The following is a 144,179-nucleotide window of genomic DNA, read 5'->3' on the forward strand; positions in this document are numbered from 1 at the left end:
ACAGGCTGGAAACCCATGGGTACATACCTACCATTCACAGCAGTTTTAACAGAGTATCTCATATCAATTGACTTCAGTCCTCTGTGCTGTCCTCAGTCTTGAATGTGGGGAAGTATTTTGGCAGCATCCAGCTCAGATGGCAATGGTACAGCTCTGGGGAGAGGTATGCAATGCAAAAACCACCCCTCAGAACTCAGAAAGAAATGGGATGTCCTGATCTGCAATTCTCCTGGGCTCAGTGTGGTTTGTTGGCAGTGAATTTGGGATGCTTGAAGCAAGCAAGCAAGCAAGCAAAATAAAACCCCCAAACCCCAAAGACACTAAATTAAAGATGTTTCCCTTCAAGGAACTGCAATTTAATTTGGAAGAAAGAAGAGTCCAGTCGCTGTTAGTAGAAAAGTTGAGATCTCTGAGCTATGAAAGCATTCATACTTCCTTTCCATGTACACGTATTAATTGGGTGACCCAGACTCCTTCCCAAGGACAGTGATGTAACATGCTGTAGTAGGACAATGGCAGCCCAATTATTCAGGTTACACCTTTGCTTGGCAGAGATTTTCCACCCCCAGTGTAAAACTGATGTGAACTCATGCAGTGCAGTTGGATGAGAAACAGCCATGAACATCTGCATCCTTGGGCTATTTTCTAAGGTTGGGATGCACAGCTTGGAGATGTGAGCTCACATGGTACCCTGTGAACCACTGGGCTGGTGTGTCAGAGCAGGATTTGGTTTCGCTCCTTTCCTTCTCACCTCTGCTGAGGGAAGAAAAGCAAGAAAGAATAAAAATAACAGTTCCCTTGGTTCCAGCAAGCTCTGTGTACATCCTTCATACAGGGACTGCCCTAATGTGGAAACTAATAGGTCTTCAAAAACGACATAAAATGCACACGTGTCTCTTAAAGATCTAACAGTGCCTTCATCGTAGGATGAAAGCTCCCTGCACAAGCTGAAGAAGAAATCAATTTAATAGCTCCCTCACTCCTTTCCGACTCCTGGAGTGCCAGTTACGTGCTGAGCCAACCTTGTTTTGATGAAAGCAGTTTTGCTTGCTGCTCTGAAGCTAATTTTTTCATCTGAAGACCAGCTCCTTATGGCAGGCCTGATTCAATTAAGGATTACAAGGTTCTACATCTTCCCTTTCCTGGCAGTGCGTGTTACACAAGTGCAAACAGATTACAGACCAATTGCTCTCCCCCAATCCCTAACGATGCCACGTGCAGTAATGCACCAAGATCTACAGGTTCAATGAACAAATATGAAAAACACAGCCGTACTCCACTGTTGGCATCTGTACCTGTTTTTTCATACATGCAAATCGAGTTCCCTGTTCAGTGAAAACAACCAAACAAAGCATGTCGATGTCCTGAACGCAGCACAGAGAAGGGCATTTTGTGCTGGTTCTTCTCAGCAAGCTGCTCTTCCAGAGGGCACCCAAGGGTGCATGGAAAGCTTTGGCTAACGAGGATGGCGAGCAATTAGCAGAATACACTCCAACATCAGGGCATCCTCCCATGGCCTTGCTTGGTGCTGCAGCTTCTTTGCACAGGGCAGGGTGACACACTGGCCTCTCCTCTTCCTGCTTGTGTTCTTCCTGTCCCTTCTCCTTGCAGTTTCCAGCACCATATCATCACTTCTTAGCGACTGGGCTTTTGGCACATTTATAAGTTCGGAATATTTTTCCCCCACTTCTTGTCTCCCTCTCTCTCCTTTACTGGCTCATTTAAAACAAACAAACAAACAAACAAACAAAAAAAGTGCAATTTATCTGTTTCAGAGATGCCGGTTCTGGGAAAGCCATCAGTAACTCACGCTGTTCCCTCCCTTACACCCAAAATTCAGTATTTATAGCACATTAGGATCTCCCAGGCTCTCCTCAAATGACTGCGACCTTTACTCAGAGCTATCAGCCCCCAAGGGTGCCAACTTAGAGAGAAAGGTCTGGAAAGAGGGAGAGGAAAAGTATTTCTCTGCCTCTTAGCTTGTCTGATCCTGTTCTGGGTGCCAGTGGCTTTTCCAGTTTTTTGTCCTCTGTTGGCTCAAGTGGAGCATGCCATTTCACAAGGATTTGTCCACAGGTAACTGATTCCTGGGGATCCTTCTCTCTCTTGGATGCTCAGTGCTCAGAGAGCCTCTCTCCATCACACTAGAGAGAATTCTGCCTGGAAGCTGGAGCACCGACGTGTCTTTGGTGAGCACTTGGTCAGCATGGAGATCTGGGTACTGAAGTTGGTGCCGTTGCTGCCTAAGGAAGGGTGGTGGTACTTCATGTCTGAGCCCAGAAACCGCTCCAGGTGCCACCTCCGCCACTTTCGCTTGAGCTCGGCTTGGACCTACATGGTGGAAAGATAAGCAAGTCAGCAAAGGAGAGCACACATAGGGGTAATAACTATTTTATAGAGGTCAGTGAACCCGGGAAGAACTGCTAGTCACATAATGGAGAGATAAAACTGCAGCAAGTAAATTCCCTGAGCAGAAATCCTTGAGCTTAAGCAGAAAGATGAGCATGGGGAGTAGGATTCTTCCTACTGCCCTGCTTTTCATAGAGTTGTAGAATGACCAAAGTTGGAAAAGATCCCTAAGATCACTCAGTCCAACCATCTACCTACCACCAGTATTTGCCCACTAAACCATGCCCCTCAGTACAACATCTAAATGGTTATTGTCCCAGTAAAAATTGTTTAACTGCAGCTTGTTTGTAAAGCAGTCAAGCAAGCAGCGCTTTTTGATAGAGGTTACTTGTTCCTACTCAGGGGGTTTACACACATCATTTGGTTTACACCATTCCTGTTCAAACCCTGCACAAATCTGGCCATAGTCCCCATCCCCTTATGCAGACTTTGAGTGCAAAGTTTTGGATCATGGCATGATTCAAATAAAACATCTCTGTCTGAGGGTCTCTGGGATCAACAAGCACAAGAACAGGACATCAGTCCTGTTTGGGTTTTGGACCATCAGGAAGTCTGTGTGGCACTGCCCTGCTCATTAACCTGCTCACTAGCTAAGGTCCCTGCTGGAGCTGGGCTCTGTGTGCTGACCACACTGCACCAGCACAGCTGGAAGAAGGATCAGAGCAATAAGAGAGCAAATCGATTCTGGACACTCTTCCTCTCCTCAGGAAGCTGGAACACAAGCCCAGAGCACAGCTGTTTCCTTCTTGTCAGTTTATTGAGCTGAACGTGCTCCATCTGACAGCAGCTCCAAGTTCCCAGCTGCTCACGCCTTCCCAGTAGACTTCGCCATTTGGGTTTAATCAGTCTCTGCTGAGTTTTCTTATGGCAGATGAGCATGGTACGAAAATATCACTGTACTAACAAGACTCCATTTTGGCAGCGGGTCTGGTTCTGCTGAGGTTTCAGGAGATTATAAACCTGAGTAGGGCCTGCAAGATGGGCACATCCTTCCCTGTTTAAGGTGCTCCCTTATTTAAGTAAGGTTTTGCTGATACCATCTCATGAGCAAAGGAAGGACTCAGCAGCAGTTATTAAAGTCCAAATATGTTTATTAATTGTGCTGGGAACTGTCTGGCTAATGGTAGAGTTGTTTTTCTGAGGTGAGTGACTTGACTTGGAAGGTTTAACAGTGTGGTAACATCAGGAATGGGACATTCCTTAATCTGCTCTCCACAATGATTCAATTTGCCTTAGCAGCAAATATTAACCAAACAACATTGTTGATCTTACCTCCCCATTGAGAAAACAGTAGAGGACAGCCACCACAAATCCCTAGGGGAAAGGAGAGAACAGGCTTTTAGCAACTCCTAGTTTATATTCTCGTCGATCACAACCCAGGCTCACTGCAGCCCCAGAGAAAGTTTGTAGTGTCAGGGAACTGCTAAAGTGCCTCTTACATACCAACTGGTCACATTTTCCCTATAAAATTAGAAGAGGTAGGTTGGTTAAGTCACCTTGGGGCAGATGCAAGGCTTTTGACTTCAAGGCTTGCTCCAGACTGGTGCTTAAATCCATCAGGAGTCACTTCAGCTCTAAGTAGGACACCTCACCATTCAGTCTTAAGCACTGAAGGCAACTTAGGGGGATACTATAGGCAGCTTTCCCAGAGACTGTGAGAACACAAAGTGGCTACAGCTGCTTGATGGATGGATGCGATTGCACAAACAAGTGCTTCTGTTCACGCAACAGCAAGGCCAAGGTAAACAGCCCAGTGCTGGGTGTGAATGAGGTGAGGCTTGTGGGAAGGTCTACAAAGCAAACTCCATCAAGAGTTTCCTCCAGATTAATGCATCCTCATGGGAAACCTGCCTCCTACTCCAATAAACTGCAATCCTACTTGGGCAGGACGTAGAGGCAGAACTTTGTTGGCAGAAGAGAGAGTTCATGAAAGCAAACTGATCATAGACTAGGATGCCATTAAAGGCCAGAAAGACTCTTCCTGAAGGCTATTCATCACATCTTACTGTGTTAATGATATCTAAACTGGATGAGCGTGCTTGATTTTATCTTCTAAGTCCAAAAAGCCCTGGGGGAGACTAGCATATAGAGGTGTGCTTCCTTTCCAGGTGCCTAAAACAAGGAGAGATAAACTCCTAGTAAAGTATATAAAAATATATATGTAAAATATAAAATTATCTTCCACTCTCGCCTATCTGGAGTGAGTAGCTTCTTCTCCAAAGGCACAGGACCAACACTGGGCATGTCTGGGAAATCCCAGGTCACAGGTTTGGTTATTCCTTGGACAGAGTGGTGGTCCACACGGTGACTTACCTGGAATGACCCAACCACGAGCTCAAAGACCAGCTTAACTTCTGCTTTGAAATTGTCAGGGAAGAAAGCAAACATGATGTAGTGAATGCCAAAGAGAGGGATCAGCAGCAAGGTGGACTTGGCCAGTCTCCTGTTGGAAAGACAAACATAAGAGTCATAAGGGGAGAGGGAAGAAGAGCTAAAGGGTAAACTCATGAGAAATCCTGCAGCTGAACCTTATGCAACCCTGAAACTTTAATTTGCTGCATACAGTACCTATTTGTTGATTACTACAACCATGATGGGGTGGCCATGGACAGTAAATGCTTTTTTTGTTAGGATATGTGATGTGGGCCACCTACCTTGAGGTCTTGGGAACACCGAGGCTTTCAGTAGTAGCCTCAAGTGAGGCAATGTCAGCAGGCTGCCCTCACCCACTAAGCAGAAATGTCTGTGCTATACCAAAAAGGGGAGCTGTTCCCCATTGTGTACTCTCCCCAAGATTTTTCTAACAACCTGGGCTGGGATATGATGAAACACAGAGGCAGACCTTCTGCTGGGCATGGTCAGTTACTAGATAAAGCAGTTCACAGAACAAAGGACTGTGCTGAGATCACTTCCACGTGTTCACTTTCCTCCTCATGAGCAGCTCTCAAAGAAATACACATCTTCAGCTGAGGGAGAACAATCAGCCCTAGTTTGTTTCCCCTGCAGACTGCAGATGGCTGGTGAATTCAGATGCGGTGACAATGTAAAGTGCGTTATCTTTGTTCCCCGTAACTTCAATGGAGGTATTTCTTTCTCCCCTCCTGCTGGAGATCTTTTTTCATTTCTAAAAGCTAAACCATTATCTAGTGTCTTCTTTGTTTGCTTAGGATTTCTGAAAATTACAGCTTCTGGGAGAGAAATGGTATGTTTAGCTCAGAATAATGATAGGCTATTGCACAATGAATGTCTCCAAAGGAGGGGGGATGAACAGACTTAGCGCTTAATGGCATCAAGCTGGGTAATGAGTGGTCTAATTAGGAAGAGATGATAATTTATTAAATCTAATCATTATTAGAATCTAGCTGACAAAAAATAATAATAACAATAAAATAAAATAAAAAGGAAATCAAGAACTTCAGGACGCTTAAGGGCTCTCTTGGTCACCCACATCCTTCTGCATCCCCCTCTCCAAGAGGCTTATGGAGAAACTGAAGCTTAGGCAAATGTGTTGGAAATACTTGTTTTTCCATCTACGAACCCTTCAGGTCCCATCTGGCTCAGTCTCCCCAGACTGTCTTCATTTATTTGCCATCTGTATAGACCCACAGTGAAGGCTGATGTGCCAGCATTATGCAGAGGATGCTCATCAGCTCATCATTGTATCTCCCAGCAGACCTTTCCAGCTTTCCTTGGGCCAGGCCCAAAGACAGTTTGATGTTAAAACTCTGCTTGGAGGCTGTGGCTCCCCATGGAATACCTACTGGCTGCAACTCGTTCCAGGCAAATGGAATGCCTGTAGGAAGCAAGGGCTGTCACTGTCATGAACTAGCCTATGAGCAGGACCCTTAGGAGCTCCATCCTCCAGTTTGCACAACACCTTAAACCAGTTTCTTGTTTCCAGCTCTAAGCTTCCCAGAAGACTGAGTGATATTTTGGATTTTATGTCATCTTTAAGGCAAGGTCTGGCTCCATAATATTGGAAAAATCCCCCTACAAATTGCAACAAGGAAAAGAAAATTGTCTTCTGTATGTCATGGTGTGTTTCTGCCAGGTGCAGTAGACACAAATGCGTGGGAGGCTGTCTAAGGCTGGTTAATATTACCTGAAGGAAGCCATGCTTCTCAAAAAAATTAATTACCTTCTCCTCCTGTCACACAGAGTGCACTTCTTATACCTATCCCGTCTGACACAGTGACAGATGATTTAGGAAAAGCACATCTCCACTGTTCAGTGCTGCACTCATTCCTCTCCTTAGGAATGCTAAGAGTTAAACAACATTTTGCTCCTGAACACATAATAGAAAGTTGCCCAGAAAACTTTGATGATAATATTGAACTACGAACATGCACAGAATGGAATAAGATGAATTTTGCTCAACGATTCTTCTGCAGAAAATAAGGTGTTTTCTTCTATTTGCCCAAAACGTCGCTGTCCTGCTCTTGCACAAATCTCTGTCATTTGCAGAAAACAGTTTTGGAAGACTTGTTTTCACAGTTTCTGACATATTAAAGCCCAGCTCACTACCTGTAGCATTAATGAGCGAGTGAATCAGCAATGTACCTGAACAAGAAGAAGAGGAAGAAATGGAAATGAGAGATTCCTGGTGTTGTCAGTTTAAAGCCTATTTATCCCAGATATGGCAGGAGGAACCAGCACGTATCATTACCAACAGGTTTTGGTAAGCTCTCTTGGGTCCTGCAGGCCAAAGCCCTGATGCAGCATTTCAGTTTAACAGGGGTATGACTTATAAAAGGATCCAGACTGCAGATTACATACCTAATCATAGAATCACAGAATCACCAATGTTGGAAAAGACCTCAAGGATCATCTAGTCCATCCATCCACCTACCAGTTAATGTCATTTATAAAAGGATCTGGATGACCCCAGATGTCTCTACAGCTAGCTGTCTAAACACTGAATATTGAGGACCCTTGGTCGGATCCAAACTTCAAGTTGAGACTCTTAATATTAATTTCTACAGGAGACTACGGTGCCTCATGTCTCATTGCAGTCAATAGTCAGCAGAGAATTTCAGACATATCAGTGGAGTCTGGTTGTATATGTACATAAGTTATACACAAGTCTCCCACAGGTGCAATGCCAGATCCAGACAAGCATATTAAACATGTTAAGGCATCTGGTATGGCTCAGACACCTATATGTGACTTATTCATGCCTGAATGGAGCTGAGATGCTTTTCCAGATGGACGAGGAAGGTGAAGAACTGAAGATGTGAAGATCATTCATCCTTCTGCAATTGGTTCCTATATGACAGGACAACATGGGGAAGCCTTTGTTACTTACTGCCCTGTCATGCAAGGCTTGTTTACCAGGCAAAGAAGATTTACTGGTAATTCGCACTTCACTGGAAAATAAGTAGAAAAAAAGCTGTGAGCTCAAAGCTCAGCATGACCTGCTAGGTAATCTGGCCATAACCCTTCTGATGAGTGGTTGGCAGTACTTCTAGGGAGATGAACGGGAGCCAACTGCCCCAGGCTGCTGCATAGTAAGTACTAGAACATATTTCAATATGATGATTTAATCTATCCACCTGGCTAAAGCTGCTGCAGTCCTGGTTTTGGGAAGATACATTGCCCAACTTGAAATACATAGAGATGCGATATAAAACACTGGTCTGGTAATGTTGGTGTATTATGATGATGGAAAAAGAAATCATCAGCTTTGTATGCTGCAAGGAGAAGTTGAGGTGAAATACTGAAATTTTCCTATATAAATTTGAGAATCTCTAGGAGATGAAATACATAATTTACCATCACTAGAGAAAAAGACACAGAGCTGTGGTTGGTCGGTATTTAAGGGCTATATTGATTATAAGCCTTCCAGCTTGCTGAAGGATGAACTGAGTTCACATTCTTCAAAGTACACATCTCCCTCAAAAAGTAAAGAATATTTTATGAACAGTGAGCAAGTAGACATTGCTCTTTTTCCTTTTTAGTTATATTCTAGCAATACTTTGATAAATATCCAGGTTATTTGAAAGGCTAAGCCAGGACAGCCACAGGAGGTAAAAATGAGAGGATGTTGTCTGAACTTTCAGTTTATTTGCATTGAAGATGTAAGAAATCCATACGGGGAAATGGATTTCTTGTAGTTTTAAAATGCTGCACCAAGGACCAGACTTACACACAGACAAATTCTGACTTCACTTGCACGTTGTTCATTATAAAGAGCCCCAGTAAGGTCAACATTATATCCTCAGGACAAAGGCATGATAAGCAAAACTTCTCAGACAAATTTATTTCTCAAGAGCAAAGAGAAATGAGTACATTAGGGATGGATTAATGCAGTCTTGTTCAGGAGACTTCTTTAGGGCATGGGAAAACATGGCCATGGATTCTACCAAATTTTCTCAACTTATACTTTGAAAAAGTGAGTTGATGTCAACTGCTTCAGATAAAAATGCCCCTATAACTGTAGATGGAGATTTTTTGTTCTTCATTAGGGTCCCCTGGCCTTCAGGATCCAAAAAATACTGATTAAATATTGAATATACAATAGAAAAGCTCTTTCTGTTTCACAATCACTACTCTTTCTCTCATGCCCATCAGCAAAAAAGCCTATTTCCTGATTTCTGATCATCTTTAGCAAATTCACAAATACATGATTCTGATGAGGAAAAATGCAGACAGATGCAGAACTTTGACTAAATGCTGAATGGGTTTTGCAAAACCATATACTGTAAAAAAAAAAGCCCAGGACTTACGAATACTGGCTGGTTTCATTGTGTCCAACATCTGGGGAATGCAACTTCTGGACTAAGATACGGATGATACAAATGAAAAGAATGAAGTTCACCTGTTGGGATGGAGAGAAACAGGAAAAAGAAAGATATAAATCACGCTCCTGCAGAGATGTTCTGCCGTGAAAAGAAGAAATGGTTAAAGGGAGGGGGGGGTGCCTTTCACTGCAATATTTTTGCCGCGGAGCAAGCTGTTGTTAAAAAGCCAAGAGCAGAGAACCCCACTCTAGGAGCACACAGTAAACCGACACAGGATGGCAGCCATCTTGGGCCTGACATCAGCCTGCTTGGGACTTTGTGTCATACATCCCAAGTATGATGATGTCAAACCCATAGAGCACAGCTATGCACGACGTCCTGCTGCGCGGGGCAGCGCCGATGACAGGGTGGGAAAAAGAGCCTTGGGAGTTAGCGGAGCGACGGAAAGTTCTTTCTCCTACAAGGTTAGACGAGAAGGATCTACCTACTAAGCTAGGACTGCTTCAGTAAAATACTCAAGCAAAGCTAGCCTTATTTTCTAGCAAAGGTGTAGAGCTATGAATGGCAATTCCTACAAAGTACATGGCATGAGTTGGACAAAAACTTACTGGCTTCTAAAATCCTACCCACTGAACCACGCTGTTATTCATGCAACACATCCAACAGAAAAGTGAAGATGGATCTTTGTGGCCTTAGTCTAGTTTAGTTTCCTTGTAGTCTAGTTTAGTTTCTTTCTCCTTTCATGTTTAGTGAATGCACAAAGGATTCTGATTTTTAAGATATGTAAAGGCTGGAAGGAATTGTGTCACAGCAGCCAATCTGATTTCCTGCCAAAACAAATTATAACATTTCCTCCAGCAATTCTCAGGTTTATATCAACAACAGGTGAATGCAGCAGACTAAAGCCTATTTCTCATTTAGACAACAGCTCTTTTTCCAAGGCTAAGAATGACTGGAAATTAATTATATTTCTTGGTTATGATGCATTGCCTAATCATTCTTTATCTGCCCCGTGACATTTATCATAGCTTCTGTTCATATTTATTTGCTTATAAAATGTTTAGCATCTGACTTGACGGCAAGTAAAATTTATCAGTCCAAAATAGAATTAGCTAGATCTATTACTCTAATGAGCATTGATAGCACACAATCTGCACCACTGCAGGTAGGATCAGAGCTGCTTCCCAGTCCCCTGCCATTAATTAAATACTGTGTTGGCTCATCATGGTTAATAGCAAACATGGGCACAAAAACAGGTGGAATGTGACTTAAGGGCTTAGTATGGCCTTAGCATTACATGGTAGAAGATACAGTTTTCAAACAACTAAAAGGGTTTAGGTTACTTTTCAACTGAAAATAGAATTAAAGGCACTTGATCTATTCTCAGTGTTTAATTCTTCAAGTTGGAAAGATTTTTCTAACATTTAACATTATATTTCTTCCTTCAGCTGAGGTTTATGCTTTATTCCAGGGGACATGCAGAAATTGCAGGATTCCTCCCTGCAGAAATCTGTTATTCATCATATAGTCGTTATCACGGCCCTCCTTTGTGACAGATTTATATGATACCTGCAAAAGTAAAATCAGATAATTGCCAGGTAGATTTTGTTCAGTAATGAGGAAATGATTTACTGACCAAAAGAAAACATGGCATCACTGATGCTGGGAGAGTATGGTGTATTTCTGCACCAAAAGGTGATCTCAGGAAAGGGAAAATACAATTCATGTCTTTTGATGATGACATAAATATTTTGAGCTGTGTCATCTAAGTGTTTTATTTCCTTGCAGTACAGTGAATCAAATAATAAGTAATTATTCAAACTGTTTTAGTTTGGAATTCCTGTATGCTACAGAAAAAGCCTCCTTGCAAAAGGCATAATGTATGTAGAATAAGAAGAATGTATGTCTAAGAAAAGGCTTCGCTTTAAAAGAATCATATTTGCTTGATTTCTGCTGCATTCTTTTCCTTCCCTTCCAATGTGTGTTTCTTGATTTGAGAAAACTCAAAGCTAAGTTTAACTGAAGTTCATTTTACAAGTTTTGGCTGTGCATTTGACAGAGGAAACTTATAATATTCACCAAGGATGGAAGTACTCAGTTTCTCAGAGGAGTCATGATTTCTGCATTCAGAACTGATGTGATCTAGTTAAGCAATGAGTTAAGCACCTTTGCTGATTTACATGGAAATTAGCCAAGCTCCTTGAGAACTTACTGCAAAAAAATGTATCTGGGATCCAGCTTTGTGCTGGATGCTACAACTAGAGGCAAATGCTTGTGGGAACTCATCTAGCTAGGTAGAAGTCTATGGTAGGACTCATCGCATATTACTTCACACTGTCTACATCTGAAATGGAACAAGTCACCCTGGGCTCTGACCTCAGCAAAAGAAAAACTCATGGCAAAACTCAGCAGTTCTAATTTAGACATACATCAATTCATTAGACAAAATGGCTTTTTCCTGGGTATCCAAGCATATTCCTTGATCTCCTCTGGCTATGTGCTCCCATGGCTACCAGAGCAAATGGATGAGATGGAGTTGATCTGGCTTACACGGGCTCCATCTTGGGTGCCCTATCACTCAAGCTCTTACCACAACGTTTAAGTCATTGTTTAAAGATAAAGATGCTTATCCAGAGGCTGAGCTTCTTATCCCAAGACAGACATTCAGTACACAATGCAATGTTATCTGTCAGTGCATTTTACATGGATTTTACAGAATACTTATTAAGGCACCTCTACACCCTCCCCCCCAGTTTTATATTAAAGATGGCTTTGAAGAATATTTTGATACTTTACCAAAATGGAGACCAAAATAGGAGTTTTAATGATCCACCAGATTGGGGATTCTATTATTTCCTCCCAGCACCTAAAAAGTAAGTAAATAAATAAATAAATCAGTCTTAAAACATCAATTAAAAATCAAAAACAAAAACAAGCAGCTCTGTTACCTTTCAGGTACTTTGCCTAAATCATAAAATCATAGAATTGCTTAGGCTGGAAGAGAACCTATAGGTAATCTAGTTCCAATCCCCTGCCATAAGCAGGGTTGTCCCCTACCAGAGCAGGCTGCCCAGAGCCCCATCCAACCCGGCCTTGAACATCCCCATTCCCTTTGGACAGCAGTGCCAGGGCCTCACCACCCTCTGAGTAAAGAATTTCTTCCTAACATCTGAGCTTAATCTCTTCCCTTTCAGTTTAAAGCCATTACTCAGTGTCCTATCCCTATTAGTCTGTGTTAAAATGATAAAACTGAGTACATGCAATTATGTGAAAAGGACTAAAACTGGTGTGCATGAATTGGGAAGAGCTGATGACTTTTGCTGCAGTGGCTTTTAGCACTGGTAAGTAACATCTGCCCCAGATACAAGGCTGTGGATGCTTTTCTCCTTGGTAATGGAATGGGCTGGAGAATGTCCCTGTTCGCTGCAGGGGAGTTGGAACAAACAACCTTTAAAGGTCTCTTCCAAATCAAATGTATCTATGAATCTATGTTGTGTCAGGGTGAATGTGAGCAAGGATGGAGATATGCTCAATTTTCCATACAGTGAGGTCTCTTCCAAAGAAATGTTATCAGAATCTCATATTAGTGAGGCCTCTAATGCTGCCCATCATCACGGATAGGGATTTCTTTGAGCACAGAGTAATTGGCACTGCTGGAAAAACAAACATCCTCTTCTGAAAGAGATGACAGAAGGTGTGGTGGGATTAGCCCCAGTAAATCCATCTAGATGCATCCAAGCTATACCCAGGCTATGACTGGCTTCATCCTGAAGTCAGAATGGTTAGCAAACCACACCACTCATCTACTTAATCCAGAAGTGCACCATAAAGCCAACAAGGAAATGACAGAATAGAAATAAACTGGAAACAATCCTGCTGAAAATTGATACTGCTAGGAACAACACTTCTGTGAAGCCCTCACAGCAGTCAGGTGATGAAGAGCACATTTTCAAGAGTGCATTCATGACAAATGGTTGGCATTCATGTTTGAAACAGGTTATTTGAGCCCCTCACTGGTTTGGCTGCAACTTTTATCTGTCAGTAATTTTAATATGCAAAAATAAGTAATCTATGTTAGGTATTAACATATCCTGTAAATTCATGCTGTTTTACTTGGCACAAACATGGAGAGCTTTAAAGTCTCCACTGAAAAGCAGTCTGCATTTTTATTAAGAATTACTGGAGCAGAGTGGGAATGTGTAGCAAGATGAATCAGTAGTCAGAATGGTTAAATCATTTTGTCTCTATCTCCTTTTATATCACAGGGCTATCTATCTCATTTTATACCACAGACTAGTTTATTAACAAAGTAAATAAGGTCAGTTTTTATGCAGATAGAGCGAGACCATAGAAGAAGTCAGCAGTCCTAAGGAAATGTGTTAGGATGACTATACATCAAAAACACAAGGAAAAAATCTGAGCTGCTTCCCTTACTGAAATAAGGACAAATCAGGGCACGTTTGGAGAGAGTCTGCAGGGGAGAAAATGGAATTAACCATGTGCTGTAAATGCATGATGCAAGGGCATGCACAGCGAGTGAATAATGAGCACCTGAATCTGTGATTCTCTGCAGTGTTTTATCATAAAAGCATTTCAAACCACTCCAGTTTGACTACTTGAGTCAAAGCATGACGGATCAGATCCTGTTTACTTGCATATATCCTTGCGTAGCTCAAATATGTGCCTCATTTGCTTACCTGCATTCTATCTGCTTCTTACATAAAGTGTAAAAGGCAACTATTAAGTTAAAGAGGATAGAGAACAGATCCAAAGATCTGCCTGAGAAAAAAGATCAAGAGTTTTCAGAGCGTTTCTGAGGGAGTTAATGGATGTGTTTACGAGGTTTCTGCTGTGCTTGAGTATGTAGGGTCAGTGCTGTAGGAGGCCAAGCTCAGAGCACGAAGCTCAGGGGAAGAAAAGGGGACAGTGGGGGGTCTGCTCACAAACCTGCACATATGTTCACAGCAGGAAAGAAAAGTGAGTCCACAGGCTTACCCAACATTGAAAAAGTAAATCCTGACGACCGTCCAAGCAGTGATGAACACAGAGGGGGCACCTGGTGACAGGAGAGATGGTGTTACTGTCACAAATCATTATGCATGTTTTCACCACTGCTCCTCACTCCATGATGGTCTGCCTGAGCAGAACAGCCCTGTTCCATCTGTCTGGTCCCTTTTTCCTCTTTCTCTGTTTGATGTCTTTGATTAGATTTAGATTGCAAACATCCCAGGAAGGAAAGGTCTCTTTGTTCTGTGTTAATCACAGTATTCTTTATTAACAGAGTTCCAAATGCAATGGTAGTGCAAACAGAACAAGTATGTCCAAACTATTAATTTTTGCACAATCCATTTCAGATCCACCACTGACGTTCTTGCAAATGATGGATGTTTAAAAGGCCAAAAATCCTTCCAGTACCCATCATTGCTCTTCTTCACCCGAAGAACCTCAGAACACATTACCAATGCAAAATATTTCCTCTGATTTAAAATCATGCATTTCTCTTTAAGACCTTTCAGATGCAATGTGCTGACAGGACCTCTGCACAAGGCAGGTTTAAAGAAAGTCTGACCTGATGCAGTTGAAACCAGGCCTGCTAACATCACCTCTCGCTACACTTATAGCACAGAGAATCGCCTCTCTTCTGCAGTGTGAACCCAAGCGTAACTCCTGTCACTTTCAATGGAAGTTACTGTACATCTAACCGACCAAACCCTCAGTCCAGCCATACCCTTGCAAATGACACAAATGCTTTTTTCTCTTCCTTTTTGAGACTATTCCCTGCTCTAATTATTTCCCAGTTTCAGCTACTGAGAGCACAGAACAGAAAGCCTTTTTAGCTTGCTTATACATACATCTCAAATCAAATAGGGGTTTCAGTCCAAAAGTCCTTTGAGACACTGAGGTGCTCAACTATCTACGAATCAAGCACAAACAGAGCTCTTAAATACTCTCAAAGGTTAATGCTGTTAAGCTCCTCTGACCATTGGGGATTAAATTGCTGTTAAAAATGTCTGCCAGGGTCACCTCCTGGTATTCAGGCCTGAGAAGATGCATACCCCAGCCAATTAAGATGTACCACCAGAAGTACTTCCTCTCTGAAAAGAATGAGATGACCAACAGGGTGTGAAGATATAACCCTTCCACCAGCAGCCAGAAGAAGTTGGCCATGACACAGTACTGGAAGAAAACCATCATGGCTTTGCAGCCTACCTGGAAGAGAAGAAAGGAAGAAACAGTGGTGATCTGTAACGCGTTTCCATTGTGAACACCCCAAATTCCCAGCAAACATTGCTCTTTGTTTAACTCTGAGGTTGCTTTCTTGCAGCCTTTGAAGGCCATATGGGATAAGCTCCATGTGAAGAGCCAAAAGACCTGTAAAACCTGCCTGGGGACATGCTCTGGCTGTTTGGCAGGCGTTAACCAACACACAAGAGTGAAATTCTGAACTAAAATCAACCCAGTGGCTCATTTATGGCACAACCCACCCACCCCTGATTCAGCATGATGGAGGTGATCTGCACTGGAGAGGAAACAAGAAGAGGTGATTGATTTTTATGCTACTTTTGCCATCAAAGCCATTATCTTGATGGACGTTATCTTGAGTGACGAGCATCATGGTCCCCCCCATCATTCACAGTGTCCCTGAACCCATAGAAATGAAGTTGCTGGTGAATAAACTGATTACCCAGGTTAAATAAAAACAATAATAATGATTAAAAAAAAGTAGCTCTTGGAAATAAAATCCAATTATAATCACCCCATGGCCTGGCAGCTATTGCAAAAATTGAAGGGGTCTGACAAAGGGCTTTGAAGAAAGTCGAGTCTACAAAGAATTGCGAATGCTCAGTTAAGGGAAGAAGAAAGGGCAGTACATCTTTTTAAAATAAAAAGAAGGGAAAAGAGGGTAAATAAGAAGGGAAAAGAGGGTAAATGCTAATGAGCATGGACAGATTAGATTGCAATGGAAGGAGAGAGCTGAATCAAGAAGGAAGACTGATCTTCCTTGGAAAATGAATAGTTAAACACAGCAACTTGCTGTGAAGTCCTCACTGCAGCTCAGAACTAACACATGCAGATAGTGGGAAGAGTCACCTAAGAAAAGAAAAATAATGAGGAAAAAAAAAAGTGAAAAGGAAATTTCTCTCCAGCACTCAATGGCCAAAACCACCACAAAACACCTGAAGGTTGAAATCAGCTGCACAAAGAGCCCTGTTAGCACAGGCCATTGCCACAGCACTATTTTCCAGACTCATTTAGAGGGATGCATCAGTTGCATTGTTACTTATAACCACATTGCCTAAGCATCCCTGAGATGCTTCAGTGGGTCTGCTTGGGTTATACCCTGCTCTTTCTGGGCCAAGGCATGAAGATCTGGTTAGCAGCTCTTCCTCGGTGCTCTGCATTTGCACCATGGTGAATTTAGAGCAATAATTTATTTGCACGAGTGACAAGTTCACACATCACCCCGCTCCTCTCCTGCTGAAAACAGTTGCTATGAAACATGATAGTTTAAAAAAAATAAAAAGAATAAGGCATAAAAAGTGTTTTCTCGATGCCATATGTTTGGAGAGAGACTTGTCCCCACTGATTGCTCAGAATTAACTCACCCCTCCCCTATCACCCATTGGTATGTCACACTGGGGTCCTTTTGGCCTCCTGCTTATCAATTTATATGCACATCAGCTGCCTGCTGCAAGGCAGATGGCACAAGCAGAGACTTGCTGCAGGGTGGTGATGGGGGAAAGTGGAGGCAGAGCAGTCACTTCACTTTCAGGCAGAGAGGGTAATACTGAGCTGAGCTGACAAGGGCTTGGGATGTGTCATCCTCCTCCCTAGGTCATCCCTCTGCTCTGTTTCTTTCCTGACTATGTGTGCATATGAGTGACGCTCATTCCTTTCATCCAAAGCCTGGGCCATCTGCAGACAGTGGGGATTTGCTGGTAGGAGTGCATTCAGCAGCATTTAGGCCATTGGAGATCCAGACAACACCGTCAAGAACATCCATGGTATGATCTGCCTTATCCACAGATAAAGCAGGGCAGATGTATTGTAAAAATACTTCTTTCCCCACCAACTATAGAGGTAATGTGGAGAAATTGATTTGTCTTGCAAATTAAGTGCCTGGGACTCTTGCTGTCTTTACTTATGCTGGGTAGGTTTGTATCAGAGCAGAGCAAATATCCCTCAGAGAGATGCACTTCTACTGCTGACTGCTGTGCTTGAACCCTCTCAGCCAGCCAGCTCAGTGATGCATTCAGAAATCACCCCTTCCTGGCTTTAGAGACACCTCATCCTTATTACATGCGGCACTTTGTAGCAGGTCTCTTCCCTTGTGATCAGTCGTGTTCACTCAGAATGGCTGTTATGTTTCTGGGAAGCAAAATCCATGTTTATCCAATCTGCTTTACCCTTTAGGTGACAGGCACTAGGCAGAGATGAGCTATACCACCTCACAGAAGAATTCTTTCACGAAGATCAGACCCCATGACACACTGGTGTGGAAAGACCAGTAGGAATGATGTTTAGAACAGACATTTTCAGCAGGAAAAGCAGCATTACAACACTGCTTGCTCCATTTTCCCCCATCCTCTACCTCATCTGCAACCCCATATTTCTCTAGGTGGCTTGCATTGCTTGTGTCCACGTGAGATGTTGCAGTGAGATGGTCTGCCCAGCCTTTATTTATGTCTTATTGTCTCAGTTGGCTCCTGTTTGCTTCCCATCTTCAGGACTACATTAGCCACAAGCTATTTGCTTTTTTCCATTAAAGTCTTCTCCATTTCCTCATATGCTGCTAGCCACCCACTACAGAAACCAATTCCTCCTTCAGCTAAGGAGGGACAGAAACCTTTATGACCCAAACAAGCACTTCTGTGCTTCTCATTGAGCCCATCATAATCAGTAAGATAATTTCATCTTAATTATTTCAGAAGTTTACGTTAGGGTGAGATAAGGCATATCTTATGGCTGCTGTGTGGGTCAACCCTCCCTTGCCTTACTGTGGCCAACCATCAGTGTTGCAGGGCTCTGAGGGCTATATGATAAGAAGACAGTACAAAATTCATCTGCTTAAAAGGAGGCTGATTATGATCTTGTGGGCACTGTCAGGTATTGTGTTGGGCCTCTGGTTACTGCTCCACAAGGAATGAGATCTTCTCCAGGCTCTATCATTTTCCTAAGTGATGATGTGCGATGGGGATATTCACAGGCATTTCCACGTTCACTGCAGGGAAGCTGGACTTAGATGACCTTTAAGAGTCCCTCCCAGCTCAAATGATTCTAAGTCTGCCAACCACAAAGAATCCTTAGAGGTGCTGAGCTAGCAAGCAATTGAAATATGATAGAATCATTGAATCATAGAATGGCCTGGATTGAAAAGGACCATAATGATCATCTAGTTTCAACCCCACTGCTATGTGCAGGGTCACCAACCACCAGATCAGGCTGCCCAGAGCCACATGGATGGACATATCTTACTTGTTGCTCTGTATGACCATCCTGAAGGACTCAAGGAAGGAAGTATTTTCAAGTGCAGACACATCTTTGAAAGCAGTTTCTACTACTTTTCATTGTGGATGTGCAAAACACATGTATCAGGCTGCTTTCTGGTCACAGAGTACTTAGCATTCCCATTTAGCATGTACAAAAGGGTAAATGTCTGCCTTCTGGAGAGGAACCAGGCCTATGACTTTCAAAGCAAGGATTCATGTCATGTGGGGCATATTTTGCCCTGCTAGACAAATCTGCTGTGAGATCACATCGATTTAGATGCTGAGAAGCATAATCTGAAAGCTAACAAAGAAATAGAGAAGATAGAAGTGAGCGCATTTGCTTTGTAAGAGAACACCTTGCAGTCATGTTAGGGCAAATATTTAATAAGCCCTTGATGCTTAGGAATGCAGCCAGTCCTTCCAAAAAGGAGAATGTGAGTAGGGTGGTTGGACTGCTGGTATGATGCAAAGAAATATGCTTAGCTGACAAGATGGGCAGAGATTTTAGATGTCAGCAGAGGGTCAAACTCAGAGTTTACTGTAACGATGGGAAAAAACAACAGGGCTACTCAAAGCCAGCATGTAGCACAGAGCTCATGCCCTACAGTAGCTGCAAAAAACACAGCCCACTTTGTCAACTGGTAGGAAAAATGCACTCAAGACACAAGCAGGTTTTCTGAGACAGATGCAGAGGAGCATAAGGGTGGAAAAAACAGGACTGAACAATGACCACAGGCTACCAGGTTCTGCATTTTATACATTTTTTCTCATACAACTGATGTAGCAACTAGCTGAGTCACCTGGAGTAATGTAGTCCAGATGCTGGAGGCAGTGATTAATACAGAGTTGAAAATGTTGCATTAAATACACATATATCCTACCTGGTGGTATTAACTATGTGCCAGATATCTCTGTTCATTAATAATTGCTAAGGAATAGAAGTCTCAACCAGCTCCTGAATTTCTCATTATAAGCAGCTCAGTTGGAAAGGAATTGGTCTAAGGAGGTTTTGATGGAACTACACATACAATGCACGTGTACATGCACCAGTCTATGGGGAATGCAACAAAACAACAACATCATGAGGTCAGTTAACAAACACTGCTGTGCACCAGAGATCACCACTGCACTAACACATGTCTCCCTCTCCTTCCTTACTGGTATGGTGTGCTATGGTTTAAGATTTGGGTTAAAAAAGTATCTACATTTGGACAAAGAAGTACAAAGGGGCATTCTCCCACTTCACACACTATGTAGCTGGCTTGGGAACATGACCTGATGTAAAAATTCTGCCTGACTCCCATTGCCCCAAGCATGGGTCTCTCCATCAGGTGACCTGACCTGTCCCTCACCATGTACAACCACTCTTGTTCAGGGATGTTACCCCCTTTGCAGTCCCTGTAATTCCCCCATTGCACCCTCAACTGCTGCATCCTCCTACAGCGTGGAACAGAACTTGAGATGTCTGTGACAGGACATCAAGACATATAGTCAGCTTAAAGATAGATTCATGTTGTCACATGCAATCCTGCATAACAACAAAGCTCCTGAGATGATTTGTGAAGGTGGAACACTGCCCTCAGCCCAGCCCCTACTGCCTCTGGCAAAAGCATGGACTCAGATTCACCTCAATCCATCATGAAATGTTGAGGCCTCTGAATCTCCTTTAAAGTGCTTGGGTCCATTCACCTGGGCCACCACCGCTGAAGAACAAGGAACAGATTTATGCAGACAGTTCTGTGATTCTCTTTGACAGGAGACAGATGAAAACTCATTTTCTCAGTGATAGATTTATCCGGCACTTTTATTTTATGTTGCCCAGAGGACAAGACCTATCCAAAAGGTTGCGTGTTGAGTGCCTTGTGTGGAATTTGCCCACAGTAAAAGCTGTCCTCCCCAGCCTGGTCAAGGAGGCTTCCCTGATCTTATTTAAAAGCTTTTTTTTTTGGATCCTGTTTCCAAGACCTGGTTGGAAGACAGAGTAGCAAGGAATCAGAATCACAGAGTCATAGAATGAAAAGCAAATCATTTTAAATACTAAATTGCTACAATAATGATTGGATCTGCTTGCTTTCTTAGGAGATGCACAGACATTTTGGGTGCTGAGTCCTACCTGGCACTATGTTTACCTAAAGAAATTTGAGCAGAGAAATCCTTAAGAAGCCATCTTGATAGAAACAATGTGGCTCCTGATTGGAACACACAACCTTCAGTTTGTGAGGGCCTAAATCATCAAGTTCAAAGCAATTTCTCATCTATCAAGAATTAAAACAAAGAAAAACAATGTCTTTCATAACCTTCAGAGGAATAATAATTTCACATCTTGATGATGGACCCTTCAGCTCCTGCTGCCCAGTGGCTTCAATACTACATTAACTCTATAAAACATATGGCATATGGATGGTCATGACTGAATTCAGAGCGGGCTCATGGTCACCATCTATCTCAGGCACAGGAATAAGATGCCTCAAAGAATAAGACTCCTCAAACACAGATTTTCCCTGTTAACATGCTGCTTTGCACCATAATGCCCAAGAAACATGTGAGAGTGCTCTCAAGCTGTAGCAAAAGCAAATTAATCCAATTTATCTTCACCTTCTTTCCTCTAGGTCACAGTGTATTACATTTTCATATGCCCATCATTGCCTAATAGCACACACTGGACTACTTACCCCATGCCATCTGTCAGAAGTCAATTTATTAAGCCATTATAACCTGGATTTGTGTCTAAGCTTGTTGATTTGTCACCACTTTCATACAGTAGAAATGCTATTTCTAGACTGATGAGCTGAGCTGTAGCATACAGCACAACAATATGCATGCACATACACGCTATTTCATCAAGCTATGTTTTGCCTGCTTCCAGTGTGACTGTGGAAAGATGGATGCATCAGAAACGTGCTACTTTTAGCTCAGTCTCTGCATCTCTTTCCTCTTCTTCCATATCCTCTTGCACTGATGGTAGGCCACAATTCACCCTGTATCATTTCTCTGGATAGAGTATCATTGGTCTAACAGTAGCCAAACTAGTATGGTCCCCAAAGTCTCACAAGGTAACCATGGTTTCCCTTTGTGCTTTCACATCATTAATGCCAGCTGAAAGCCAGCTGAAGACAACAAGACGTTTAAAAGTTCATCTCTGCTAATACAAAAGTTACATAGCACAAACTCTAATTTCTGTTCTTCCAACCCAGCAAAGAATGGCAAGGTCAGATCCTCAGCTAGCAGAAACCTTGTGGATTTCACTAAAATAAATGGAACCATACCAGTTTACTCCAACAGAAATGTGGTCCACATGACTGCACTTTATGCTTAGCCCACGCAGGCCTCCCCAAATACAACATGGTTGAAATCTGCAGGAAGCTCTTATGTCTGCTTTAGCTCACACAAGAAGCAAGTTTAAGCCCCGTGACTGTGATCCTCAAGGCTATTTAAGCATTTTTCTTCTGCTGAGTTTAACAGGGGTTATGTAACTGACAGCTTTGAGGCCCTGGACCTTTCTATTTTGTCTCTTGGAAATATAAGTTTGATTTTTTGGTGTGTGGGGGGGTATCTTGTGCATACTTGTAAGATGGTGATTAGCTCTAGCTGGTCTAGCCTCTGCGTCAGATGACTCACAGTTGAGTTCAGATGTAAAAATAGCATTATCTTGGTAAATGGGGTAACTGTCCCTATTTCATGCTCATCAACTTCAGAATGATAACAGCACTTCTGAACATGTCTTCAGTGATAAGGAAAGTCGAGCACAAGTTAGCAGCTAAAGGGAGAAGGTAATCAGAGTTTTAATAAAACCCTTATTGGCAATAGTGCATTGCTCTAAGATGCTAGCAATTGACTGGGGTACAGCTGATAAGGTCACTTTTTCAAAGGCAGTTCCTGATTCAGAGCTCTTCTATAACTTTTCTGTTACTTCCAAGAGAATAAGAGAAATCTAGGGGATGAATAATCTGAGCAAAACCACATAAAACCATGTTGGAGCCTGGTCTCCAAGGTATGGACCTTCTCAAGGGTTGCAAGATAGCAGCAGTCCAAGGAGAAGAAGGGGCATGACCCAGAGTCTGGTACATTCAACCTCAAGGAATGGATCCCTGAATCCATGAAGCTTCCTCTCCTACAAGCCTCTCCAACCTGGCAAACTTTAGCACCACACATCAAGCATTCAGCTCTACCCATTGTCTCCCCTTCCCAAAATGATGACACTTGACCTTCAGTTTCTCTGGCAGTCAAGCTTTCCTTCATTCTTCATCACCTTGCATCTCCTTTTTCCCAAACTCAGACCTCAAGCTCATGCTCCCTTCTTACACATCCCTTGGCAGAGGATCAGCAATGAAAGCTGCAAGAATGCCAGGCTCAAGCTGCTGTCTCACCAACCCAGAAGGAAGTTACTGTTTGCCAGCAGCTCCACAGTAATTACCTGTGTGTTATCCCTCTCCCTTTGTGATGGATTAGATGGCTTATGCCTCCTTCATAGCCATCAGTAGTGACTTGTACAGGTACAGAGCTCTGCTGTTCTAGAAGAGACGATGAAACTACATTTCTGGGTGGGGTGTTTTTGTCTAACTTCAAAATCCAAACAAGAATGTGAATAAGTATAGGTAGATAGGTGGCCATCTCCCATGCTCATAGCTCCTGCTGGCCACAGGCAGTAAGCACCCCAAACTTCCTTTTAGCCACTCACTGCTTTACAAACTCTCCATTTCTTGCATTTGCCAGTAAATCCTCAACTCTAGCACTGATTTTCTAAAAGTACTTGGAGACATTATGTTTTATTTTTAGTTCTACTTACTTTGAGCAACCTGGTCTAGTGGGAGGTGTCCCTGCTTAGAGCGGGGGTGGTTGGTACTATGTGATCTTAAAGGTCCCTTCCAACCCACACCAGTCTATGATACTACTTTTGGCTAATATATTTACTGTTAGGTGTTGGTTAATTAAGGAGTGTAGCTTTAACGTCTTTGTCTCTTTTTCACCCCCAATCTCCTTTCCATTTTCTGGTCCTTTTTAGGAGTGCCTCAATACCTTTGGTGAACATTAAATTGCTGGTGTGAGATCTGCAAGAGAATTGGCAAACACACAATGACCCCATTTCTTCTCTCTGCTTTCTGCTTGGTTTTGTTTGTTTTTCAATTCTTCATATTATTTACAGGAGCATTCTCTGTTTATTTTTCTTCCCCTGTCATTTTCTTTGCAGTGAAGGTCATCCTTGTGCTTGGCTGGTCTGAGAAATCAATAGACGGTGTAGGGTTGTGCAGGAATGGGCTGAGATTTTGAAGCAGTGCCAGTTGATGCTTTCACACATTTTGGGGCCTGACCCAACTCCAATTAAAGTCATTGTCTACAGGCAGGATTGTGCCAGGCTCTTCGTCCAAGCCAGTCAGCCAAAGTTCATTGAATGCCAGTCCATGGTGCTGGAGAGAGGGAGTAGACATCCTTTCATCAACTTGGCCTGAGGGAGCTCATGCTGACAAATGAATTTCCCACTCTGAAAGTATGAGACATGTACAAACGCCCACTACTGATAACAGTCCTACCCTCCTTTGCAAATGATTTCTCTTTGGATTTGATTGTCTTACTGGTATGCAGAAGGACAAAGAGAAATGATTCGTCCTTTGGCTAGATCCTCAGGAAAGGCAAATTTGCAGAGCTCGAGAACAGTCAGTCTGAACTCAATCTACAGAACTGGATCTTTCTTTATATCAAACTGTTGGCTTGTTTGTCTTTGGATAGGCTACAAACACAGGTTTTACAATCCAGTTATTACAATCATGAAACTAAACAAAATCTTAGCTATAAAAGCACTGGCACAAATCAAATGAAAAGATGAGCAAAGTACTCAAGTCAGTCCTTCTGCCATGTTTGCTACTTTGGCTACTGAGCTCCATATGGAATTTTCCAGAGAGAAGTAAAGGGGAAGACAAATGCTAAGATGGAAGGTCAGAAGGTCTAGAGAAAACTCACATGAAAAACTAGTTTATTAGGATGTCTTTTTAGTCTGGCAGTGAAAAAAAGAACACACAATGCAAGGAAATACAGACTAGAAAGTGAGGCAATTTTTCATGTAGTCTGAGAAACCACTGGATGCAATGAAGCTGCATGTGTTGAGTTTTCCATCGGAAATGACTGACTACTGAGACAGCATTCTGAAAGAACTGGAACAAACAGTAATTGGAGAAGTCAGGATGGGTGACACCACAGAATCTCCTAAGCTGATCACATCTACATCTGGATGCTTAAAGCCTGTATCCACTAATATGGTTGAGCATATACCTATCTGTATGAAATTCAAGTCATCGTGATGTTTCAGTTTCACATAATCACAGACATACCTTCTAACTCAAGGGGAATGACAGAGAAACTACTGACTGCTGGTTCCTTGGGCAAGTAGCTGCACATGTATATAGACATGAGATTTTGCTACTGCTTCTATCCCTCTAAAATACTTGGGGATCCCCAATAGTGCTTTGTTTCCCTCCAGAAAACCCCACAGTGCTTTAACAAGGCTGCCCTTCTCTAGAGATCAGTCTAGGTGCTGCCATATGAGACAAAGGATCCCCTTTGTGCCTAAGAGTGAGCCAATTGATTTGGGCAGCTGGGCCTTTCCTTGTAGCAGCACAAAGGTCTTGGGCAACTTTGCAGTGGTTGTGACCAGTTGTGGAATCATTAAATCATAGAATCATCAAGGCTGGAAAAGACCTCCATGATCATCCAGTTCAGTCATCCATCCACCACCACACACCTCAACAACCAGCATCCAGTGCAGACTGCCACATTCTCAGGCTTTGTGGTCTGTAGACAGGCCCAATAAACATAATTTGGGACATTTACACTGTACTCAATGGTAATAGTTGGATATAATGATCTCGAAGGTCTTTTCCAACTCAAATGATGCCATGCAGATCGCTGAGAAAGTAAAGCCTCCTATTTATTTCCATGGAAACTACCTGCATGATTCTATGAATCTGTGATTGTATAATCCCAAAGTATTTGACTGTAAAACACCTCAGAGTTCACACTGTAACTGAAATTTCCCACACTAGACAAAATTAAGTAGATCTGAAATGCTACTGCACAAAGCCAATGAAGGTAAGTGCTTTTGTCCTTTTTTCCATAAAGGATCTAAGTGCTGCACTTTCTTCTCTAATAAAAAATGGTTATTGCTTTGATTCTCCCTTCTAAAACAGTATAGTGGTGACAGCATGCAGCAAAGTGAACTGCTTGTTCAAAGCTCACTTCAGATTGAATAAGCTCAAGGCCAATATCTTGTATTATCAGTAGAAACATGAAATCTTCCATAGATCCCTTATCAGGCCCTAGGTATATGAACTATTTAGTTCCCATGCCCCCCAGGGCAAAACTTTATCTTGCAAGTTCAAAGCACAATTATTTCCCCTAAATCAAGCCAACCTAACAGAGCCAAACCCAACACAAACACGATGGATTCTATGTCTTCAAGCAAATGAATGTTAGGAGAGGTGTTGCAACTGCATTTAATATAGGTATGTTTTCCCTACGACCCAAAATGTTGTCCAGATTGTTGGGTCCAGTTGTTTGCAGATTCTGCAAGGGATAAATTCATCCCTGTGTAGTGGAGACTGATTTGTCCCACATAATTTGTAGCCCTTCTGGAAGACGCAGCCATTCACCCTGAACTGGCATTTATCACAAAAAATCCTCTGCTTGCGGAGAAACACACACAATGCTGGTAGCCACGATCTGCTTGAAAGCACCCTGGCTTCCAGGAACTGCATATTCCGCAGGACAGCATCCAGTGTTTATACACAGAAGTGTTTCAGTAGACACTTCTCACACCATTTTCTGCAGTCATGCCTGAGTCATGACCCAGTGCAAAGTGCCGCAGGGGTGAGAGGTTACATCAAACTCCATGGCTCATTGGGTTCTTGGCTCCTCTGCCAATTAGCACTGGCAGTTATCTGTGGCAGCAGACACCGGCCAATTGTTCATCCCGATTTCTATGTCACTGCAACCATTCACAAGCCTTCACAATGAAGCCTCATTGCTGAAGGATACAGATTCCAGTGAACCACAAAGGGAAAATTAAAGCAGAGGTTGGTATGTGGTCACAGCGATGGGAATGTGTCGTGCTGTGGATGGGTCTCAGGGAAATACTGGGAGTGGGCCACTCTTTGATATGGACTGGGAGGTGCTCAAGCATAAATGCTATTAAACCAGCAGGGATGGCACTTGTGGTACTGATACAGAGAGGTCAGAAGGCAAGGAAGAAACTGGGTGGATAGCAAAGACAGTATTTTCTGTTGCTTTATGATGCAAAGTCCAGAAGAGATCCTGCTGGGCTGCTGTGCCCAGCCACCTGCTAGTACCAGCAAGTAGATCATATAATTATTATGAATTTATTATGGAGTATTTAATTTAATTTAATTTTTGGATGACTACTGATCAACCTGGGGGTTGGAACTCAATGACCTTTAAAGATGCCTTTCAGCCCCAGCCATTCTATGATGCTGTGATCACATCTCCCTATGAATTCATTACTAGCATCCTCCTGCATTAACACAGCCCTTAGATAAACAGCTCTTCTCCCACCTTAATTTTAACTCCATCTGACTGCACTCAGTTTAAAAGCAGGGAAAACATACTGTCTCCTTTATTCCCCTCCTTTATCATCCCAGTGGGGAGATCTCACTGTTATACAGTTAGCATGGAATAGAGATCCAGATGAAAAACACAGTTATGTATATAGATTTCCTGCCTAAACTCCTGCAGGGACCTGGTCAGTGCAATCAGAGGAACTCAGAGAGCCCTCCAGCTCACAGAGGGGCCTCCTTCAAAGTGAGGTGGACAGCTCACAGCTTCAGCAAATCTATTAATTAGATCTCAGTTGACTATGATTGCATTTAACGAATGTGGATCGTGTATAGGTACTGCCCTGCAGATATCTCAGAGGAGTTATCTGTCTCTGGGTTTCTTACCATCACTAAGGGAGAAGGCTTTATTAAATCCTTAAGCAGAAGACTGCAAATCTTCTTTGATTGGAATGTCCAACAAATTCATCCAAAAACCTGGTCACTTACTTCATGCCCTTTAAATTAAACTTCATCAATCAGGTTTTTGTTTCTCTTCAAATGAGAAAAAAACAATCTTTCCAAGATAATGTTTCCCATCCATTTGCAAGGCAATTTTTGGTGTACTGTTTAAAAAGTGCAACAGAACAATGTGGAAAATTCAACATACCCGGCTACTTACTGAGCTCACAAAGCAATGTTCGGGTTCTCCACTTTCAAACAGGATGACATCTTTTATGAAGACTGCGATGGCTCTCATTATAAAGGACATGAAGAGGTGCATATGAATATAATTTCGAGTACAATGTAGTTTTCTGTTGGGAAGAGACAAAACAACATTTCTGAATAGCAAGACTTCTCAAAAACGTTATTTATTTATGAATTTCTTCTGCTGAGATACGGACTTACAATCAAACATCAGAAACCCTGAGACAGACAGTGTTTTGATATAAATCACAGCAAACCCACTTAAGCCCCATACAAGCCACAAAAGACGTGGTATTCCATATATCTGCAGCAGCAGTGCTGCTTTTCCAGTTCTGAGAAAAAAGGTCAAAATACAGAATGATAGAAAAAAGGTTCATTGTACCTCTTTCCGTTGGAAAAATGAGGTTTTTTGACTCTGCAAAGTACATTCACGAGAAAGGTCTATTTTCTACAGAATGCTTGTACCATAATAATTCTTTTCAAAGCAAAATGTTTCTTCAGGAGGAGAGAGAAATTCTTAACAGCTGCTGCCCGAATTATCTCATATTGCAGGCATTATGTAGCAATGAGGATAATATTTTCACTTAAAAATTACTAGTTATTCATTATTTTGCTGGTTTTGCCATATATTTAAACATCGCTATGACAGGAGATTGCCTCATGTGTAGACTTGCTTTGCGGAGGAACCCAAATACAGATGTCTGAATCCAGGATCAACAATGGGGTCTGAGGATTAATTCAGTTGCCAACACTTAGCCACCCAATGCCATTTAATTTGCTGTACTGTATCTGTCTGTCAATCTATAAGGCCCAGGTCTCCTGAAGGAGCTTGTGCTCTTACCTGAAGAGACATAAAATGATCATAGCAGCTGTGAGAGCAATGAGCGATAATGTATGTCCAATGGTGTAGCCGGTCTTAACTGTGCCATAGAACGCCGTTTGCTAAGGGGAAGGAAAGAAATAAAAACAGACTTTCAAAGAGCTGCCACAATCCACTTAAATACACCATTGCTGAGCTTGTTCTGACCTCCTTGCTGAAGTTAGGAAACTGTCCCAGTCCATTCTCTTAAAAATTAAAACACTCTTTAAAATCATATCCAGTAGAGGACAGAATCATAGAATGGCCTGGGTTGGAAAGGACCACAATGCTCACCCAGTTTCAACCCCCTTCCATGTGCAGGGTCACCAACCACCAGACCAAGCTGCCCAGAGCAGAACACAATTCAAATGCAGGATAAGAAGAATGTGCCTAGCTGCCTCAAAGCCTGGATCACACCAAACCAGTTCACAGCTACATGAGGGAAAATTGCGTAGAGGATGGAATATGAATTTGACACTTGCAGAGACAGCTACATGGTTGTAACCTTGTGAAACAAGAACAGCTAATGTTCACTTAAACAGTGCACTGACATGTCAGCCCCGAGTACGGTGAGCTTTGTTACATGAAGGGAATTTTATGGACAGAACTGGTCTGGTTTTGCTTTTGTGGAAGTGAAACACTGTGTTTTACTAAGAAAAAAACCAAACCAGCTTAGGATGTTCTCACTGGATGCAGAGATACATTCACTCAGAAATACATTTTAATTTGCAAATTAGTCCATAGCTTTTCTCTTTGCACACAGAGGGATTCTCTGAGCATGGAGCACCATGGGATTTAAATCTAACAGGGATTCCTGGTCTGAATAAAATGAGGAAATACAGCAGCAAGATTCCAGCTCTCCAAAGGCTCTCCAGCAAGTCTAAATGAGTATATTTTGATTTTCAGCTTAAAAAGAAATGTTTGTTTTCAAACATTTGTTTTATCAGGAATTTTTATTTTTATTATTATTATTATTTTTTACTAATGTGAGATTTTTTAACAAGAATCTAACTCAGTAAAGAGTGTTTTCCCAAATAAAATCTGATTTTCCTAGCCCTTGATTGACCCTTCTCTACCTTCATTGCCACCACTTTCTGTTAAAAAACAAACAAACACAGCCACAAAAAACCATAATGATGGATAATCTAATCCCAGCCTCATTTGGGAAAATACTCTTGACTAACAAACAGTAAGGGCTGGCATTTCTATAGGTTATTTTCATAGGCACTGACAAGCACTAGGTGCTTGTCAGTGAAGCTGAGAGGCAAGGTAATCCTCTAGCATTTACACAGTTATCACTGAAATTGCAGAGTGCAGGGATTAGACTGGTTGTGTCTACATTGCTCCTTGGACCATGAGTCTCAGAGAAGGATAAAAGCAGAGTGTCTTTATAGCCTTGTTAATTGAGTCTACATCACTAAGAAATGTGGGTTGTAATTTATAGTAAGGGCTTTAGGACAGTAGATGTACGTGATACGGTCTGCCACATGTACCCATGCCTCACCCACCTGCAGAGTACAGAGGGACTTGCATTGCATTAAGGAACAATGGTTCCACTTTGCTGTGCTTGCTAATGGCAACCAATTCCTGTTTTACAGATATAAAACCAGAGAATTTTACCCAAGATCATAAATTGAATGGGAATTTCATTGCTGCTTCTCCAGTTATTAAAGAAGTAGACTAAATAAGAAGAAACAAAGGGATTTAGAGAAATTAAGGTCTATGTGCTGACTCAACCTAGACTGACTTACTGAATAAAATCAGATAGTTTTATCATTCTCCCACTGCCCATCCATAATTTTACACAAACAATTTAAGAACAATTTGTTAACGATGATGCTAAACTAAGCTTAAATGAGAATTAGCTTCCTTCTCTTTTGTTTGACACTTGATAAGTGGAATTAGGATGTGAAATATTCACCTTCATAAGTGCAAAACAACAGAAACACTGATATTAAGTCTTCAAGTAGCCCTGCACATAGGCTTAATTTGGGATAACATCACATGTGCTAAAGTCATCTGGGTTCTTCCTCATAAGTGCAGATTCTCTCTCTTTGGAGACAAATGTGGGGTTAGTATTTTTTCTATTGCCTTCACATAGAGCCTACAGGGACATCTGTATGGTTCATCTCTGACCAGATGATGGGGAAGTTGTGTATCACATCTGATAATGGGACAGGAAAATAATCCCCCATTTCCTAATACAGGGTTTTCCAGAGTTTGTCTGGAGAAGGAATCATTACCACTGCAGAGATCATCATCACATTATTTTGGTGCCTATGTCTGCTTCCTAAGGACTGCCAGAATTCACAAATAAATTTTCACACACACTCTTTATTTGTTTCTCATATTTTCTTGCCGTTTCTGTTATAAGTGGTATACGGTTTAAGTTCATGAAGTGCTTTCGGCATGGATGACGATCAGTCTGTTCTGCACCTCGTGTCCCATTCAGCCTGCTGTTCTTTTTTTTTCTGTTCCTTTTACTTCCTCCTCCCTAGACTGACAGCCAATTCAACAACAATCCTTTCTTCTTCACAGACTTGTACTGCATGTTCACCCCCCTCTGCCACCTTTCACACAAATTAGTCTTAAACAGCATGACAAAACCATGGAAATCAAGAGAAAATAATTAAGAAAGAATTAGAAGAACACAATATATGTTCTCTTGGTAACGCAGTGTTCTGGCAGCGCTGCAATCCATTGGGTCACCAAACCACGTCCCAGTAATTCCCAAATCCCTTTGCAGATGGAAAATAAGCTAGAGCTCTTGTGGGAGGGCCTTTCCAAGCAGACTTGTCATGATTGCTCTTAAAATGTGCAACCAGCGGTACTCAACTTAATGTTAGGAACAGGATACTCGAGGAAGTGAAGTGGTGGCTGACCTTGAAGGCTCTCTCTTTGGTATATCTCTCTTTCTCTTGTTGTGTGTATAACCTTCCCTCTGGTATTTTCTGTGTCATATTACTATTAAGGCTGGTTACGTTCAGCTCAGATTTTCTGTTAACACTTTGTGTGCCTTTGTAATGGGTGGCTGTACACAAAGACCTCATTACAGGCATTTACTCATTACTACAGTGCAACTTTCACAACACTGATTTCTGTCATACAGCAGGCAAAAAAAAAGCAACCAAAAAAGAAAAAAAAACAACAACCGATCAAAAAGCCTCATCATGGGCATGGGTTTAACATCAACATATGGTAGCAGTAAAGGAGCATGACTTCTTTTTTACTAGCACAAACATTTTCTTGTTAAGTGTAGGAAAGCTACCATACAATCCTTTCAGTTGGAAGGGACCATTCAAGGCCATCTGGTCCCAATCCTTGTGATACACAGGGACACCCATAGCTCCATCAGTGCTCAGAGCCCTGTTCCCTGACCTTGAGTGTCTCCAGGGATGGGGAACCACCATCTCTCTGGACAACCTGTGCCACTGCCTTACCTCCCTTTCATAAACAACATTTTCCTTATATCCAGTGGAAATCTCCTCTCTTTTACTTTGAAATCATTTCCCCTTAATAGAGACATGGGTCTGATCTTCCCAGGTGCTGAGATCCTCTCACTATGCAGGAATTCAAAGGGAAGATTGTCTCTTTGGTGAGGCACTTCCCAAGAAGACTCCTCCTTTTTGAGGAATTAAAGCGGGAATGAAAAAATGGAGGATCAGAAGGTTGTGTGACTCTGCTATCTATCCCAGGTAAATCATGACGTCCACCCATCCAGGTTTACAGACCTCTTCCCCTGGTGTGCTATTGGAATCGTATCCACAGGCAACAGCATACGGGGCAGGGTACACATCAGTCCAGCCCTGACTTGTGCAATTCCTGCTCACATTTCCTGGAAGAAAGAGAAACAGAAGATTAAAACAAGACACACTGGGCATGCTCTTAAACAAACGTTTGCCTCTTGTTAATTCAAATACCAGAGCGCATTTCTTGTCACACTTGCAGTAAGTCTCATAATTTTCTTTTCTGCTAAGAAAAATCTTACGCAATGCAAACAAGAAGGACCAACTGGGTCATAAATTCAGTCTTCATAAAATAAGCAGATTTTAAACTGAGATGCCCACAAAACACCCCTACAATAGTAACATAATTCAGTTCGGTCTTGGGTCCTTGGTTGTGGGCAGTGCAAGGACATCATTGTTTGAAAACATTATTGTCTCCATTTCTAGAATATATATTTTTTTCACCCAACCAGAGCAGCAAAGTGTTTTCATCTTTCACTTTGCTTGTGAGAAGCCAAGTGCTTGCTTCATTGCTGTGCAAAGAAGGTGGGAGGGCTGGGAACTAAACACACCCCTCAAAGCACAGAGCTTGCCCACAAGACAAGCCCTGAGCTTTATTCAAATGTGCTTCCCATGAAATCTACTGTACTCTCGTTTGAGAATGAAATACTTCAAAATTTGGCTACGAGCAACAGTGACAAACTGTGTTGCCTGTTTTAACACGTACACAAGGCAGGTGTTCCTCAACAAAGAAGCGATTCGCCAAGAAATAAGCTGCACATTTCCCCAGCACCTTCTCAGACCACCAAACCATTCTTAGTCCATCTCATGTGAATCACACCACTGTGTTGTCAACTTCCAAAACTGCACTCGTTGGCTGGTTGGCATTCCTTGGGTGTCATTTGTCACATAAAACTGCCTGCCATCCCTGACTGGAAAGCTGGTACAATAAACCAGAAGGAGCAAATGGTAAACAGTCCAAACTTACTTATGACTTCTTAGATGAAGAGTTACATCAATGCAACTCAAGAGCTTTGCAGACATTTCCAGAAATGGGGATCTTTGCACACAGGAATGATAAAACTACTGCAAACAGGAGAAAATCAATTCTGCTGCTATGAGTCACGAAAATATCTAAGCAGCACCTCCAGAAATTTCTGCCTATTGAATCATCTGAACATCTTCCTTACGATAGACCTCTCTCACACTGACATCAGCAGCAGCCTATCCCCTGACTTAATTCAGTTCTTGAATCCTTCATAGGCGGGTTTTGACCCTAAAACCTGTCTATGTAATTCATCTTTACGATCATCCTGAACACCATGAAGGCTTTGGTAGCTTTGTTTTTGTTTTCAAAAGGATAAAGTAGTTAAATACTGCTCCAGAAGCAGCTACCTGCAGCATAGTTTAGGGGGTTGCTGTTCTCCAGGTTTTTATGCATGGTCACTGTTTGCATTCATTTTTTATTTACCTGGGTTCACAACAAGATCATGAGAGATCATGTGCAAACAAATCAAGGACATGACTGTTCAGTTTTTGTTGTTTATTTTCTAAGGTGTTATGTAATTTATGTTATTTCTTCTTCTTTACAATGGATCTCATTATTTGAACTTTTTCTGCTTCTTATTTCCTGCTCGTGACACCTCCCTTCTGTTTGGGGATTCCTTTGGCTTTCACGGTGGTTTTTATTCTTAGCTTCTCATTGTCAGCAAGCTAAGGGGGCCAGTTTCAGCTTAATTCATTTCCTCATATTTCTTGCATTTCTACTTTTAAAGTGTACTTCCCCTTAGCTGTTTGACTCTTCCACAGTTCTTCTTACTGCTCACAACAGTTGTCAAAGCTGTCTTAATGCTTCAACTGATGGTAGAGGGAAAGCAAACAGTATAGGAAAAACCAACCAACCAACCAACCAATTAACCAACCAACTCCCTGACTTTAGGGTATTTCACTGATAAGTCTTCTACTATTTACTGCTTCTGTCACTATTTGCTGCAAGACCGGAATGCAACAAATCTGATAAAACAAATGCTCATAGTTTTCAGATTCTGTGTGAGATGCCTGGGAGATGCAAAAATGCCAGGTTAGAAGATCCAGATTTTTCCATACTAAAATCTTGGCTCAAATGATGGAGTAACATTTCTAATCACTATGTGAAATGAGGATGATCAGTTTCTGTACTGAAGATGAACATAAATGTTGGATATTAGGAATAATTTCTTCTCTGAATGAGTAGTCAGTCACTGGAATGGCTGCCCATGGAGTGGGCCAGACATTGTCCCTGTAGTTGTTCAAGAAGTGTGGATATATTGCATTGAGGGACATGGTTATTGGGGAAATATGGACTAGATGATCCTGGAGGTCTTTTCCAACCTTGGTGATTCTATGATTCTATGACAAAACTTGTAAAAAGCTTAGCTCTTATGCTGAGATTTACCTAATGAACCAACAGCAAGCTAATTTATGCATTAAACTGAGGTTTCTATGCTGCAAGCCCAAAGCTCAGCTCTGTCACAGACCCCCAGTGAAACTGCAGCAGTTCCTGTGTTCTCCCTAGGTCGCAGTTTTTCCACCAACAATGTGGTTTAGTAATAACATCTGCCTTTCTGCCAATGGGAAGGCAAGTGTTCAAAGCACCAAGAGATTTTTAGGTTATTTTCCAGAACAGTTTCCTATTTACTATATGTAATTTTCCCTGGAACAATGCACTTTACTTTAGAATATCACTTATGCATGAGAGCTTTGACTATAAGCCCTACCATTTCTTTATGTTGTGTAACAACATAACCTGTTTTCTTACTTTAAATCTGATGATGCAGTTTCATTTTGTACCTCTTCTCCTGTACACCATGAAATGACTGTTCCCCACCTTTCTCCACATCATCATGACCTACACCTCCTGAACCCACATTTCTCTAGTCTGAAGTGCTTAAATCCAGCTAGTTTCCACCCACACCTTTATTCAAGCATTACTCCAATGATGGTATTCTCGTTCAGATCTGAGTGAGTCCACCCAGGATCACCGGCTTCACCTTCCATGAAATCTTCTGGCCTTTCTGTTTCTCCCTCTGATGCCCATAAAAGCAGAACAGTGGCACAACTGCAAGGCCTCCTTCTATCTCCAGGATCCTCAAAGCCCTATACAAGGTGTCTAACTCAAGCTCTGCAGTGGATGTTCATTTTCACTGCCATTCCTCAGGAAAAGGTATCATCTTCTATAGCAAAACACTGAACATAATTCATTAATTGGGACAGACTTTCTTGTAGAAGAACACAGGCAAGTAAAACTTTGATTCAATTTCCTGATGTAGAAATGTATTTGTGAGTGACATGAAGAGACATGAATCTAAACAACTTCTCACATTGAGCGATACCCAGCAGTAAAGACATGGTAGAGGAGCTACACAATATGTTTATGGCATAGTGAAGGAGAAATCAGTGAAATTGAGATGGAAAGAATATTTTCTTCATAAAAGAAGGCTGTTTTATCTGCGTAAGAGTTACATACTGAATAGGTGAACCAAGTAAATACAGAGAGATAATTGTATTCCAAGCAATTTGTCGCACAGATCCAAATCCCATAAGGTTTTTCTCTTAATTATTTTTATCTCACATTTGTTTCAAATACACTCTTCAATCTCAGTAATACATCTGAATGTTTGTGGCATAGGTGAGATTTTAACTTTTTTGCCTTAATAGCAGAGCACATCTTATTGGCTTTGAATGGAAGCGTAAATCCATACAAAGAGATCTGAGTCTTCCATTGCTAAAGGATACTCTCTCTCTTGTTTCTCTTGCCCATGCCTGTATTAGCTTCAAAAAGAGAGGGGATTGTCTGCTCCACGCATCAATCTGTCCTGTTTCTGTGCCATTGTATTCCGTGGCCAGAAATTGATTTTTTTCAAGCAAGAGCTATTAAAGTAATAGCAGTTCTTATTTACTATTCTTGAGATGCCACTGAGCTCCCCCAAACAAGCACAGTTCCATTTTTATTATTGATCTGTCCTACCATTACTGGGAAACATCTGAGACATTCATACAGAGCTACAGCTTGTTCTTAATTGGATACAGAGGTGGCTGGATCTGGGAGAAGCTTAAGCGGTAAGGCACAGTAAAGGTATTTTCCAAACTTGCTTTATCTGCCCCAGTCCTGACCTTGTAAAATCATTCATTCAGTTCAATTTCTGCCAGCACAGTATACAAACAAATTGTGGCGTGGTATCAACACATCATATGACAGTCGCTGACATCAGTTTTCTTCTCTCTCTCTTTTTTTGCTCTTATTCATGTCTCTTGGTCTGTGGTTCTGACTTACACACTGTTCTCGCCTACATCCTTGATTCTGGGAAATCTCCCATTTTCCTTTCTCTTCTTTGCCTTTCCTGCACATTACATTTCTCACTGCAAAGATTCTGATCTTTAATAAGTACAGGTAATTCGTCCCTTCTTAACACCACATATTCCCCTTTATTATGCACTTTTTGCAAACCCTGTTTTCTCACAATGAAAGCAGAGCTGTCAATCTCTAGGACAGATTTCTCATTGGATCTTTAGACATCGCAACCATTAGTAGAGCAGGAAGTATTTACAAGAATGAAATGCACAGTTCAGCATAAGCGGCGGTATTAACCCCACGAGGCATCGGCTGACAGCAGGCTTTCAATGTGAGGATCTCACAGCACAACATCGCTGGGTGTACATGACCTTCTCAGCGCAAGACCTTCAGAGAAGCAGTGCAAATGTGTCATGACATCCCAGCTGCAAACAAATCTCAAAGGGCTGGAGCAAGACTAAGCCATAAATAAGCCGTACATCCAGATAGCCACCTGTTTCTTCAGTCAGTTACACCAGCACACATTGCTGGAGCTTGCTAACACAGAGGGGTGCATTCTTGTCCAGTTCCCTGAAAATGAGAAGGTTTCCTGGCAATGTTGTCTTTGTAATAGGAAGACATGCTGAAACAGGCTACCCAGAGGGATGGTGGAGTCACTGCTCCTGGACGTGGTCAAGAAACATGGGGCACTGTGGGACCCTAATGATTCTATGATTCTAAGACACGTTTGAACTGAGGATGCTAGGTACCTGAAAAGGTTGAGGGATCCCAGTGAAACAAACCTGCATAACAGATCCACTCAATGGCTCATTTCTTTGTCAGTGAACACTGCAGTAAATTAACAGTGGATCAGAATTCACTTTTGGATTCTCAATAACAGTGGCAATATCTTCCACACAGCTACCATCTATCTGTTCATCCCTCTCTCCATTTTGTTCTGTTTCAAAAGTGAGGTAGAGAAAAGGAGGAAAGAAACTGAGGAAAAGAATGTTGGTTCAAGAGAAGGAAATCAAAATGCTTTTCAAGTAAATGAAAACCATTTTTAGAGGCTGGGGAAATGAGCACAGTTCTAAATTTTCCTTTGTTTTTGCCTACTCGTTATAGAGCTACTTTGCATGAACAAAATTTTGGTGTTCATCTTGCTTAGCTTTTGACATGGAAGTGTAGGGACTCTATTCTATAGCAGACACTTGAGTTCCCCACAGAGGCCATACCACACCTTCAAAGGTCATCTCATCCCTTCCTAAGGCATGTTACACAACAGCCCACTCCCTACAGTGACTCCCTTTCTCATTGGCTTGAGGGAGAAATTAGAAAGGAATTTAGCTTGGATGCTTAACTATGAAGTGCCTTCAGTTTTGTGGAAGGACTCAACTGTATATTTATAACAGATCCCTTAGTGTGTATTCATGTCCTACCTACAGATTTCCATTGACTATTCCAAGACATTGCTATACTCGCCCCAAGACTCACTCTAAGCCAACAGGGATTCAGGTGCTTTGAAGCATTCCTTGCAGGGCATGTGAGGACTTTGCAAGCTTGCAGATGACATCAGTGGAGCTACCTGCAGTAGTGTGTTTGACCAGTTCCTTCAATGCCTGCAGGAGGCTCATTCTTTTGTTATTTCATGGGGAGCCCTTCTCTTCTGTGCAGTTGTATAGGATTGTGTGAGTCCCAGAACTGTCCTCTGATAGCTGGATTCTGCACCATTAGGACCTGCATCCTAACAGTAAATGACAGACATCCAATGGATTTGACTTGATTGCTTCTGCCCTAATGAAGTGAAATAATGCTACAAGGGATTGGTCAATGTCTTTCAAAGCAGAGGTATGGAGAAAGGGTGCTGATTCCAAAGCTAGTGAATCAAGAAGACAAATGGGATGACAGAGTTAAATCTCTGCTGCCTATCATACTAAATTTATAAATGGGCCATCAGTCAGAGGCCAGGAATGATATGAACTGTGTCTTGTTTAATGCTTGCAAGAGGTAACTAGGATCAAACAGTAGTTAAAACAACTTTGGGCACAATATAAAAAAAACAGAATGACAAAAGATAACACAAAAGCTCTTGACTGATATTTGCTGAATTGAAATATGCCACCAAGAGAAAGATGTCTTTTAAATTTGAAAGAAAAAATGATCTGACAGAAGACGATGAATGTGTAGATTTAAAATGATAGAGTGAAAATCTAAAACCAAATGAAGACTTAGTCTTCATGATGGATGTTACATCCACTGTAACATAATAAGATCCATAATTCTTCAGGCAAGTCTTGGGGCTCTAGTTGATGAAAAGGGTCAGATTCTGATTTATAATGCTGTTATAAACTTAAGTTAATCCAAGATTAAAAGATTTTATATTTTATATTTTATAAAATAGAATAATAGAATTACAGAATCGTTACGGTTGGAAAAAACCTCTAAGATCATCCAGTCCAACTGTCCTCCTAACACCGATGTTGTCCACTAAACCATGTTCCTTAGTGTCACATCTTTATGTTCCTTGAACACCTCCAGGGATGGTGACTCCACCATCTCCCTGGGCAGCCCACTTCAGTATCTGACCACTCTTTTGGTGAAAAAGTTGTTCCTATTATCCAACCTGAACCTCTTCTGGTGCAACTTGAGGCCACTCCTTCTTGTCCTATTGCTGTTATGCAGGAGCAGAGGCAGACCCTCGCTTCACCACAACCTCCTCTCAGGCAGTTGTAGAGAATGAAGTGGTCTCCCCTGAGCCTCCTCTTCTCTAGACTGAACAATTCCAGTCATACAGTTCTTTAAATATAAGTTAATACTGGCATAAATCTTGCAATGTTATTAAATATAGAAATCATTCATATAAATCTGAGAACTTAACCTAATGTCTGTGAATGAGCAGATTTGGACCACCTATAGCTGACATCCTATGTATCAACTCTCAATTACTTCATAGAGCAATGGAAAAATTAAAGGTTGACTCAAACCACTGAGACCTCCAGGATAGATGTGCTGTGTCTCTGTTGGATTCAGAAGAAAATCCACTCACTGTACGTGATTAAATGACTAAATGTTGACCTTTCATACAGCTGACAAGAGGTGAGATGATACTGCCTGTTCCACATAGACAGTGAGAAGCAAGGCTGAGTAGGCAGAAAACCCATCTCCATTAACACACGTACTTTCTTAAATTCAGGGCAACTGCTGTGACTTGGTGGCTCCAGAAGCAGATTCTACCCACCTGCATGCCTCTTCTAGATGGCTTGAAAATACAAGAATGTACTAGAATTAATAATGAACTGCAGTCCTTGCAATCAGTAAGCTTTTCCAGCATGAGTATGGGAAGTGAAGCAAGGAACAGAAGTAAAATGCATTTAGGAAGGAAAGAAGAGCAAAAGGAAATTTAGAGCATGGGAGGAGAAGAGGTTCTCACTCTCACTGAGTGGGTCTTGGTTATTCCCACAACATCTCATGGCTGAAGGCTAAAAAAACATCAGTGCTAGTTTTTTTTACTGCTGGCTGCAGCGTGGACAGTTTGCTTTTGCAGGACACAAATCCCTCGTACAAATGTCACCTTCTATGTATTGAAAAGAAGCTAAAATATGCTGGTAAAGAGACATCAAACTGTGCACTTTCATTATTAAAGGTGCCAAAAATATTTACATCCATCTCCTTCACATGGTACTGATGAATGTCATAAAATAATGAAAATCTTCTGGATTTGTGAATAGCATAAAAATTTAATGTCAAATGACATCAGAAGTACAATAGGCATTTTAAGGTTTCTAAATGCTGTCAGGTATTTTATCCTTTATTTACCATGAGATATATTAGTCATTTGAAGAGGACATTTTCCACTAAGCGGGAAAATCACTTTAACTCTTTCTTTCCCAATCTCTCTCTCTTTTATTGCTCTAAATTTAGAGATCTAAAATTGCTCACACCTTTGGTCTAAGCTTTCATATTACTATAGAGGGATTGAAGAGTAAGGCATAAACATTTACTAAGTGATTTATTTCCTTGAAAGTTATTCATTGATAAAAAAATACTGCAAAGGAAGAATGGCATATATATATATGGCATACGTATGCATATGTACTTCATGCCTTCCTCATTGATGTGGTCTGGTGGAGTGAAGTATGAGATAAACTTCTCAGAGAGGTCACAGCACTAGAATAAGAATCCAGGACTTCTAGTTTTCCCCTCTGGATCTGCCCAGGATTTAGGTGTGGTCTTGGGCAAGTCATGTAATCAGTGTGTGCTGGTTAATCGTCATGTCCTGTTCTGCTAAACAGAGACAATATTGTGTCCTTACTCTTATTCATAGCCTGTCATGTGTGTTTGCAGTGTAAGCCTGTGGAAGTGGAGGTTTACCAGCTTGGCGCATAATGTCCAGTGCCAAAATGCTTCTTTCTCAGTGGAGGATTGCAGAACTACTATAATAAAAATAGTAAATAATGACTATGAAGAGACAGAGTCCTGCTGCTGCACTGCCCCTGAGATCTGAGTTTTAAATTAAAGCTTCCCAGAATATGCTAACCTGTGCATTAAGTTGTTTTCTCCATTAACCTCTCCTGCCCATTATTTGTCAGGTTAATTTCTTGGCTACTGGACAAATTAGTCATTTCAGTGGAAAAATACTTGATTACATACAGTTTCAGCTTGCTTATTTTATGTCAGAGACTTAATTAATTACAGCGCTAAGCTGTCCATTTTGAACAACAAACATACTGTTACGAGGCTGATTAAGTTTTTGTTGCACAATCTCTCAATGAGTGGATTTCACAGGGGCTGCTTTTGCACCCCTATGACACAGAGAAGTGCACTGTGTAGGAAGAAGATGGGGAGGATGATCTAATGGTTTGGGCATCCATATATGGCTTGGAAAACTTATTTTCCCTGTGTAAATCCTTAGCCCTATCGGGTCTGTTCTTCTCAAGAAGTACCTCTTCTCCCACATAACCAGTGACAGGTCAAGGGGGAATGGCCTTTAGTTGCACCAGGGGAAGTTCAAGTTGGATATAAGGAAGAATTTGTTCTCTGAAAGAGTGGTAATGCATTGGCACAGACTGAGGTGGTAGAGTCACCATCCCGGGCGGTGCTGCAGAATCATGGAGATGTGGCACTGAGGGATGTGGTTGGTGGGCATGGAAGCGGTGGGCTGGGGTTGGACTTGGTGACCTTGGTCTTTTCCAAGCTTAACAACCTATGATTCTTAATGGTAAAATGTGATTAAATAATGTGATACGATGTGAAATCCTAGAGGCAGCAAAGCCATTAGAGCACTTGAGCAAGATGAGCTGTCTTACCGAGAAAAGTGGTGAGGAACCTGAAGTACTTTGGGCATGGCTTCACCACAACCGCTCCCACCTGCGCTTCAGGCCAGCACGTGATGTTGTCCCACTGCCTTCTGCAACCTGGGGGAAAGAGAAAAGCTGGTGGTAGAACAAGCACGAGTGACTCCCTAGTATCTGCTATATGGAACATAGGAGAGCAACTCTGCAGGGGTGCACTGATTCTCAGTGGAAGCATCTTTTGGTAGGGGAGAGCAAGATGGTATGAAGCCCTATCTAAGATAGGAATGCAGGTGTAGCAAACAGAGTTAACTTCAGGGAAGAACCTGGTAATTTTATTACAATTAAACACTTTTTCATTCGTTTTTGAACAGAATAAATACTTTTTGGGTTAAATACAGCTAGGCATGCTCTTTTTGCACAGCTGTAGTACACAGTTCTGATTTTGTCCTTTCATTTCTGCTTTCTCAAAATACATTAATGATATCACACATGTACCATAGGATTGAGTAATGCAATACTAATGATGAAGACAACACAAGTTTGCAGATAGGAATTAACAATGTCAGATGAGTTTTTGCCTCAGTATGTTACGTATTTTAAAGTTCATGCCAGAATCTCGAAAACCTTATTTTTATTCCCCTTTGATTTTCCACTGGCTGGCTTAGATAGATGGGTTGTCAACAGGCCACCCTGAAAGTCACTTCTCTCTAGCACCTCTACTCAATGGTTATTTGTCACATCCCATTACATTTCAACTCTTCCCCAAATGTGACTGAAGTGTTGCTGTTAAGGTCAACAGCCTAACAAGAGAAACTGGAATGTGATGAAGAAAGCCTTAAGAAAGTACTTTCCACTTGCAAGCAAAGGGAACTACGAAAACCACTGCCAAGATACACTTCTTAGTAATTATAGCCTGATCTGCAATTCCTTCTTTAAGTCATCTTTTAGCCTTTCTGCTGAGAAAAAGGCTGGTGTCATCATCAAGTCTGCTCAGAGCCAGGCAGCTTGCTGTCTCAGATCAATAAAGGGAGCACATAAAAATGCTTTGAAGCTGAAAAAAGAACTCTCAGCTCTCTTTCAAAGTTATTTCACAAGCTCTTCCTTCATTCTTTCATGAGCAAACAGAACTTTTCAGACCAAGTCCTAGGGTGAGTTTATCAGAGCCTAAAATACAGAATAACCGGCGGTATCTTCTACGTGCACGCTCTTCTGTAGCATTCATTAAAAGTCAATTTTCTGTTTTCTACTATCAGTTGCAAAGCTCAGTTTTCCCATCATCGTAGTTATCTGCTACCAAACAGACAGCAGCTCCAATAATATTAAGATATTAAGTATTCTGCCCTTGGAAAATAAATGATTTCTTGACTGGACCTTTCATGTTCTACAATCTTCACCTCCATCACCATCAATAAATTAACATGCACCCATTACCCCAGGACAGGTTATAATGCAAAATAATAACGAAACACAAGGTGTTAGTATCAGATGGCTTTCTAAATGTTCTGAATTATGCGCTTTAAGAATTTTTCTGACCCTTGTCTTTTTTCTGTGATAGCATTCATCACCACCACTTGTAATGCATAAAGAAATCTCATAGATGCTTTCATAACAGGAGGTCCCTTTGATTAAAAAAAAGGTGAAGCCACACAGAAAGGACCTTTAATAATTATTGTCTTTGAAGATCTCTCTTACCCACCAATTAGCTCTTCTAGCATCATGATTCTTATTGTCTGATGCTATTAGTGTGGTTGCATGGAAGGGTTCAGGTTTCAAAGGTGAGGTTCATATCCCTACTTTTATGCACATAATAAAGTGCCCTCTTCTCTCCAATGACTAGAAGAGGGCTTGAGTATCTAACTTGAGTTTAAATATCTCATTTTGAGGCACCTGAAGATCAGTGAGTTACAATTCACTCATCATAGATCTAAGGCATGATTATTTGAATAATTTATAATAATTTTATTTAAAATGTGCACCAGAAAGAATAGACATTCACCTTTTAAATGAATTGGAACAATCTAAAGATCTGAGATTTGCAAGACATTTAGCATTCAGTAACACAAGCAATTACTGTGTGCCCTGCAGTCAGCCCATTAGAATATCAAGGAAAAGTTTGTGCCTGTCCAGGACACAGAAACCTTAAGGAAATTGCATTAGAGAAAACTGCCTTCTTTCTCTAAAACCTGTAGACCATACCCTGGCAAATTACTGGGGTCAAGATTCAGTATCTAAATTGCAGCTGTAAGAAAGAAAGGGACACTCTTAAGCATGGTCTGTTGTGACAGGACAAGGGAAAACGGTTTCAGAGCAAAAGGGGGGAGATTAAGACTGCACATAGGGCAGAAGTATTTTACGTTTAGGGTAAGCACTTGCATAGGTTTTCCAGAGGGGAGATGGATTCCTGTCCCTGGACACAGTCAAGACCAGGGTACAGGACTCTGAGCACCTGATTGAGCTGTGCGTGTCCCTGTTTATTGCAAGGGAAGTTGGACCTGATGGTCATTAAGGGTCCCTTCCAGCTCAGACTGATTCTATGATACAGTCATATCACTGACAGATCAGTATCTGAGAAAACTACTTCTGGGTGGAAACAGACCTGGAGAAGGGAAATCCCTGTCTTCCCTGTAGCATCACTTGACTTTAATAGACGGAAGGAAGATAACAGTTTGTTTTGCAGGATCAAATCATGTTTGGTGATTGCTAAATGCTTTTCTGTTAATTAATTATAAATATTGTTCTCTCAGTTGCACTGGATATCTACAGGAAGGTTGAAAACTTAATTATCAGTCCTCTTCCATGGTAGCAATGACCTATGGGACCCATGCATTGTGAGAAGCTGCAGACCATCATGAGGAGCAATGAGGAGCTGTAGGGCTGCCATGAGGCTTCTCCTCAGCCTCCTTTGCTCTGGGCCCAGCAAACCCAGGGCCTTCAGCTGCTTCACGCTGTTTTGAACACAGTCCTATTGCCCGGGACAGAGATTTTGTCACAGTTCATCACTAAAGCAGCAGTTTGGTTAATATCTACATGGGAGACCTCTACAAGAGCCTTTTCATTTGCAGGAAAAGCACATATATTTGTGCCTTAGCACTTACTGCTGCTTTGGCAAATAGTGCTCTTCTCCTGAGCTATGACTGAGTCCAAATTGGAAGTATTTGAAGTATTTTCCAGAAAAAAAAAAAAAAAAGGGAAAAGAAAGATCTAGGTTCAGCCCAGATACTACAAAATCATACTCCAGCTTGAATAGGAGATGGCACTCTTCTTCCAAGGTCTCAGTCATCTGTATCCATGGGACGGAAAAGGCATTAAGTGCTTTAAAAACTCATGAAGTGCTCTTTGGAGCCAAGGATCTTTTTCTGGAGTGCTCCTTTACAACGCTAATGAAGCTGCCTTTTAAGCCTCCTTCAGATAAGCAGCTCTAACTGCTCATCCTCCTATATAAGCCATGCAATTAGCGTAATTGCTAGCAACCAACTCTCTCCCATCTTGAAGCAGGCTCCTGAAGCATTACTCAAGGAGTATGGTCAAGGAACAAGCTGGAGGCTTTCAGCAGTGTGCTGGAGCTTGGATTTTCACATCCAACACTTCAAATTCCCCTCTTTGCAAGCCAAGTGTCTAGGCTGTACCAACCACAGCCCTCTGGGCTTTGTGGAGTCCTACTATATAATAGAGGCTGATGTTGGGGTGGTGTCCACCATATATTTCTTCTTGCTCTTGGCAGGCCAGGCCTGACTGCCACAACAGTGGCCAGAGATGCTGATAGAGTCCATGCTGCACAACCCAGCACAGCTACAGGAGGTAATAACCTTTCCCACTGTCAGTGCTAAATGTGATTCAGTGCTCAGGCCCTCATTTTCTCTCCCTTTAAAAGGTTAATAAACACAAAACATGACAACTCATATGAGGCACAGTTATTTGGCAGCTTGCAGATCTGGCAGATTAGAGCTCAAAGAACATTTATTTGAGCTATATCTACTCTTACAGAAATTATACTATCAAAGTTTATCTAGGAAGCAGCAGAGTATAACTTCCCCTTGTGAATAAAGGCAAATCTCCATAGCTCTGTCTTGGCTCTGAGAAATGACTGGGTTTGGCTGAGGAAAGAAACAAATGGCAGTAGGCTGCTTTCAAGGCATGGTCTTCACTCAGGTGAATTCACAAGTACGAGAAAAAGCCTTTTAGCACATCTGTCATTCACACTGAACACCTCCTAACAAATGCAATCAGTACTGCCCCAGCCTCCAGTGAGCCCAGGATTACTGAATCAGGGATGACTTTTAATTTAAATTTTAGAAGTGGTACGTAACAATAATAATCTAGAAAGATTCTTTTTCTTCCATAATCTTTTAATTTAATTGCAATTTGATTTTGCTTTTAAGCTTATGGAAATTTTTCACGTTCCCAACCTCCTGTACTAAGGAGCTACACAGCTGAAGTGTCTGCTGAAAGAAAATCCTTTTCTGAATTTGCTTTGAACCTGCTCATTGCTGGTTTCATAAGGAGTTGCCTAGTTCCTTTATGAATACAGAAATACTTCTAACCTAGTCACAATCTCCCTTTCCCTCGGGAGGAAAACCATAAAATCCTCTTTTATATTCCTCCTCAAGCATCTCCTTTTCAAGATGAAGTGTCCTAGCCTATTTAATGACTTCTTGCATGGAAGTAGTTTCCTATCATATCTCCACTGTACCTTTTTTTGTTTAGAACCACAGAATCACCAAGGTTGGAAAAGACCTCCAATGTCATCCAGTCCAAGTGTTCACCCACCACCAGTATTTCCACACTAAAAGACATCCCTTAGTACAACATCTAAATGTTTCTTGAACACCTCCAGAGACAATGATGCAACTGGGCATCCTGTTCCAGTGCCTGACCACTTTTTCAGAGAAGAAATTGCCCTAATTGGTTTTGTAGTGAGAAGCCCAACACTGCATGCAATACTCAAGGTGCAGCCTCACCAGAGGGGGGTACAGAGGGATGATCCTTCTCCTGGCAGTTCTACTTCTGATACAAGCCGGGATGCCAATGGCTTTCGTGGCTACCTGGACACACTGCTGGCTCACATTCAGTCCACACAGTTTTCCAGCCACTCTGCCCCATGCCTGCAGTGCTGCCTGGGGTTGTTGTGGCCGAAGTGCAAGACCTAAACCTTGGTCTTATTGAACTTCATCCCATTGGCCTCTGCCCAGTAAGCAGCATGTTCAAATCCCTCTGTAGGGCCTGCCTACCCTCAGGCTGATATAAACTTCATTCCAACTTGGTGTCATCTGCAAACTTACTGAGGATGCTCTCAGTCCCCTTGTCAAAGTCATCAATAATGGTATTGAACAGGACAGGCCCAGTACAAACCCCTTCAAAACACCACTCAAGACCAGTTGCTGTGTATCTCTCTGAAGATGATCTGTTCCATAACCTTCCTTGGCACGAAAGTCAGGTTGACAGGCCTGCAGCTTCCCAGATCCTTGTTATGACCCTTCTTGTAGATGGATTTCTAGCTCTACTTCAATTTACTCTTCCTTGGCATTGCAGAATAGTTGTACTTTATTTTTCTGCAGTAGGTTGGTTTTGACCTGGGCTAGCCTGGCTTCTAAGTTTCACCGTGATCCCTCCCACATCTCCCTGCAAAATTCAACCTCTTGCATCTTACATATTATCAGCGTATCCTTTGGGCATCTCTCCTCCTCCACCTCATTGTGCTTTTATTTTTATCAACACTAACAGTCTGTTCTGCAAACCTGGCCCTTTAGAGTTTCCCTTCCAGCTTTCCATGACTTTGCATTCAATTTGGATATACATATCTTTTTGCCTGCTGCCCGCTGTCACTCCAGAGCTGTGGGCAGGATGTGACAGAGAAACCACAAAACTGAAGGAAAACCACAGACTTGACAGAACATGCAAAACCCCAGCACTGTAGCATTTCCTTCCCACCACTCCTTTGCTCTCTGCAGCGCACTCATGGGATAATTATGTAATATATATATAAAATAATGTAGCTCACTGTGCACTTCAACCTTCTCTCAGCAAGGGATTGGTACTCCCAGTCCAGAAGAAAATTGATTTGGTCAACTGCAGAAGACAGAAAGGATCCTCGGACTAAGAATTAAGTGAAAAAATTTATCTTGAACTTTAATTCCATGCGTGTCGAAAGACAGAAAGATCAATTTGATTTTCCCTACTTGGTGTACAAGCTGGAGACAGTGAGAACACTGTTACTTGCTTTAAGAATTGATTTGCACTTCTGTAGTGGCTTTCAATAGAAACTGTCCAGGAACTCAACAGGAAATGTTAAAAGGTGTCTTTCCTCCTACATGTTTGCAGAAATTTAACTCAAAGACATGTGAAGGAAACCTCACCTTAAGCCCCCAGACTGAGTCATTCTTAGCAGCATGAAAGAAATAACTATAGAGCATTTCTGAAGGATTATTTTTAAGCAAGAAAATCCAGAGTTTTTCCATCAACAACATCCACTAGAAAACAAGAAAAGAAAATATCCAATCAGCCTTTCTTTAACCAAGAAACTAAACAAACACTTGACTCCATCTCTTCACTCCTTTCATTAAGGATATTTGTACGCTGAGTCCTTCTGCCTAATAGCAGAACGTGTGAAACAAAAGATGCCAAGACACAAAACAAGGATTTATAAAGCCTAAAATGCTCCTCTTCAGCTTCTAAACAAGACATAGTTCTTTAGTGCTTGGACATAGGGGATTTTTAAATGATTATTCCAGCATTTCCTCATTCCTTGCCCAAATCCCTTTGTGCTTGCAGAAATTAAGCTACATTTAATCCCTGTGAATTGACATCCCTATGCTTTCTATATGATTTTTTCCTTGTTGTTGTCTCCAGACAGCAATTCACAGTAAAGGTGACTTTATTATAAGGGTGGTGAAGCACTGGCAAAGGTTTCCCAGAGAGGTGATGGTGTCCCACCATTGGAGACACTCAAGGTCAGTCTGAATGGGGCTCTGAGCACCTGATGGAGCTGTGGACATCCCTGTTCATTGCAAGTGATCTGGACTAGATGAACTTTTAGGGTCCCTTCCAACTCAAACAATTCTATGATGATTCCATGACTTAGTGACTCAAGTTAAGTGCCAGTCTTCTGAATGACCAGCTCTGCTTGACTCGGTCACTGAAGAAAAGCAAGAACAACTAAAAGCGTGACTAAGTGGAATTTTAAATATAATATCCTGTTGATGTTTTATAGATTTATTCTTTTCCTTCAACACCAAAGGATGTGCTTTGCAATGAAGATTTTCAGCCAAGTCTTGCTCTTGAAGTAAATACTGCTAAAATACTGTACATACAGTTAAATACTGCTAAATATGACAACCCACAGAAAAAGGAAGCATAAAAGGGAACTTTCCTCAACAAATCATAAGCCATAGATTCCCTGACGTACTATTAGGAAGATACTGAAGTCAGCACGCAAAGCTGGAGAGTGTTTCATCATGTAAAACCTTCATTTTTCAGCTCCTTCCCATTGAATGGACTGGAGTTTATGCTGGAAGTGTGCTTCTTGCCCACAACACTGACAGTTGGAAGGCCAGAAAAAAGAAAACTCTGTGAGTAATTTAAAAGGCTTTCTTAATGGAAGCTCTACTTATACCCAGTGTGGCGCCTCAGACCTCAGCTTCTCCTTTTCTCCACAACTTCACTTTCCTATGTTAAATGTTTTGGCTACCAGGAAGTACAGACATCTAGGTTACAGCAAGTCCAGTGTACAGTAAAATCCCCACTGTTTGCAGCAGATGTTGGATGTTAGACATAAACGGTAACAGAAGCTCCACCTAACTTATTCCATATGCAACATTTTCCCGATGTAGTTGTTGTACATGAGATGGATGGATAATGAAAATGCTTTTCAGAAAGAAAATAATAAAAATAAGAACATCAGGAGAGATTTCTTAACCAGAAACCTGATGGGATGTGTAGTAGACAATTACAAAGTGCTGTCAAATAAAATAAAATAAAATAAAATAAAATAAAATAATTAAAAGCCCTCCATAAATAGATTCCATCTGAGCAATTACCCAGAGCTCTGAGAACATTCTGGATTTGCTTTCCATCGGTCTATGGCAATGGCATTTATTTCTCTAACCTAATGCTGTGTGCATTTCTATTTTATAGCATACAAAAATAAAAATAACCAATGTCTGATGACATTTCCAAATGTAACATATTCTCCAAAAATAAAATGCCTTTTCCAGTACAAGACTTACATCCAATAAATGGCTGTTAATTCCCAAAAGCTATAGGACAGCTGTTCCTGAGTCAAATAAACACTGCTGTTTGTTCAAAAGCTTGCAGCCAGGACATGTCAGCAACAGGCAAAACAAGAGCAAACCCTCCACCCCTACAACGTATTAAGGGAGAAAACAGATGTAGTAACATCTTATCTCATGGCTGTGTTTGTAGAAAGATGAGGTTGAGGCAAAAGGCTCTTAGCTCTACAGGGTGATTAGATTTGTAGGGAGAACCCCTTCAGTGGAAGAACACATTCATTCCTGAATACTGTTCAGGAACAGTGAGGACCAGTGTTCTATCCAGAAGCGTGGAACATCAGTGCTGCCGGTCATAGCAAGACTGAAATCAAGAAACCCTCTGTATTGCCTGGACCAGGGTTAGAATCACAGAATCATAGAATCACAAGGTTGGCAAGGACCTACAAGTCCAACTGTCCTAAAGAGAGTATAGTAACTCAGAAGATAAGGTAAGAAGAACAGATAAAGATGTCTTTTAGGTCCTTTTGTCATTAAAGTGATCGTTAAGAACCAATTCAAGTGATTATTCAGTATTCAAAGGGGGCTATAAGAAATGAGGCAGTCTCTTTAGCAGTCTGTTGCGATAACACCTGAAGAAATGGTTTCAGACTAAAAGAGGGGAGACTGAGACTGAAAAGATAAACGTTCTTTACAATAAGGGTAGTGAAACACTGGCACAGGTTGCCCAGAGTGGATGCCCTGTCCCTAGAGACATTCAATGTCATGCTAGACAGGGCTCTAAGCACCTGATGAAGCTGCACATGCCCTTATTCACTGCAGGGGAGTTGGACCAGATGGTCTTTAATGGTCCCTTCCAACTCAAATGATTCTACAGTTCTATGACTACTTTAGACTGAATTGATATATACCTTTGAGCGTTCACTGAATATATTAACTAGATCCTCGGGTTTTGATTTAGCTTCTTAGAAAAAAAGACTCTTAATGCCATTCCTGATGCCCTAGGATATGTGAGAATGTTGGAGGGACTAGTAGATATGACATAGCAACTGTAAGAGCCCTACTGGCCTCTGAAACAGTAACTGGTGGCCCTACTGATTACCCAAAAGCACCTATATGAGTGGATAGTAACAGGACAAGGGAGAATGGTTTTAAACTGAGACTCTTCCAATGATAGAGCACCTGGAGACCTTCTGACAACTGGGCTGCCATACAAATCCAACCTACATATCATCTGTCCCAGGAGGTCTTATGCAACTGGGAAGGTGAGAATTCACTTGAACTTTTGCTAGCAAGGAACTATTAATTATTTCTTATCTTACTGCATTATAAACAGATGGTGATGAATAAACAGACTCCTCATTTAAACTTCATTAATGTTTTTCCAGCTTGACTTTTAATTTCCATATGTTCATTGCTTCTTCTCTCATCAAACACGCCTTGACGTCTTCAAGGGAGACTGTCAAAGAACCCCAAGATCCAAATCTGGCTTTTCAAGCCAACCTCCACTGCAGAACTGTGGAATGGGGAAGACATTGTATGGAGGATAAACAACATGGGCTATTCTCCATCTGGATTTACTTGTACGTGACAGTGTTGGTGATGATATTACAGGAGTCAGCTCTGTTGCTCACAACAAGTTGAGGCATATAGAACTTAATAAGTGAAGAGCAGGGAGGGTGATGGGGATTATTTTCATTTACATTTTCCACTTTTTGATGTTTTGATTGGGTTTTAAATCCTGCTAGAATGACAGACATTGCGAATACTAAATGCAGTGCTGAAGTACTCAGGGTAACAGAAGCGGCTCAACTGCAGCAACTCCTCAACGGCTACTGGCAATTCTCAATGACACTTAGAAAATTACCTCAGCTACCTCCTCAGTACTGAGCAAACAGACAGAATGTTGATCTGTAAGATGCTGACAGCCTCTAGCTGTGAAGTGCTGAGCTTGTTTCACTGCCATTTAACTTCTGTAGGAAATCAGAATCCAAATAGAACAGAAGGTCTTCCTTTCTGGATGAAACCATCTAAAAAGTGAAGCTCAACAAGGGGAATGCAAAATCCTTTACCTGGGGAACAGTAAAGCCATGCACTTTACAGGCTTTGCAGAGAAGGACCTGAGGTTGCAGGTGAACGTGAGCCAGCAATGTGACTTTGCCACTCAGAAGGCTAAAGGTGTCCTGGGTTGCATTGGGAAAAGTATCAGCAGATCAAGGGAGATGATTCTTCCCCTCTGCTCAGCACCTGAGGGGCTGTGTCCAGTTCTGGGTCTCCCCAGTACAACAGAAATGTGAACATACTGGAAAGTGTCCAACAAAGGGCCACAAAGATGAAGTGCCTGGAGCAGCTGGGATTTGGGGGGAAGAAACAGAGCCAGCATTTTCTCAGTGGTGCCCAATACCCAACTGGCTAAGTTCAAATTAAAACACAAGGAAATCCATTTAAACCTAAGTTGTTCTGTTTTTTATTATCATTTCTGTTTGTATTTGCAGTTAACAAGCAGAAACACTGGAGCAGGTTGTCTAGACGGGTTGCCTCCATCCCTGGAGATATTCAAACCCCAAGTGGACATGGCTCTGAACACCTTGTGCTGATTGACTGCTTTAGTCTGAGGTTTGAACTAGGTGATCTCCAGAGGTTATTGCCAGCCTCAGTAATTTCTGTTACCAAGCCAAAGAACATATGAACACAGAAATTCCCCTCCCATCTATCTAGAGCATCAGTCTCAGAAGTATTCTGTGGTTTAAATGTCAACTCTATATTCTCAAGCATTTTCTCTTATGAGAAAACTTGCTAACCTAAACCTAAACTTGCAGGCAATTAATCTACAAATCTGGGCTAGACTTCCCATGCTTGTGATCTGCCTAATGCTGTCACTGTTCTCCATAAAGGCCATTAAACATGGGACATCACATTTTCCTGCGTAGAAGCACGGTCTCCAGAGCTGCTCACCCCATCCAAAAATGAGTCACACAGTACTTCATTCAACTGTCATCCCTAATTGACTCTGTCATTTCTGAAAGAATTTCTGATTGCAGAGAGAATCAATTAGCAATAATGAAATAAGGAGATAATGAGCACAGTCAACTCACCTAGATGTGATTGCTCTTGTTGACAAGGCCAAAAAGAAGAATAAATAAAGTGGGATTTATTTTATTTTATTTGGATGCTTCTGATTAAGCTGAACTATCTTTAAACTGCAGCTATGGCAAGGGGATCTTTCTTATAAAACAAAACAAAACAAAACAAAACAAAACAAAGGCAAGCAACAATGAAAAAGCAATAATCATTGCTCAGAAATAAATAAAAAAGCATGTGGAAGTCATCAAAAAGCCATGCAGCAATGAAACCTGCCCCGCAGCAAGCCTTAGGGGCTCTAATACACTTCACTTGGAGAGAGATTTGCCACCATCTGTGGGCCTGGAAAGAAGAACTGCCTCCAGCTACCTTATCGTAGCCCTACTACTGCTATCTGTATTATCATCTGAGTGAGCAGTTACTGCATTGCATACAGATGCCCTGGTTGAAAAAGAAGCTGGAACAAAAGCTTAGTTTTCAGTGGGGCTGGGATTGCATTCCTTGCTTCTGAAATATGCTTATATGCATTTTCAAAGTAACATATAGGTCTGAGGAACTCTGTTATAACTCCAACAAATAAATACCTCAGAGAACACCAGGCTATAGGATTACCTTATTGATTTATATTGTAAGGTGGGAGATGGTACTAGAGGGGCAGCCCCATGAGCTGGAGAGCAAAGAGAAGAGGAAAGACAACAGACCAAACAAGTACTGCATATCATCCTACTGCAGCAGCTACTGGCTATATGTGGTAACCCCTGTCCGCAGAGCAAACTTCTCCCCAAACTTCTCATCATGCTCATCCACTGGGGAAACTTTGTTGAAGGCACTCAAATCCTGGGCCTGATTTGGTCTTGATGGATAGTCTAGATGATCCTAGAGGTCTTCTCCAACCTTATTGATTCAATGAACAGATTCTCCATCTGCCCAGGCAGGACTCCCCCAGGAACTGGCTGAACCTGGGCTCCCACCAGTACTGAATGCAGGAGCACTGTCAAGGCTTGAGCTGTTCCTCCACTCGTCCATTCCTGCATTACATTGCTTGGCACTAGTGTACAGAGGAATGTAGTTTTGTGCATGTTGGATATAATGTGAGGTTCCCCAAGGAATTCCCTTGGCAGCTTGTAGGAAAATATCACCCACAAAACCTGCACCCACAGCCAATTCAGAGTGATGCATGATACTACATATAGATTCACTGGGAGAAGATAGAAAACCTGACTTATCTAACCTGAATTCCATGGGATTTCTGTTTCGAAGTGTTAGTTCTCCTCAGATACATAATATTTTCCTGTGAATTTAAACTGTAGGTGCTGCCAAAAAACTGCTTTTCGTATTCTATCTATGCACAATTCTGTTAGAATTCTAAACCATAAAAAAAACTGCAACTGGACACATTTCAATGTACTTGTCCTTAACTTACCTCTTCTAGCTACAAAAATAGCATTACTTTTAGTTTAAAGGAGGAAAACTGAAGCCAAGAAAACCAAGTAACTACCTCCACTTCAGCAATAGTACTGGTATGGAATCATAATGGTTGGAAAAGACCACTAAGATCATCTAGTCCTACTGTCAACCCATCCCCAGCATGCCCACTAAACCATGATGCTGGAATTGCAATAGTCTATGGATATCAAATGAGGCAAAATTTGCAGGGTGAACAACTATGAGACCAGCATGGATAGAGATTAGAATACATTTAGGGTGGGAAATTAAAGAATATGGAGTATAAAGAAACCCAACTCTCTTTGGCAGCGGAGTTTGAACTAGACGATCTTTGAAGTCTCTTCCAACCCAAGCCATTCTATGACTCACACAAATGAGTCACACGCGTGTGACATCTACATGCAGCTACGATCTGTGTTATTCCCAGTACCTGAACTACTGCAACCCAGCCATGCCTGCCATGAGATCAGCATGTGGCCTGCAAAGTAAGCCAGCCATTTCACATTTGACAAAACTAAAAAGCATCACCAGATCAACACCCAGGCACATCTGAGATGCAGCTCAGCAGTACCTTCTCTTGGCTTTGTGATAAGGGAAGGAACAACCAATGCCCATTTTCCATCACGTCAAACCCAGCAAAGGTCCTCTATGTCATACTGTAGAAAAAGTACAGGCAACATTATTGGTTTTTAGGTCACTTAGGAACATGCTCTGCACTGAGAATGAGATGATGCATTGTGTGCATCACCTCCTACACTGGGCAGGGAATAGTCCTGCCATTTGTACAGTAATAAGTTCTACAGAAAACTTTTTCTTAATAGTGCTACAAATTATACTGTAAACCCTCTTCGGGGAATAAAAAAGGCTGGAAAGTTCACATAACAAATGCCTTAGTGAAGGTCCAAATGCAATTTTGTATGTGAACACACAGATTCATCTCTCCTAATGATCGAAGTTTGACTTCATCTCACTTAGCCCAAACCCTTCCAAGACAGTGAACAACAGGATGAGACCCACCTGGGAGCTGGGGTTATTTCCAGCACAGCTGAGCTAAGCCTCCACAATACAGCAATCATCTGAGCACAATTCACTGCATACTAAAAGAGATACCTACATTCAGCTTTGATACCTCAGAGCAACCTAAAATCAGAGATCCCTCAGCAAAAGTAATTGCCAACCAGTGGCTGTTTGCCCATGTGAAGCCAACAGACCTCGGTCTACCTGGTCTTAGTTTCAATGATAAAGAATCCACCTCTGTACTGCATCACAATCACCACTTTACAAGAGGTACAAGATCACGTTATCTGATCATTGAGGTGAAAGGATAACAGGGCAGAGGGCTGCCAGCGCAGTCCTGCTCGTGAAACTCAATCCCATACTGCAAAGCACATCTGCATCTTACACACCTTTTCATAAACTGGGCCTGCTCCATCACAGAGCCAATAAAGTGCTCCTTCCTGCAGCTCTGAGCCCTCTGATGGTTAGAAATTTCCTTAAAACCCAAACGTCAATCTCACAGCCATTTCATTCTCTGCACGTGCTGCCAGCTTAAACCAATCTTCACTGCTGTTGCATCCTGGTTGCACCTTCTGCACTCAAAAAGACAACAGCATCTTATCAGACACAGTCACCTCAAAGGTGGGCAACTTCGCAGGTACAAGATCACACACCTAATAGGGAACAGAGAGACTCCAGTCTTGCCAATGATGGCTATCTGTGGTCCAGGACTGATTCTAGGAACAGCAATTGGCACCCACTACCTGCACTGAAAACAGACATTTAATTTGCAAAGAAAGCACTGTTTTAACTCACGCACATACACCCACTATAATTAATGACTGCTCAAACACAAAACAGTGTTAAGACAGATGTTATTGTTTATCAGTGGAAATCTACCTGCTTACCCTGAGCTAGTGATTAATCTCAGTATTACCATCAGGTGTTCTTTACAAATGACTAATCTATTTGACACAACAAATTACAGCTGTGATTAAGCCCCTCCGATCGATACAACTGATAATGGCTTCTAAACAAAGCTTTATTTCTAGACTGCATTGGAACTGCGCATTTCCTTAATCCCACTCATTCAATTAGAAAGGATAATAAATTGGTTGTTAAATCTCAAGTGATTTTCTTCTTGCTAACAGGATGTTGGATGCACAGAAGGCAATACACCTACCTGAACATAAATCACAGTACTACGTTACAACTGGCAGAGAGCCCCAGTTGCTTTCCATTCTCCTCCTTTGTGAGACTGAGCCACGTTAAAGTTAATGCTTTTTTAGGGAATTTAGCTAGGAGGTTTTATGCAACATTTATTTTTAAATCATTCAGTCTTAGCATTGCTGGAAATAATCTTCAGCTCCGTGTGATCTCCTGTCATCACTTCCATGTCACCTCTGCCAACAGAACTGCCCTCTCCTCCACCTCTCCAAAGTTCAGAGCTGTATTTTGTAGCTGTGCTCAGCTACATTTACTGACTTATATAGCGCTACTACAGAAAAAGAGCTTTTTCTACCTACTTGAGCTCACACATCAAGCGTTGGACACTCCAACAGGAAAACACATGCTGTTTAGACATTTAGAAGCTGCCGGTCCACGTCACTTCCAAAACAGACATCTCCAAAAGTTGATGCACTTATCTATCAGTCACCCACTTAAGTGCCAGTGCAATCACACATCAGAAGTTGTGGCTTCTTTCCATTGATTGCAAGGGCAGAGGTGAGCTCTTTGCTGGAAGACATTTACTGAGGTCTTAAATACCTACTGATGTAGGTTGTGTTGTAAAATTTGGCTCTAGGTGCCCATGCACACACATGTTCCACATTGACATCATTAGTGACCATCTCAACAAACTGATATATGCAGATTGACTCAGGAGTAGTAATCACTGTCTCCATGGAGGAGAACATCTTACAGAGCTTGTATCTTGTTTACTCTGGTAGCAGTGAGTGGAAATGCAGAATTCCTACAACCCAATATTTCAGCATTCCCTAATGAAAAACAAACTTCAGAAGGCATTTAGACACTTGGTATGCTTTAGGCATGGATGGCATGCAGTAAGGCTGAGCGTGTTCTCACATCATAATCAACAAAAATATGTTCGTTTAATTTGGTGGAAAGAAAAAGAAAACAAAACACATTTGGGAGTAAAATTTTTAATGAGGAAAAATATTTTGAAAAGGGGAGAAAAAAGATTAGCAATTGAATATTTATTCTTCCATTTTGAATGTGCTGCATTTAATTGAATTTCTCCATGTACGCATGAAAGTAAAATGAAGCATTTAGTTGGCTTTCAGAAGATTTATTTAAGTACAATGACTTTTCCCTTTTCTACTGTATTCCAGAAGAACATTTCTTCATATAGTTCTATTTAACGGCACAGGGATGCTTGAAATCAAAGGAAAACAAATCTTAATAGATAAAAGCAGGGGCCAAAAGTCTTTTTTGTATTCACTAAAGCTCCCTTAGGGACCTGCTTGGCCCAAGGATACTATTCTATCATTAATAAGCATCATGCAAAACAGCCCTTTGGTCTGTAGCCTATTTTGAGCAGTGCCAAGTGAAAGAGGATGAGAAGACATCTTTCACTTTTTCCTCTTTCAGGAGGTGGGATGCAAATGTAGAGCAGTATATGCATCCTCCTACCCCTACCCCAATTGATGTGATCTCTTCTTTTTGGAACCCACCAGTCTCCCACTAGTCCCTACACCTCCGTTATGCACAAACTGACCCTGCCTTGAGAAAGGCACTTGGAGGGGACAGGTCCACCCCAACATCTCATTCCTGGGGCTTTCACTTAACTGCTGTGAGATACAACAGGACAGGACCAGAACAAAACCTTTACTTCTCTGACACACAGATCTCTGCAATTAAGGGTTGAGAACGAGTGCCCATGCCAATATACCCCAAGCTCCCTACAGGCTGCCAACCAAGGAACTTCAACAGCACAGACGCATTCAACATCCCCCATTCTCACAGTCATGTCCTGCAGCATCTCTCCTCTTTTGAAACACCACCTGCCCAATGCATGCTGTGTCGTGCCTTCTCCTCAAAGGAGGCACAGCTCCACAGCTGATGGGATGGAGAAACCTTGGGAGAATGGAGAGCAAAGCTGGCACTGTCAACTTGACATTCTTCTCCTGATCACTGAAGGAGGGAGCTGAGTAAAGGTACCAGAGCTGGTTAGGACACTTCCAGTTCAGAAAGAGACATGACTGCCTGTGATTAAACAGCCTGAGATGGTTGAGTTTCACCCCCGTGTGGGTGATCGTCATCAAGCTATTCAAACATTTGGCTGGTGGAACTCTGCTTTGGAAGGATCAGTATCTTTCTGACCTAACATACAAGCTCAACATCAGCCAAAGCAAACCCAGCCAGAACCTTGCTGCTTCAAGAGGGGTGAGAAATGGCACAGATGAGGCAGATGTGAGGCCAGGGATGTGAGACTGAGGGTCAGAGATAGAAGAAGTTGATCCCATACCTGAGGTCTGATTATCCTCAGCGATCTCTGCCAGGCACTGGCTGCGTTCCTCTTCAATCTCCAGCATGATGCTGCACTCTGGGCGCGTGCTGGATGCCTGCAAGAAGGGCAAGAGGAAAGGAGAGAGTGAGCAAAACCCATCTGTACTCAGGGATGTGTTCCTGGGGATGCACAGCTAGCTAATCTCTGCTGGGTCACTGCACCATGGGGATATGCATCCAGCGTCAGTGTACATTTGATTGAAAGAGGGGAGAATAATCCAGAACCTACTGGAAAAATAAATAAATAAATAAATAAAAGACTTTTTTTGCTGATGATCAGGAGCAATTCTGCTTCTTTATCCTCTGGGAACCCTGCCTGACTAGCCTAACACTGACAGCTATCTAGGGCAGGAAGATGGCAGCTTTAAAATTCATGCCAAGAGCAGTGGGATCTGTGCTTACATAGTTTATTCCCTTCCTTCTCACATGGACTGCCTCCTGGCTCATGCTAATTCAAAGCAAAACAAAACCCAAATCAAATAACAACAAAAACTCAGATGCAGATTAGGAGATCAAGGAGCTAAAAAGCAGGACATTCCCAATAAGAAAGTTTTTTTCCCTCCGAAGTGTTTTCTCTCCACTTGGATCTAATCATATTTGGCTTTTTTTTTAATACATCAGTGTCTAAAATATGCAGGTAATTAATTGTGGACTCTTTACATCATGCATTCTCAGTCATAAAGTATACATCATAACAACTGGCATCCAAAAAAGGAACCACGAGCCAGATGGGGTCATGTTAATGCCACCCAGCATGGTCATGTTAATATCACCAACCTGCTCCTATCTAGAGGGAATGTCCCATCTGGCACAGGCTGCCAAGGGGGGAACTGGAGTCACAACCTCAGGAAGAGGATAGATGTGCCACAGCGGGACATGGTCAGTGGGCAAGGTGGGGATGGGTTGGGGTTGGACATCGGGATCTCAGAGGGCTTTTCCAACCTTCATTATTGTATGACTTCATTGCCCATATCTTCATAAGCTTCCCATTATGGCAGGAGATGCACAAGATCAAACACAGAACCCAACGTCTTTCAAAGAGATTAGTTGGGAGATATCTGCTCAGAAACCCAACTGCAAAAAGGTATTAAGAAGGAAACAATGTGGAGATAGCAGCAGTCTTGGCTTGAGTCTGCTCAATCACTATGAAATGCAATGCAGGAGTGACCCTGAGTAGGGTGAGCTTCAGGGACAGATGTGAGAGGCAGAGTTACAGCCTTTCTCCATTAAAATTCATTGATTCTGCATTCACAGTTGGTCAATTTGGGGGAGAGGGAAGGAAAGCATTTTGGTCTGAAATAAGCAGAGAAAGGAAAAAAAAACAAAACTCTTCGTGTCTCTTTTCAAAACCAGAGCAACTTTTCTACTCATTCGAATGCCAATACCTTGAAACAGAAGGCTCAGAAGCCCTCCAAAGTAACAAAGCTTTGATGCAATTTACCCTTTGGATTAAAATTATAACATAATTTAGCATATTAATTTTTATTGCGTCTCTTACTAATACAACCTACCCTCTTCCTTCTTCTAATCCGCGTCTTGCTCAGACTGTAATTTCCCTTAGGCTGAGAATGAGCTTCGATTAGCAATAAACAGACAGTTATTATTACAATGTGACTTTCCAGTCAAATTAAAAGAAAAACCAAAACAACACAATATTGAAGGAAACTGAGTTGCTGCTGTCCTGGTACTCAAACATTTCTTTTTTTTCCAAAGGTAAATTTATCTTAACTGTATATTTATATATGTGTGTGTGTATATATATATATTTAAAATAACGTGGAACTTGCTTTAAAAATAAAGATTGAAATGTTCTGCTTTCAAGACATTATTTTTTTCAAAGGAAAGTTAAAACTCTCAGGACTGAGCCTATTGCCTGATTCCTCTGACATTTATAAACAGTTTGAATTTTCACTTTATAAATTAATTCATACAACTCTAACTTGGATCAGAGTTGGCAAAGTGCTACAACGCATTGCTATGTTGGTTTTTTAGGCTGAAGATGTTCTGCTAAGCCCATTAGCAAGTATTTCACCGTATCTTCCAGTCACAAAGCCAAAATGCAAGCCTAATTGGTTGACTGTGTATTTGCCTAGGTCACTCCAAAAGTAATGCCTCCTATTTATTTTCGTAGAAACAATAATCAGTACAAAGAACACAATGACACTGTGCATTAGAGTAAATTCCAAGCTGCAAGATGCTCTTTTTCATCATAGTCACACCATTTGCCTTGCATTTTTGCCAGCAAAGATGCTGCGCTTGCACAGACCTGCATCAGCAAATGTGACCCACTGACACTACTGCTGAAACACACCACCCACTCCTCACTGTGCTCACGTCATGTGTGGTCTCCTATAAACCTTCAGCAGGCATCAATGAATGTCAGTGGGTGCCACTTTTAGTTCATGGAGGAATTCAGTAACACCCCTTTGCTCCATACACACGTCCATATCAGACACCATTCTGTTAGATTGCCCTTCAGCTGTCATCTGTCTCACAGAAAGAAAATGCAATGGGATATTGGTGGGAAGATTCAACTCCTACTGCCATCCTACCACTATCTACCTTTGATGTCATGGGCCAACATCATAAGGCAGGAGGCTACATCAATACACCAAGTTATCTAAAACAGAATGAGATAACTTTTTTTTATTTTTTTTATTTTTATTTTTTATTTTTTTTTAAATTTTTTTAAAGACTATTTTACCATTACTCTCAGTGGGACTTATCTTCCCTCATTTTAGTTGGGTAAAAGCTGTGCATTCAGTATCAATTGATTTTTGCCATTCCTTCCAGTCCACAGAGAGCTTGTGAGCATCAGTCATGAAGGCTTTTTCATGCCCATTGGCTGACTGAAGTTCAGACTAAAACATCCAATATTAAGGTATGGAAGGTCGATGATGTGTGAATTTAGTGTTTAAAAGACCTTAAACTGAATCATCATGGTCAAATAGACTCACATCTGAAGACTTCTGGCTTATGGCTTATTTCCCACACTCACTAAATAAGGAAATAAAGAACCCAAACGAATAGAATCATAGAATTATAAAGGTTGGAAAAGATCTCTAAGATCCCAAAGTCCAACCTCAATCCACCCCATCATGTCCACTAACCATGTACCTCAGTGCCACATCTCCATGGTTCTTCAGCACATCCAGGGATGGTGAGCCCCTCACTCCCCTGGCAGCCTATGACGATATCTGTCTTCTCTTTCTGAGAAGAAATTTTCCTAATGCCTCCAGGGATGGGGCATTAACAAGGACAAGATAACAGGAAAGCATGACCACAGCACCCGGTACATCACACTAACACCAGCTAGTGAACAACAATGTATTTTCCTGGGCGTATCCATCATGGATGTGCAGCTAGCTCAAACTCATTAAACCTCCACTCACTAAAAGCCCTTCTGGAATGCATGGGTTACCATGTAAATGTTGTAGTGGATTTGTCAGGGGCCATTTTTCCACACAATCAAAGCAGAATGATGAAGTTTTTTACTGGACACGATTTCCCGCAGCTCTGATTTCCGCAGCAACTCTCCTGTGGAGTTATCCCCCAAAGTCTCTATTAATGAGAGTTTTCCTTCCCACAGGATCCCAGCAATTGTTAGAGGATTACGGAACAGTTCACTAATGCTAAAAAAGCCATCGTGTACACTTTTTAATTAAATGCAAGTTGAAGGTTTGTCATAGACTGAAGGAGATACAGAAATGTTTGGTTTCAATCATGCTGTCATTGGCAGAGACAGATTAACCAGGGGGAAATTCCTCAAAGGTGGATAGGATTCACAGCAAACAAAACCCCACAACAAGAATACAGGCCCACAAGAAGTGACAAAAGGCATCAGTACCTCCCTTTCTCCTGATTCCAGAGTATTCCTGTGCCCATTTGGAGGACCCAGTAGAGATGGAAAATTTCACGTCCAGTAAGGTAGGAGTGGAACTGAGAAACCTACAGAAACTGAAACTATTCCCCTTGACCATATCTGTGCAGCTCTCAGAAGCTACACAACAGTGACAAATGGGCACATTTCTCTTAGTTGTCCAAACGATGCTATGGGGAGGCAGTAACTGTATTAGACAAGAACATCAGCTGCTCTGGTTTCTATAACACAAAATCACTGCTGTAGGCAGTGTTGGGGATTCTCAACCATTATTTTTTTCATGCAGGCAGCATAAAAGGTAACAAAAGATTTCGGCAGGTAGGTCTTATTCTAAGCCTTCATAGCATAGCCCTGGAGGGGCTGTTCTAGCTATGCCCAAAGAAGAGCTCACCACTAGCATTATCAGATGCTTTCATTTATTCTTATTACTTATAACGACATAGGATTGAAGAATTTTGTTATGCAATAGTCTCTGCTTTGGTTTCTTCCTTAACTTCATTCAGCTCTGCCTTAAAACTAGGTTTTCAGTTTCTTCCTTTTGAAAATAGAGCACTGTTTGAATAACAAGCCTTTGAGTGAGTCAAAAATATACTCTGGTTCAAGTGCAAGAATGGGGAAAGAGAGTGGACCCATAGAAATACTGAGTATTTCTGTCTGTGGAGATGGATAACACAGTTATGAACACTGTCAAACCTAAGAGCTTCATAAGATCTGGTTATCGGTAGAGAAAAAAACGGTTGTAAATTATTTACAGAGTATTATAATTGTTTGCTCTTTCAAAGGATCTTTGCCTACAAATCAGAAAGCACATTACAGACGTCATGAAAACATGGAGAAATACATGGTGGATAACAGCAATATAGACCAACTGAGAGATAAGAACAAGATCAAAACATACAAAACGTTCCTTGTGACCTTCATCGGGTTAATAAGGAAAGTGTAGTTTCAGAGGAACTTGCAAGAACAATTGAGTGTTTGCAAGAAGAGCTAAGCTACACCTTGCCATGTTCTCAGCTCTTGTGAATACACTGCTCTGCAATCAGCCACTGGTAAGGGACTCAGAGCAGGGGTAGTGGCACATGTCCCTAGGAGACTTCCCCAAACAAAAGAGGTCCAGGCAAATACCCAAGAATCCTCACTCTCAGTTTGCTGTTCAAACCATTTCATTTCATACTCCTGCCAGACACAATGATCCCAATGACAGAACTATCATTTGACAAGGAAAGCAAATGTGGTTTGTTTTTTCTTTTTTCCAGCTAAACTAAACAGGCCCCATAGAACAAAGGCAGCTTGGCCAAACCAATCAGCAGCTTGGAGACATGGAGACCTCATTTAGTCTTATTGTCTCCTCTCTGTGTGAGGAGTTGGAAGATCAAAGAAATATGTGCAGTGTTATGCAAAGAGCTGGAGAACCAGAGGGGAAGAAGCTGAGCAGCTCTATTAACTCTTTAGTGACTTGTACGTTTCTCTCTTGGAAAGCAGAGCTGAATTGGAAAAGTGATCATAACTCTGGTGAGTAATGACACAGCAATTAAATGAGAGGCAGCACTTGAGTAAGTTCCCACTGCTGAGTAGGAGACAGCTCTGGGGATTGGGTGAAGATATTTAGCTCCTTACTTAACATCTGGAGTATCTAAGCATGCATTTCCATTCCAGCTAGCTCAAATGAAGGATTTCAGTTCAGGCCGTTGCAGAAATAGAAGCTTCAATACTGAGATCAGTGGTGTATGGATCTACCAGTTGGGTACAACATAGAGCAGAGTTGTAACATCTCTGCTATGGTTGTGAAAAAGAAAGAAAAAGAAGAAGGGATGGTGATTGATTATACTTCCCTGCCTGCAGAGAGAAAGCAGTTTTAGAGCATGAGTCACTTCAAAATAAAGGAACTGTCTAAAATACTTTAGAGGAAACTTAACCAACGCTGCTTCATTCAGGGAGCTCAAGGCAACTGTTCCAGGGGTGGATGTCTGTACTCCAAATAACTAAAGATAAATGAGAAAACTCACAGACTCACCCCTAACACTATCCAGACAGCCCCGTCTTTTCCCACTGCAGTCTAAGAGTAGAAGAGAGATGATACCCATCAGGAGAATTTGAGTGAAAGGTTAGTTAAGTGTTCTAATATGTTTGTGGCTTGTGTTATTTTCAAGATATGTTGAATTTGAAATGCTGTTGTTCAAAATTAAGTACTTGTCTTCACAAGAATGTGCAGGTACCTATTAATCCTCTCCCAAATTGCCACCCACCCAGCACTGAGTCATCTCCCCAGTAGCCACCTCTTGGCTGCTGTGCATAGTAGAAATGGTCCTCAACTCAACTGCAAGTTCAGCAGAGACCAGAAGACCCTGAGGGGTTGCCTCACCAAACATGCCAAATTGCTTGTGCCTGGTCCTGTGCTCCCCAACCTGTTCCAGCTCCTCAGTCCTCCATCTGTCTGGACCCAATTGCTGCCCTTGCCAACCACAGAGATCCCCTCACCCTGTCCTGCCTGTTCCTCACCACATCTCTTGCTGTTTCACTTCACTCCAGCTGTGACACTGGAATTTTGTTTCCTTCCCAGATCTGACCCATATGTTAACTCCCACCAGGTGCACCTGCCACAATATCAAAGAAGAGTTTGATTGTTCTCACATCTGTTTAGATGGCCCTAAGGCAACACCTTATGAATTTGGGTGGGAGCAAAGAGCAGAAGGGATTCCCAAATCCAGAGCAATTAAGACTGGTAGTCTGAGAAACACTTTGGGGAGTTCACGGGCAGGTAAGCAGGCAGCTTACTGTGAAGGCTGTGACAAAAGAGCTTGAACAAAAGAACGAAAGCACAGTAAAGCTCCTGTGGTTTCCACCATGCATTTTAAGCTTTTTATCAGGCCCTGCACTGCTCGCACTGTCCAGGACTTGTGTACAACTGTTGGCAAACAGGACCCCTGCAAGGTTGGCTATGGGATGTTATTTATAACCAAGGAGCTGGATGAAGAAATGTGGATGTTCTCTAGTTCTCAGGAGTACAGTGATGTTTTGGTTTGAGGAACCACAGTTCAGTTAGAAATGGTGTAATGCCTTTTAACTTTAAGGAGAACAGAAAGCTTTAAGAATGTCTAGAAATAGGGCATTAATTCAGGGCTACAGCACCACCAGTAAAGCAGAGGATGGTGTGATTAACATTATGCGTGCCCACAGTTGGTGCTGGAAACCCTCATCACTTCAATAAGCAGCTGCATCAACTGGAGATCTAGGGCTGTATGGGGAGGGCATAATTCCCATGTACAGCTTTCCTGTACAAGTTCATCTCCAGAAGTAGCCTCACTCTGAAGCTCAGTGGCATCCAGCAGGGTGGGTGAAAGAGTCTTTATGGCACTTATTGGGGTGTACATAGCCTCAGCATCTCCAGCTGAACAGCTGAAACAGGACACATACAGCATTTGGGGCACTCCGTTGCAATTTTCCAGAGCTCACTTAACAGTCCGGACATGGAGCTTCCAAACTTTTGATCCAGCAACCACAAGAAACAGTCTGTTTTTCTGACTGAGCACAGGTTTGTCAAGGTCAGTATCACTTTCTAAAGAGCAGCCAGGTGGAAATGATGAAAGAAGAAACACAGAATGCATAAGAAATGAGACATGAGTATAATAATCTGTCTTACAGTACACGTCATCCATTCAGAAGCCATCAGTGTCTTTCTACAGTATGGTTGGTAATAAAGGTTTACCCTTCTTGGTTGTCAATATCTTCAACATCTTTTATTAAACCAACACTGGAACCAAATCCAATGGAGTTTACTACTCATATATCACCTTCCATACTGAAAAAGCACCTCTAAGGGGGTTTGTTTGAGCTATCACTCAAAACTTTGTACCAAACTCCAGCTACATATGGAATAATATATAGATGAGAGTACATATCAAATTTAATTTCAAAAGTCTGGTTACCTACAAGAGTAAAAAAAAAAAACAACAACAAAACAACCCAAAATAATGAAATGTTGGCAAAAAATGTACTTGGCTCATTCGGAGATGAAGATAGAAGGAATTTTCCTCCTTTCAAATCAAGCAAAAAGGATTTAATTATCAAGACTGTGGGTGAGGACGTTACTTCTAGATTCATAAGATATTCTTTATAAAGCATCAGAGCTCTCTATAAAAAGATTCTTAACAGACAGCCCAAAGCAACCAAGAACATCTTCAAAGGATATGAGTATACCAGGACAAGTATCCAACTGAGGATGTGTTTCAGAACAAAGCATTGAGTTGCTGCTCCTAATAACAGAGAACTAAAGAGCACCCCAGTATTTGGATCTACTTCTGGAGCTAGAGACACTCCTCTACTCTTTAGCTGAAGACAGAATAACACAAATCACCTTGATGGAGTGCGAGGGTAGAATGAGTGAAGAACAGAATGGAGAAATGCCCACTCAGATGGCAACTGAAGAGAGCCTTACCTGAGTGAGTACACGACAGATGCTCTGAGATGAGCTTAACTTAATCGCTGTCTGTTTCCCAGAGCTGTCCTAAAGGAAAGCTACTGTGATTATGTTCACATTTAACGGTTGGACTAGATGATCTTGTAGGTCCTGTCCAACCTCGTGATTCTGTGATTTAAGAGCTTTGGATTCAGATATTTTTATACCCTTCTCTATAAATAAATAAATAAATAAATAAATAAAAAGCAGTTTTGCTCTTCTGAAAAAAAAACTGAAGTCAAAACTACAGGTTAAACAGGTTGTAACATGAGTCTAAGAGCCTTAGACACACAGGAAAATTTAACAAATATAAGATGACATACACACACACATGCTGTCTAAGTGAGGCATACACTCAACATTTCCACTTGAAGAGAGCACGGATATCTTCCCATATGCCTGAGGGCCACACCTAATATCTCTGCCAGGCCTAACTACCTTCCAGTTAATCACTCTCAGAAAAGACTTGAGATCCCAAGGTAAAAGGCTGCTATCTCAATTACTTCACTTCTGCTGAGGATGCAGCCGAGTGTCAAGTGAAACAGAAGAGCAAAGTGAAGTGTCAGGTGCTAGAAATATCTGCATCACAAATTAAAGCAAACCACACTGTCATCTGTCACAATTTAGAATCATAGCATCAACAAGGTTGGAGAAGACCTCCAAGGTCATCCAGTCCAACTGTCCACCTACCATGAATATTTGCAAATATCTAGGCTTGATCATAAGGCTTATCAAAGGAAACGAGGATCTCAGCCTCCTTCTTCCGTGACTCACTCTACCAACATGGTCATTAGCTATAGATTCTCATTGGTTCCTGATGTAAAATCAACATGAAGTTATTTTCCACCATGCAACGATATCATTATCAGCTGGCTATTCAGGTAGATAACAAACTCTACTTTACTGCACGGGATGTTTCCTTTTATCACTCCTTACTAGATAACAACACAGCTGGGGGAAAGTGCTCAAACAGAAGATGCTACTGCTTTGTTTACATAAGAGCAAAAGCATATGAGGGCACAGAAAGAGATGTAAGTGCTCAGATAGCAGAGCTGAATCTTAGCAAGACATTATCACCAGACCTCTGACAGGAGATGACAGCACGTGTAGATCTACAAATGCTTTTACAAAACTAGTAGCTTCTTTTGACAGATGGGGAAACTGAGGCAGAAAGCCTAGGGTTATCCAGCAATCAACAGCTAAAGCAAACAAAAAGATCCACTGACAAACATTAGATGACTCAAGTATCAGATGATTCAATTTAGACCAGGTTTGTCATACACCAGTGTATGCTGTTTCCACCTCAGTCTGAGAAGAGGTCCTACTTTGTGTGATATACTTTAAATGTTCTCCTCAGCCTACCCTGGTCAGCCAGCAAAGAGCTAACAAAGAAAAAGGGAACTTGGGCAGAAAAATAAGAGATTGGGAAAGGGGTCAGCCCTTGTTCCATGACCAAGAGTAAGACTTCAAATATAATGCTAGGAATGTTGGGTTTGTGGAAAATAACAGATTAGATAATTAGGAAGATAAAAGTTGAGATAGATATAAGGTGTGGTAAGGAGAGAAGGAGAGGGGCTGGTGGCTCTGGAAAGAAAACTCTGCTTAGAGAAATACAGAAAAAAAAGGAAAAAAAAACCATCTGAACACTTTCAGTTCTTGTCAGGACCAACTCAGTTAAGCAGAAAATGTCTTTCAGTTATACGAAAACAACAGCAAGGGGTGGGGGGTGGGAAGGAGATTACTATGGAAAGAGTCGAAATTAAAGACGAAACTAAATATAGTGCTCAAAAGAGAAGTCACATGCAGTTCATCCTCTTCCCTCTGGGCCTTCTGTTTGCTGGCTTCCTCCAATGATTCTGAAATAAAAAATACCATCTTGCTAATAGAAGGCAGAATGGTTGCATGTGGGGAAAATAGATTAACATTAATAACTGAAGAAGAACAGGGGTGACTGTGAAGGCAAATAAGGATAGAAAAGTATTATACATGAGCTGAAAGCTCTCACAACAATGTGCTCAGATTGGGTTGTGAGAGTGGTACCATCTGGATGAAAGTCAGCAAAAGTAATAGTCTTTTTATGTAAGAAGGAGAGGAAAAAAGGATCCAGACACCTATCAGCAAGTTAATCTGAGCATAAGTGTACACAAAATGCTTGAACACCTCTTGAAGGAAATAGCAATTGTAAGTGCAGTAGTGAACAGAGATTTGGATGAAATACAGCATGTGGTTTATCAAAAGTAAATCAAGGCAATATAACTGACAGCTTTTTTTGATAAGGTCCCTGGGTGTATTTGGACGCAGGAAAATTGGTGGGCCTAATCTTTTCTGACTTCAGTAGATAGTCTAATGGCATGCCAAAGGAAAATGGCCTTAACTATAGATTAAAGACATAATACAACAATTGTAAGGCATTTTCTGAGCATCCTCCTTGGTTGCCTCAGTGAGAGAATGGAGGTTCAGCATAATACATTCCACACATGCACACGTTTGCAAATGGCCAAAACAGATTTGGCTACAACCGGAGATGGAGGCAAGGACTCTGAGAAAGGCACGGGGAAGGATGATTTAAAGGTTGACTTTGGTGACTACTCAGCCAAACTGGGAACTCTTCCCCACACAATCAATACCATCAACTCAGTTACAATAACGTGGTTTAAAAACAAGGTTGAGCATGAACACAATAAAGGAAATCATAAAGACACCTTTGTAACACCGACTCAAGACAGCGATGGTGAGAGAGACAGGATTAATTAACTCATTCACAGCTGGAAAGCCAATAAGCCTGGATTTTCTTTCCTTCTCCATGCACTGGCATCACTTGTCTGCTCCGCAACTTCTTATTCAGAACTTGATAATTCCTGGCTCCTTTCCACCATCCCTTGATTCTGAGAGATTATATATATATATATATATATATATATATAGGTATGTGCTGTTATCCAACAACAAAATCAAGTACTGAAAGTGAATTAGATGAGAGAGAAGCCAGAAAGGCACTGACTCTACTCTTGGTCAGCCACAGATTTCTCCAGCAAAGTACTGAAAACCAGTCTTTCTAGGTGACCCATTTCACTGCTACAGTGCCCTAAAAGTGTCGAAATCCATCCTCTTTGTAAAAGTTCTTTGGGTGTCTTTTGGGTACCACCCTGAGGACAACTTGAATACACAGAGGAGCTGTACCATCAAATCTTATGTAGCAAAACATCATCTGTAAAAACAATAACCAGGAATCTGCCTTGGGATTGTGTATTTTAAGACACAGACTTCAGCCAAAGAGATTTCTATTGGCTTACAAACAGTCAGAATTTCACCTCCAGTTTCCAGGTCACTGGCATAGCAAAGACAGTGGCTAACTGACCCAGCAAACATTGAGGACATTATTATAAGAATGATCCAAAATCTGGAAAAACCATCTGCCGTGGCAAAAACAAAACATCCCAGCTAGAAACTTGTCTAGGGAGAAAAAAGCAAAAGGAACTCTAGTCAGTCACAACCAGAAAGTGCCTAAAATGTAAGACGATTTCCTCCATAAGAAAGTAATTTAATGTGAAGAAAAGGCTTAACAAATTCCATCGACTGAACTCACTAATGAGACAAATGTGGATTAGAAGTAAAGAGCTGCTTGGGAATGGCCTGACACTGACTGGCTGAACTTACTGGAAGCATCTTCCTAGAGTGCCTTTTCAAACCGTTTGGGTTTGTGCAAAAGCAGAAAGCAACAGTCAAAACTGGATTTCACACAGCCTACTGAGTATACTTTAATTCAGATATTATCTTCATGTTATGCAGGTGCCCGAGTTTAAATGAAAGGATAAATAAATGGATAATTTAGGGAAACCTCTAGCTGCATTCATCTACACAAAACTCTCACACCTTTGTCTCAGGTTTGTATCCTGCATGCAGGTAGTTCCATTCCTTGCTCCACAAGCAACATTTCTAAGTCAAATCCCTCTCCCAAACTGAAGATCTGTGAATTTTAATTTGGAAGCTGTCATTACAAAATGATCCCAAGCTGGTGAAGAGGAAACAGAATAAGTGCAATTCTTGGGGTTCTTCTGTTAACAGTTTAACCATCATATTCACAGATTTAGGGCAGAAAATAAAAACATTCTCTTGAAGAGAATGAGACAAAATTAAGGTCTGGTGAACCCCACCAGTGGTGTCACCTCATTTATTGTAAGCCTTGGTGACCAATCTTTTGGCCAGTTCCTCACCCATCATATTATGTATTTGTCTAGATGTATCCTGGACATTTTGCCCAGACTGGAAGGATATTGTAAGGAACAGTATCAAAAGCTTTGTTGAAATCCAAAAAGATTACATTAACTGACTTCTCTCGGTCAACTCAGCTGAGTAGCCTTGCCATAAATGGAAATAAAGTTATTAAACAGTATTAAACAGGACTTTCCTCTTGCGATTTTATACATAAGGATAAGTTGTGATTTTTTCCCCCCTTTTTTTTTCTTCTTCTTTTTTTTTTTTTTTTTTTTTTTTTTTGTTTTACAGAACAAACAACCCTTATTCTTTCACCATTTTCCCCCTCAAGTGTTTTTTTGACCTTACATCATTCTTCTGGCCCCGTCTGGATTCTCTCCAGAGTGGTCCTGGGCTTTTACCCAAAAATGAATGCATCTGTTTCAGTTAAAAGACTATGAGGGATGACTTGCCTCTTCTTTTAACCATAACAAAAGCTTGTTTCCAGCTTGTTATTATTTTTGTTATTTAAAGACTACTATAATCAGGAGCCAAATAAAAGAGGGGCTACCTACATGTTCAGCACCCACTCCAAATGTCATCTGTTGAAAATAGAGGAACACATGCTACAAAGATGGAGAATTTAGGACTTTGCATGTGTATATGAGAACCTCACAAAGCTGAGAGACAAGATGCTTCAATGGGAGAAGAAATAAAATGCAATTGCTTCAGAGCCCTTATCAAAGTTTTTGATGCTGGTACCTTCATTGTGACAGATGAATGCAACATACCAATGAACTTTAAATTGCACAGGGTCATTTGCATCTGAATAGGAAAAACAAACTGCCGGCATTAACACCATCTTAGAGGAGCAGCAGAAAAGCTAACAGGGCAAACCCTTTGGCACTGTCACACTCCCTAAGTTCAATGACATGTTACAGTATTTCCTGGACAGTATGTTCACTTAGAAAGTGAAGAGTAAAAATACAGATTTACTCTGCAAAAGCAACAGCTGTTGATGGAAACTACCTCCTATTTAGAAAGTCAACATTTCCACGTGTTAGTTTATCTCTATTACAAAGCACAGTAGCTCACATGCGCATGTATTAACCTCACTCAGGTAGACAGGTTTAATGGCATACCTGAGAATTGGAGCAGCCAAAGTGCACCTACAACCCCAAGGTACTGCACTCATTGCTCAAACACACTTGCTTACTGGGTTGGAGATAGCTCCTGCTGACACTCATGGAGATGCAAACCTTTTTCCTCTTCCCAGCTTGCTGACAGCTCCTCCAAGCATCTGAACCCACCTGAGACAGTCATACCTCCTCGCTCAGCAGTCCTGATAAAACACAACCATTTGCTGAGGCCCTCTTAGATCATTTGTGACCCATGATATTCCTTCACCTTTTTGCCCATGGCAACTTCACGTTAGCAAAGTCTGGCCAAGTAGCTTCACAGCAATTAAGGAAAGACCTACGCTTGCATGCCCCAGCCAACACCAATATCTTGTTAATTCAAGATGCTGCTGTAAAGATGTCATCCGCTAAGCCATCCGTATCCACTTTCCGTTTCTCTAACAAGTTCAGCCAAGTGTATCCATAAATCTTACAGCTTCAGGAAGCTCTGGATGTAGGCAAAGATGAAACTGTATAAGCAGGCTCAAAAGAGTCCCATTAGAAATATCCCTCTGCAATAGCTTGAGCTGCTGTCAACGTTTCTAAATACAAAATACCTTATGGGAAATAAGCACAAAAGCCAAGCCATCCTAAAACAATTAAGGTATAGCAGTAAAAAATAAAAATGAAAACAAATCCAGTCCCATCTTGGCCATAATATAAACTCCTGGAAGTCACAGGCTTCCCACAGAAGGCATTCACCACAGAAACAATTCAAGCATGGACACACAATGAATGTATTCCAAGAATTCTCTGAAAACATTAACTCACAAAACCCAGCCAAGTGTTTAAGCTTGCCATCCAAGTCATAGGAACAGGAATATGCTCTATAAACACAGATGTATCTCCAGAAACAATGACACATAGCAGAAGATCCAAGTTTGTATGTTTGGGTTGGTTTTTTTTTTTTTGTTTTGTTTTGTTGGTTTTTTTGGTGTGGTTTTTTTTTTTTTTTTAACCTACTGAAAGCTGATTTTAAAATACAGCACGTTTCTTTTTTCTTCTCTAGTATTATTTAATTGCACTAGGCACAAAATTGTTAATGAAACAGCACTTAAATTGTTCATAACAATGTCAAAAGTATCTCCTCGCAGAATGAATAAAGTTCCTCTCTCTCAGATTCTCTCTATGAACTCTGGGAAATTTCACAACACAGTCTACAATCACAGAATCGCAGTGGTTGGATGGGACCTCAAGAGATCATTGAGCCCAACCCTCTGATAAAGCATGTTCCCTACAATAGGTCATACAGGCTGATGTCCAGATGGGTCTTGAGCATCTCTGATAGAAGATAGAGATAGAGATAGATAGATAGATAGATAGAAGATAGAAGGAGACACCACCACCTCTCTGGGCAACGTGTTCCAGTGCTCCATCACCCTTACCATAAAGCAATTCTTCTGCATATTAGTATGCAACGTCCTATGCACAAGTTCTAGGTCATTACTCCTTATTCTGTTGCTACACATCACCAAGAAGAGCCTAGCCTCATCCATTTACCTCCCACCTCTGTTTAGATATTTATAAACATTTATCAGACCCCGAAAATACCCAGCAGATCCCCAATGCTGTTTATCTGAAGCTGAGTTTTGAGTGAACAGTTGTTGCAGCAAATGGATCACTGTATTTATACACTTTTCCCTGACGCTTCGTTGGACCATCTCTGGAGAACTGTGTCACATTTTCAGCAGGATCCCATTAAGATGCTGTTATCTTTTTCCCACCTCCAACTGCAGATCTGTATTTACCAGAAAGCATCTTGAGCATGTTGTGATATCCCATTAAAACATCCCCATCTTCTCCTAGATTATGCTTCTGTAATCACTACCATCACTCCTTCTGTGACCTGTGTCCCCCAGCTGCCACATAGCCTTTTCCTTCTAGTGTCCTAGCCCCATCTTGTTCATGGGGTACCTCCTTCACCATGTGCCCGCTGCCTGCCCCACTGGCACACTGTGCTGCAAGGCAGGCCACAGTTCTTCTGGAGAGATGGACTGGGCAGCCAGAGGGTAAGGAGCCGAGCCAAGCATAATTTCCCAGCTTAAATTGGTAACTTTGAGTAAAATCTTCTCTTTTAGTTGAACTGAGATTAAAAGGACAATCAGAAGAGAAAAAGTAAGTAATTAACAAACAGCTCAAATCCATCAACATTTACTAAATGGAAAGAAAATAAAGGTGAATAAATATAAATGACCTTCTATGAAGCTCAGAAGGACTTTGAGACTTCGGGAGAAATCTACTGCTGGTAGCAGTAAGAATTTAACAAGAAGTTATAATTTTCAGGCTTTCCCCTCCCACTAAGTGCATTACAACAAACAACATCTTACAGATGGCACAGTCCAGTAGAGGAAAGTTCAATGTGTGATTTTGATCTGTATTTGGAAAGCAGCAGGGTAACGTGCGTGTATCTGATTATGATGAAGAAGCTTTTTCCAGTCCATTAGTAACAAAGGTGGATATTAAACAACATCTACATGGCATAAACATTTTAAATCAGTGGGCCTGGATCACTCGCATGTAAGAGCACTTTGGACTCTCGAATAAAGCCAAAGGTCTGTTTGAACACAGCCAAATGCAAAAGCTGCGCTCAAGAAAAAGCAAATTCAGCACAGACATCCTCTATGGCTGTCTGAATTCTAAAGTAGTAATGTGGCAGAGGATTTGGGAATTAGAAAGCATAAATAATTCAGTGTGATCTCAGGATATGTGCAGCCAGGAAGAGGCTAACAACTGCTCACTGCATAAACTGAAGAGCAAGGAAGAATAGGATGATAATACTCCTTTTCCACACAGTGTTGGAAGATCTGTACTGTGATGCCAACTTCAGGCATTGTGGAAGGGAAATGAAGACCAAGGCAAGGTTGTAAAAAGGGGCCTTAAAAGCAATTCTAGGAGTTTCAACCCCTTCTGGAGCAACACATGGGTGTTTTCACTATAAGGTAATCTCAGGGACTTTGGGCTTCTATGTTAGGGTAACTGGATACCTTCGGACTTGCACTTTGCCACAAGGGGATTCAATCCAGCAGGGAAAGACACAATGAAATGCAAAGTGGAAACTTATGCAAATTGAGAACTCTCTCCAAGGTGTCTAGATTAATAGCTAGGGCAAGGGGCAGTGATTTGTTCATCTCAGCTCCTGAGTGCAAAGTGCGAGTTACGCTTTTATCAGAAACAGGTGATTAGACTCAATTTACTCATGGTAAACTATAAAAACTGGCTGCTTTTAATAACTAGCCAAATAAAATAATCTATCCTCTCCATCAGGAATTACTCTAATCTTAATACAGTTGCAATTACGCAGACTTCTTGGATGTCTGACATCTGATCTTCGCCTGTGCACTGAGACATTATATTCTAGTTGCATTTCCCCAAATAGCTGCTGGCCTTTAATCATGAGAGTCCACTTGCTCTTGCTGCTGAATGGCCGGGAACAAATACATTCAAATAATGCAGCTTCTGTCTCAATGAAATTCTGAACTTCAAGAAGATGAAACATTGCACAGAAGTCCTTAACTTTATGGCCACTCTGTTTTGATTAGTTGTTAGAAAAGGGACTGTAGCTTAAATATGCAGAAAACGAAACAAGAAGAGACAAAGCAAAGCCACGTTGATGCTACTGTAGTCATAGAATCATTAAGGCTGAAAATATTGTAAGATCACATAGTCCAGCCCCAGTTGTCCCTATCATGCCCACTGACCATACAATCACACAGTCACCAAGGTTGGAAAAGACATCCAAGTATCTGGGAGTCCAGCTGGCTAAAGACCCTACGAGGAGGATTTACATGAAGACCCAAAGTTCCAGTGAGTATTATGACGTAACTGGACATTTTAATCTGCAAAACAACCCAACCTTAAGGACATGTTTAAAGATGTGCATCCGGGTCTTACTAAAAGATGAAGGATGTTGGGTGTTGTGCTGACATTGCTTCTCAAACAACCTTTTCCTCTTTCCTGTTTAGAAAAGAAGTAAATCCATCCCAAAAGGAAAGAAGAGGTGCTGTTTTTACTTTTCTTTACTGTTTGTCTTCCAATTAGTGACATCCATGTCACCATTTGTGGGTTTGCAGATCCCTGCAGCCCAGGCCTGGAGCATTTGGCTGAGGACACAATGAACTCTGACTGCATCTGCCAATTACAAAGTACTTGGATGTACTTCACCTAATGAAAACAAATGGATTATGCAATTACTGGGACTGCAGATATGCCGTGGGACAGTGTTCCAACCCACTTGCTATCACAGATTCCCAGTCCATGTAGAGGAAGGCTGCAACGTACATTGCTTATCATACTCCACTGGCTGCTGATCTGAGAACATGGACCCAGAAAACAACAGCAGTGCTGGGATTTCACAACCCAACTGCTTTTTACTTCCTGTGAAGAATGTAACCTTTTCTCCAGGGCTTAGCTGTTGTCAGAGCCAAAAACACGTCTTGGTGGCACAAAGTCATTGCAGCCATGGCAGAAGTTGATCCACTGAGGGAAGCGCTTACAGACAACCTAGCAAAAGTTGCTGGCAGCAGGTACCATGCCTGAGAAGGACAGAAGACCTTTAGAATCCCTTCCCAGCCAATGCACTTACCAGCTATTTACAAAGAAAGATATTCTGCTCAGCAGCCCTGCCTGCATACGACAATGAGAAATTGTATTAACCATCACCCAGTTCTCACCATTAACTTCACTTAACTGGGTTTTTCCTGCTCGAGAGGATTGTTTCCTGCCAAGAACACCTCAGCCCTGCAGACATTACCAAGGACTGCTCTTTGTAGATGAGAATTTGTGGCATTTTGACATAGCTAGAGTGTTTCTAAATCACTGCAAAACTGGCACTGTGATATGGCTGAGCCTTGTTTACCAAACTATGAGCATTTCTAAGAAGAATTGGCTTCTTTAAGAATGGAAATGCAGCTTTGTGTCTCCATTTGATTCCTACATTACTAGGCTGAGAATCAAGGGATTTGCACTGAAGGCACAGCAGTGGGATGGGGCAAGGAAAGATGAGAAAATACAACAAAAACTAAAATCAACCATTAGTTCCTTATTGCCAGGCATATATTTTAACATAGAGCCTTCTATTCCAGTATCAAAGCCATATTTACTGTCACTTGTAACTAATGTGCTTTACAGACTCATTAAGACTGCATATGAAGAGGGAATTCTCTTCTTCCACAGATTCACAACCTGGGCAAGGAGCCATCCATTGCTGCATGCTCCCAGTAGACCCAGCCAGCTGAACATACAAAACTGAAGCTTGCAAAGAGTTTAGGAAAATGAAACTAAGCAATCCTGGCCCATTTATTTACAGCGACTGTAATTGTGATTATATGAACTGAAAATAGAGTTGTCACAGATGAATAAATGAAATAAAAATCTTGAAGAAAAAAAAAAAACAAACAACAAAAATCAGTGAGATCCCTGAGGGGAGTTCTGGATTGTGCTTCTAGCCAATATGTTGTTGCATTTCTGATCCAGCTCCTTTTTTTCCCCTTGGTAGATATGAAGGTACATCAGCTTTTGATAAAAATGTCATGCATATCCTCATAATACAATTTGCTATCAGACAGCTGATTGTTAGAGTTATTTGACAGCAGCATCTCATGCAGCAGCTTAACAACATAACCAAGGAAGACTGAATGGTGCAATGGAATAGAATAATATCTTTGTTCTCTCATAAGGGTACAGTCATTTTCTATAAAACATAGTTAAAGGGCAACAAGAAAAGCTTTTATAGATACAACAGTGATGAAAGGAATACCAGGGAAAATGTGGGCCCTCTCCAGTAGGAAATGGCAGAGGTAGTTACCCGGGATATGGAGAAGGCTGAGGTCTCGATGACTTTTTTGCCTCAGAATTCACTAGCAAGTGCTCCAGCCACACCATTCAAGTAACAGAAGGCAAAGGCAGGGACTAGGAACACAAGGACCTGTCCTTTGCAGAAGATCATGTTCAAGACCATCTAAAGAACCTAAAGGTGTACAAGTTCATGGAATCTGATGGGATGTAACCACAGCTGTAGCAGTTCAGTGAAGTTCTCATAGACTGGAAAAGAGTAAATTTGACTCCCATTTTTAAAAGGGGAAAAAAGAAAGATTCAGGGAACTACAGTCCAGACAGTCTCAGTTTTGTGCCCAGCAAGATCGCAGAACAGACTGTCCTGGAAACTATGCTAAGGAACGTGGAAATCAAAGAGATGTCTAAGGACAGCCAACATGGCTTCACAAAAGGTAAATGGTGCTAGACAAATTTGGTGGCCTTGCACAACAAGCAATGTTTTAGCATTGGTGGATAAGGGAAGAGCAACTGATATCATCTACTTGGACTTGTGCAAAGCATTTGACACTGTCCTGCATGTCATCCCTGTCTGTAAATTTGGGAGACATGAATCTGATGGAAGGACCACTTGGTGAGTAAGGAACTGGTTGGATGGCCACATTTCATAGAACCGCCAAGGTTCGAAAAGACCTCCAAGACCATCCAGTCCAACCCTCCACCTATCACCAGTATTTCCCCACTAAACCATGTCCATTAGCGAAACATCTAAACATTTCTTAAACACTGCCAGGGACAGTGACTGAACCACCTCCTGGGGCAGCAAAAATGTTTCCTGAAGTCCAACCTGAATCTCCCTGGGCATAACTTGAGGCCATTCCCTCTAGTTCTACCACCAGTTATGCAGGAGAAGAGGCTGAGCCCAACTACAGTTGAGGTGAATAGCTCAATGTCCAAGTGAATACCAATGAAGAGTGGTGTTCCTTAGGGGTCGGTACTGGGAACAACACTATTTAACATCTTTGTTGTGACGTAGACATTGAGTGCTCAGCAGGTGTGTGGGTGATGCCAAGCTGAGTGGTGTGGTCATCATGGTGAAGGGAACCAATGCCTTCCAGATGGACTTGTCTGAGAGGTGGGCTCATATGAACCTCATGAAGGTCAACAAGGCGAAGAGCAAGGTGCTGCATCTGTCAAGGCAATTCCAAGTACAGATACAGGCTTGGTGATGAGTGGATTGAGAACAGCACAGGGGAAGAGGACTTGGGATTGTTGCTTGATATACTTATGAGCCAGCTGTGTGTGCTTGCAGCCCAGAATGCCAACTGTGCCCTGGACCACATCACAGGAAGCATGGCCAGCAGGGTAAGGGAAGTGATTCTCCCTTTCTGCTCTGAAGCCACTGTGGATTAAAACTCTTTGCAATCAGACGACAGTAATTTTTTTTTTTCTCTTTATATCCACAGTAATTTGCCTCCTCAATGGCATACAAATTAAATCCAACTGGAATGGCTTTTTAATTAAAATCACACTTTGCTTATCAGAGTGAGAACATTGAACATTACAGAGGAAACATGTGAACCTCTGCCATCCCATTCTCCAGCTCCAGCCAGCCTGTGCAGCAAACTCACTCTGCTAAGCCATATGTACCAAATGAGCTCTTCTTACTCTATTTGAGGATCAGAAAAAGTCATATAGGACATAGAGTCCATACAAGAAGTCATACACAGAAAAGCTCCCTGTCTCTGTCCAAACCTAGCAGAGTTCACATTTGTTTTGATTTGCTGAGTCCTGGGAACGCTCTATGGAAGCATGGAATCTCTAAACATTTCATTTCAACTCCTTGGCTGCACTGCTATTCAACTCTGTAGGCAACAGAAAGGTTTCCCACTCCAAAGCACCCTCAGGCCAAAGTTTGAAGTGATACATCTGACCCGGTCCGAGTAGATACGCCACAGCATCCCATTCCATTGATTAAAGACCCATTTCTTTCTTCCCCTCAAGGGCAGTCAGCCAGGCTCATGGCCAGAGTCAGATTGTTTTGCCAGAGGCCACTCCACATGGTGACAATAAAATACTTGAGTTACCATATGGCCAAGGAAGTGCCATACAAGCGATGCCATCCACCCACCCTGGGGTGTTCTCTAGAGGAACATCTCAGGTGTCAGAGCCTCTGGGGAAAACAGAGCACTGCTGTTGCTTTCCTTATGCTTTGACATCCACGTCAGACTCTCATAACAACTTCCATGAGCGTTAAACTTGTGGTCAGATGCTGAAACAAGGCATGGAACACTAAAGTTAACATCAGCAAAGCTAAGTTGATCTGTTCTGGCTGAGGATGGTAACTGCAGGGCAGGATTTTCTCGAGCACGACCATTACTTAAACTCCTAGGGCTGACCAAATAAATTACTGAGTGCCCGCATGCTGCTGTCTTTCTGTTCTTAGTGCAAGCTCCTGCTAGGAAAAGGGACGTGGAGGCAGGATGTTAAAACTAAGGTCTTGAACCCACTCTGTTTACATCGATCTACAGGACTTTCTATCAGCGAAGCACTGTCAGAGGCACTCAGCAGCATTTCCCTGACTGACAGAAGGCTGCGTGTACTTCATTTGGGGAAGTTCTTTCATTTCTTTGTTCCAGTCAGACCACAGCAACCACCAGAACTTGAAATAACATTCCCCCGAACAAACCTGAGAATAGACACCTTGATCTCCACACATCTCCCGTATAAATAGTGCGGAATACACAGCTTGGCTCCTGTAACTCCTCCTGCTCTTGTCCCTTAGATGTGCCACTTCCAGTCACATCAGTTTAACGCTATCATTTTGCATGGAAAACATAATGCGGGTACCCAATAACATATTCCACAAGAGACACTAAAAGCCTGTTCTCATGGGTCAGGACTTTGTTATGTGCTTAAACTCTTTCAGAACCAACACAGTCCAATATTTCAAAGTTTGGACATTTTATTTATTTATTTATTTTACCCAATTAATTCTGCTTCTGTTGAAGTGAGGTAGAAATCCTCAGATGAACAATGAATAGCTTCCAACTAAGAGTTGCAATTGAATGACTTCCAAGACTGAAACTCTTCCACTAACAGCATCTCGTCTATGATCTAAAACACAGGTCAGTACCCCTTCCCTGCATGTGTCAGGCTTCCAGCCTGCAAATGATTAGTGACATTTCCCTCCTTCCCATTGCAGTACAGTCAGTAAAAGTGCGACTGAATTTAGCACAGGTTGGTCACTTTTCTGGCCTGAAAAAAGCAGTTTAAAAACCAATCTGGAAAAAGAAACTTTTCTCTCTATTTGCTCTTCTACCAAGAAAAATACCTCAGAAATCATGAAGTTTTGCTGTTTTGCAGCACGAATAAAAAAGGTGAAAAGCATGACATTTTCCTCAACAAACCAAAACTGTAATTGCCCAATGTTAGACATCCCCCTCACCCCAAAACCTTTACAAGCAAAAAATACATATTTCTGAAAACATGCTTTGAGAAAAGGTTTTCTGATTTTTTGTAGGGTTTTTGTTTGTTTGTTTTAAGATAAACACATTTGGAAGATAAACGCCCAGTGAGGACTAATATGAAACAATCAGTCGAGTTTCTTTAGATCTTGGACTTAAGATTCATTAAGTCTCATTCCACAGTCTCACGCCCCACACTCACAAGTCTGCTACAGCCATCCATTGGGTGAGCTGTGGTTTCCCCACTGACAGACCTCAGTATCTGAGCACAATATGAATTTTAAGCTTCTCTCCCTCTCACCCAAACACCCACCCCTCAGGAGCAGCTCATTATCCCTCTGCATGTGCAGATGGAGATGGGAGATCATATCATTTCTAAAGAAAAGGATCATTTCTAAACTTGCTATTTTGGTACAGCATGAAGGATCTGGGAAAGAATTCCTTTGGCTCATATAAAAGCAATAAAAAATACTATTTCCCCTCTTTCATGCAAAGGATTGTTTACAAATATTGATACTGATAGGATGAGGGGGAATGGTTTTAAATTAAGACAGGGGAGGTTTAGGTTTTGGATATAAGGAAGTTTTTCACCCAGAGGGTGGTGATGCACTGGAACAGGTTGCCCAAGGAGGCTGTGGATGCCCCATCCCTGCAGGCTGGATGTGACTCTGGGCAGCCTGGTGTGCTGTTTGGCGACCCTGCACATAGCAGTGGGGTTGAAACTAAATGAACATTGTGGTCCTTTTCAACCCAGGACATTCTAATATTGTATGATTCCTCTGCCATGAAACAAAAGATTGATGAATAACAGACCTCATCTGCACTGTGAGACAGTGCTGGGACTGTCACCCCCTGGCTGAACGCTAAGCACATGGCCGGGGTCATTGTTCTGATGAAATAAATCTTCCCTGCCTCTGTTCCCTATCAAAACACTTTTCCCTTCATGGCAATGACTCCCGTGACAGCCCGAATGATGACACTGTTGGCTGGCACAGGGAGGTCTGAGTCAATACCGGATGGATTCCTCCAAACAAAGGGGAACAGGGGCAGAGAGCAACGACCCCAGTCACATGCAGAGCAAAGCCTTCTAATTTGAGTTTATTGCAACAGGGATGTGTCCTGCAGCAGAAACCAATGAGAGACACCTCATCAATGGGAGTTTCCCATTGGAGAACTGGCAAAATTGCAACACTGGGAAGGACTATAGAAAAGATCCTGAAGATCTCTCAACAAACCAGTAGTCTTTCAAGACCACATCTGTATCTCCAGCTCTCAGCTGTGTCAAATCCAAACCCAGATGCACCTCCAAGACCAGTCATCCTCCCATCCCTGCACTGATACGTTCCTCAGCAGTACACCCCTATTGCAGCCATATCTTGTTCGTGGCTTTGCTTTGCAGAGCTTTCGCTAGAGCAGGAGGACTGGTCCTGAATCACAAATGTTATCACACTGAATACTTTCCCTATGCAGAAGCTGAATAACATGCACCTCATAAAGAAATGCTGCAAGGCAGACCCTGGGATAGATCTCACATCTTTTCCAGAGACAGACCCACCTCCTCCACAAGAAATTGGCTGCCTGGCTTTCAGTGCTGTGCTTGGCAAGTTGCTCTCACATCATGCTCCTCTCATGGCTAGAAAATTTCCTGTACCCAGCCAAACTCAATCCCACCAAGTGTGCAGACACTCCTGTGCCAGCACTAGCCCCAGATTTCAGGAGATGCTTTCACTCCCCGATGTTATCATGAGTTCACATGTAAAGCATAATAACATCATCCCCATGATCAATATGGTTTGCTAGGCTAATCTAACCAAATACAAAGTGTTTTGTCTTTATGATCTACGCAGGCACAATAAAGAAATAAGCAAATACTATGTAAAGAAAGCATATTTTTCTCATTTGCAGGTTGAGTTTCAGGCACACCCTTAGTAGAAAGTCCATTGAGTGAGCCTGAAGCTGAATTAAGGAATTTTCAGTCTCACCCTGTGCCTGAACCATTGCTCATCGCCAGCAGCAGCTCAATTTATCAGTTCATCTCCTTCTGCTTAGAGACACCCCAATGGATGCTGCTGCTCTTCTCCCCAGGCTACTCTGCAAGGGGAGAAAGCATTTATTTTTAGGTGCATTGTACTCTGACCAGCTAGGCTCTCTTCCCGGGGCTGCAGTATGTAATTAATATTTGTTTCCTGAGCTGACAGCCTGGGAAGCTTGAGTGGTGAACTGGCAGGGAAGAAATAATTACAAAGTAGAGGGGTACCAACCTGCCAAGCATTGTAACACCCCTCCTGGAGAAGAGACGTGACTTTTCAGCAGTCACATACTAGGGAAGAAAGCCAGTCCAAATTAAAGGCACAGCTGCCATTTTATTGGGATGATGAATTCAGTTGCGGAGTAACAAATCCTGTCAGATCTCCGGGACAGAGGAACAGCAGGAGAAAAACATTCGAGCAATATGTAGATGGAAAAAACACAACCCAACAGGCAAGAAAAAATCAGAATGAGAAAGACAAGAGCACCCAGGCTGCTTTATGACCATAGAATCATAGAATGGCTTGGGTTGGAAGGGTCCACAAGGATCATCAAGCTCCAACCCCCCTGCCATAGGAACAGCCACCAACCTCCACATTTAATTCTAGACCAGGCTGCCCAGGGCCCCATCCAACCTGGCCCTGAACACCTCCAGGTGTTCCAGCACCTCACTGCTCTCATAGTAAAGAACTTCCCCAATATCCAACCTGAATCTTCCCTCCTTCAACTTAAAACCATTTCCCCTTGTCCTGCTGTTATCTGCCCTTTAAAAGAATTTACTCGCCTCCTGTTTATAGGCTCCCTTTAGGTACTATAAAGGCTGCAATGAGGTCACCCTTCAGCCTTCTCTTCTCCAGGCTGGACAAGCCCAGCTCTCTCAGCCTGTCCTTGTAGGGGAGGTGCTCCAGCCTTCTGATCATCTCTGTGGCTCTCCTCTAGACCCTCTCCAATAGATCTCTATCTTTCTTGTACTTGGGACCCCAGACCTGGACACAGTACTCCAGATGGGGCCTCACGAGAGCATGATAGTGATGCCAGCTTGGGCTGTCCCAAGAATACTACAGCTCTGGATGGTTCCAAACAGCACTGACCCAAGAGGGATCAGAGATGCTCCGATCAACCTACACAAGAGGTACATCCCTTCCCTTCCACACTGCTTTTCCTAAAGAGTAAATGAAGTTCTGTCACACACATAATGTGTCGTTCCTCTAGCAAAAAGCCACAGTCTATTAGCCCATTTCTTTGCTATTCTTCCACAAGTTAGTTTAGACTTTCTGGAAGGTATCCCTTCAATAAATCCTAGTTTTATCTGCCTGTAACAAGAGTGTAGTAGTAAAATAGCTGAACAAGGCTTCAACTTTATAACTAGGTTTAAAAATATTTCCAGATGCTTAAGACATTTCTGGGGCTCAGGTCAAGTAGACCCAAGGCAGCAAGCTCTGATTTTTCATTTCCTTTCCTTCTACAGAACGATCAGGTCTTGGCTGAAGCACTTAAACCACCAGTGCTGTCTGGCTCTGGGAAGAGCTTCCCAGTCAAAGGAACTTCAGTAAGTTACATAGCCATACAGATCCAATAGGAGACCTGTGTTGGTAGAGACCTCAAGAAGACTAAAAAATGCTTTCTATTTTATGCCCTCAAATTTGTAAGATACAATGAAGAATGAAGAGGAAGATGAAAATACACATGCCAGCATTATGAGCCTGTTATTCTCATACCCACAGCTCTGAGCAGCAGTGCCAGGGCCTCACTGCCCACTGAGTAAAGAATTTCCACTGAACATCTATCCTAAATCTCCTGTCTTTTAGTTTAAAGCCATTCCCTCTTGTCCTATCAACATCACATTGCCCATTGCAGTTGGCTTTCTGGGCTGCAAGAGAACACTCCTGGCCGTTGCCCAGCTCTTTTTAAAGGCTAGTCTTCAGGCTAAACCTGGCTACATTTCTCTTTCAGAACTCAGGGTGCAATGCTATATATGCAAGTATGCCTAGATTTTTATTTATTTATTTTTAATATAATCTAATGTAAGCTCTCACTTCTCTTGACAAATCTTGCCGCATCCACATTGCATACAAACAGCCTGAAGATAAACCCTTACACACTGTTTGTTGAAACATGTTTAACACCCCAGAGGAGGGAAAACAGAATAAGAAAGGAAGAACCAGGTTAATTTCCATGGGATCTCAGAACGGCTTGGGTTGGAAGAGACTTTAAAGATCATCCAGTTCCAACTCCAATTATTTTCTGGTTCCAATTATTAGTTTTGCTGAAAAAAAAGTGCTTCAAAAGAAAGGGATGAGCCAGCAGGAATTCCCACATCCACAAAACACAGCTTATGCCTCAACTGCAAATCTACAAAAGGCAAAGAGGGAAAATATGCAAATGCACAATACCAATAAGCAGAGAAAAACAGAAGAGGGAGAATTCTTTGTCTGGAATTGTTACAGGATAGAAACTAAGTGCATGGCATAGGCGAGATCCATACAGCTTTTGCAGCCGTGCTTAATGTCAGTCTCCCAAAAAATGCAAGCAACGAGCAGTTGACGTTCAAGCACGTCGGCAATTCTTCACGCACTAGTTGGCCTAATTTTGGGGCCCATTTGTCTTCCTTTGAGCATGCTGAGCAGAAAGAAAACTTATTACACAGTGAAAAGAAAAAAAAGCAGTGGTGGGAAGAAGCCTGATTATGATTAAAAGGAAAGGTGTGAATAGGAGAGAACCAAATGGATGGGCACAGGCATTGCAGCAAAACAGAAACACCAGGCGAACACCAGGCACAGCTCTGGATGGAGCCCTGCTGCTGATGGTGAGGACTAAGTGGCTTTAGCCACTGCTGCAGTTCTGTGGATGAGCACTTCTCTCCCCAGCCAGAGCTGAATGCTTGCAGGGAGGATTTTATTCACTCCCTCCCTCAGTACGGAAACGCATCCTGAGGGCTGAGAAGGTGACTTAAAGAACAAGCCAGGACTTATGTCCCATATGGCCACAAATAGGACAAATTCCTGCCCTAGTAGATAGCACGGGGCCTGTAATGGAAAAGACTGCATAATAAATCACAGCACTCACTTAAGTTAAAAGCTAAATTTGACTGCAGCTAAATAAAGGTGGGAGAGGGAGAACCTCCAGCAAGGTTTGGATTCTGGCAGCTTCCAAGCATAAGGATGCTCGGGCTCAGGTTTGAAGCAGCTTCATAACTGCACAGAGTGATTAAGGATTTTATTAAGTATATTTTCTTTTCCTTTTTGCCTTGAACATGTTTCTTAAGGTTTGAACTGCAGCCACCTGGCCACTTAGGGAATATGAGATAAAAGCTTCTTCTGAACTGTGAATAAAGAAGACTGTGGGGATACAACACGTGGATAACCTGGGGAGGGATCCAGCTGGCGGCTTCAGGCTTCTAAATGGAGGAGGCTGCAGGTGTTAGAGCAAACTGCTGCTATAGTCCTGGAAAGGTGCACTGTTATCTTCTGCGTTCACGGCACATGCATGGGACTAGCAAATAACACAGGATTCGTGGGGGTTTGGCTATTGGGAAAGGGAGAGGGCAGATATTTTCAGGCATTTCCGCTGACCCAGAGTGAACCTGACCCAGTGGGATCTCCGTTGCTCTGGGTCACACCTGTGCAGCAATGTCACAACTCAGGTGTCCTGCTCTGCAAAGTGATTCCCCCCCCGAGGTCACCCACAGGGGCTGCTTAGCTGCAAGAGACAGTGACATTGATAAGGGCCCTGGGGATAACTGCTGCTCAGGTGCCCTGATGCTGCAGGTCACCAGGTATTAATTGAAACATCTGTTCAATGCAAAAAATCAAGGTTGGAGCCACAAATAAACATCCTTCCATCCTTTTAAAAGACACCCTATAGATTTCAGATTTACAAAGCAGACGTTTAGTATTCATTATTTTCCCTCCTGAAGAAGAACCGGATTTAAATAGATTATTATTTTTTTTTCCCTTTCCCTCTTGATAGGGTGCAATTTCACAGGGATGAAGATTAAAGTAGACCAATAGGGAGCTCACACTCAGCATCGTGAGTTCAGTAGGAGCATCCCTGAGCCTGCTGTGAAAGCAAAAGGGGGATCAGGGGGACAGCAGCTCAGCAAACAGTTGACTGGAAAAGGGACTTCACTTACAAAAAACACACCAGGGTCTCCAAAACTCACATACAGCTCAGAAGCTGAAGTCTTTAAGTTCTGGAAGTACAATGTAAACATATAAAAACTGGGGCTGCGGATAAAACCTGGCACATTGAGATGCCAGTAAAGCAGCATTAGTGTGTGCTTTCCAGCCGCAAGCAATCCACAACACACATCCTGGTGCACAACACATCCCTCACTTTATAACCCAACCTACAAAGTGCTGGGCTGATCACTGATGTCATCAACACTAACTCAGTACCAGGGCTGTAGCAACTCCAGGGCACCACATTTGCACAGCCAACCAACAAGCATGGGATGAATGCTGGAGCCAATGACCATAACTAAAGAAATGTCACACCTGCTTCCGCCTCTTAACCTACCTGCCGGGTCAGGCTGTGCTCACGCAGGTTATTTTTACTTGTGCAGATTGGCAATTATTAAACATAATTGCTCTTGCTATTGTACCTGCTCCCTCATTAGGGTTTGTGCGTGAGCCTAAGCAGTTTTAAAGTGATTTATAGCAAAGCTAATAACCAGCAGATGCTTCCAGTCAAGCTGAAGTTTGAGGACAAACTCTTGGCACTGCTAACACCATCCTTATCAGAAGGAAGCTTTGCATTTCCACCTGTCTCTCCAGAAGCCTTTAGGTACTCTAAAAATCCAGTGCTGAAGAAGCCCCGTATTGCCCCATTCAACAAGTAAAAGGGCTGAATAAGAACTTAAGGAGCACCCAGCTGGCTTCTGGGAGCCCATCTGCATCCCATCCCTTCCCCAGGGCATTTTCTGAATGCTAATGAATGAGCTCTCCCTGCATTATGGGTCTTGCAATGTGAAAGGTAAAGCTGGTGCCCGGAGAGATGAATCATCCCAGAGGGATTCCTGGTGGGCAGGCAGGAGGCCAAGCGAGCCACGGGGTGCTCTGAAAGGGAGCTGTGATGAAAAGGCCGCTCGTGTCCGACCTCCCTGACATGTCGTTAGCTGTGTTAGCTCTGGATGGAGGCCAATCTGATAGCTGGCATCACTTCCCTTCCTCTCTCATAGAGAAAAACGAAGGGTTTGATCTTCATTCCACCGCAGTCCTCTGGGATCTCATTTCCAGACATCCCCATGTTGGCTTCATTCCCACCCAAACGTAGCTCGTGACTTCTGGAGAACATCTGTGAGCAGTGAAGCATCAAATGCTCAGCACTCAGCAAGGGAAACTCAGAGAAATCACTGCCAGGGTACAGACAGGCTCAGTAAGTCTCATGGAAGGAGCTGGAGCTTCTGTCCGTCTGTCTGTCCATCCAACCCACTTGCTGGCCCCTTCTCCTGCCCTGAGGCATCACAGCATCTCTGACTCGGATTGACTACATATTTGGACCATAAATAGTTTTTTGTTTGTTTGTTTTCTCCTGGGTGCATTTCTTAGATTTTGATCTTTACAAAGAACTTTCCTTGTCTTTCTAACACAAAATAAAGTTGATGAGACCAGAGAACAGGGTTGTAATAACCACCCCCCTTTTCCAGGCATTGGAACATCCCTCTTTCCATAAGCCAACACAGTGCTGCCGAGACCCCATTCTCAGCACAGAAATTACACTGCCACTGTGCTGGCTTGGCCCAAGAGCACAATGTGACCCACCATGTTCATAAAACCAAGCCAAGTTCTTCTCCTCATCAAAACCTGAGTAACAATTTTCCCTTCATACAGATCAACAGACTCCTCTGCTGAATGTGAGCCACTGATCCCACACAGAATGCTACAAAGCACCAAGTGCACTCAGATCTAATTAAAATATAATCGTTTTTGTCTTGGATCTCCTGGATCTATATACTGTCTGGAGTCCATTCTCCTCTAGTAGTCTCCATCTACAACAAGAGTCTGTGTCTACGAAGTATTCCAAGCACTGGTGACTTCCCAGTCCTACAGAATCAGTCACCATAGGATATGGCAAGGCTGATTTTCATGAGATCACAGTCCTTCCAGTTGCTTCTGCTGGAGACCATCTACTAAAGAGAAAACACTATTTATGTCTTTCATCTCCTGAAAACTACACAGACTATCACTTAAGAAGACAAGGTACAGTACAGCCCACACAGAGACACAGCAAGGACATGACTGAGTCATGGGCTGAGCACACGAAGGGCTTTCAGGCAGCTACAGCACAGTGCAACATTGCCTTGCTCAGCATCCCAGACTGTTTCCAATCCTGTTTTCTTTTTCTTTTTATCTTTTCAGTTCCCATCTTCTTTCTAAGTCTTACAGTCAGTGCCTTCATGACCAGATCCATAATGTGCTCATAGAATCATGAAACCATCAACTATCCCATGTCAGAAGGGACCCACAAGGATCAACCTTACTCCACACTGCACCCCTAAAACTCAAACCCTACATCTGAGAGCCATGTCCAAACACTTCTTCAACTCACATCTCAGTTGTCCAGCTGCAAAAGGGCTTTGCATCCAACAATGACCTCAACCTCCATTCTTGGACAGATGGGTGATCAGAGCCAGACCAGTCATCCAACTGCGGAAGTGGCTTTGCATCCCAGCAGTGACCTCGACTTCCATTGGGTGAGTAGAGCACCCAGAAAAGCTGCCCTTCTATGTAATGTTGAGAACAAGAACAAAAAGTAGCAGCCCCATCCCAAGTCCGCACTGGTCAGACTTCACCTGGGACTGAGTACAGCTCACTTGGCATTGGTATTCAGCCCAGCCCTCTGGCTGTCACCACTGCTGATACTACAACACCAAAGGAGCTCGAACCAGATAATTTTAGAGCACTGTAAAAAGGGAAAAAGGAAGCACCGTATACATCCATACCCAAACTAACAAGCCAGGCAGCTTTCTCTGTCCACGGTCCCATCTGCTTTCTGATGCTGAATATTTGGCAACCATCCCTTCTCTTTAAAAACCCCAAGTAGGATTCAGCCCTTTTCATCACACATCATGATCCCAATCCTGCCTGGTTCTCCTGAGCTTTTCTGCAGGTCTCTCAGCTCAGGAAGGAGCGATGTTTATGGTGTGAATCCCCCTGCTGACATGTTGGAGGAAACTGTTTTCAATATTGCACACACTATAATTTTGCCTATTTTGCTCTTTTCTCTTGTCATACCCACAATGAGATGTTCTTAGAAATACACATTGCTGAAAATACATGCTCTAAGAACTTATTTCAGTGTTGTACAGAAACAATGAGAGTTTTGGAGTTACTGAGGGGTAACTGGTGCTCTTAGATAGCCCTATAATGAATGAATGAATAAAACCTGCCATGCATTTACACTTGGATTAATGATAATCAATCACGAACCCAGCAATAGGTTTAGGTTTTGTAACAAGGCCTTCTTTAAACATGAAATGGATTATTTTGGTTTAATATATGTTTCTCAATGCTCAGATTCACAGTCGATGGTCAGATGAAAGAGACGGAGTTACGGACAAAGTGACTGTCCAACAAGACTAAATTTAACTGTATTTCTTTCAGAATTATCCATCTCCAGCATTTACTTTTAGGGTGCTAAAGGATCAGATCTGAGTGATTTTACTCCCTTCCTCCATGGCAGAAACAGAACGAATCTCTGAAGAAAAGCACAGATTACACCAATGCAACAGATCTGGCCTCCATGAGCTCTGAAGGCACATAGAGACCACCAGGGGCTCTGAATTAACCACGTCCCATTTACTGGACACACACTGTGCCATTTGTAGCTCTATGGGCTAGATCAACTCAATCACAGCCCTGAAATGGAAAATCAACCCAACAGAACCCAACAGGAATCACTGTGGATTTGCACAGCGTTGCACATCCTCCCTCCCAAAATTGACTCTTTGAATCAGTGTTAAGTTTGACCACCACTGGAGGCAGCTTTGCTGAACCACAGCAAGTAACATATATCCAATTTCCTTTTTCCCACATCAGTAGATCACGAGAGGGCAAGGTGAAACTTTACAGGGGCAATTAGAAGCCACAGGGCCACAACAGCTTTATAGCACTGAACTTCTCAATCAGCCAATTGTTCTCGTTCAAAGTTTTTTTCCAATGGCAGACCAATAAAAGTTATCACAACAAACTATGCAACAAAACCTTTGCTGAGCAATCTCAGGTTCCAGAGCCAGGTTGTCACCACCACACAGCTATCTTTTGCTTTAAAAGTAAACCCTCATTCCTGGGCTCAAACAGAGAAATACAAAACAACAGGGATTTGCTCTGGCACTGAGATGCTTTGGTATTAGTCACCTTGTAGATCAGCAGAGATAAGGAGACTGTAAATCTCTCTAACCCACCGGCACAAACCAGGTGCAGGAAAATCAATGCAACAAAAGAACAGCAAAACAACCAATGGCTCCATTAAGCCAAGGCAAGGAAGCAAGATAAAGCACAGAACAAGAAAATATTACAAGGGTTGAAAAGGGACTGAGTTTGACCCTTGGAACACACCGAGGTTGCGGGTTGTCATTGCAGAGCTTCAGGGTGTGCACTCATCAACAGGACCAAGTGACATGAATGCACGCCAAACTACAACATGCTGTGCAACAAACTCTGCAGGATCCTGACCCAGAGGACCCCTTCGTGCCAACAGCATTTAATGAACTGGGATTTTTTTTGCCACAAGCTTCAGTGGGAGCAAAGGCTGGAGCAGCTCCAGCATCTGAGGAGCACTGCTACCTTCTTAACCCCCACAACTCCAGCCCTGTCTGTTCTTCCTCAAAGAAAGTTTTGGTGATAAAGTTTCTTATGTGGCTCATGCCAACAGCAGAAGAAAAAAACCACACACACACACAAAACCCCAAACAACCAAAAAACCAATGCTGAAATAAGTCGTTGCTTCATAAGCAGGGGAGAAATAAGGAGACACAAGTGATGCAGTGCCAAATCTGGTTACTTGGCACACTTTGAGGCTCAGCCTGGTAGGCTCTGCCCAATGGCGAGTGGAGTGGCTTGGGTTGTCACTCGCTAAGCAGAGCCAAGGCGGCTGGCGCTGGGTTGTCTTTAAGGTTCCTTGCAACCCAACCCACACTATGATCCTACAGAGAGACCTGCGGCCATGCACTGATGGGCAACCACTTCCCATTCTCATGGCCAACCTCACCCAACTCTACAGGAAGGAAACCCAGATCTGCGGGAAGGAAACTCAGCCACAGCCAGCTTCCCACACAGCTCACTGGATTAAAAAAGAAGTGTGGAACGAGCTAAGAATTGCACACTGCAAGGAAGCAAGAGCTTCAGTAAAATGTTCGGTATTCAACCCCACTCCTCCACTATTTGCACAGAAAATCAGCTATTGCATGCACCAGCAGAATCAGTCCCATTTGCTAACCTTACAGCATGCTACCAGCTGTCAGCAGTGGGAAGGAAGCAGCACTGCCAGTGGTCAGGGACTGGCTAGCATGGAAATTCTAAGCAGAAGGGACAGAGGGGGCAGAAAACACATCCTTTGCTTCCAAAGGATCAGAGGATGAACGATGAGGCTGAAGTGTTGGAGAATGGCACTTTGCTGAACTTCGTGTGGATGGGGATGGTACCATCTGGAGCCTCTGTCCTAGGGCACTGCATCCCGTTATTCCTAGTTTGGGGGGGTACTATACAAAACCATTGTGCTCCTGAGCTGGATCGGCAGACGGCAAAACTGAATGACAGCTGGAGTCGGAGAGAAAGCACTAAAAGCACAATGAATTCCTCGAGCTCCTGCGATACTGTTACTCTTGAAGAGGGAGAGCTCAAAGAACGAAAATAAAGAAACCAGTAACTAAGATACTGCAGCTTATCCAGCGAAAGGGAAACCCAGCAAACACACACACCTGCCTTACACCGACCGCACTTCTAAAGTTGCCCAAACTTTGCCCGAGGCGGAAACTCTCCTCCGAACCCCACCGGCAAAAACAGCTCCCACCGAGTGGGGCAGAACCCGGCGCAGCCCCGCACCGACCGCACTCACCGCGGAGAGGAGGCAGCCGAGCAGCGGCAGCAGGACGCGTAGTCTGGCTGATTTCATGCCGAGGACACCGCGCTCCGCCGAGCTCCGAGCGCTCCGTTCCGCTCCTCAGCGCTGCGCTGCGCTCCAGGACGTGCGCTCCCTTTGCGCGCATCCACGGAGAGAGAAAGAGACTGAAACAGAGAGAGAGAGGGACGGAAGCGGCTCCGCGTTGCTCCGCACCGCACCGCACCGCACCGCACCGCCGCCCCCGGCCGCCTCCTGCGCGGGGCGGGGCCGCTCCGCCTCCCTCCCGCCCCAGGTGCCGGCGCTGCTCGGGGGGGAGAAGGGGGGTCCCCTCCTCCCCTTATCCATTTATTTATTTTTTTTTATCTCTCTCTTTTTTTCTCTTCCTGTCTTCCCCTCTTTCCCCATCCTTTCCCCGTCTCCTTTCCCCTTCTTTTTTCCTCCCTTACTTTTGCCATTCTTTCTTTCACCTCTCTTCTTTCATTTTTCCTCGTTTTCCTTCTTCTCTCTTTCTTCCACATTCCATTCCTTTCCCCCATCTCCCGCTTTTCACTGCTTCCTTCTTTTCCTCCCTTTCCCCCTTTTTCTCCGTTCTCCGTTTCCTCCTCCCCCCCTCTCCCCCCCCCTTTTTTCTCCCCTTTCCCTTCATATCTTTATTTTCCCTCAATTCCCATATTTCATTTTCTCTTTTCCATCTTATCTTTTTTCCTCCTTCCCCCTTTTTTTGCCTCCTCCCTCCCTTTCCTCTGTTTTCTCTTCTACACACTTTCTCCACTTCTAAAACCTCCCACCTTTCCTTCCCCCTTTCTTTCCTTCCCCCTTTCTTTCCTTCCCCCTTTCTTTCCTTCCCCCTTTCTTTCCTCCCCCTTTCTTTCCTTCTCCCTTTCTTTCCTTCTCCCTTTCTTTCCTTCTCCTTTCTTTCCTTCCCCCTTTCCTTCTCCTTTTCCTTCCCCCTTTCCTTCTCCTTTTCCTTTTTCCTTTTCCTTTTTCCTTTTCCTTTTTCCTTTTCCTTTTTCCTTTTCCTTTTTCCTTTTCCTTTTTCCTTTTCCTTTTTCCTTTTCCTTTTCCTTTTCCTTTTCCTTTTCCTTTTCCTTTTCCTTTTCCTTTTCCTTTTCCTCTTCCTTTTCCTCTTCCTTTCCTTTTCCTTTTCCCTTTCCTTTTCCCTTTTCCCTTTTCCCTTTTCCCTTTTCCCTTTTCCCTTTTCCCTTTTCCCTTTTCCCTTTTCCCTTTTCCTTTTCTTAAAAATTTGCAAGTTAAAGTGAATGGGATGGAGGGAAACCAAGAGGAGATCAGCAAAGCTTGATTTTCAGTTCTCACCCTCCACCCCAGATGGTACATTCACTATGGCATTCCTCCAGTCCCAGTGGAAGAAGCTTTCAGAACTGTTCCCCACTGTGCAGAAACATCAACTCCCTTCTTTCCAGAGCCAAAGGACAGTTCAGATGATTAATAAAAAATTCTTCTCAGAAGGACTGGTAATACATTGGCACAGCTGCCCAGGGAGGTGGTGGATGCACCATCCCTGGGGGTGTTCAGGAAATATAGAGATGTGACACTGAAGGACGTGGTTCAGTGGGCATAATGGGGTGGGACTGGACTTAGTGATCTTAGATCTCATTCCAACCTGAATGATTCTGTGATTCTAACGTCAAATTTGCCCATATTTGGGATGTAAAAGTGGAAATCCCTCCTTTCCCACACACAGTGTGGAAGGTTTCATTTCATAATCTCTATGGAGTGGTCTGTGCCTTTATGGATGCTTGAAGGACAATTTTTAACCTTGTTTGATATGAGAAATCCCAGTCCCATGGTTTGTTTTTGTAGGCCTGATAGTTCCTTATGATTACCAGTGTAAAAAGAGGGATGGGATGCTAATTGCATCCATTAGTTATACAGTGACTTGAACACACAACAAAGCTATATAAAAGTTCGTTCAGATCGTAAAATGGCAGCGGAATGGCTGATTATCTGGTCACTGCCTCTCATAACTAATTATAGCTTTATTATGAAAGCATTTCATGTGTGCTTCCTTCACTTATTCACGTGGCCTGAATGTGTCCAAGGAGCCCATTGGATCCATGTTTCTTTCTGGGAAGACATTTAAAATCATTCATTTCCAGCTTCTTTCCAGATAGAGAATCCACACACTTTGTGTCTCGTGACAATGAATGTATAAGATAAATCTCAGTTAATTATGGAAATCCCATTTGAACACCACCCAGAGAAGTGGTGGAGTCACCATCCCTGGAGGTGCTCAGGAACCAGAAAGATGTGGCACTGAGGGATGTAGTCATTGGGCATGGTGGGATAGGTTGGGGCTGGACCTGATGATCTTAGAGATCTTTTCCAGTCTTAATGATTCTATGATTCCATAACTTTGCAGCTTTGCCACATCTCCTCTTTGGCCTCTTCTGTACCATTCTTATCACCACATCTCCACACAGAATGATCCAAAACTGTGGTTTTATGCAGCGTCACAGGGATGGTCAAGGTTTAAAGCTTTATCTTTTCTCCTGGGTGGGTACAGGAGTATTTCTAAGTGTTAAAATGATGTTTTTACCAACAGCACCAAGCTGTATTCCCCCACAAGATCATTTTGTTCTGAGCACATCTCTGTGTAAATTGGATTAGATATAGTGTAGGAGATTTTGCCCATTTGCTTCACTTTCTATTAAACTATGCTGAAGTCCAGCTCCCACTTTGCTGCAGCTTGTGGGAGGTTGGTATTTGTTCCCTGTGTTTCTTTTTGACATAATTCTGCAAAAAGTTCTATGAGGCTTCAGGGCTGTGATGTGAGGGTAGGAAGGATGTAGCAGCTTGGTATTGAATGGGGCTTTGCAAATAGGTTGGTTGCTCAGAGAAGCTGTGGCTGCCTCATCCCTGGAGGTGTTCAAGGCCAGGCTGGACACCAGCCTGAGCTGGTGCCTGATATAATATTGAACAACTTTTTAACCAAGGGGGTTGGAATCTTGGAGGTCCCTTCCAACCCAAGCCGTTCTATGATTATGTGATTGTCTACCATTTTGTCTAGAAAACTCTTTTTTTCTCATTTCAGTTACAAACAACTTAGGGAGGTCTTGATTCTTCCTCACACCAGTAATGACAGAGTGGTTCAGTGGTCATTAGTTTGGGCTAGTAGAGCTTATGTCTGTTATTTAGCTCTCTTCCAAAATGAAATTAACATCTGAGCTGAGCATCCCTCATAAAACACCTTATCTTTCTGTATCTTTGGGAAGATGTCATACAAATGTGTGATGGACTAGATGATCTTGGAGGACTTTTCCAACCTTGGTGATTCTATGATACAAAGTGTTGTTGGAGGCTGTAGCAGAGAGAAATAAATGCACCTGGGGGTTTCCTGTGCTTTTTCTCCTCTCTGCCCCGGGCAATCAGCAATACAAAGACTGTTAATAAAGTGTCTGAAAAGACATTACTTGAGAGCTGATTCATGCAATAGTTTGCTGAAGGCTGGATTTGCTGCTCTGTGCCCTTGGGGTTATGTTCCCTATGCAGCCTTCTCTTCAAACCCAGTGCAGTGCATCTGTTCTGCCTTCCACTTTGTAAGTTTTGTTTAAATAAAATAATGGCATCACATTCCATAAATAAATTGTGAAGTCTATTCCTATGCATTATTTGCACTGGGATTAGAAACAGGAAAACAATCACTGTGTTGTTATTCAAACACAGCGATATCCACCTACAGGATGTCACTATTTGCAAAATGAACCATTAATTACTGGTGGCTTCCTGTGTTTTGAGTCTCCTCATTTGTCAATCAATAGCAGAAAGTTTGGTGGTTCTGAAGTGGTATTTTTAATCAGGTTTGTTACTGTTGTTTCCATCTGTAGGTGTTCCCTGATTTGTTATCAGTGCTTTGGACCAGGCCTCCAGCTGGATTAACCGGCATCACTCTATTGCTGTGCAGGGAGAAAGGGTTGACTGAATCGATGATTGAAAACAACAGAATTGGAAAAACGAATGAGACCTATCAGCCATACCCCAAAGCAACAGAAGTGATCAATGGCTGCAGTAAACTCTGCTCTTGGATTCTGTTTCTGTACCATGATTGGATGCCTTTGGGGAAGATGGCCTTGAGACTGGGCAGCTGAAGGAAGTGTGACCTGAGAGGTACAGGAGGATGGGTGTTATCAGACCCTTCTGAGCAAAGCTGAGGGATTCAGTTAATGTAACTGTGGACTTTTAGAACAGAAATATTGCCACCTGAGCACATTTTAGTTGATCTGTTCTTTGTAGATTGGGATGATATATATTGAGCTCTGGGCTCTGTGGTCTACGCTGACTATTTCTTTACCAACTCTAAAGGGAATTCATGCAATAAGTACGAAGTGAAAGTGTTTATAAGTAAACATCTACTCACTGTCTGAAGCCAGCCTGTATCCCTAAAACCTCTTCGTTGAATGTTTTGGAAGGTGTCAACAGGTGTTGAGGTGTATTTCAGTGTGGCTGGGACTTCCAAAATCTACTCTAACTTTCATTCTTGTCAATCCCATTCACAAGTCAGACTTCTCTGTACCGAAACCAGAGAGAAGGATTCAGAATTAAGTTCATGGCAGTTCAGTAGGAAATAGTCCATGTGTGTATGGGGAGTTACTATGTTATAGTGAAAAAGCTTTCAAAAGTGAAGAAAGATAAACAAGGTGCTAAAATGAAATGAGTCTAATGTTTTTTTATACAGCTGTCAGTTTTATGAACAATCCATAAACATATATTGTGACCCCCTTTTATGGCTTACGTATCAACAAACAACTGGAACACTAATCCATTGTTTACATTAATGAATGACACAACTAAATATGGGAAACCACAACCAGTTGGATGGTCCCCAACAGCAATTGCACAGACCAAAAATAAAGAGAAGGGGTAGATTTTCTGCTGGCATAACTCAATCATATCATCATATCATATCATGCGCACTGAACCTTCATTTATTTTCCTTATTTTTTATTTTATTTTACCATTAGGAGGTTTAGTTCTCAAAATAAAGATCATTCTTACCTTTTACTTGAGCAATATTTTCTAATTAGGTTATTAATAATTAATATTATTCTTTATATCTGTTTTTGTTTCAGTGCCTACAGCCTGCAGCTGTGGGTCAGGATCACACGGTGCTGTACTATCACTGAGGAAATTCAAGCTTATGGCACTAGTAAAAGACAAGATACATAAGGTGGAATGCTTATTGAAATCTTCAGTATGTAGCTGTGATCTCAGCAAATAAGATCATTAAGTAAAGGTACAGGAGGAAAACTGCAAGCTCTGATTAACAGAGAGAAATCCAATCATCACATTGCATTAATTTTATTCATTTAGTTTATGTACAAATTTAGCAAACAAAAAGGTTTGTTTTTTCCTTTTGCCATGCCACTGTCCAACCATCAGGAAAAGCTAATTTATTATTATTTGGCTAAGAATGTGCTCTCTCCATTCCCTTAGTTGTGAACCTAATTCTAAATGCCTTCCATATAAAGCAAATTTCCTTCACTTTCCATCTCCTTTCATTTCTTGCTGAGTATCTGACCCACAAGGTTCCCTTAGAGGAGCTATGCAGACCACTGCCCTGGGAGCTGCAATGTTCCTCACAGCCATCAGGCATTCATCCAGGAACACTGCTATGGTACTGCAAATGGTTCAGATAAGAACCATGAGAGCAAAGGGGTACTGTTTTGTGATGTAGAATTTGATCTGCTCCATTGGCTGGCTTTGGAGATAAGTGGAACCTCAAGAGATAGTCAGCAAACCAGTGCAGGATGAACTGTATTGTTCTCCATGGAATGGACTGATCAGCTCTCCACTAACTTTTTCTATCAAAATCTTTAAAGACGTGGTTGGATGGGGCCCTGGGCAACCTAATCGAGTGTTTGATTTAGTGGGTGACAACCCTGGTCATAGCAGGGGTGTTGGAACCTGATGATCTTGGAGATCCACTCCAACCCAAGCCATTCTGTGATTCTATCCAGAGGTTTAGTTCTAGAAACCTCCACCAATTCAATGACATAGCTCCATAAATCTATGAAAGCAGGGGAGATGCATATATCAGTGAAACATCTGAAGAGCAAGAGAGCAATATTTCAGCTAAAGGGATCTAATTGATACCACCAATTAGATGATGATCTTGTCCTTGATCTCTGGGGCAAGGGTGAATTATCCAGCTCCTGTTGCTCACCTCACTCTGTGAGCTAAAGATAGTAATAACTACCTTCCAAAGTCCCGAGACAGTTAAGGATTAATTGCTCCATAGTACTCAGCATTTATTTCCACACAATCAATGCCACTGGGAGCAGAAAAACAAGCTTTGCAATTACTACAACATACCCATGGGGGACCATTTGCTCATGAAGTATTTGAATAAAACAGTTTTTATTAAAAAAAAAAAGAAATCATTAAAAAAATATCTTGTTTATGTTTAAGCAGAAAAAAAGAGAGATTCTTCAGGGCTCAGGAATAACAACAACAACAACAAAAGCTGTACAAGCAATTAAACAAGCAACTTTCTCTGAACTCAAGATGGTAGTCTGCTAGAAATAGAATGAATTAAGGTGGGTAGTACACCATGCATTATTAAAACAGCACTATTTACTCTGGGAACATGGTAAAATTGCTCCAGGGTACATGACGTGCTGAAGGCACAGAGGAAACAGGGTGCCTGGCTCTCTCCTTTTCTCCTCAGAGCTTTGCAGAGCAGCGGAAGAGAGAGGAGGCAGCAAGAGCTATGCAATGCATGCAGGAAACTGATAAGCAAATACCTATCATCACTAAAAGAGTATTTCTCAAGATAGGTTTGTCCTGGGAGTTTTCCTCTCAGGTTGGAGCCACCAGAATGAAACATTTTGCTCTCAAAGCAGAGGAATCTCTGCTGGAAGGAGACCCACCTTCTTGATTGACGCCAGATGCTACATGAACAGGAGGCTAGGCTGAAAGCATTAGCGATAAAGGTTCCACATTATCAACAGAGGATGTGGCACAGCTGAAGTCTTTGTGGGGAAGGCAGGAAATGGAACATTTCACACAGCCCAGTCAAATGCATCACAGAGCTGCACTGTAAGGAGGGCTTCTACTGTTGGTGCCCATAGGTCTCGTGTCAGGAATTTCCCTACTGGGTGATGAGGTCGATAACGGATCATGTCTTGAACTGTGTTTAGAGTCATTGAATCATTAAGGTTGGAAAAGACCTTTGAGAACATCTAGTCCAACTGTCAGCCCACCCCACCATGACCGCTAACCACGTCCCTTAGTGCACATCCCACGGTTGTTCAACACTTCCAGGAATAGTGACACCAGAACTTCTCTGAATAGCCTGTGCCAGTGCATTGATGAAGATTTTAACAGCCCAAACCAGAAATGTTTGTTTCTGTGTTGTAGTTTAAGTCACTTTCCAGGACTTGCAATGTTACTGGGGAAGTCCAGTGTGCACTGAGTACTGTGTTACACCACAACTCTTCCAAGCTGTCTGCCTGTTCTCCAGTGATAGTCTCCATTTGCCCCAGTGGTTCTTCAGGGTCCCAGTTTTCATTTATTTCTAGCTCACTCAGCTGTGAACAAAACCTTTGAAACATGTGGGAATGGGACATGTTTTAGTGGACATGGTGGTGACCATACTTTAGTGGACATGGTGGAGATGGTTTGGTGGTTGATGGACTAGATGACCTTAGTGGTCTTTTCCAACCTATATGAATGGCTGTTCCTGAGTTTGTTAGAACCTGAAATTACAGTTTTGAAATGACTAAAGTGCCATGGTCCTCTCAAAATGACTTGCAGCAGAAGTGACATTTCAGATATCATTGCTGCACATTTGCCTTCACGCTGTCAGTTGAAGATCTGCTTGGTCCATCCAAGTGGCCTGAGGACCACCAGTGCTAGAGCCCTGAGAGGTTTGTGGGCAGTGGTCTCTGATCTATGGGCAGAAAGACCCCAGGAAGCAAGCAGAGAGCAGCTCAGAACATTTTTGGTCACACTGCAGAGTACTATCCCATGTTTTTACACCTGCTGGGCTAAGTTTCCTTTTTCTCTTTTTTGAGTCAAACCCCACTATGGGAGGACTGCAGGGTCTCACTGGAGCCTGAGGCTTGCAGACATCAAATGAGAATAAGGTGAAGGGAGCAGAGCTTTCCCCTCAAATCTGAGATTTTTGGCAGTTGATGAGCACTTTTTGTAAGACTATTGATTTTTCTTCCGCTTGTTTAGCTGGGATATACCTTATTTCAGACTCAAACCTGCTAATGAAAATACTTCCCACAGCAAGGAACTGAGAACAGCGCTGCTTATTTCATGCCCCTCAGATATACTTCCTCAGAGAGGAAGGTTCCCACCTGGTCTCCCAGTTGGGATCACTTCTTCCATCCCTTCTGAAATAGTTTGCTGCAACTCCTATTTCTTGGTGTAGCTGCTGAATATCACAGTTAAGGGTTCATGCTGCTTGCTTGATTCCCATATCTGACACATTTCTTACATGTCTGCTGCCTCCAGGTTATATCTGTGCAAGCAAATTAAGTATCCTTACTATATGTTAGCAAAACATTACATCTGTAGATGGAGTGAAGTGTTATGTTCTAAATCCCTCCAACACATGCACACAAAATTAAATGTAGTTTTTGGTTGGAATAAGAACTGACAGTTCATTCTCTTGAATGAATGCTGTCTGGGAGGAATTTGTCTGATATAAATGCCATTTTCCAGATGATTGTTGTTTATTTTTCAGACTTTCCCTGTAATGGTTTCGTGCACAAAACCTCTTAGACTGGCTATAGAAAACAAGGAAGCCCTCATTTAATCTGGGGATATTTACAGTCTAAATCATGTCAGATTTAACTGGATTGACAGAAAAGGATTTTCTACTGTTCTTATCATTTTTGACAGTGTAAATGCCAGTGGCATGATGGTGTTCCAGAAGCGATTATTTCCCCTGTGAGGCCCTGGTCTCATTGCCTGTACCCAGAGAGGAATGACAGCAAGGAGTGCGGGTGTATGACATTATTGTGACACTGCTGTGCTGTCATCATCTCCAGGTGGTTTTGCAACAGCCTTTTCAGGGAAAGCTTTTAAGAACTTTGGCTACTCTTGTATCCTTCTGGAAAAATATGAGGCATATGAAGATGTACTTCCCATAGAGAGCTAAACATTATCGAAGGAGATGACTTAATGCACATCAAGGGAAGCGAAGCATCAGGCTCCAGTGCTTCTGAGTTAAGATCATGGCATTTAATGGGTTAAACTCTCCTGATTCATTGGCTCTGTGCTTATGTCTCCTGCCATACCTGCTGAATCTGAGGATTTCACAGAGAAGAGATGAACACTTCTCAAAGACTGAAGATCTTGCTGCTGTATTTTGCCTTGGAGATGTTATGTTACCTGTCCCTGGACTGGCTCTCCATATATCAGAGGACTTCCTTGGCACAGCCCTAGTGAGGTTCACCAATGTTCAGCAAGGTTTTATTTATTTGTTTCAACAAGAAATATGACCCTTGGCATTTATAACATCAGTCTTCTTCCTAAACACTGTCTTATCTCTCCATTTACACTCAGTTTCCCATGTTTTCCAGCGCCTTCCTTTCTGTGTCCATCTCTTGGATTGGAGCAGAGCTGTTTTTCATACTCGTGTTGTGTGCCGTGCCAGGCGCATTTTGGTCGGCAAACAAGAACTCTGGCTGGCAATAGCAAAGAGCAATCACTCAAGCTGCACGATTTCGTGCAGAGTGGGAGTGGCATCTGTGTACTGATTCATCTCGGGCTGCAGATAGCCTGAAAACTGGGCTGTACGTGGTTGGTAAAGGAACAAATATCCCAGTGCAAACACAGAGGATAGAGTTGAGCATTTGTGGATAAAAGCATGGTAAACTTTCTTCTCAGGAACATGAATTTTTGGTCACAGGTAACACAGGGGACAGAACTTTTTAAGTGAATTCCTCTGCTGATCCCATTGAGATCCTGCCACCTCCAGACATTCATGCCAGGAGAGATTCCCAGGAGAAACTGGGGGTGATGGATGTGTTTTGCACATAAAATGACCCATTGACAACAACAGCTGGGCTAGAAAACTTACAGTATCTTTTCCCTCTTTAATGCCACTAGTTCTCTGAGGATGAATTCAAAGGCAGCTGTGCCGTATCTTGTACTGTTCGGGGAGGTGAGTGGGTTGTACTCACTCTGCAGTGAGTCATCCTCATCTTGTTTAACTGCAGCTTACCAATTTTCGTTTGTTTGTGTGTGTGTGTTCCAGGCATATCTGATTGATGATGCACGCAGCTCTGGAAACTTACTGCATCAAGTCACCACACTTTCCATTAATGCTTTTCAGCAGCATGCGTGGAGACCACAGGACAGAACGTTAAGATGTGCAGATACAAATTGCAGAGATGAAGACATTTTCATTTAACCATTTATCCACTCCCAGATCAATCCAAGATTCTCTCAATGATCATGTGGGATGCACCTGCAGCCCAAAAGGCCAACCATACCACAGGCTGTATCAGCAGAGATGTGGCAGCAGGCAGGGAAGGGGTTGTCCCCTCACCGCAATCACATTGTGGCCTTCCAGTACTTGAAGGGAGCTTACAAGCAGGGGGGACTGACTTTTTTACATGGTATGGCAGTAATAGGGCAAGGAAGAATGGATTTAAACTAAAAGAAGGATAAATTAGGCCAGATGTTATGAAGAAATTCTTTACTCAGAGGGCAGTGAGGCACTGACACTGCTGCTTTGAGCCCTTTGTGCCCCATCCCTGGAGGTGCCCAAGGCCAGGTTGGATGGGACCCTGGGCAACTGAGATGGTGGGGGTCAACCAGCCTAAGGGAAGCGGCTGGAACTAGGTCATTTTTAAGGTCTCTTCCAACCCAAGCCATTTTATGGTTCTATGATCTATATAACATGAGACCATAATCAAATCCAAGGTGAAATCTGGCCTTCCAATTTGCTTATAACTGAGGAAATCACAATTAGAAACTATATAATGCTAACAAGGAATCTCTTAATTGCAGGTTGTAGTCAGCAAAGGCTTCACTTTAACATATTATCAACAGTTAGGGAAAGAAACATAGACTTGTTCTAAATTGCATTCACTTGAATCCTATTTAAGCTGATGGAGCTCAAATTAAGTGCATAATGCCAAAATATTCCCTCTTTGGGGACTCACTCAAGCTATCCTGAGCTGGGTTGAAAGTGCCCCAGTTTAGATAAATAAGGCATTATTTCAGAATAACAAGAACCAAAATCATGTATAAGGAGTTAGATGAAATAGTAACTCTTTCCCGTCTTCTCACTGCAGAACTGGTGAGGCACAGGCTGCAAAACACATTCTGCAAAGCAAATGGTTGATTTTTAACCAGTGATGTGCATGCTCCACACCACCTGTGCTTGTCATGCAATGCGAGGCCTGGTCTGTTCCTGGGTAGCAAAAGGGCTCTGTATTAAATGTCAGTATTTGCATATTTTTCTTTAACTACAGCCACAGAAGCAAGTATGCACCCTGTCAAGGGCCAGACTGTAAATAATGAAGTTTTACCACAGTGCACCATAGTTTGCATCTTTAGATAACCTTCTTGCTTTACAGGAGCCAATGTGTCATATGCTAAAAACAGCACCAGGCCCATATACAGCCTCTTTGTTGGATTTATTGAGTGGAATTTGCCTTTTTAAACATAGGCAGTGTCAATTAGTGGGGCCCAACACAGACACAGACACGGTACAGGATATATAGGATCAGCAACACATTTCTACTTTGCTGGGCAGGCAGATGAGATGCAGGCATTATGTTGGAACCATCATTTTGGAGATGCATGTGTATCTTATAGCAAGGCTTATAGCAGTTACTGGGAGACTAATTTTGTGAGTCTAGAGAATAATGTAATTCTTTGTTGCCCCTAGCTGTGACTAGGCCAACAGATAGCACTTATGGCACCAACTCATCTTCACCACAGCCCCAGCCTTTCCCTCTGGCAAGGCACTCATCTAGGAGTACATGGAAACAGTTAATGGTGCCTACTCCAGTGTTCTGGCTTTGGCATGGTTCTTCTCTTCAGCTATTTTGTCAGAATATCTCCTCCTTAAAAGGAAATAAAAAGAAATGTGCTGTGAAAAGATGAAATGCAACAAGCTGGGGAGATCACCGTACTTTGCAGTCTCTTTCAGCTATAGCAAATGCCATGTGTTATTTGAAGTTGTGTGTGTAAGTATTATTGAGCATCAGCAATTTTTGAGGTTGTCCTTATAGTTTTACCATCTTTCCTGTTGGCGATGCTTTTTGCTTAGCTTACTTCTGGCCTGATGTTTTGATTTTGGTACATAATTATACATGATAAACTATCTTAAGATCTGTGGTTATATTGGTGTCACTCAATAATCCATTTGTAAATCCATAAAGCCTATTGAGACTTTTCTACTTCTCTGTTGGTTGACAACAAGGAAAAATAAGAGCAGGTAGATAAAAAATCCATAATTTTCAATAGAAGGATTTTCAAAAATTCCCATTCTTACCTTGCCAGGGGTAAATTCATGTTCACCTCATGGAAGCAACCTACAGACTATAGAGGATGAAGCAACCTAAAGACTATAGAGAATGACTCTGTTTGTGCAGAAGTTGGTTCAAGGAAAACATTACTTGGAGGCTAAGGTGTCCTGTAAGCATACTAAACATTCAAATGCTGGATCTGACCAGCATATTATTTATGCCCTCAGGAAATTATTAATGAGTTTGCCGCACTGATAAGCTGGATCAACAGACAAAAAACACTGATTACTGTAGAGGTACCAGGGAAACCAAACACTGGCACAATGAGGAATGAACCCAAAGTGGAATCCAGTCTGCAAATGATTCTATGTGGCCAGGCACAGGCTGCATCCTCGGAGCTTGATGCACTTTCCTACAGTCAGCTCATGGAGGAGACTCCGTCTTGATCTGAGCACAGTACACCATGTTTTCCTTTAACTGAGAGATACACACAAGGTGGACAATTTGCTGATTGATTTGGGCCCATCACTATAATGATGTAATTAGTTTATTTCTTCTATCACTGCTGGCTTGTCTGCCAGTGTTTTGAAGACCTCTGTTCAGGTTTGAGGTGTGATTTGTTGCCATTTCAAGACAGTTACAGTAGCATTCTCACAGTGGTGAGCAGAGGAGACCATCTGAAATGGGAAAGTCATCACCATAACAGTATGTCAGCACCATAATAGCATGTCAGTAACAATTACCCTTTAATAATTATCTGTCATTCTGTGATGTCTTTAGTTGTAGATACATCCAAAGCAACAGGTCCTAAATAGGAAGAGCCATTTATCATATGGGTGTCAGGAGATTTATAAGGCACCACCAGTCATATTTAATTCACATAAATCTTCAGTGGAGTCATTGGAATCATAAGAAGGATGAATCTCACTCCGACATGATGTTTTTCATCAAAATTCCTATTAAAATAGTCTTCACAATGTAGCCCAAAGGCTTGAAAGTCACTGAAATCACTCAAATGCAAAAGGAATGTTTAATTACATTCTCATTTGGGAAGGAGAAATGTAAGACTGTGTCCCCAGATTCATTTCAGGCTTATTTAATAGTCTTTGCATTGTGTTCTCCTTTGATGCTGAACATTAAAATATTCAACATGGAAATCCGCTTTGTGAAGAAAGTTCCATTTCAACTGCAGCTATGAATTCATGGTCTCTCTGATCATGTAGACTGTCTTTGATAGTGACAAACATGTGACAGACCTTTCAAGTTACTGGAAAACTGATGCAAGTTATACACTGGTTTGTATCATGGAGTCAACTGTATATGAGGATAGACTTCCCTATAGTCTATAGTCACAGGATGAATGTGGTCTCAGGTAACACAATAAAGATAAACCCCATAACAGTGGAGTACTATTGGGAAATGAACTTTCTAATGTCAAATTCCTTGCAATGTAGGAAATCACTACTGTTCTTTCTTCCACTGGGACCTCAAATGCAAAGAACAACTGGCTGATCTGCTGATGTCAGTGCCTCAAGCATGGGAACCTACAGTGGGTGCAGAGAAGCATTGTTGCACTGCAAAACCATGACACCCTGGGACGGAATGGAGAAGAATAGAGCAGAGCAGAGAAGAGCAGAGCAGAACAGAACAGAACAATACAGAATAGAGCAGAACAGAATAGAATAGTTCCATTTGGAAAGGGTAAATGAAGTAGGTCAAAGATGGGAATGGAAAAATGTGGCTCTTATGTTTATGAGGGTAAATACAACAGCTCTGGTTTGGTTGCAGGTAGGAGGAGACATGAAATAGCCAGCTCTGGGATAATTCACCCACACAGGCAATTTTTTCCTCACACCTTTTTCCCACTTATTTTATCTCTGAAGCATAAAAAGTAGATTTGACTTAGCACACGTTTTTAAAAATCTTGACTCGGTTTCTATATTTCAGAAGTTGGTTATGCTGTCTGACAGTGTGGGAAAGCAGTCCCTTGAATCAGGAAGTATTTTGGTGACTTTAATGTGTTTATTGGCCAGATGGGATCATTAGCTCATCCATCCTGATCTCTTACACAGTATGTGGAATGGAATTTACCTCACTGTTATTTAAACAGTGAAGTTACAGATACTTGCTCTATAGTCATCTTTTTTCCCCTCTACTACTCTTGCAGTCTGTGGAAAGTGATTATTTCCTGAACAGAGAGATTAATTCTTCTCTACAATATCTTCTGATCCCAGGATGTGTACATCACTGGACTGTGGGATTCATAGAGTGGGCTCAGACTTTGGCTGAAGAATAGCTTCTAGCAAAATGAGCAGCTTGTGCCTGAAAGTGTCAAGTTATGGAGAATTCACTTCAATTTCTCACTGATAGTAACTGAATCACGGAATCATAGAATCGCTCAGGTTGGAAAAGACCTTAAAGATCATTGAGTCCAACCACAACCTAACCACACTACTCTAACTCTAACAACCTTCTGCTGAATTATGTCCCTGAGCACAATGCCCAAATGGTTTTTAAACATATCCAGGGCTGGTGACTCAATCACCTCCCTAAGGAGCCCGTTCCAGTGCTTAACAACCATTTCTGTAAAGAAGTTTTTCCTGATATGCAACCTGAACTTCAAAGACAGAAATAGATGGATTGACTTAAAAGAATATTGTGAAAATAACTCAAGGGAAATTCCTTGTCTCCCAGTACAACAGAGCTATCCTCATTCCCTGTTTGTGGCCACCTCATCTCCCAAAAGATTTAGCTGACAATGAGAAATCTTTAGAGGCAGGCAATGGCTATTTACAGGGAAAGGCATGGAGTGGGGAGATGAATGTGAAGATACACACTGATACCTAAAGAAGGAGATGGATAGAAGTGAATGATGACTACATTAAAGTTAGCAAGAGGAAGCTTGTTTAACTATAGAGACTATAAATAACATGAGGAAATAAATACCAGAAGAAAAACTTGCAACCTAATGTAAGTTTTAGAGGGAAAGCACACAACTGTAGGTGACATTTATGTATGATTGCCTTCCCCTGAATGTTAGAGGGTAATAGTATATATCTGCAGCAGTATTAGATAGAAAAAATCTATCATGCTGCAGAGTACATACTAATAGCAACAACAGGGTGCAAGCCAACAAAAAAGTAGCAGGATTTGTGCTTTTACAAGCAGCTTCCTCTGAAATATCTAATACTAATCCATAGTAGAAACAGACCTGTCTGCAAAACAGATGTTCTTCTCTGTTGTACTACCTGGGTGTATCATATTGTGAATGAGTATTTTGTTATCACACGCTTTTGGAGTAGGAGATAACTACTCACACCTACCGGTATGGATTGATTCAGATACCGTGTCTAACTCTTCTCATTGACTATTTAGACAAATGGAAATAGCAACCCTATACTTCGAGTCATTTGTTTTGCTCTCTTGAACAAAAGGGCCATGGGATTTGTAATTAAGATGTTCAGTACCGGTAACAGATGGTCTACTTAGAGCTTTTAAGGATTTGTCTAAGATAGCCTGGGTAGTTTGTAAAGGTTGATATATTTGAACCCATGTACCCAGCCTTAATCGGTGGTCCCAGCTGCCTTTTTCAATTTGGAATGAGAGATAGTATCCATTCCTGAGGACTGTTTCAATTAACTCTGATGTTGAGATGTTCTCTCCTATAGCTGAGCAGCTGCCTTGCTGCACAGGACATGTTTGTTACGTCTACATACCAGACTGAGTATAAATCAGTGGTGTGCCCAACATGGATTAAGGCAAAGCCCACATCAGCTTACATTAGGGTCAGTGTGGTCTGCAGATCACATGAAGCTCTTATCCTGTTCAGTAGAGGTGAGGTCAGTACTGAAGCCCTGTGGGCAGTTTAGTTCTGCCATGCACTGGCTAGCTTAAGAGGGATGTGAAGAAACTAAAAGAGACTGAATAAAGGACTATGACACTGGTCAGGCTCTGTCTGCGCATCCCATGCAAGCATACTTGGGCATGGTCATTGGGCAGCTACCAAACAGTTCCCAGCCTGTCCTGATCCACAGATTTAGGGGAAAATGGAGGGGAAAAAAAAAGACGCTGCTGTTATATTCCCAATTAGTCTGTAATGGTTATATAGCTATACTGAGTTGTATAGGTCATATAGAGTCCTTAGGGTGTGGAAAGGCATTCTATGCACAGTTAATGAAACATTTCTCAGACACTGGCTTGGTGAACGTGGAGATAAGTCCTTTCCAGGCTTGCTGTGCATGATTCTGCATCCAGAGCACCTGCCTTGGCATTTTTTATTTAGCTTGGCTGCATAGGCAGCAATCCTCCAGCTGTCACAGCATGCACTATTGATTTGCTAAGCTAAAGTAAATACAATTGAAACATGAAGATTCATTAGGAGTGACCGCTTCTGCCTGCTGAGTCAATATGTTTCCAAAATGATGCTTACAACATCATTAGGGTCTTGTTCACATTCATGGATTCACTTGTCAAGTGGCAAGAGAAGAAACCAGAGTGCACAAAATCGATTTGCAGCACTGATATCTGATTCCTTGGGAATTCACTATTTGTTTGATCATTCAGGGAGGCCAGTTTGACCCAGGTGGATTTAGTGACTATGGGGAAGCTCTGTAGTAGAAGTATTTGAGAGTTAAACCTAAAGGAGTTTAAAATACAAAGTATTCCTTTTGTCTCTTTATCAAAAGTATTGCTGCTTGCTTTGTGTTGTTCCTCATATACTTCTGTTTGTTTAAAAGAGACATGTTCTTACTATTTGTGATAGTGTTCTGGTCTCTGACAATCCCTCAAATAACCTCCAGGGAATTTTCTAATAGACAGTCACAAAGAGATTTTTTATTCCTTTTTAAGGAATGAATTTGCTTCTGGATACATGAGTAATCCTCTCTGATGTCTGTCTTAGATCTCCTTTAGCACTGCAACACGACAAAAAAGGTAAATTAAATGTATCCAATTGGATGCTTTTAATTGGCAGCCAATGCTGACAGATCCACTGAGAAACTCCAGACTGAATTTAACCTAAAATAAATTAATTTAATTTAACCAAAAATAAAGTGGCTAAAGTTTTTACAGAGATCATTGGTATCTGCATTTAATGTCTTCTTTCTGCTCTTTTCTGGGACAGTGGTTGTAAGAAGATGGTCAGTCATTTCTGGGCCCATAGCTGTTCTCCTAGTGATGAAACTCTTCCCTGTACTGTGATCTACTCCGTGCTCTTCCTCAAAAGCTTTAGCTACCCCCTCCCCAGGACTGAAGCTTTTATTGTTTTGGGGAAGAAAGTTCAAATGTGATGAAAAATGCTTTGAGCACAAAGCCACAGGGAGCTGGAGCCCTCAAACCACCAGGTGCAATCAGGAGCTGGTTCCTCTGGGCTCACTATCCAGACTAAACATGCATTATTACGCTCATGGTAGTAAGAATGAAGGGCTGATGAAACAATAGCGGTGCCAAAGAGAAGATGAAATGTGGAAACAGTCAGCCTAAAAATGAGATTAATTCCACATCTTTCTAGACACCAGTGTCTGATTTGTTTTCCCTGGAGACCCCTTGAGGCTGCTGTTCAATTAATCCCGAAATACACCAGATGAGTCACACTCAAGTAACGTCACACCTTATCTGGCATGAAGGATGGCTCTTGATGTTGGCCTTGAATACAAAGTGAATGGGAGAGAGCGTTTGAACAATTTTCAGTGATCTGCTCATCAGAGGCCGCGTTAAAAACTGAGAGGTATTCCTTCAAACAGCCCAAAAAGTTTTCATCAACACCCACCACATCTTAATTTTGGAAGGCAGACAGTGCAATGCTGTATTTACACAGCAATGTTGTGTGCAAAGTGAATAGGATAGATGGAGCCTTTTTGGGTTCCCATGGCTTTCCAGGATGCTGTTAGAGGGCAAACAGCAGCCCTTCTACCTCCATGGATCTCTCCAGAGGAAAGATCCAGGTAAGAGTTAATTACGATGGTGACCCAAAACATATTGCAGACATATATTAATATCAGAGATGTGGGCTTGGTTATGGAGAGATGCAGATTGTGCCAGATTCCACCCTAGGAAGAAGGACAATGAAAAATAAATCAAAAAAGAGAGATCCATAGATTAGATGCAGTCACCACTGGACAATAAATTCACATTCTCAGCTAATTGGATGGGAAAACCATTCCCTTGATCACAACTTGGAGAAAAATATGTATAAAAACCAAACAAATAGGATACCAAGAAGCTGTATCAGGCAGCTACTTGCTTGTTATGAGCTCCAGTGTGAAAGGAAATTTGACATCCAGTCAAAAACCCAAGTAACATAATTACAGGGACACAGTATTGGTGAGCTTTAATTAGGGAGCTAGTCTCAAGAAGGACTGCCCTTCATGAGGAAGCTCAGGGCTCAGCTGAAGGTATTTAGTTGGTGGGCAGGTTGATTGTAATCCTTATCCAAATTTGCTAAAACCTGAGACCCAAGTAGAGTAGCAAGCCTGAAAGTGTAAATGAAAGTAATTTTATGATTATGGAAGAGAGATAGGGTGAAAAAAGCTTGGGAGTTACAGAGGTAGGAAATTGGATGGCAGGGAAGAACCGTTCTATCTGCTGCAAAAGCTAATTCCTGAGGCTAGCACTAGTAGATCGTTCATCCAGACAAGAAAACCGGGTCCAGAAAGGGGTGAATGGTAAAGACCTGAGAGTCTTTGAGATGTGTATTGAGAATAGTAACTATGGGGCCATGGAGAGTGACATTTATCTGACACACACATCAGCTAATAATCCTCAGCTCCCTTTGTGGACAGGAGTTCCATTGAGTATGATCTGTGCAGTTAATTGTATGATCTGTTTCTTTTTAAAGTAGAGATGCAGTCTAGATAGCTGGACAGATGGACTATGTCTCAAAATGCCATTTATTTTTCTCCACAAGCTATGAAGGAAAGTAGAATACCTCCAACAGAACGTGTCATTACTGAGGATATATATCCTTAGGTGAGATGTGTCTCCTTCTGTGTCATTACTGGGAGCAGATCTGGCTTGGACTCTTGGAATGGGCTCTTTAAAAACTAAGATGAAGTCTGAAGATGCATGTGTAGATGAGTACTTCCACAAGGCTGTCAGAAAGATAATTTCTGTTGAAATTAGGTGCTGAACATGCTTGTGTTATAAGATACATGTTTTTTTGGGAAGTCAGAGGAGCCCCACTTACTGTCTAATAGGAGCATCACAGGATGCCGACTGTGTGAAACCAGAGGTCTCTTGTTTGTGCTCTTGGTCCTATTATTTTGAGAGCTGAAGCTTCTTGGCTGGAAAGACACTTCAGGCTATAAATACTTTTAGTTACTTTGGCTTTGCATATTCTGAAATCTTCTGACTTCAGATACAAGCTTGTTTACATATGGCTTAGTCTAATGCCGAGCATCATCTACAACAGACATTCATGGAGTCCAGCAGAAGGTTGACAACAAATTTATAGGAAGAAGGACTTTATTATTTTCCCCCTGAAACCACCAGGGTGAAAGAAATCATCTACTAAGCAGCTATTGAATCTTCAACAGGCTGAATAGATGCTATGGATGAAGATATGTAGTTTCTCCAGCTCACACTGAAGTAATATACTTCTTCCAACCTGCATAACTGTGGGTTTTAGCATGCAATACACACATGCTGCTTAATAATGAGAGTGATATTTTTGGATTATCATGCCCAGCTATGGGAAGTCTGCATTTGTTGCAAAGAAATCTGAGGAGGACACCAGCCCTGGTGAACATTAGAGGGAAAAATGGAATGTAAGCTGTATGAAAGCTGCTATTGTGCAGCTGCTTTTTCCATCAAGTTATACTTGTTTTAGAAAGTCTGTATCCCTGCAAATGCATGAAAAGGACAAGAGAATAAACACAAATCCTGGAAAATGGTGAAAATGTCTCTGTGCTCTGAGGGCAGAAGATGTGGTAAATAAAGAGAAAACCTTGGTTAATGGTTATCCTCTGTGTAAAGATCATCAGGGTGAGGTTAAAAGGCTGAATATTTTTCCCAGCTTTTTAATGTTCATAGTGAACGATGTAGATTTTTGGATTGGGCTCAAATCTGATAAAAATAAATACTTTTGGAAAACGAGCCATGAAATCTCAGCCTATTGCAGCTATCTTCTTTCAGCTGGACTGTTTTACCCCATGTTAAAATCCAGCCCATGGTGGAGGTCAAAATACTTGGCTGGTTTTTCATCCAGCCCACCTTTGTTTCACTGCATTTTCTCTACTTTCTGAGTCTGGCACCAGCTGTTGGGGTAAGCAGAGAAATATGAAAAGATGGGGAGGTGCAGGTTATTTATATCCCTGCAGCTGTTGTATCTGAATCTCATTTCACATCTAATTTCTGTGCATAATCTGAATGTAATTAGATGGTTTAGGTCAAATTCAGTTATACACTTAAAATATTGGTTATTATTCTAGAATAAGCAGAGGTTACAAGTACACAATTACTATAGGTGTTCAACAAACTCATTATGGGACTTAAACTCCCAAGGTAAGTTGTTTGCAATGGAGCTCTTTTTGCACAGTCCCTCTTTCACAATGACAGCAACAAACCCATCAATTAAAGTAGGGAGTTCATGACCAATGTAAAAATAAGTAAATAAATATGATGTTGAGATCTGTGAATAAACTTCTCTCAAATTAACCATACTCAGAATAGAAGGGTCACTTTGGATGAATGGTTTGGTTGGCCCGAGATGTTGGTTTTTTTTTTCTTTCCCTAAGAAATTAAAGTCTTGACTTATATTGACTCACACCACTTCTGCCTTATTGTTATTTTCATTCTGGCACTGCAACACACTGGGAATTCAGTTCGGCTGCAGTGAACAGAGATTAAAACAATGGGAATTGACAGGAAAAATGTCAGCAACCCGAGGGAGCAGACAGGACAGGTATTTCTGTGGTATGAAAGACAGATATCTTTCTTAGTTGTATAACTCCCCTTCAAAAACTCGGCATCTCATGGTGTGGGTTACGCTTAGTTTCCTGTGAATGTGGAACTTCTGATTTATTCATCCTTTATTGCAGTTTCCAATATGAGGGAGAGTGTAATAGCAAACTACCTCTGGGGCGGGTAGGGGTGTTCAGGTGTCATTTTTTCCCTGTCATTATTCATTTGGAGCAACACAGCTCTTAGCTGGCATTCTCACAAACCAAATCTATAAGATAGCACAACCTAATTTGAGAAATATTAATAATCTGTGTTCCCCCATACTTCAATCAAATATTAAAGCTATCAAACATGTTCATGTACTCACTTCCCACACTAGTGCTGCTCTGCTCAGCAGTCAAACATTAACAATAGGTGCACTGAGTAGATAAAAACAGTACAAATATCCTTATGGGGCCATCCCCATATTCAGCTCTCAGGATTTCATTTGTCCAAAGCAGTTGCCCAGGGATGGATAAATGCTCTCTGAACATCCCACAGTGTGAGCTGGACATGCAGTAAAGACTTGGGTTGGTTTTTTTTTTAACTTTCTACTTGCTACTTCTAGTTGGACTGTATGCCAAATAATTACTACCCATTCTATGATATCCAAGGACACATAGAATCATTTGGGCTGGAAAAGACCACAAAGATTATCTTGTCTAACCATCAACTCATCCCAGTGTGCCTGCTGACCATGTCTTTAAGGAACATCTTTTCATCTCTGCCATTGGTCTCATCATTTGTAAGTGCCCTTCATACCATCTTCAGTCATCCCATTACTGGAATAGCTGTACAACTCTTCAGTTGGTCCTCAGTCAGATGGATCAACCCTTCAGCCATGACCAGAACTGCACAAAATTTTCAAGATGCAAGCATGTTACCCTTACAGTCATAGCAGTGTTGCCTATTTTTTTCCTTTATTTATTTATTTCCTCGTTATTCCTAAACTGTTGTTTCCTCTTTTTTTGATTGCTGCTTACTGCTAAAGTGATATAATGGCTTCTCCGTACGTAATGCTTCCTATTTTATTCAGTTAGCCTGCTATACCAGCTGTGAGTGCTGGTGGGATGACAGTAGCAATTGAACTCTCCCACCAATATTCTGTTCCATTTTGTTACTGTCTGACAGGATGGCATCTGACATGGAAGTGTGTATGAAGCAAAGGGGTGGAATTGGATTCCTCCATGTGGAAAAAATTGCGCCCACTGATATTTGTCACTGCTTGCTGAACACTTAAGGGGACAAAACAGTGAGTGTGAGAGCAGGGAGGTGGTGGGTGGTGTTTTTCAGCAGTGAATGACAAGCCACGTTCTGGACAGCCATGTAGATTCTTGCAAGCGCAGCCTGCAGGCTCTTGTTCATCGCTGGCATAAATGCGTAGCAAATAGTGGTGACAATGTTGAAATATAAATTTTTGTATCTGAGACTTTGCTCTATCAAACAGTGTTATTTTACTCTTCGTATCTGTTGTAGTTTCCATGGAACTACAGCATTGCTTTTGCAATGACACTTATTTCAATAAAAGCTTGACAAACCCAAAGCATCGTTGTTCAGTAATAAAAGCCATATCAGTGTCTACCATCATTTAGGAAGAGCTTTTGGTCTTCAAGGTGTTATCTGAGCCTACCCAAGGACTCAGGGTAAGCAAAAGTCACCAGAGCTTCAATGAAGCTTGCTTAACTGTCAGTGTAACAGATAGCAGCAAACAACACTTCATCTGTGATTGAGATGTAGAGCCACAGTGCTTCATTTTTGCAGTGAGAGATCATCTTTGCACCCTCCAGCACCATTCAGAGTGGAAGTTCAAACCTCACTAAATGGTTCTTCATCAGAAGAAACAGCTTTCTCAGTGTTTGATATTAGGACATATTAGGGTGTGTGGGTGCACATAGTGATACACTGAGAAGTGCATGAAGTGCAGGAGATATTTTTTCTGGAGATGGAGGATGTTTGCATGGGACACTGAGGTTGCTGCAGTGGTAAATATTCCTTCCACATGGCCATGCTTCTCCAGTGTAACTCCTTTGACGTCATTCCGAAGCACAGAGAAAAGTACTGAGTAAAGTGTGAGTGGAGGAAGAATAGTGAATGTCTTGGAAGGAAAATTCACTATTTAAATCAGTAGCAAAATAAGCAGACCTTCAGTATAAAGACTTATAGCTTGCTTCCGCTCACCTTCTAGAAATATAATTCAGGTAATGTGGCAGTTCATCAGAGCCAGTGGAGTACATAACAGTCAGTGTTAGTACTCTTATGTGGAATCTGCTGTTGGTTGAAGGAAGTGGGTTTTCAAAATAGGTTTTCATTAAAAAGCTGGCATATTGTGACCAAATCCTTTGAACGGTCCTTATATCTTTTGTTTCCTTCACAAGCTTAATTGCTTTTGCACACACTGGAAGAACATGAAGCCAAGGAAAAGTCTTTTTTTTTTAACTGACATTTCAAAACTTGTACTGATTAGTGAAATGGAGTGTTAGCAGAATTCATTGGAAATCCTCCTTCCCTAGCCAGTTTACATCATAACTGTTACATGAGACCTCCCCGCTGCTCGCCAATGGCTCAGATTCAGCAGAAGGGGCCAATGTCAGCAGGAGCAGCTGTGTAGAGATATTGGCAGTGGTTTTGTTGCAGAGGGCAGATACTGCTCATGGGCACGATGCCAAAGCTTTTACTCAGTTCCTGGTTAAAAACAGTTTAATACCAGATTCTTGAAATTCAGTATTCTATGTTTCATAAACCAAACACTTTTATCCTAATTGCAAAACCAAACTAAGTCCAAAGAAAACAAGCAAAACAAAACGAAAACCTACAACAAACCCTGGTGTGTGCTAAAAATACTTGCAACACTCAGATGTCTACAACGTGGTTGTTACATTTCTGACCACGCCATCACCACTGTTTGTATGACTAAATCACATAAATAAAACCCCAACAATAAACACCAAGCCAAACACAAATCATGGGCTTGTTGGCAAGGGGTTGGAATGTGAGCAGTGTCTTTGTTTAACACAGAGGCTACTGAATGACTCCGTGCTGGGAAAAAATCCCAGTTCTATTGTGAAGTAGAGTTGAGGATGCATTACTGAAATGAGCATCATATGTACTGTTCTGTATAGTTCTATTCATTTTAATGTTGTAAGGGAAAGCCCTTTTCTCCCAGGTAGCAATGATTTAATATGCTGCTGATTTGTTGGTCGGTTAATACCCTTAAATCATCATGGAATTCAAGGAAAGCTTCCAATGGAGGAATGCTGATTACTTCCAGCCTCAGATCAGGCCAAAATACTTTTCATTACAGTTCCATTTATTTTTATGAAACAGATGGAGAGCCTAGAGATTGGTATCAGGGTTTTACACTCAGAGGAAAGGCTTCAAAGCCTTCAAAACATCATAGGGAATATGATCTAAGGCTCAGCTCATGGTAATAGAAAGGCTCTCACTTTGGAGGAGTTTTGAGTCCTGCTCAGAAATGATGAACTCAGTTCCTTATTCATTAATCCTATTAAAGGACAACAGTGATCAGTGACTTTAGCATGCGCCCAGAAGACTGAAAAAGGCTTCATTTAGGATGGATGAGAATTGTTTGATATCTGACAGTGAAGTGGAAGATAAACTGAAGTTCACAGTTCAAATGAATTCAATCTCATCTGGGATCAGGACTTGAAAAGCAGAATGGACACGATGCAGGACTAGAGCTTCAGTGGCTCATGCAGTACAGCAGAAGACAAAGAGATGAAATACTCATTTTAATGGTTCCAGGTTCAATTTTATCCAATATCAAAAGCATTTCTTTCTGCTAGCAAGGCTACCAGGCTTGTATTATAATCCAATTCTTAAATTCATCATTTAATCTGCCAGGTTTATCATGAAGATGTTAACAAATGAAGATGTTAAAAACAAGCTCATACTTAACTCTACCATTAGTGACTGTGGTTCTGAGTCTAGATAGATTAAATGAGGGCTCAGAGACACAATGAATAGAGCTTTTGAGTAGCTCTACCTATCTGCCAGCTTCAGAGAAGAGAAAAGGAAAAATAACTCTTGATGTCTGAAGGAAGTCAGAATCCTTACCCTGTGTAGTTTAAGTAGGAAGATGGATTAGCTGAAGTGAGAAGTAATAACTCGATTCCTACTGAAATGGTAAATTGTATTACACTGATATTGTCCACTCTGCTCCTGGTTCCTAATTAGTGTAAAATGGGAGTAGATATATTATTAAGGAGATTGCAACTCATGTTTTCAGCACAGGGGATTCCTATTTCATTTCCAAACACCTCAGTCAGTGTGACATGCAGCAGACTATGGCTCCACACAGTTTAAAGACCTGAACATTTAGAGTAGAGATTTTATAGGGTGGGAAAAAGAGTTAGAATGAAGGTGAAGACACCCAGATTTAGATGCTACTGAATAGTTGTCTAAATCTAAGTTAGATGTCACTCTTCTCCCAGCCGTATAGATGGTGAAATGTGATGTGGCTGGATAAGCTGTGTGGTATCCCACTTGTGTCCAGCTAACGCTGCAGCTCTCTTGTTTTCTGGCACCCCCTTGGCACTGACTGAAGGCACTTCAGTTGCAGATGCATGCAAATGCATCAGAAAATGTTGATGTTTCTCTGTGAACCATGTTCCCATCCAATATTTCTTTCTCTGAATAGGCTTCAGCCTGATTTGAGGAATTTCTATTTTCTACATTTTGGAGAAAACAAGTGGAATAAAGAAGTAAAAACACAGATGTTCATCAAGGCAACAGAGAAAAGACAAAGTGCACCAAAGCCTCTAGGAGCTGCTGGGACATACACCAACTTACATGCTGCTAACATGAACTTTTCAAGTTCTGATGGTTATTTCAGAGATTTTTTAAATTTCTGATGGCCCTTCACATCCAACTTAAATGGTAATGTCCTGTTGAGTGATAATTCATTTTATCTTGATTGAAAAATTATTTTAGGCCTTCGAGATTTCAACAGGAAATCCCAAACTGCAAAAATTACTATAGATTATTGATTTTGAAAGACTTATATATAGATATAAATATAAACTTACGTGAAAAAAACTACTCAATAATAGGAGCCTGAGCTCATTTCAAATTTGAAAAAATAAAGCAGCAAATAATACAAAACCGTTTTCAGAAAGTATGATAAACATATAACCAAGTAAATACAATTAAATGAATGCCCATAGCAATACAGCTCCATACAAACATTTCTAGAGTAATTTTCAGTTGGAAAACTCAAGGCGTTAATAAGAAGAGAGCAGAAAGATGTGAAATAGCATTTGCAAAACAATCTCTGTGATCCAGCTTAAACTACTAGTTCAGTAAATAAACCCAGTGCATAAAGAGTTGCAACTAAGTAGTCTTGAAACTGGACAAAGAACAAATCCATCTGAAGACAAGTTTTTATCAGTGAAATGGGAGAGATTCTAGAAAAATATAGTACAAGTGTTTATAAATACGAGCAACTCAGCCAAATATTGTTATCAGAACTCCTACTAAAAGCATTCTCTCTCCAAAGACAGTTTAAGTGATTTCACTAATGCATTTTAATTTGTACTCGCAAATTTAATGGAAGGTCCTAACATAACCCCGTAATTGTTCTTTTCTCAAGATCTAAATGGTAATGTTCTGTGAAACATAAGCCTTGTAAATTCATTTCTGAGGAGCCTTCAATGATTTTTGAAGAAATATGAGTAGCCTTTTCAAAGAGATTGAATCAAGAGGAAAAAATAGTCTTCAGAATCAGTCATCTTTAAACAAAATGACATGTATCCAATAACTGGAGTCAATCCCTTGTCAATCACAAGCAATGTTCCAGCCTGAACTTTCTGACCATATTTTATCATTGTGCTTGAAACAGCAGCAGAAGTGTGAATGTAAAATGGCAGTGTTTGAAAATCTTTCTGATTGTACAACAGAAAATTGAAGAAACAGCTGATTCAATTGCTGAAGTCTTCATTTTCAAGATTAAAATTAAATCAGTGCAAAAACATTTAAGAAATGCAAAATAAAACAGAGTGCTACAATATGCTTTGATCAAAATCATTTGGTGTGGATATTAACTGTGCGGAAGAAAGAGAAAAATCTACTCTATTTTACTACTACATTCTGTATTTTTTCTTCTCTTGTTATTTTCTTTTTGATTGAGGGGAGTGAGATTTCTTTTAAATAAAAAAAAATACAGCGGTGGCTCTCTAATTATAATAATCCTAACACCCAGCAAAGCATTCTATTTATTTATTTATTTATTTAGGTATAATCCAAACACAAATCCTAAACATAAATCCTCACACAAACAAACACTCCACAAAATCCTACTAAGTCCTAATTTAGGAATTTCCAACTTCTGTTGTACATTTCATTCTTTCCAAGATCTGTCATATCCTTTATCCTTTATCCAAGTAATTTTAATTGTTTGGAAGCTGAATTGCCTCCGATTTTCTTTGCAGGACATATGCACACGTAAGATTTTATCATCTTGTAGAACCTCAGAGATCTTCATCTGGAATGAGAGAACGGAATGAGATCACATCCCAGTAACCAAAATTTCATAAAGAACTCTGTTTCCAAATGAGTTTTCAAATAGCTACATCTTACAATTCAGATAATACAGAACATAACATGAAGACTGATAGTAACTGTCAGACAAGAAAATAACAACCTCTTTTTTGTTATTTGTTTTCTTCATTTTGTGTTCATTTGTTCCTAATGTTTATCTCTGGTAGAACCAAGGGATATACTCAGACAGGAGATCATGAAACAGGTAAACAGACGAGTCTAAAATTATCAGATCAAATAAATGGACCATAAATACACCTGAAGCAGAAGAGAAAGAAGAGGAGGAAAGGGTAAGGAAGTGGAGGGAAGGTGGGAGGAAAGGGAAGAGAAGGGAAAGGTGATTTTAGACATAAGCTTTATGTACATGTTTAATTGTTAACATAAATTGAACACTTGTAGTTATCCAAATTCTAATATTGCAGTGGGCTATGCTGTTTCTGTAGGAAGACACTGTTCGATTAAGTCCCACTGTGGCACTTGATGTTTAAGATACCAAGGGAAAGGCAGAGAAGAATTTTAATTAGAAGAGAGGTTATTGAAATAGGATTTTCTTCTGTTTATTAACAGCCTAGAGGCTTAGTGAAGGAATATGCAGCAGACCCTTAATTAATGTGTATACTTCTAGAGAGAATTTGCAAGAGTTCATCATGGTTAGATATGTATTACTGAGACAATAAAGTGACGAGAGAGGTGAATGTCTCTTTTGTTGAGATTCAGAGAAGGAGAAAAAAAAAAAAGAAATCTTGGTTGTAATATGATTTGGGAATTTGTATTTGACAACACAATGTCTGGGAAATTACTTCAGAGTCATTAGAGAGCAGTGAGAGAGATTCCTGTAGAGATACATGAAGTTAAGCAAATGAAAGCTCAAAAAGAGAACACAAGCAAGACCAAGCCTACCAGGTGAGTAGCTTTCAAAGACACATTATTTGATGGTAGTCATACGTACGTCTTCACCTACAAAAGACATATAGAAGTGTGGAACAGCTATGCTAACATAAGCAGCAGCTTTACATCCTTTGAGTATGAGTGGGGGTTATTCATCTCAACTATATTAGACAATGACTTCAGGATTACCCTCTGGATTTACCCATCATAAATAATACAGATCTGAATAGACAACGTACTTTCAGTTTCAGTGCAGAAGAAGATGAACTGCTTCTTAAGTGACCAAGATTATTGTAATTTGTATTACTTTAATTTCTTAAATGGAATTGAATTATTTTCATGTGTCTATAGATAAATTCTGTGTAAAAAGTTGGACTGATGAAAGACAGTTTGCCTTACAGACCAGAAAAAGGAGCAATTATTTTGAATTCATGATGTGTCTGACCTATTCTGATATCTTCTTTACCACTGAATTAGTTCTCTCCTCTTCTCTACCAAGGGAACATTCATGACTATAAAAAATCAGGTTAGATCCTAAAATTTACTCCCTGGTGTTATCACAGTGATTCTCATGCTTGCAGCTATACAGGATGCCCAGAGTTTTAATGTATATAAGCCCTTTTGAGATGAACATTAGTCACCTGTGTTTGCACTAATGTTAGTAAAAATCAATAGAAACCTGCTGAAAATCTTTATATATATATATTTTTTTTAATTTAAAATTATTATTTTTCATTTTTATTTTTTTTTCCTCTATCCTGAGCAGAAGCTGGAGGCCCCAAGTGAATTTAGGCCATCCTTTTACTGAGAACCAGCACCATGGACAGAGCAGCTGCCCTCCTCCCAAGGAGAACCTTCCTTACTTGTCCTTGCCAATCTCTAGCCAGGATTTGACTTAAGAGTCAAGAATTATTTATTTATTTATTGCATTTATTTCATATTTTTGTTGGAATAGCTGATAATTCGAAATACTGGTTGCAATGGATTTATTATTTTTTTTTACCAGGAACAAATATATAATCCATGTTTTGTACAAGAAGACATATCAAGGCATACATTTTTAAAAAATTAAATGATAATAGAGCATAATTAATCAGTATCACAAAGAAAAATTAAAAAATTCCTTCATGTGTTTTATTCTTTATGTTCTATCACATTTGCTTCATCCTGTTGCTCTTGTCATATGAATAATGTCAGGAAATACAACTTGGTGGGCAATTCTTAGGCTGCTGTTTGCATCATGACTCTGTTAAGTCCCAAGGTTATAACAAGAGAGCAAAGCTAACCTTATGAGCAAACTCTCCTCTCCTCTCCTCTCCTCTCCTCTCCTCTCCTCTCCTCTCCTCTCCTCTCCTCTCCTCTCCTCTCCTCTCCTCTCCTCTCCTCTCCTCTCCTCTCCTCTCCTCTCCTCTCCTCTCCTCTCCTCTCCTCTCCTCTCCTCTCCTCTCCTCTCCTCTCCTCTCCTCTCCTCTCCTCTCCTCTCCTCTCCTCTCCTCTCCTCTCCTCTCCTCTCCTCTCCTCTCCTCTCCTCTCCTCTCCTCCTTCCCCTCCCTTCCTTTCCCTCCCTCCCTCCCTTCATCAACTTTACGAACATCAAAAGAACATCATTTTGCTAATCAACAGTAACAAACAAATTGAGATGTCAGTACATTCCTATTTTCTATTTTCTCAGCAGATAAATTAATTTCTGTACGTCTGTGTACACACCTCTGAGAACTACCAGGACAATGAGGCCCTTATCTCCGGACCAGCCATCACATAAATGAATGTTTTGCTTTTTTTTCCTCACAACACATCCAAATTCTTTACAATGATCTTCACACAATTATCTTAATGCTAATCATATTCATTTATGTGATGACTAGTCTAAATAAATTTAGGATATTTAAGATAATGTAGGTTTCCGGGACTTGCCAGATGATGAAGTTTCTTTATTACTGCAAAGTTTATTGCCTTTTCATTTTCTCTTGATGCTTTAAGAGAAAAAATTGGTAAATTTTAGAGGGTACTCTCAGAGCTTTCACAAGTGATTACATTTCCAAGACTTCATGAGTCATTCCTGATTGCCTTTTAGCCTATGTCAAACATGAAGTAAAACACCAGTTCTGTGAATACCCACATCATCTGCAAGGCCAGAAAGGAATCATTTCCCCAGAGTAACAGGGCAATCAGTGTATCTTTCAGCCAGCATAAGGTTAAACATCCCTGAAAGAAGGGTGGTCAGTGAGAGCAGAAGTGCCTACACCCCCAGCAGGAACATATGGTGTATAGATATCACCAGATACCTCAGCCTGTGCTGTGCTTGTCTCTGTTCTCAGACTGTGATGGCTGCAATACATCTTTTCTTGTGGAAGAATAGGTGCTAAATTTGCTCTCTCTGTTTCTGAATTCTGAAGTTATGGCTATGCTTCCAGGAGAAATCTGTGGTGCAAGCACCATCACTTAAAGAGGTGCTAGATTACTTAGAGACAAGGTTTAGTGACCATGGTGGTGATGGGTTGATGGCTGGAGTAGATGATCTTAGAAGTCTTTTCCAACCTTAATGATTATATGATTATACGATTATAAAAACTACAAGGGCCTAGCAGTCACATTCATTGTAAACTCTTGGGAGCAGTTTCCCAGACCAGACAGCACACAGGGCATTATTGTGCTTACCCTATTTACCTACTGTGGTCATTTAAGGAGGTGCAGGACAACCAGGAACACCTGCCTTATGAGAGAGACCCGGCAATGCATCACTAGGCTCCTATCTGATAGGATGTGCTCCAGAAGAGTATGACAAATAGCAAAGATGGTGGTAGATCACTGCTGAGAATGTTGTGCTGTGGGGAACTGCAGGATATGTAGGCAATGGGACATGGTTGGAGATAGCACAGGACCTGGCCTGGGTGTTCTTGTAATTCTAGTGAAACAGTTTTCCTCCATATCAATAGAGATAATGAGACTATGTTGTTATGTGCAGAGAAATTAAAAGATATGACTGATAAAAAGATGTGGTTTGCAGATTAATGCCTTTATATTTGGATCCCAGTGTTTTGTAGTGGAGGCTCGTGGACTGCTACTAGCCTATTGGTTTTAAATCGCTCTCCCATGTCTCCTTGCATTTTTAATGTCGTGAAAAGTTAGCACTGTCAGCCATCTATATGTATTTTCTCCCTCCTCTTCTTCATCTGTGCTTTGATTGTCAGAGCAATCTCTCCTTAGGGGATACAGGCTTAAACTACCTCAGTCTGTGCAATGAACAGAATGTTATTTCATCAAAAGCAGGTCTAACACCCCTACTGTTGTCAGAAGGAAGGCAATTACCTCTACTTGTTATAGGGTACCACCAGAGGTCCACCCAGGTGGCTTGGCTTGGAATGAGCCTAGCAGATTTGTCTCAATCTGCTGCTCTAGCTAGTGTTAGGACTCCAGTGGTGTGCAAGCACAAGCATGTGTCTCTTTGCTAATCAAATCAAAACAGCTCAAGGCATGAGCAGTGCTGCAGGTGTCTATAAAACCCAAAAGGATTGAAAGGGGTAGTGCTGTGAGTGTGTGTACCTCTGGGTTTACATGACTGCTGATGAAGAGTTTTATTATGGATGTCAGAACTGGCACCTGTTTGGATTACCAGTTTAATTGTAATTTGGATCATGTAGAAGGACTCAGCATCTCTTTATGTCAGTGATAGTTAATAAAATCAGGATGTCGTGTTGGAAGCATTTTGTAGTGTCATCTCTTCTGGAACCCGTTCTTCTGGAACTTTCTTTACTGAGTACATAATCTGGTTTTTATACAACATTAAGAAGCTTCTCATTGCATTAATTATTGATTAACAATCTCTGTGAAACATGGAAACTGTACTTCATGTTTTCCTGCATATTTTACATAAAATACGAAGGCAGAAATTTGAATATTTTGTCCAATTTCTGATTACCTTAAAGGTTTTCTCAGGGCTGTGACTCTGCATTATGCCATAGATAAAATTCCCAGCTGCCAACACAGAACATTTAAATGTCTCTTTGGGCCACATATGAACCTTTTGAGCTCAGGTCAGCTGTGATATTAATCATTAATAACAGCAGACTTGACATCTTTCATAGTCCAACTGTGACATTCGTTATGACTGAGGTCATGGGTCAGGCTCAGACTGAATCTGCTAACCTGAAGTAATTGACCCCTCTTTTGGTAGTGCTCAGTGTCTTCTTCTCCTTATTGATTCAATTAACACTAAGTTGATCTGTCCACCTCTTTAGCAGGAGCACCTCTCAGTGTAATAAAGGTTCACAAAATACCGCCTAGTATTACAGGAACAGAACAAGTCATACTTTAAGGTTTGCAGTTGGGAAGCCAAATAAGCAGAAAGACTTTGAAACTAAAGCCCTATGACACACAGCCAAAAAAGCACAGTTATCCAAAGTTATGTGCTTCAAGGTCCTTAAGCAATTCATCATTTTTCTCTATGGATGTGCTCAGGGAGGATACACTGTACTTCACCTTACGACCTTTGGAGTAAATGTCTGTACATATGACAATGTGTGTATACAGATGCATATATGTATTTTATGTATATATGTATTTATATTTAATGCCATATCTCTATATATTTAATGTTTTATCTATAAAAATGTCTTTGGTTTTGCAAAGATAGTAAATGACTAAGTCAAACCCAAATCCAGCACTAAAAAGTAACATCGAACCGTGGAGTGTGCAGACCATTGCTTGGTCCATGCACCCCTAAAGAGGATGATAGAAACACAATGAGCTTTGTCTTGAACCTCTGACAGTCTATGTTTCCTTGTGCTTTGAACAGAATATTATTATTATTTTTATTATTAGTTATATTATGTCATTTTATGCCATTCTATGTCATAGAATAAGAGCACCAAGTCCAACAACTAACCCAAACTCAACGTGCTCACAAACCTATGTCCCTCCATGTGACACCTTCAGGGATGGTGACATTAACATAACCCTGGGAAGCCTGTTCCAGCGCATTACTACTCATTTTCTTTGGTGTGGCAGCATAATCATTGAGGTAAAAACCCCCATTTTTGACAGCTTTTCATGCAAACAAATAGATGTAGCATCTGCTTTCACAGTGAAGATAAAGGTGTACTGTCTCTTTCAACAGTACCTCTTTAAACTGCTGGAAGATTTGATCATATATTCCTGGGCTGAGTTTTCATTTCCTAATTGTGTCAAGTTCTTCTACATAGTCTGCAGTGTGTATTCACAAGAGTGTCCATTTGAAACAAGAACACATTACATCTGCTGCCAGTTCCATTCAGTATTTCAGTTTTTCTCCCTGCTTCACAGACATATCTTCCGAAGTCTGAGAGACTCAGTTGGGTTATTACTGCTAAGAGGAGTGCCCTGATTGCTGTTTTATAGGTAGCAACATGAAATCTGTCAAAGGGAAAATAATTTCTTTGGCGTCACACAGTGCGTCTTTTTTTTTTTTTTTTTTTTTTTGCTTGTTTATTTGAAAAACTCTCTCTCATCCTCCAATTGCAATTATCCCAAACTGCATTAATGTCGTGTTTCACAGACAGCTGGAGCAGTATGAGTCAGGAAGCTCTGAACACCATATACTTTACGTAGATGAGAAAACTCTCTGTCAGGTTTACATCTCTGCTTTAACCATCAAGTGCGTACATAAACAGTGGTAAAGGAGGTGGAGAAACTTTTGTACTTGGGATGCAAACAATACTCAGGAGGAAGAATATGAAGATGATTTTAAAATATTGTAATCTTCAGTTAGAGAGAACTTTAAGAGCAGATTTTTGCACAGATTTTAAGCATAGCAGTAGGAAATCATTCTGAACTCAGTCCCTGTCCTGAATACATAGACTCTGAACACTTACAGAGACATTAATAGTTGCAAAAAAGTGATATTCCTTCTTTTGCAGGAGGCATGGAAATTCAGATTAATTAACAAACAAACAAAAAACACAGAAACAAAGTGAAAACCAAAAACCAAATGGCAACAACAAAAATTCCAACCAACTCATCAACCAACCATCAACCAAACAACCAGAAAAATAAAAAACACCTCCTCCCCCCCAAAAAACAGGTATAATTTTTAAAAAAGCAAAAAAAAACCAAAAAAAACCCTCAAAGGAGGAGGGTGAGGATTGAATATAGTCTTGTTTATTTTTAGTTCAGGGTACATTTCATGTCAAGTCCCATTATCCCCATCCCATCACACAAGGCACACTCTACCTTTGCTTCATACTGCTGTTGCAGCATTCCCAACACATCTGAAAAGATGGTCAGAACTCCATTATTAAACTACAACTGTAAAAAGATAGGATAGGTTTGGTTGCCTGAGAAGAGAAACAGCAGAAAAACATCTGGACTCCTGAGAAGATTTTTTTGGTGAAAACCAGAGAAGAACTGCTCATTTTGTTTGAGGTTAAACAAAATTGATGCTAGGGAGAACATTGCTCTGCAGGTTTATATTTCAGATGAATGAAGGAGGGTTTTCTTGTAGTCATTTTGTTTCTCAGAGACTTTGATTTGCATATGCTCCTGTTGGACTCCGTTAATAATGATAAAGACTAAAAGGATGCAGATGTACTGCTGTGTAAATAACTCATAATCCTTAATTGTGTTAATCACTTGAGAAAAAGGCTTGGCTGGAGTTAGATTTAAAGGAAATGCACTGGGAGTCACACTCTCAATTTAAAACCTCATGTCAACACAATTTTCAGGACAAGTATTTGCAAGCAACCAAGAGCAATCGAAGTTTAACTGTTCATGCACCACAGAAGTCTAAGAGCCAAAAGACCCATGGCACCTCTCTCCCAGTCTACTCTCCTATGGTATGGAAAGAAAGATAGAAAGAAGGTGAGAAGACAGAGTCATGCATTGGGTTAATGACAGCACAATGTGAGAGCAAAAGGTCTGTGCACAAGCGAAGCAAAAAGAGAAGTTGTTCGTTACTTCCCATTAGCGTGCAGATGTCCAGCCGCTTCCTGGAGAGCAGGGCTCCAGCACGTGCAATGGTTGAAAAGATAAATGCCATAACCATAAATATCTCTTTCCTTCTTCTTTTCCCAAGCTTTTATCACTGAGCACAGTGTCATTCAGCATGTGAATGAATATTACAGTAGTAGATACGTTGGTTGGTATGCCATATGATAGATCTCTTTGCTGTCATGGTGTTTATCCAAATGACTGAATGAAGCTGAAATAAAAGTAATAAAAGCAGACACAGCAGAGCCAGCATGGAAAAGGAGCAGAAGAAAAATGCAGAAGTTAGAAGTAAAGGAAAGCATGGAGATACAAATATACTTCAGAGATACGCCCTTGTGTTCACTGAGGCATTAATCTAAATTTGTTATAATCATACTGACAACTTCTGATTTAACTTGAGTGAGAGTAATCGTGCTATAAAACCAGTACATGCTCACAGGTCTGGGAGGTCAGAGCTGCCACTCTATTCATTTCATGTAGCTTGACACGTTACTCAAGGGATTGCCCCAAATTACCTCCCGTCCCTTCCCACCCAGATTATTCCATGAATCAGACTCACCTCTAAGGCATGCCAGATCATGTTTAAAACACAGATTCATGCCTTGACAAGAGATAGCTTCCAGGCTGGTTACAGCTCTAGCTAACAGTGTGGTGGTGAAGGCTATTCCTGGAAACCAAGCAAAGGATTCTCCACTCAAGGTTCTCATTGTTGACTTCCATTCAGTTTCATCTGGATGACCAGTTCCTGTAACCAATAATCTGGCAGCAGTAGTTTTTTGGGGGACGCCAGTCCTGAAGTGCCTGATGAGTTAAGGAAGGAGTAACCAGCAACCCTGAATTTTATTGCTACATCAATTACAACAGCTCAAACAACAACAACAACAAAAACTCATTAATTTCTGCAGGAACTGTATCCATTTGAATGCTGGTTTTGCTGAACTCTTTTCAATATGCACTTGAGACTCAATTAATTAAATGCAAATGAAAATCTCTCAAAGATAGGATCCAGTTTACTAACATGCAGCACAAAACCTCTTATTCCATTGGAAAGTTGGTTTCACAACTGGGTAAGATTCTGTTTCAGCATCCAATGGTTTGAGAGGGGATAAGAATGAAACTCTTTCCAAATCCCATGCGAATGTTTGTTTCTGTTAATTTCACTTTTTACTAAAAGCCTTGCAAAGTTGCCTTTTGAAATGACAGTATCTGCTGGGATTAATTCAGGACATATTTACAGTTTCAGTTCACCTATTCTCAAACTCAGCTTTGAATCAAAATCAGAAAGATTTTTCTTTTTCCTTCCACAAGGTCAAAAATCTTAAAATGTATTTAAAAACTTATGCAAGAAAAAACAAACAATATTATTATTATTATTATTATTATTATTATTATTATTATTATTATTATTATTATATTTTATTATTATAATATAATATATAATATATATAATATATAATATTATTATAATATTATATAATAATAATAATAATAATAATAATAATAATAATAATAATAATAATAATAATAATAATAATAATAAAAGATGAGTTTATTTTTATCACTGAGAAAACGCTACAAGATAGGAAGTGTGTGGTAAATATTCAAGTCCATTTAAAATCCTAGCATAAAGTCAAGCCTTGGTCACTAGCATGCCATTGCTTTTTATATATATATTAAAATTTGTCTTTAAAGTAAGTGACAGCCACTGTTCATCATTTCAGTCAACCTTCCACTCTCCAAAAAGTGCTGCACTAACCTAACATCAATCATTTTTGGAAAAAGCACAGCAAAGTTTACAGCAAGCAATGGGTAAGTCCCCTGTGATGTCTTCATTGATGGTTAAAGGAAGAGTGACCAAGAAAACATTTTTATTTAGTTGGGTAAATTGCTGAAATAACTGGCTAGATAAAGTGGGGAATGTACCAGACACAACCTGGAGTTAGTTATGCCATTCATGATGCTTTGCCCTACTTTACATTCTGTTCTGAACAATCAGATTATGGATATCTATGTTCAAAATAGATCATTCCTGTGCTGTTTTACTCACGACTCAATAGAAAATGTGAAGTCATCATAATGGTGCAAAACTCTGATGAAAGGCTGAGGGAGCTCCCCAGAATGGAGAACAAAGGAGACATGCAGAAGCTGTGCAGAAAAGGGTGATGCCTTTCCAAACAGGAAGATGAGGGGCTAGATGAGAGGCTATTTGCTGCATTAATAATGGGGTTGGAATTCTATGCACCTAGAAATACATGGATGTTCAAATGACCAGAGACTGGAATGGGCTATGAAATGTGCAGTGTCACTAGATGTGTTATAGGAGAGAAGTGGAAATGAAAGGATTATGTTGATGAGCGTGAGGGTAGTGGTAGCCTCAATTGAGTGCTGATGGAGTCCATGCAACCACCTATTCACTCAGTAATCATTCTGCAGGAAGAATAAACATACGTCCCTGAAGAGTAAAGTTAGAAGTGAAGGAAATGGTGAAGACCTCCATCCTTAATCCCAGAAGTAGTTCACACTTCTCCATAAAACTCTACTGAAACAGCGTAACAGGCTGCGCATTATAACAGAACATTACTACATAGAATGCAATTCAAGTATGGGAAGCTGTAATGCCAGATCTCACAGCTTTTCCTGGTTTTAGCTTGCTGAAACATCCCTTAGGTCATCATGCTTAATTTTCTTTATCTGGACTACAAACTATTAAAATGAAATGTTTCATAATAGCACCTCAGTAATTTTATTGTAAAATGAGCATTTTGAACACATCATAAATCACATTCATGCCTTTTATACTGTAGAGTGTATGGCATACTAAAACTGAAGGCTAAAGTTATTTTTGTCAAGCATTAAGTCAAAAATACAGACAATGAATAGAAAAAACAACCTAACAACCTTCATCCACTTTATTTTAAAACCATCCAGATAAAACTCACATATATACAAATGAGCTAAGTTTGATGGGTTATAGTTTAGTTCCATGAAAGTATTTTGTCCAAGGCAACAGAGAGGAAGGGTTCAGACTTCTTAACCTGTGGAAGGTATCCTGACACCACAAAGTGTACCGCCTGCAAAAAGGAGATAGAAGACAAGCAACACCACATCAATTGGGGTCTACTTGCAAGGTCAAGCTGAAATACTGGAACTAATCTTGCTCTCTCCAAAGCATCACTAATCATGCTGGTATGCTTCGAATCGGTAATTAGTGCTCTGCAGAAAGTGTCCCTAAAGCCTCAGCCTGTTTCCTGTGTGATAAATAGAAAATAATGCAATGCTCACAAAGCTCTATTGGATTGAACATAGCTTGATTTTCTAGCTAAATATGTGTAGATTTACATTTAAACATTTCTATTCACCCTCAATATATGATATTTTCCTTTTCACTTTCTAAATACCATAGATTGACTAGACTCTTCCTCAAACAATTGTGAAGCATTTAGATGGTGCCCTTTGTAGCTGAGGCTTTATGTCACACAGTTGAAGCTAGTTAGCATAGTTGAGCTTTGCTATGGACTTTTATTTCCCTTCTGATTTTGTCCAGGATGTCAGGAGAAAAATGAAAGAGGAAAAAATGACCTTCATCTCAAATCTGAGATTAATTTTTCACCTGTATACATAGTAGTTCTTTAAATGAAATAAAGAATATAATACTAAACTTACATCTTCAGGAATATAGTTAATAGGAAATAGTTCTGGAATTGAACTATCTGAATACTTGCTCCTACCTCCCCATCACTCTTTCCAGATGGTGTTTGAGCATCACTTATGCTCCAACTCTTAGACTTGGTTTTGGGCATCTAGATCCACACAGGAGAATCGTGACCATAAACAGCTTGGAACATTAAGTACTAGAAGTCGGCATGCTGTGATTTACTGAGCTAAAAACTTGAACTGGATGCCCACTTTGATTTAACGAATCATGTGGTGATGATAGCAGCTCCCCAAAACTAGAAATCTGAAAGAAAATGGAAAGAAAAAGATTTGTGATCTACAGGCTGGGTTACTGTGTGCAAGATTTTCTGCTTCCTGCCGAAGTCTGAAGGCAAAGTAGCTACAGTTTAGTCTTGGAGCTGATACATGTACGCAATGTACGGAAAAATTATAGATAAGTAGTGGGAATAAAAGACTGTATCAAATAATAGCATTGCCCTTTGAGAAAATAAGCAGCTGAAATAATTTACTATTCAAATATGCACAGCTTTAAGTAATACTAACTGAAAATTCTTTTGAGAAGGAAAATGTCTCTCACTGGGTTGTTGGTTGTTGTTGGGTTGATTGGGTATTCCTCTGTAAAATATCTTATTGAGTCTGAAAATGTCTTTAGTGTCAAGGAAGCAGTTGAATCAAGTTCACACTAGTAGCTGTTTACACTGCAGATTTGTGCCATCTCAATTTAAAGGGTAGTTTCACATAAATGACAAGAAAATTACAGGGTTTGCATGTTAAAAATGCTCCTCATCAACAGACCATAGGTGTTCTACATCTTGTGTTTCTCCATTTGGAGTGTCTCCCCAGCATCTGGCCAAGGCTGATTTCTCAGTGCAGTTGATCCTGTTTGGAAAGTAGTTTGACCTTGTGCTGCTCCATGAAGAATCAAAATACTGATATGAGAAAGGAGAATATGGTGAAGAATAAATTAAAAAAAGGAAGGTAAAACCAGCCAAGCCCTTTTAGCATCGGTCCTTTGCATTGACATAGGTTTTCTATGGGGGAAAAGGAGGTGGAAACATTCATTAGCAATATGCTTCCCTGAAGAGCCATCCATTATGTTTTGGATAAAAATTAGCTTAATGCTGACAAGATTTGAGACCTTTGCTTATTCAGCCACAAAGATGCATGGATCAGACTTGACAGCCTGCAATTGTTTTATTTGTAGATGATTTTGCCTCATGCTAGTTATCTTTGAGAGTATTTACTTTGATCGAGTTTATTCCCCTTGATGTGATTATGCATACAATATGTGCATTGGGCGAAAGGACACTGTTAAAGCCATTGCATTAAATCTTGTTGCCCTTGTGATGTGCAAAATCCCCTGTGCAGCTCCCAGCCACAGAAATCTATTGGCTTCAGTCAATCAGAACCACTTTTCATACAGTCTCTAAGCAATAACATTAGTGGCTTCACTGTTACAATCAATGAAATGTTAATGCAGACTGCCACCAAGGATGGAATAGGCAGCCCTGCAGCACAGCCTACAATGAGCTTTTGGGTGACACTCCTCTCTGTTAGACTCCAAAATCTGTGTTGGCTACTATGGATTCCCTTCAGATTTGCACTTCTGCAATGAAGACCATTGATCCAGGCTAGGACTTTTCCTATTAGAATGATCTACTTGCTCTTCTTACCATGGATAGGGCATAAATTTCCTTCTAAAGAGAACCATCACCAAATTAAGTTTTCCTTCAACAAGACATCGCAGACTTCCATAGTTCAGATGGTGATTTTCAAGTGATGAGGCTATATATGACTGAGGGTCCACAAAGACCTCCAGAGGTAATGACAACTTTTTACTGTGCTCTTCCTTCCCTCTCATAACTCACACCTTTGAGAACAGAGTTTGACTCCATATCTCTAAGCTGAACCTGTTGAATTGTTCTCCAAGGTATTTCTTGCTGTCTTAAGCTTCAAGGAATCATATTAGCAGGAAGACTAGGAGTCAGAGTCTTCCATAAGGGCTTAGAGCTCATGTTTGAGTGAGGTTTTGAGCTCAGCAAGATAATATACTTCCTTCATCTCTGAATTCTCTTAGGTCTGGATTGACTGATGTATTTAAATTAATTCCCTTTGATTAATTCATCCATGCAGCACACAAGTTACTTCTCAAAATGCAGTTGCCTCTCTGTCTCTTTTAGGATGAACCAAATGTCTGCTTGCACAAACTGGTCTGAATGTTTGTCTCACACCAAATCCCTAATTGGAAAAGGTGTTAGACTCCGAAGGTTTTATTTTATTTTTATTTTTATTTTTATTTTTATTTTTATTTTTATTTTTATTTTTATTTTTATTTTTATTTTTATTTTTATTTTTATTTTTATTTTTATTTTTATTTTTATTTTTATTTTTATTTTTATTTTTATTTTTATTATTTTTATTTAAATCCCAAGATCACTTCTCAGGAATTACAGATATTCCTGAGACTTATGTTGACTTGCCAGCTAACTTTACCAGTATCCAAAGATCCCAGTAGTAAACAACCTGAAGTATTTCTGCTGGTGCCTGCTGGGGATATCTGGCCTTTTAAGTCTCAGGCTTAAGTGTGATACTACCGAGCATACTGATTCAGTGAGGATTTTTTAATTAGCTGGTCAAACATTAAAGGCAGAAATGAAAGATGTCCTGATCTTGTCTTTATTTTTTCTCCTTGCATAGATGTTGGGTACTTTCTAAGCTAAAAAAGTAATATTTAAGGATCCTATATAGTTTCCCAGTAAAGATGATAGACTGTTTATTAATGCAAACTATAAAACTTCAGTTATTATCATCTAATTGAATCATAGACTAGCTTAAATTGGAAGAGACTTTAAATATCACCTAGTTCCAACTCCTGTGAGCTTGGCTTCCCTGTCCAAGGAGTGCAGAGAAGCAAGAAATACTATAACAAAATGCCAAACTCCACAACTATGGTGAGTAATAAAAACAGAACTGAAGAGACTCAACATTGCAGTGACCTGCTCTACTGGAGGATCATGGAATCATAGAATCGTGAGATTTGGAAGAGACCTTTAAACTGGTCCAGCTCCTCTGTAAAGAAAAAGGGCACCTATAGCTTGAGCAGGTGCTCAGAGCCCTGTCTCTGGATCTTGAATATCTCAGAGGATGGGGCACTACCACCTCTCTGGGGAACCTGTGCCTGTGTCTCACTGCCCTTATTGTCCACATCCTCTTCCTTGTATCCAATCTAAATCTCCCTTCTTTAGTTTGAAACCATTTCTCCTTGTCATATGACCACAGACTCTGCCAAAGAGTCTGTCCTTTCTTTCAGCTCACCTCTAGATACTGAAAGGATCTAATTATATAACATATATATAAATGACTGATAAAACACTTTTGCAAGGTGTTGAAATCTTGTGTTGGAAAACTTGTACCCAGATAGTGCTGGACACTCAGCTCAGTGTTTGAATGATTAGGAGGTGTGATGCCTAAGTTCTCTTTATGATGCAGATATTCATTGCTAATATCTAAGCAATCTGTACAACTCTAATGTGTTGTCTAGTGTGTTGTGCTTTTTTTTACCATCACCTTTATTTCCACTTTTCTGTTGTTTGTTTTATTCTTTGTTCATAAAATTATATTAAACACAATGTGTTACTGTATAGCACACTCCCATGCATGAAAACTTTATAGTATATTATGACCCACATTATTACTCATCAGAAAAAAAAACAGGCAGTGTAAGGCAAGAATTTCTGAAGCTTCTTTGACTGGAGGACCCATGCCATCTGTAGAACACCCATTTTCAAGATGGCAAACAGAGGCACACAGCAGAAATCATTCTTCAAATGATCCCGTGTCACTCAATCCATTGAAATTCTAACACACTTCTCCTCAAAGCTGCTGTTTGTTTTACAGAGCTCCCATAGGCATTGTTCTTCCCCTTCTGAATCAAAATGAGTTTTGTTCTGGCCACGTTTCATTACCTTGTTTATTCTTCCAAGATACTTGCGTAGCTCAAACTCAGAAAACATATTGTGATTTTGTTTGCAGATGATTTTTACCTCCCACAAAATAGCCAAGAGAACATTCAGTTTGATTGCATCCATTTATTTGCCTAATAGCATGTTTGTAGCTATAATAAGAAAGCAAACGATTCTGCTGTATATTATATTTATGTGATTTGTCAGTATAGTAAACAGTAGAGTGTGATTTAAACACTAAAAAATTACAAATTCATGGCATCCAAAGTCCTAATTGGATGCTTTAAGCAGAGGACTTGCAAGCTGCAGAGCTTGTATGGAGTCAGAAGCAGAATTTACATTTCATTCCCTTCCCCTCGCAGCATTTAGAGTCAAAGATGCTCTAACCCATGCAGAACGCCCTTCTGATCTGAGTCCTACCTGTAGTTTGTTAATCCCAGAGGAGTTAAGATGAATCAGAGATGCAGTGTCTTAATATTGTCCATTGTTGACCCCACATGATTGCTTAGTTGTTCAATTTTTGATCGCCTTATAACGTGTCAGTCTGTGAACCCCTTCAATAGTAACTGATCTGAAGCTGGCAGTATTGGCACAACACCTACAGCTTAAGAATCATCAGAAGAGAAAGGTGCTCACCCTCTACTGTGGTACAGTCTTTAACACCACATCACTGGAGCTGGACTCAGTGATCTTTATGGTTCCCATCCAACCTGTGATATTCTATGATTCTATGATCACTTTTAGGAGCTGCCCACCTGTCCTTGCAGAAATTCAGTCCAGCTAGTAAAGTGAAATTAATTTTCTCCATTTATTAAGATTAAAGGCATGTACCAAGTTTGACAGCTATTTCATTTCCAGTATTTTTAAGTGGAAAGGGTGGGATTCCCCTCCTGTGTTATGGGACTGTAAAGCACACAGCTATTACACTTGCTGCCTACGTCATGGGAATAATTATGGATGAGTTTTTAGGAACAGGTTATGTACCACAGAAGCCTTGGTTACTATTTTTGAAGCACTTTTCTTTTTATGAGTGTTCCCAAGGATGGGGATATCAGGTCCGTTTCATGATTGTTTCTGTGTCCTGCTGCATGCAAGGCACTGTAAAAGGTAGTTTATTGGTATAAATGAGGGGAAAATCCTGGCTCATAGTTCACTAAAAATCTCGTCTTGATGAGTCAGTATGTTTCTACTTCTTTCCACCTCCAAGCAATTACTCTGATCTATGGAACAGTGCTGATGAATCAGACTTGTACTAGTTTTATGGATATAATTTGCAAAGTTTTAATGGAAAAAAAAATTGTGTATATGAATTTCTTATTAAATAAAAAAAAACGTGTCGTGTTCACTGGCTGGGAAGGTGAATATAGACAAGTAGAAATAAGGAAGTTCTCAAAGTGGGGATACTCTGTATGTGAAACGGATTATCAAACAATCCATGATTTGAGATGCTCTGACCCAGATGGGACATTTTTCTTTCACTCTCCAAACCTTTCTTGCCCACTGAAGTTAACACAAACTTGATGCAAATAAAACTTAACTACTGACCTAGGTTTCTGATGCCAAAATGAAAAGATCTAATCTGAATATTAAAAAGATATTAAACTGTTTCCTGGGAGAAATTACCAGGATCTCAGCTTTGCATCAAAGTGTTAGCATTAATACTACGCTTTGGAAAAGGCTGTGCTCACCTCAGACACAGATATTTGCAGGCTGTATCAGAAGTTGAGTGCAGACACTTTTAGGCTCACTTCTGACAGAAAGGACCTTTTCTCTCCCTGCATTTTCTGGGCTGTCCATATGTTTATGCTTCTCTTGGTGGGATTTCTGTAAGTTCAGATACCTCTGGTGCAGATGTCCCTAAGATGGAGCACTCCTTCTACAGCCAATGGATTGAAAAATACATCAAACTGACCCTGGCTCAGTTCATTCACTCTATTTTAGATTCCTATTTTAGAAACTGTAATGTTCTGCACTCCTCTGAATATCCTGATTAGATTAAGTCTTTCCAAAGGGCAGCCTAGGAATAAATCTATTTGTTGTCACATCAGTCCCATGCACAAAACCTTTTGGGTTTTCTGTTCTTTTCTCCATTGTTCCTTCTTTTCTATACTATACTAATTGCTATTATGTGTTGCATAATCCTCTTTGAGTTTTGAGGTGGGAGCCTGTTTTTGGGTTTGTTTTTTTTTTTGGTCTGTGTTTGCACATCACCTCAGTACCAAAATAATAATTACAACAATCTTCTGAGTGTACAGTCCATTGTCTGGAGATGGCTGTGCCTCTGTGGAGTAAGAATTGTTAATTGAGGGGAAGGTCTTTTCCTGATTAACTTTGGCTAAGCCTCAATGAAAACTTTAACTAATGGTTACTTGGATGTCTGCGCTATACTACATGTTGCTGTGGGCATGTCATTACTGGCACCATATTACTGAGCAACCTGGTACAGTGCCTGATTTAGTGGTTGGCAACTTAGCGGGGGAGCAGGAACTGGATGATCCGTGATGTTTCTTCCAACACAAGCTATTCTACAATTGTGTTGTTCTATGACCATCTTCTATGTGGGACTGTGATGAGAGACAAAACTTTCAGCATGAGGAACTTTATGGTGTCCTCTTGGCATTCAGGTGGAAATGAAGAGTAGAAGGCATCGTCCAGTGGGCATCATTCACTCATAACACATTTCACTGAGCCCCTGCATTTTGTGCAGAGTAAACTGAACACTCTCACAGGAAATGGAGCAGGATGCAAAATGAACAGTGAAGGTTGTATCTGCTCTCCTACACTTTCATTCTTCCCCAAAATAGAAACAAAAGTGTGTCAGAGAAGAAAATTGCAGCATCATTTTCCAGACAGATGATGCTGCTCTAAAAATTCTTGCCCAGGTTTGTTTCAGTTGCTGACATAGATCAACATTGTGCAAAATAAAGAAATTGATAAATTAATAGATAAATCCTGAAGCTCAAGATCTTTCTGCCCATGTGATTCTGCATGATCGCATTTGCTTCTTGTACAATCAGAGGATAATTAGCCATTTTATTTGCCCTTAGGTCTGCAACTCCTCTTCCAGGCACATGTTGTGCATGTGTCTCATAGCCCAGTGCTCCACCAGTGACATCTACTGGCTGTCACCCTCAGCACTGCACACAGTGGAGGGTCTGGACATGGTCCAAGCCTAGGACGGCATGGACAGGCAGAAACAGATTCTCTGGAAAAAAGTAATTGTTGAGCAAATAGACCATGTGAAGGGTTTGCTCCATTCTGAAACACTCAGAGCCCTTTTGACTATTGCTGTCCCTGGTTCATGGCCAAGTTATGAGTTTTTCATCACTGATTTGTATTCAAGAGGGCATAGATTCAAAGAATCATTAAGGTTGGAAAAGACCACTAAGACCACCTAGTCCATCCGTTGACCTATCACCACCCTAAGAACATGAAAGCATGAAGAACTCAACAGTGGACACAAGTGGTTTAAGGAATGTGCCGTACAACTGACATGTTGATTTCAGCCTCCTGAATAAGTGAAGTTTTGAGATCAACCCTATCTTTGTCTTCCTCTTACCCATCTTCAGAATAAAAGTTATTGCTAGTGTTGGTGTGCCTGTGTGACTCCTGCAAAATGGAAAAACTTTTGGTCATTGATTTCACCAATGAGAACCATGCAAAGATAAAATGAGAGAAATGCAAGCTATTGTATTAGTTGTAGTGCAGTTTTAAAAAGGTTCCCATTGACTATACTCCAGGGAGTGAATTTAAGCCATAGCTATGGGATTGGTAAACACCTACAGACAACACAAATAATTGCCTTGAAAGGTTGCTTTTATGAAAGTTTACACACAGTGTATTTGATCTCTGAAGAATACATCTGTGAGTTTAAGTTGTCATTCTGACATCAAAATACCACCATTACCTTTGGGTTGAACACCTCCTGCAAAACAAATGAAAAAATGAATGGCAAACCATCAAGCTGAATTCTAAAGTTCAACAATGTCTATCCCCTTTAATTTTCACTATTTGCAAACATTACTCAACATCCAGTCCCTGTTACAGATGAACTGCTGCTTGTTTGTTTGAATCCATTGAACCATGTAAGGCAGGCAACACTTTGTAGCCTAGCAGCAAGCCAAAAATAAACCATGTTGTGTGAAACACTGACAAGCAGTAGTGTTTCCACCTTTTATTTTTGAATGCACTCTGTCTTGGTCCAACAGAAGTGATGTTTAAGCAACCAGCCACTGGTTATTATTAACCAGCCATTAGTCCTACTACCCAAATCCTGAAGTTCTCCTGCTGGGTTATTTTTTTTCCTTTGGAATATAAATTATTACATGTCTTTCCAAATGTGGTTAGTGCTTGCCTACCCACAATGAACAATTTTTTTGTGACATCTATGAAAAAAACTAAGGAACAGACCAGCTTTATCTACCTTGGGAGACCTTTCTGCTATTCTTATTTCACGAGTGATTTCATTGCCAAGAATTCAGAGTGAAAAGCTAACAAACAGATTAGGTCTATTTCTGCCAAAAAGGAGACATTACTGTGAGCACCGCGCTGATCACACAACTGCCTGTCTCACTCCTGGATGTGTCATGCATGTTCTTGGTCACATATTATAAAACATTTGCTGTGTGGGCTGTGATACAGCCCTTCACATGATATCAGATGCTTGCAATTGGAAAAATATTCACACACTTTTTTAGAGTACTAATTATTTCCTGTGGCCACAGAAGCACTTTGCAGAGCTCAGAGAAGACACGGATGAAATGTTATGTCAGATGGGTACATCATTATGCTATAGAGATGGCTAATTCTAAGCAGGACAGATGAGAGTTGAATTTTTTTATGCTGAGACAAGAGAAATCACATTGTAGAATTTCCCATTTTGGAAAAGACCTTCAAGATCACCAAGTCCAACTGCAAGTTAACCATACTACTCTAACTCTTACAACCCTCCACTAAATCATGTCCCTGAGCACTGCATCCAAATAGTTTTTAAACACATTGAGGGATAGTCCTTTACACAGATGCATCCAGCAGTGTAGATATGGCCTAAGGCTTTCCAGACCTTATCATAAGGCATTTTTGGTGAGAACTTCGGGAGTTCCCCAGATTGTTTTTTCTGACATTTGCTTAAGAGTAATCTGATGTGCTACAAACCTGCTTTAAAACTAAAGATACTGCACAAACTACATTTTCCTGCTACCTTTTGGACATTTCTCAGTCAGTGGGTTTGGGAGGTACTACTACTTGTTGAGCTCCTACAATTCCACAGTTGGCAGGAAAATCACACCTATATATGGGTTTATTCAAGAGAGGATTTTTCATTTATTTCCCCAAGTAGAGAATGGATGAGAAAAAATCAGTTCTACTGAATGATGGTCATTTTACTGGACTTTAGCTGACTGTGGGGTTGGTATTAACAACTGAGTTAGTGACAGTGTGGCCCTCTGTAGTAATCAGTGGAAAGAAAAAGGACTTTGGGTGGGTTTTGAGATACTATGATGTCAATGCAAGGAGGAATTGCCCTCTGAAAGGGTTTGTGTTTTTTTTTTCCACTGACCTAAGGCAAATAGTATCTGGAGGTATATATCACAAATATCTACATTTTGTCTACAAAACATGATTTTTAATTTTCAGATTATAAAATACTCAGGGAAGAGTTTAATCCCCTCTGAACAACCTTCACAGACAGCTCCTTTAATTAATGAGAGAGTTCCTAACTTAATCTTACATACACATTTACAGTGCATAAATCCTAGTAGCATTCTTCTTTCCTTGTCTCTTTTGTCTTTGATAAATTTGAACCAAGTTCACTGACCCCATTGTTTTCTATTGGAGTGGATCATGTGAAACAGGAGATTTTCAGGGATGTTGAACACAAGGTAAAATTGAGCAGATGCAATTTCTAGTTAAATTAAAGCCAAAAAAGCTGGATCTTGTCTAATGGGCTATTTTAGAAAGAGATCTCAAGGCTTGGATGCACAGTAGCTGGAAGAGGCAGCCAATATTTCCTCTGTACTTGCTTATGATCTCTTAATCATTATTCTGGAGAACATAAAATGAAACAAAAACTACTTTAGGTTAGTGGGATTCTTAGCTAAACCAGGATCTACAGGGAAAGGAGAAAAAAAAAATGTTCTACTTATATTTTAAATCCTTGAAAATTGCAAGCAAATCTCCAAGATATTTGAAACTCTAGGATCCTAGAATGGCTTGGGTTGGAAGAAACCTTAAAGTTCCAACCCCCTTCTGTGGACTGGTTGCTCCCCATCAGATCATGCTGACCAGGGATTCATCCTAAAGTCACTGTTAGGTTCCATATAACAAGGATACATCTTTTCTCCATCTTATGGTCCTCATTAACA

General features: G+C 41.2%; 1 protein-coding gene across 2 annotated transcripts; it reads right to left on the minus strand.

Annotated features, from left to right (window-relative positions):
• Positions 1-334: 334 nt before the first annotated feature.
• On the minus strand, positions 335-94,642 carry VIPR1 (vasoactive intestinal peptide receptor 1). 2 transcript variants are annotated; one of them, XM_015853030.3, is made up of 13 exons: positions 94,374-94,642; positions 59,305-59,401; positions 42,085-42,192; positions 32,476-32,579; positions 28,727-28,827; positions 27,848-27,992; positions 15,206-15,359; positions 14,145-14,205; positions 11,946-12,015; positions 9,135-9,226; positions 4,723-4,852; positions 3,682-3,723; positions 335-2,331 (listed from the first exon to the last, which is right to left on the minus strand). In XM_015853030.3, exons 1-13 carry the CDS (start codon positions 94,428-94,430, stop codon positions 2,140-2,142), a joined length of 1,353 nt encoding a protein of 450 aa, XP_015708516.1. In that variant the 5' UTR covers positions 94,431-94,642; the 3' UTR covers positions 335-2,139.
• Positions 94,643-144,179: the final 49,537 nt, after the last annotated feature.

Source organism: Coturnix japonica, chromosome 2, assembly GCF_054131305.1.
Source record: "Coturnix japonica strain WE chromosome 2, WE-NBRP24, whole genome shotgun sequence".
NCBI classification, from domain to species: Eukaryota; Metazoa; Chordata; class Aves; order Galliformes; family Phasianidae; genus Coturnix; species Coturnix japonica.

Bases quoted from the DNA above. Each gene is read 5' to 3' on its own strand.
- VIPR1 (XM_015853030.3), bottom strand. From the start codon at position 94,430: ATGAAATCAGCCAGACTACGCGTCCTGCTGCCGCTGCTCGGCTGCCTC. The intron at 27,993-28,726 runs GTAAGAGCACAA...TCTTCCCAACAG, and splicing joins ATCATTTTATGTCTCTTCAG to AAAACTACATTGTACTCGAA. The intron at 12,016-14,144 runs GTAAGCCTGTGG...CTTACTTTTTAG, and splicing joins ATTTACTTTTTCAATGTTGG to GTGCTGGGAGGAAATAATAG.